The 127,873-nt window shown below is 43.3% G+C and overlaps 1 protein-coding gene and 1 pseudogene across 3 annotated transcripts; both read left to right on the forward strand.

Annotated features, from left to right (window-relative positions):
- The first annotated feature begins 5,736 nt into the window (after positions 1-5,736).
- On the forward strand, positions 5,737-6,923 carry LOC147894198 (BTB/POZ domain-containing protein At2g24240 pseudogene; annotated as a pseudogene).
- A 6,913-nt stretch (positions 6,924-13,836) lies between these two features.
- LOC147894199 (poor homologous synapsis 1) lies at positions 13,837-83,417 on the forward strand. 3 transcript variants are annotated; one of them, XR_015542129.1, is made up of 9 exons: positions 13,837-14,127; positions 14,373-14,492; positions 14,957-15,022; positions 15,129-15,307; positions 15,465-15,670; positions 15,814-15,904; positions 21,180-21,244; positions 21,397-21,424; positions 82,991-83,084. XR_015542129.1 is itself a non-coding variant. In XM_087385118.1 (8 exons), the coding sequence occupies exons 1-8, from the start codon at positions 13,885-13,887 to the stop codon at positions 83,098-83,100; spliced, it is 1,017 nt and encodes a 338-aa protein (XP_087241244.1). In that variant the 5' UTR covers positions 13,837-13,884; the 3' UTR covers positions 83,101-83,417. The 3 variants fall into 3 exon arrangements, 2 of the variants coding, with proteins under 2 accessions (XP_087241244.1, XP_087241246.1); XM_087385118.1 differs by lacking the exon at positions 15,814-15,904 and having other exon boundaries at positions 82,991-83,417; XM_087385120.1 differs by lacking the exons at positions 14,957-15,022; positions 15,814-15,904 and having other exon boundaries at positions 82,991-83,417.
- The last annotated feature ends 44,456 nt before the right edge of the window (positions 83,418-127,873 follow it).

Here is a 127,873-nt window from a genome sequence, read left to right on the forward strand (position 1 = left end):
CTCTCCTTGGGCTCTGCGCATCTCGCTTGCTTGCATAGCCATTGACTGAGCATTGTTTAACCAATTGCAATAACCAAGCAACCCCGCATGTCCATTTCCAACAAACTGAACTAGCTCATGCATTGTATGGAAAGGAGGGCTCTTTTGGTTGGCACGATTTAAAGGAGACAAGGATCCTTCTACCCAAAGGTCGAGATGCTTCTGTCCTTGCGAATGAAGACTGTGGATTTTGGAAGCTCCCCTCAATCCTAGACTACATGTGCTTGCATATTCAGCCTCCAACTCTAAGTGAACCTAGTACTTGTTGGAGACGTCCTCGAATGGTGCCATGACTAAAGGAGTGTAGAGAAGGAGAAGGTGTGGAGATGCAGGCTTGATGGAGCAGCATGCAAGAAGAGGGAGGAGGGATGGGGGAGGGAGGACCAGTAGTTGAAGAGGAGGAAAGGGGGGCAGACCAGCACGTGTGGAGGGTGAGGAGGAGTAGGCATGGAGGAGGAAGGAGGGAGGAGGGAGGAGCAGGAGCGAGGGGGGAGGAGGAACAGCAATGGAGGAGGAGGGAGGGGGAGGGCAGGAGGAGTAGGCATGGGGGAGGGAGGGAGGGGGAGGGCAGAAGGAGCAGGCGTGGAGGAGGGAGTGAGGGAGGGGGAGGAGGAGAAAGGGGGAGGAGGGAGAGAGGAGGGGGAGGGGAGGAGAGGGGAGGGGGAGGAGAGGGGAGGGGGAGGAGGGAGGGAGGGAGGTGGAGGAGGAGGGAGGGGGAGGAGGGAGTGAGGAGGGGGAGGGAGGGAGGGGGAGGGAGGGAGGGAGGAGAGAGAAGGAGGGAGGGAATTCAAATTTCAAATTTTTGAATTTTGAAAATTTTGGTTCCCACCTAGGAGTAAGAGTTGTGTAAGAGGTGTAAGAGGTGGGGTCACTTGTGGGCTTAACCCACCTAGGTGAAGGGGAGTTAGGACTTTTTGGGACCTACCTTGGCCCTTTCATTAGGACTAATCCATTTCTTAATCCATTCCGTATGAGGTCCTTTTAAGACCCCAATTCTCCCCTAATGATATTTTGCTTATACATGCTCCTAGCAATGAATGATTAAAGACATTCTAGTTTAGATGCTGCTATTGTTACATCATTTGGTTGTTTGGAGTACCGTACCTTTGAACTATATATTTTGCTTATACATGCTCTCAGCGAATGTTTGCAGTTCATGATGCTTCAAGTTTACTCTTCTTTTAATACATTGTTAGGCCCAAAATGGCTTTTAAGCCCCGGTCCCCGTACAATGCTTCACTATGTCATTAAAGCACTACCTAACAAAATGTCCCAAATCATAACAAGGCCTTTAAAAATCCTATTTTTAAAAATCGCATCTTCTAGGATAGAGGTGCATTCATTGAAGGTGTTTTTTTAATAAAATGGCCACCCTAAATTTTATTATATTGCAGGTAAAGCACTGTAAAAAAAGTGTCTACATCAAATAAAAGACCAAGAACCAACACTGAGAAGGAATCTTTGCAAGCTTCAACCAACAAGGCATCCAATGTAAGGCTAGAAAACAATCGCGCTATCACAAGTAGTAATAAGCCACAGAAAAAAGACGCATCTAAATTGCAAGTGGTAATGATAAAGGATATGATTCCAAACATGCAGAAGATTCTTTTTGAGGGGTTGATTTTGAACCGTTATTACGGCATGTATGACAGGAAGAGAAATTCTATTATTCAAAACCAGTTTGCCAAAAAAAGCTTTCCAAAAAAAAAACGTTTTCCAAGAATCTATTTTTTGAATGCATGTTCCATTTTCTATTTTTTTTAAACAAAAAAAGACAACAAAAAAGGAGTTTGTTGAAAGTGTTGTTTGCCTACCAAAAGGATGTTTTGCCAATCAAATGGGCTTTATGCTTGCCAAACGACCTTTGCGCCTGCCTAATGGGCTTCACACCTACCAGTAAAAGAATGTTGTTTACTGAATAGACACAAAAAAGCAAAGACCAACAAAAAAAAAGATTACCATTTAAACTTTGCATGGAACTACTAGTCTAGGGACTATTGTTCTAAGAGTCTTCATTGTTTTAGTTCTTTTCATTGTATTTTTTATTTTTTCTAGTTATGCAAGCATTTTAGAAGGCGTAGTAAAAACCCTTTTGTTTCTTTTTTAAACAAAAAAACAAAAAACAAAGATAAGCCTGGCGCTCAGAATAACAAACGATAAATCACAACAAAACAATTGATAGCATCTTACACAAACAGAATTTGAGCCGTGTTAGGCATTATGGCTATACAATAGGTGACTATTTATTCGACGTAGTTGCATACTTGTTGGAAAACAAAATGACCTCCAAACAACTCTAAACTAGAACCATCAAAAATTTGTTTCGCACCTTGCAACAATCAACAAAGCAATATATTATATTGCTTCAGCACATATTTAGATTTGAGCTTCATATGTGAGCAGCACAAAGTTGAAACACATGATGAATATCTTACACGTATGACTATTCTAGTATCACGCGATGGTCTTTCTGGAGATGGATTTGCTATTATGTGGATCTTATATGCCGACAGTCTTGCACACTCCCCTCACTTTGAGCCAATTATTGAAACAACCCCTATATCCAATGTTAATTTAGTCAACCACGTCCCTTCTATAATGCAAGATGAGAATAAAATCGTAACAACAGTGCGTGCTACACTAGCTATAACTCAATTTGATGATGAAGTCATGGTTCTCACAGTAACAACAATTGGAGAAGATCTTGCACCAAATATTGAAAATTAGCACTCAATTGACATTGTTCTGCAATGTCGTCAACTACTTTGTGAAAGAAATTACAAATACAACCGTGGTGATTGTTTATTTGATATAATAAAGTATTTGGTTGATATAGATTTGACATTTGCTAGAATCCGAGTGGCAATCATTCAACAATTTCTCACAAGCTTGCAGAATGGAGAGCAATAAGCTACAAAGTGTTTATGCACTTCGCTCTCTCTAGATTTTCTCAGTGATTTGCACAATATCCAAACCTATGACAAATATTTAGAGTGAATGAGCAAGCCAGCAGCACAGGGGGACTTTGGGGGGATCAATTTGCTATTCTCTAGGCATCATCATTCTTACAAAAACCAATCTATGCATGATCGCTACAGAAAAAACGAGTTTATATAAGACATGGCATGAATTTCAATGCAACACATTTATAGATCCTTTATGATGATCACCCATCACACATGGGTCACTTTGAACCTATAGTGCACATTGATACACCATCTATTGTTGAGAATCCAAGCAAGCCATCCAAAATCTACAAGACTCGCTACCGAAACTGCATGTTCTCCTGTATGGGTAGACCTTGATCTAATAGATGCTGTACTATACAAGAAACACTTAACGCATGCTGCAGACTAGGCCCAATCATTTTAGGGTTTCAAAGCTGAATACAAATTTGTTCTAGGGTTTTTGGTTCGGTTTCATATACTAAATGTGAACTCAACAACCAAAGAAATTCAAGCTGCAATAGTAAACTAATTCATGTATTCTATGACCATGGAGTACACATACACAAAACACTTCTTGGAAAATTTTCTAACATGTAGCTTTCTGCATGATTTCCATGGCGTGCAAAGTTGCAAAGAATACCTAGTGCATATGAGTAGACCCGCATTAGAGAGTGGACTCTAGGGAGACTATTTTGCTATTTATTAGTAGAGCCTGTAGCAGCCAATTTAAGTATGGTCACTGTCTGGAAGAAAGGTTTATAGAAAATGTGGTGATGTGTTAGTAATAGAACCACTACAAATTCTTTACCATGATGGTCCAATGGATGCACCACACTTTAACTTGCCAAGCTAACATGCACAGCACAGGCACCAAAAAGATACGCCATCTTTGGTCAAAGGAAGATGACGAGGCAATACAACTCATCATGAGCACTATGCCTAATCAAATGACCTAAGAACGATCACCGAGAACTACATAAAACTCAATGACAAACAAAACGTTCCTCGTGATGGCTCACATATGGTACCTCAGAAGAAAACACCAGTTTACTAAGGTTCTCTAGAGTAGAAACTTTACTCGAAGGTATTGATGAACAACAACCACAAACTCATTCTAGAAAATGGTCTAATACATATGACAAAGAAATCTTATCGCTTGCAGTAGCCATGCCTTCATCGACCCAAGTAGAAATAATTATGTTGGAACAACAACGGGTGGAAGGGAAAATAGTAGCCCAGATAGTTCACCGTCTCTAGTATCTTGAAAACTGATTCTATGACCAAACACACAAAGGGACAAGCGAACGAAAGCATAGCAAGCCAATCAATAATTTTTTATCGCTTATCTCAGACACTCCTACACATCCTTACTATTTTTGTGAAAGGTTACTATTCAAATATCAGATCAAAGAAGCAACTGAAGAAATCATTGCGCTGCTAGTAGATACTGTAGCCATAGATGAGGACCGTATTAGAGCAACCAGTAATTCTATCTATTCTAGTTGTAAGCGGTAAGTTGAGCATGGCCAAGTGCCTACTTTAGCATCACCCATGAATATGAAATCAAATAGCCCAATTGAACAAGTACAACTACTTACTGAACTTGAAGAAAGGATTGTTGCACCACGGACAACCTTCGTCCAAATACGCGAATATTTACACTTTGGCTAGTATTTGTTAAAAGGGAGTATCATAAACGTTACAACTACCTTAGAGAGCATTCAAACCATGCTTAAGTGACAACTAGATGATAACATGACAATCGGAGTCACAATAAAGCAAAAACTAGAGTATCAAACCCCATACACTACTGGTAATGTTCCCCCAAATCTAGTGATGAAAGTATTAAAAAGGCTTGTTGAAACACCCTTATACAAGCAAGAGGGTTTCTCAATCTCACAACTGTGGCTTCAACATTTCTAGCTTAGGATGAATGCACAACGCAATAGCGACACTTGCTTTACAGAGGAAAGTATGACTCCAGAACAAGAGGCTGATCCCTTCACAGACACACTAGTACATGGATGTGTTGACACAGTCGAGATTTTTTATACAATCTCAACCATCACAACAATCGCTCCAAGTGAAAACCAAAAGCCAATAGGTATATATAAAGACAAGCATTGCGAGGAGATAAAGTACCCAACGCTGTTCTTTGGTTAGCCAAGGTATGAGCATATGCTCAATATGCTCAGCTACCAAAAAGTTGCCAGCCTCCAGAGTTTCCTGGAACAAATCGCACGTGTAACACACCAAAGGCCATCGCTCTATCCAACTTTCGTGCTGGGGGATTTTAACATTGATGTGCTACAACCTTCTCAAAAGCAACTGCAACTACAAAATCTCATGGAAGAAAATCATCTACAACCATTTACGGGTCTCAAATTGACCACATTTGGAAAAACGCACCTTTGACGATGAGCAGTTTCTGAACAACGCAAGCATACTAGTCTAAAGCGTAGTTGCCAATGTTCAAAGCAAAATAGCTCCCAATTACCTTCCAATACTTAGATTGCACCGATTTTACTACTCTTCAAACAAAAAACTTCGTACCTTAATGAATTTGATTGAACTACATAGACTAATGAGTCTTCCATGTGTGTAGAGACCCGCCTGCTTTTGTGCATACATGCACTCTTGTTAAATGAAGATTTGATTAGGCAGGTAGCATTTTGGGATGAAACGAAAATTTTGCCTCTCATTGAGCCACGTGTCTTGATTTTAGATTCAATTTTAAATATCAACACTAACCATTCCTCTTGGGATGTCCGAGAAAGCTCTCCTCAGAGAGGCTCTCTTCTACGGTATTCTTGACCACATCCGAGCTGCTAAATGGGGTTCTTTAGATGGAAATAGGCTGGACTGTGTGGCCTCTGTGAGAGGAAGGGCAACTGGGGAGGCCACCGCCATTCGGGCTGCCCAAGATGGCAGCTGCTGTGTGGCACATGGGGCTATGGTCCATGTGTATGATTGGACTATGGAGGAGCAAGCACCTCTTATGCTCGACTATGTGAATGTGAATGATGTGGGTTTTTTGAACCCTCAGAGGATGGTTATATGCACTTGCAAGAGAGGGGACAAAGCTGGGGGAATGGCTGTGTTTAACGTGAAGACAGGGAAGCCAGAAGACAAATTTCAAGTGTGTCACAATGGCCAAGAAAAGAATTGCACCGCAACAGCCCTTGCTAGCAGTGATGGCCATCTTTTTGCGAGTTGTAGAGGTCGCGGCAATGAGTATGGCATTGGAAGCTAGGACCATATTATAGAATAGCAGGTAGATTTATTCTATGAAGGCCCTTCTTGGCCCCTTGGAGATGCTTGTAAGCTTCAACGGCTTCCATACAGCAAGTTGCTGTTGGTGGCTATGCTATACCCCCGCAGTGATGACAGCTTTATAAGTCTTTTGGACACAAGATCAAAGAGCGTTGTTTGGTCATGGACGGATTCTGAATCATCTCTTGTTATGGATGAGAAGGTGGTTATGGATACTGTGGCTATGGAGGAATGCTGCAGTGTGTGTAGTGAATCAATATGACAATTTGGGTTTCATTGACATGAGAACGAGCAATCAAGTTGTCAGATGGACGGATCGGTACCAGCCAGGGAAGATTTCTGAATCAGAGGAGCATTGCTACTCTAAGCTTGCTGCATGGGGCTCCCAACTCTTTGCTAGCAAAAATGATAGCGTATATGTATTTTGCAGTCCTGATTGGGATGCTGCACGAAGTGTAGAGACTGCAAGGTTGAGAAAAGGAGAGGGAGGTGCAATATCTGACATTGCCGTTGGAGGAGATAGGCTCTTTGTACTGCACAGTGAAGAATATATATTTGATGTATGGGAAACGTCAATAGTATCAAACATTATTGATACTATATCATTTTGATGACAGGCCAGGACAAGGATTTGCATATTCAAAATCTGAGTCTATGCCATGGATTCATGCCACCTTTCTACGTAATCCCCCTTGCCTGATTTAAGTCGATTGGATACGCAAATGTGAATTCTTCAAAGAGCTATTGAATGCATGGAAGGATATACCAGTATCTTTCTAATGCTGTTAGTGATTGAAACTCCATATCTTCAATGCGACAAGTCTAAAGATGCAGAAGTACATTTTGTTAACCACCTCTATAAGCAAGGAATTAGGTGTATGCTCATTGCAAATTAGCTTTCAGATGTCATTGCCATTACCTATATGAAGCTTCATCAGAACTGCTTCAGTTCAATAGAAATAAAACGGAGTATCCTGGAGCTTTAGTGACAAGTCATGTAATTGACCATTGTGTGTTTTCTCTGAACGCTGGGTTCAGATTTGCTATCAATTCCCTAAGATATTCTTATGTCTTAATTTTACAATAATCAATCTAGAGCTTTTAAGCTAGTCTCACGATGTCATTTCTTGTGCTAGAAAGAATCTGGGGGACCAAGAGCTCTGTTTGAATAGATTTCAACCCAAATTGACTAGGTATATCCTTGCATTTGTGAAGATAGAAATATATGAACTTTTGAGTGATGGGGGATCTGAATGAAGCAGTTTTGTGCAGTATTTAGAGTTTGGGAAAAGACCACATCAATGAACATGTCTCTCTCGTGGTGGTGGATGGTGTGATTCTTCAAGCACGAACCATGGACTTCGGATAAAGACGTGGGAAGTGAGTGTGATTGCTTCTACTCTCCTTGATGTGGCAAAATGACAATCCTTTGAATTTGCCTTGTATTGTCTAGAATTTGACTACCAGCCATTATAGCTCTAATGGTGCTTTGTTGTTGTGGCATGTAAATATATGTTGTTTGGAAGCACAGGGAGGAGCAGGATCAGCGGATTTTTGAATCTCTAGATGCACGATGTGGCATATCCCATCATCATAGGCCAGCATTATTGTGATTCAATGTCTTAATGCCCAGGTAACAAGGTCCCTCTCCTCTCTCTCTCTCTCTCTCTCTCTCTCTCTCTCTCTCTCTCTCTCTCTCTCAAACACACACACACATATGTATCTCTTGGACACACAACCTTGCAATGCATATCTTTTATCCATTCTACAGTGAAACCACGATAGCTCCCAATATCACCATGGAATAAGCGATGCAAAGAGCATGGCCGCATTTGAGAAGGTTCAACGTCTTAGGCAATGCCTATAGTGAGTCGAAAACATGGAAAGCTGGGGTCTATAAGACAACTTGATGTCACCACTAACCATCTCTCTCTGACATAATGATAATGGACCTCAATGTGCTTTGTGCGAGCATGAAACACTGGATTTCATGCTATAGCCAAAGCACTCTTACTGTTAGTATGGATGACGGTAGGAGCTGTCTGACCAACCAGAAGATCTGCAAGTAATTTTCGTAGCCAAACACACTCAACTGTAGCTGTGAAAGCTGCCCTGTACTCAGCTTCACAACTAGATGTGGCAACTGTAGCTTGCTTCTTGCTGAACCATGAGATGCATGAAGAACCAAGCATAAAACAATTGCCATTGTGGGATCTGTGTGTATCCTGGCAACCAACCCAATCACTATCAGTGAACCCATGCATGATAAGTGAAGTATCGGCCGTGTAGAGAAGGCCCAAGTATTACGTGCCTTTGATGTACCTGAAGACACGTTTCACTGCATGCCAATGCGGTTTATGGCAAGCAATCCTCTATTTTAGTTCATGGCCCCTTGTGCTGCATCTATTCAGCTGCTTCTACGATGTTTGTCTCCTATGCCAGGGTTCAAACATCGTGGCTATCATTATCGGTGGGAGGTTGCAAACAAGGATCTGTGGTTTTTTACTGGCTTTGGGCGTCCTGCTCCCTGTTTATGTCGTAATCATGGGCTTCTCTGTTCAGTTTGTGGCGAGCAGTCCTCTATTTTAGTTCGTGGCCTTCTTGGGCTTGCACTCTTAGTAAGCCTCCCGAGATATCCTCTGGCCTTTGTCAACCTACGTGTTCAAGCGAGAGTGTTGTGAAGTATCCCTGGCCTCCCTGCTGCTCTTGATGCAACCCAAACCAAGATGGATGTTGATCACTAGCCTCCCTACTGCGCACAAGATAATACCTTGGCCCCATCAGTGGGGCCCTGTTATGGGGCAAATGCCCACCTGATCTGGCCAGCCACAATTTGTGTAGATACCCGACAAACGAGCCCTATGCCGATGGCCTGCTACATGACAGGAACCTACTGGCCCAATGAAACTCGTTACTCCTTGCAAACTGCTCATGTCAATTATCTGCAGTCTACCAACCTGTCCTCCTCCTGCAAAGTACCAAGCATCCTTGGTTTGTTTCAACCCGGTCATTCTCCAACATCTGCAAACTTGAGCCTCAGAACTTATAAAGTGAGAACCTTGGAACTGCTCATATAGCTCTTCCCAACTGATCCCTTTCTAGTAAATCTAGGAGTCCTACAAGCTGTCTTCAGAACCAACCTGTTGTTGAGTTCCATTCAAGTCCCAATCCCAAGCCTTCCAAGGTAACATGTGATCCCTCCTGTTCGCTGTTCAGAATCATGCCGTTGGTCCATTGCAGCCCGAGAACATTTTGAACAGTTTGCGCTATCTCGGTTGCGTGCAGCTCCCAAATGCCTATCTGGGCAACCCATCCATCGTGCGGGCCTGTTTGCAGTGTCTTTAGACTGCTTTGACTCCTTTTGTAGTCCGTATGGCTGCGTAGGGCAGCCTTCCTTAGCCACAATATGAGTCAAAACAGCTGCAAACTATTTTGGGTGGGAAAGAGGAGAAGATACCAGATGGTCGTGGTAATGGTATAAATGGATGCGGGTGGAGGGTGTACCTCCCACTGCTGTCACATGTATTTGCATCTTGAAAGCTTGTGGTAGCATCCGATCCATAGCAAAAGTCCAAGAAACACACCTTGAGAATGATAGACTGAAATTGAAAAGAGGTCGTTTTGTTGGCAGCAGCTTGGCTAGTGTGTATGCCAAGTTTGGATTCCTTGTGGGATCAACCGATGTATTTTGACAGGCTTGTGCTCACGAGGTAGTCTTATGAACTATAATAATTGAAGCATATGTTGAACATGGGCTTTGTGAGGAAGCGCTAAACTGTTTTGAACGTATGCAAGTGGGGAGTGTCTCGATGAGTGATCCTAGAGTTCTCTCCCTTGTTTGGGCTTTGCAGGCCGTGCCTGGCCATGTGGCAAGCTGCCACTAGCCCAGGTTCTCTTGCCGTGAGCCTGACTTGCTTCAGGTCCATTTTACTGGCCCAATCCTTGCCCCTTTCCATTGCATACCAACCCAAGCCACATCTGCCCTTGTACTAGCACTTGTGCAGCCTTAGATCTAATGCTCTGTTTTTGTGCAGTCGTTGGTGCTGATCCATACCATAGGTATGTCCGATCCTGGCTATGGTCTAGCAACTCCATGTTGTTGTCTCCTCCGGACCTGCCACATCATCAGATTGAATCCATATGGTTCTTTTTAGTCTCCTCTCCCAAGTTGTAACAGTTCTGAGCCATCTATAGGAGTTGGCACGTGTTGGTTTACTGATTAAATATCATCACGAGGAGGTGCCTATGGTATGGATGCCTATATTGAAATAGAGCAATAGATTCAAGGTTGCACAAGTGTAGGCAAAAATCATTGAGCCGAAAAATATTACGTTTGACTCGTATGCCGGTATGGAAACTCTAGAACAAGGTTAAGAGATTCATGCAACTATGACTAGCAACAAATAGGAGTCACATGGACGTGTCCAGGGTTCGAAAATGGTGGCTGACATTATCAATAAGAGATTACAGGTGGGAATCTATGGTTTGTTACAAGCTTTGGGCATCCTGCTGTCTGTTTGTGTCGTAATCATGGACTTCTCCATTCAATTTATGGCAAGCAGTCCTCTATTTTAGTTCGTGGCCCCTTGTGCTACGTCTATTCAGTTGCTTCTACAGCGTTTGTCTCCTATGCCAGGGTTCGAAAATGGTGGCTATCGTTATCAATAAGGGATTACAAACAAGAATCTATGGTTTGGTTCTGGCTTTGGGCATCCTGCTCCCTGTTTATGTCGTAATCATGGACTTCTCCATTCAGTTTATGGCAAGCAGTCCTCTATTTTAGTTCATGGCCTTCTTGGGCTTGCACTCTTAGTAAGCCTCCCGAGAGATCCTCTGACCTTTGTCAACCTGCATGTTCAAGCTCTAGAGAGTGTTGTGAAGTATCCCTGGCCTCCCTGCTGCTCTCAATGCACCCAAACCTGAGGCAAGATGGATGCTGATCACTGGCCTCCCTGCTGCGCGCAAGATAATACCTTGGCCCCATTGATGGGGCCGTGTTATAGGGCAAATGCCCACCTGATCTAGCCAACCACAATCTGTGTAGATACCCGACAAACGAGTCCTATGTCGATGGCCTGCCACATGACAGGAACTTGCTGGCCCAATGAAACTAGTTACTCCTTGCAAACTGCTCATGTCCATTATCTGCAGTCTACCAACCTGTCCTCCTTTTGCAAAGTACCAAGCATCCTTGGTTTATTTCAACCCAATCATTCTCCAACATCTGCAAACTCGAGCCTCAAAACTTATAAAGTGAGAACCTTGGGACTGCTCCACGTAGCTCTTCCCAACTGATCCCTTTCTGGTAAATCTGGAACTCCTCACAAAATCACTATCACTTTCTTGGGTGAAGAGATCCGGTGATAGAACGTTCAGGAGCCACTCTTGTCCGCACCTTTTGGCTAGCTCACCTTCCTTCGCTAGCACCAGTCCTCCATTGGTTTTAGTTTGCACAGTGGGGGAGCTCCAATCTGTGCATTGAGGTTCTTGATCCCTTCAAGCTGATGTAGCTTCAAGTAGTCAAGTAGCTCTTGTGCGCCAAGTTGCTCCTAAAGGTACTTGCGCTTGAAAACCTTGTGGAGGCAGCTTGGTGATTCAGAGTTTTCAATTGGCATTAGCTTGACGTTCTTCTAGCTCGTCCTTGTTGCTTCGATGGGCATGCTATTGATGCTTGCAATTTGAGCTGCTACGCATGGGTGATTGCCAACAACCTCAAAGTTTTTTTTACTACAAAATTGATCCATTGAATTTTCAAAAATGCAAAATACTATGTACAAAATACAAAATCATACATTTCTAAAAACAAAGTACCATGTGCAAAATGCAAAGTGCTATGTTCTATATACCAAACTCAAATTGCTACATACTATATGCAAAATGCTATGTGCAAAATGCAAAATCATATGAACCCAAGGAAGGGCACGTTCCTTGGTCTTTTAATTTTTGGAGAGGAAATGTGCCAACTCTCCCCCCATATGAATGTGTGGTTAAGTTTATTTGTTTATGTGTTGGATACAAAGTGCTATTTGCTAAACACAAAAATGCAAGTTGATTAATGCTAAGTGCTAATTCTAAATGCAAAATGATATGTACGAAATTTAGAGTGCTATTTCTCAAATTCAAATTACTACCAAATATATACAAAGTGATAAATGAAACTGCAATATCCCAAATTTAAATAGCTACAAATGTTTGGCTTAAGTTCCCCGTCCTTTGAGTCAGAATCACTATCACTTTCTTGGGTGAAGAGATCCGGTGATAGAACGTTCAGGAGCCACTCTTGTCCGCACCTTTTGGCTAGCTCACCTTCCTCTGCTAGCACCAATCCTCCATCGGTTTTAGTCTGCACAGTGGGGGAGCTTCAATCTGTGCATTGAGTGTTCTTGATCTCTTCAAGGTGATGTAGCTTCGAGTAGTCAAGTAGCTCTTGTGCGCCAAGTTGCTCCTAAAGGTACTTGCACTTGAAAACCTTGTAGAGGCAGCTTGATGATTCAGAGTTTTCAATTGGCATTAGCTTGACGTTCTTCTAGCTCGTCCTTGTTGCTTCGACGGCCATGCTATTGATGCTTGCAATTTGAGTTGCTACGCATGGGTGATTGCCAACAACCTCAAAGTTTTTTGTACTACAGAATTGATCCATTGAATTTTCAAAAATGCAAAATACTATGTGCAAAATACAAAATCATACATTTCTAAAAACAAAGTACCATGTGCAAAATGCAAAGTGCTATGTTCTGTATCCCAAACTCAGATTGCTACATACTATATGCAAAATGCTATGTGCAAAATGCGAAATCATATGAACCCAAGGAAGGGCACGTTCCTTGGTCTTTTAATTTTTGGAGAGGAAATGTGCCGACTCTCCCTCCACACGAATGTGTGGTTAAGTTTATTTGTTTATGTGTTGGATACAAAGTGCTATTTACTAAACACAAAAATGCTAGTTGATCAATGCTAAGTGCTAATTCTAAATGCAAAATGATATGTACGAAATTTAGAGTGCTATTTCTCAAATTCAAATTGCTACCAAATATATACAAAGTGATAAATGAAAACTACTATATCCCAAATTCAAATAGCTACAAATATATGCAAAAAAATATATGCTAAACACAAACTCCTATGTGCCTATCATATTACCTTCTAAAATATGCTATGAAAATGCTTTTAAATACGTCATGTTTTTAGTGATATATAACTCCATTTAAAACAAATCTAATAATAACCACTTTTAAGTATACTACATAAATTTTCACGTATTGCTACTCTTATAAAATATTGTATTGTATTTCAAATATTTCTACTATTATAGTGCTCTTCTTGATATCATAATTAATTCTTCTCAAATCGCAAGTTTACATAATGCATCCTATAGATACATATTGAGGTCATCCAAGTGTCATGGAGAACTTGACCTACTCAAATTGCAAGTTTACATAAATCTATGTTATATAAATTAAGTCAAAATGGAAAATATTATTTAAAAATTTCTAAGAAATAGCACTAAATTCATTTATACATATTCTAGCTCAATACAGCTACCTGACCGAATCTAGTTGATATGTTAAGGAAAAGAGCTAAAGGTATAAATAGGCCAAATGTGAGCTTCAAGGGGGCTTTGGCTATGGCGATGCCTGCACGGCCCTTCTTCTCTTTTCCCACATCTTCTTGGTCTGTCAAAATGGCCCAATTCGTTCCTGCTCCCTCCCTGCATTCCCTGTCCCAAGCTTCTCCCTCCTTCAAAGTACGTTACCCGCCTTCCTCCTCAGGTTCTTGGCTTCCTTCCAAGCACTCCGCCACCGTTTCCATCTCTCAAAGCCATGGACGTCCCTCCTCCCTTGCCCTTATTCTCCAGGGGCGCGTTCATGTAAACATCTTTCCTTTTCTCTTTTCAATGCTTGTTTCACTCTCTTTCCACCTTCTTCAAATTGAGAGCGGCGCTGTCGATTTTGATGCTTGTCATCCCAGCCTTTCGAAAGTTACGGTGGTTTTTCAAAGTAGTGATTTAAAGATCACGGTTGCATGGTCCAGATAGAAATAGTCGCCAGCTACCTGATTGTATTACTACGTCCAAGATTTTCATATCGACATTCATTGTATTGTTCTATTTAGGAGGAGCATTTTGTGTCCTCATTGGCGTTCTACCGGCCTACGATTCGACAGTTCAATGAAGGTTCTGTCAGCAGAGGTCGAGTCATTTTGGCGAGCTATAAAACGGATGTCGATGACAAGGTGTAGCCAAATTTTACCTTTTCTCTGGAGATGTTTGAGCGCGGCGTGCTTGATTACGTGCATCGCCTAGTAAAACGTGTTGTTGCTCGGAAAGGTTCCAAGCAAAAATGTAGGCACAAAGTTGTCATCGTCGATACAAATATTCAGTCTTAAAAAAGTAAATTCAAAAAATTAGTCTTTAATGAAACCAGGAACTTGATTCGAGTTCTGTGTTCCTCGTTGAAGCTTCTTGTGAAACAATGTGTTGTGCTAAGGTATTTTTCGCTTATGGTTCTGGATAAGTTTTGCGAGATTCTTCTGTATTGCTTCTTCAGTCATGTTACCAGAGGCCGCTATGCTTGCAATCTCATACATGTAACGGCTGCATCTTGAAACTTGGATATATAAATTTGTGGCGGAGTTTTTTCGGCTGTCAGATATATCGCTTCAAGCATCTGAGCTAAGAGTCGTTTCGTTATCTGCAGAGGCACAAGTTTGCAATTCAATTTGAAGATGCTCTTCAAGCTGAATTGTTTTACCAAACCGTTAAGGTCTTCTTTTGATGTAAAGCCCGAGTTTTTGAATGCGCACAATGAATTTCAGGTTTGCTATTATGAAATCCTCAGGAAAATGGTGATGATGTGATATTATTGACAGAATGTGATGATAGCCATGAATGCAAGAGATTCACAGAGCTTCCAAATCATTGAAAATCGACACTCAGATTTGCCTGTTGGATTATCTCCGCATGACGCTTTAGCAAGATGCACCTCTGGCAAGGATTCGTTTTTGTTGGGCCATGAATCTTGCAAAGAGCCTTTTGTACGAGCTACAAGGTGGATTGAAATGTGATTGTAGCCTTGTCTGATTTTCAGTTCTGCATCTCTTTAATGGAAAGAGGAGATACCAGGTTTGAGTATTCATTAGCCAAGCTTTGGTGCCCTGCTATCCAGAAAGCTGAAAGACATGGAGCCAAACTTCTTTATTTTGCAGAATAGAAAGGCCAAATATGTCTACAGTTGCATTTTTTCCGGCAGGTAACGATGGTGTCAGAATTCAACCACGTAATGAACCAGGACTACCTTTCGCTACTGGATCTGAAAGCCAAGCCCATTATCTCCTATTACCACCTCGGTTCCCTCCTGCAGAATTACAGAACTCTACAATTGAGGAGAGTCTTCACAGACGCCAGAGGAAAGGTAGAAAAGCATCATGATCATGTCTTAGAGCAAATGTGAAGATCACAAACTCCCTACATTTCCATCATATAACAATTGGATTAGGCACTCTTAACTATTTTGCATTGTTTAAAAAGGTCATGACTATAATGTTGGTGCTACAGCTTTCACTTCCAAAGTTTCTATGACTTACTATGTTACAAAAAGGCCATCCACTCCTCTGGCTCCTAGTTACTCTTTCCTCTTCTTTGCTAGGTGTGTCCCCTCTTTTTCTTTCACACATGTTTACTAGCAGTTGACACCTCATCGCCACTTGTAAGGATGCTGTCTTGTAGAAAACGATTCTATTTTCGGCAAGCAAGGCTATTTGTAGCAAGCTGAAGTCATGTCTTTTATTAGAAAATAAAACATCAGATGATCTTGTTCATGTGCTTATCACAGTTTCTTTCAACTTTTGGCTAACTGTACGTTGCTTTAGTCATTGTGACTATTGGGTTTAAGGTGTTTAAATCTTATTGGTGAACGTAGCTCTAATGCTAATGGTTCAACCGATGACTCAATGCTTCACAACATGTTTCCAAACGTTGAAGTTGATCTTGATGAAACAGACCTAAAACCATACGCTGAAGTCAATCTGTATATCATGGATGATTTCTTCTTGAACCTCCTCCTAGCCTTGCTTTGCAGTCAGAACTCACGATTCAACAACAATCGATTTGCATTCACAGCTTCTTTCTACAAAGCCCCCTTTCTCCCTAGATTGATCTATGCCCCTTTACCCCCTTCTTGGGATATATTAGAATCTATATGCCCCTAGGCACCACTCATACATAGCAGAAGCTAGGCCTTTTGCCTTAGACCAATCTGTCAGATAAGGCACTTAAATGCATTTTTGTTGGGTACAGTGCACAAAGCAAAGGCTATCGTCTCTACAATCCTGCTTCTCGCAAGATTTTTGTGAGTAGAGATGTTATATTTTCAGAGAATTCATCACATACACATGATGAATTTACTATTCCAACTTCTTCAGATGATGTTTTTGAGGGGATGCTTCCTATAGCATTTGGTTCCCCACTTGAGGCTCATGCTGAAAATCAGAATTTACAGCAACCTCCTCCTCATCCACATGCCCCGATTCAGCCACAGGCTGATTTTGTACCTCCGCAGGGTGTGGATGAAGTTGTCAGGCAGGAGATTCAAGAGATACACGCAGACAAAACAGTCCCGAATTGGTTGCTACAGACTCTCAGGGAGAGTAGGCTTGAGGCCCCATTTCCTAGCAGGACTCGTAGTGTAGTAAGGCACGTAGGGGGGGCTCTTTCAGTTGAGACAGCTTATGTAGGTACTCTTCTTGATGAAGAAGAACCTGACTCTTTTGAAGAAGCAAAGGATAATGTGCATTGGATGCATGCCATGCACAATGAATTGCAGTCCATTGTGAAAAATCAGACCTGGGATGTTGTGGATTTGCCACCAGGAAAGCATGCCATTGGTACCAAGTGGGTTTTTAAAGTGAAAAGGAAGCCAGATGGGTCCATTGACAGGTACAAGGCAAGGCTGGTTGCCAAAGGCTATGCACAAAAGGGCATAGATTATGAGGAGACTTTTGCTCCTACATCCCGGATGACCACCATCAGGTCAGTTAGTGCCATGGCTGCAAATTTTGTTTGGAATGTCCATCATTTGGACGTAAAAACAGCTTTCCTTAATGGGGACTTGCAGGAAGAGGTTAATGCCAAACAACCTCCTGGATTTGAACTTTCTGGCAATGCACCTCAGGTTTTGCAAGCTAAACAAAGCTTTATATGGGCAAACAAGCCCCACGTGCATGGTATGCCAAGATTGATTCATTCCTGGCAAGTAAGAGGTTACATTATAGTCCCACGGAAAGCACCCTCTACATCAAGAAGGATGGGGGGGATATTTTGGTCATCATTCTTTATGTAGATGACATGTTGCTCACAGGGTCAAATGAGGAAATAATTGCAGATTTCAAAGCTGAGTTGAAAGCTGAATTTGACATGACAGATTTGGGCATGTTAAATTTTTATTTGGGGATCCAGTTTATACAAGACAAGTGTGGCATCATTATGGCTCAATCCAAGTATGTGCAGAAGCTCTTGGATAGGTTCAACATGCATGATTGTAAGCCTATAGCCACTCCCATGGAGTCGGGGCTGAAGCTTACTATGTATGATGTAGGTGAATCAGTGGATGTCAGGCTGTGGGATGCCTCATCTATTTGTGCAATACACGGCCCGATATTCAATATGCAGTATCTCAGGTGAGTAGGTATATGCACAGCCCAATGACAACGCATTGGCAGGCTGTAAAACGTTATTTGCAAGGCACAAAGTCTTATGGCTTGATGTTTCCTAGGGGGGGTGACTTGCAAATGCGTGCTTATAGTGATTCAGATTGCGCTGGAGACTATGATACCAAGCAATCCACTAGTGGTAATTGTTTCTTTTTGGGCAAAGCTTGCATTTCTTCGCTGAGCAAGAAGCAATCTACAGTGGCTACTTCCTCATGTGAAGTTGAGTACAGGGCAGCTTTCACAGCGACAGTTGAATTTGTTTGGCTGCGATGTTTGTTCGTTGATCTTTATCTCTTATTGGAGGGTCCTTCTCCAATTCTCACTGATAGTTAGAGTGCTATAGCAGTGGCAAAGAATCCTGTGTTTCATGCTTGCATGAAGCACATTGAGATTCATTATCTTTATGTCAGAGAGAAGTTGCATATAGGGGAGATCAGTATGATCTATGTGTCAACACATGACAATCTTGCAGACATCTTCACTAAAGCACTTTCACATGAGAAGTTTGAGGCATTTCGTAGTGCCCTAAACTTATCTCATTTTGGTGATTCATCACTACCTTGTACACCACATTGGCACTGCAGGGGGGTGTTAGAATTATTATGATATTCTTGGCAGTTATAAGTAGGTTAGGGACACTTTTCTCTATGAGGTTAATACCCCTAACCACAGTCTAATCCCTAACTACGATTAGTGGATAAGATAGGGTTTTGTCACTTAGACAAAACCCCTTACTTCTCTTTTGTACTTACTTCATTTCAGTCCACTATTGATTACACTTACGTTTTGCTCACTCTCTCTCTTGCTCATCACTCTTGCTCTTCATTGTGCTCACAAATTGCTCCTACATGGTTAGTCCAAATGACATTTAAACATGATTCGCATGTAGACTGTTCCTACATGAAGGCATTTAAGCATAGTTTTCTTACCTTTGTAACTATCTGTACATGAGGGCATTTAAGCATAGTTTTCATAGCTTTGTAACTATCTATACAGGGACCTTTGAAATCACTTACACACGGTCTGAATCAGTTATACATACTACAGGGCTTGCATATCATTTTCCAATGGCCAGACTAGTTATAGACGACTTGTTGAAGAAAATGGAGATAATAATAAGGAAGACGAATCCAATAGTAAATAAACAATTGGGATGAATTTGGTAGAGACATTCACGACTCCATATGCCATGAGAATATAACCTTAGGTCAAAAGCACATCTAACACTTCAGGCTCATTCTGGTCTTGAGTTCTTGGCAATGATTATGCGGGAAAATTTGGGATTAGTGGAGTTAGCAGAAGCTATTCATTTTGAACTTTGAACTTAATCCATTTTGAATTCCTCGACTTCTTTCTGGTATATGTGTTAAAAGAATCATAGTTAGAAACACTCCGTAGACTCTAGAGGTTAAGGATGAGTGTATGCACATGATTCACATGAAGAGGCACATGAATCAAATATGGGTCTCATAAATGGAGTCACATGGAATATGGCCAATGTACTTTGTGGTTAAGGATGTAAACAAGTATGTGGTGCTAAGATGTGCACAATGTGAGGATGTTGTACAACCAAGTATTGGTTTACACCTAAACTTGGTGGAACTCTTGGCTCTATTTAGAGGAGCCCAAGAGAGTCTTTTCCATGGATTGAAATACAATTGGACCTAACCTTTTGCAAGATCAAAGTCTCATCATCACGTGTGGTCTCTCTCTCTCTCCTCTATCTTCTCCATGCTCGAGCCTCGTCTCTCTCATGCAAGTCTCAGCTTCCACCTTTCTACATTCACTCACTCTCTCTCTAGAGCTCATAAATCCTGAAACCTTGACATGGTATCAGAGCTTAGGATAGCTCATTTTTTGAGAGTTTTGAGTGTGAGGGTTCTTCATGGATTGCATTTGCCAAAGGTTACGAATCCCTTGAATTTCGAGTTGTCTCTGATAGTGTATTCCTTAAGTGTTTCATTCTTGAGTTTTTTAAAAAAAGGAGCACCTATAGAAATGCAAAGAGGAAATACTTCAAAGGAAAGAGCTTTGAAGAGAAGCTGTTAGAGAAGAAGAGAAGCATCTAAACAAGAATGTGCTTTGAGCAAAATCTTGGGTGAGCAAGGAAAGCAGCTCAACTGTATGCAGCCAAGTTGAAATACAAGCTGCAATGAAAGCAGCTCGGACTGTTTAAAGCATGTGCAGGAGCAGCTCGGGCTGTCAAAAGAGAGATGGTGTAGCAGCCGAACCAAGGGGCTCCTTTTATAGGCCCCAAGGGGCTCCAAAATAACCAACCAGCAGCCCTTCTTCCTGGCTGGCCCAAAACTGACCCCCTGGGTCTGCGACCCACCAGCCCCTTTTTATGGGGCTGTGGGGACCCTGTGTGGGGCTGTGTGCTAGCCGACCAGCCAGCCTCAGCCCTATTTAAGGGCAGGGGACTGCCCCTTTGCAGCCCTCCCCAGCCTGCCCCACCTGATGCGCCTTTTGCTAGTCCTGTTGCAGGTCGTAACCCTGCCCGCAACCTCACCAAATGCCACGCCGTCAGTGCGCCTTTGACCTGGGATAACCCCGCCATGATTGATATGAGGTGCTGCCTCATGTGGCAGCCCCCTCTTTCCCTTTTCTCTGGGTGGATCTTGCCCTTGGTCTCGCTGTCCTCATTTGGGGGCTTACAGATGGGGAGGTGACTTTCCAACACTTTTTGCATGGCATAATAAAACGTGCAGAGCTTGCTTCAACACAATCATATTTTCTATGCTCTAATTTGAGGTTAGTCGATCTATAAGCAATTGCCTCTGCTCCTGCATCCCCCAGTCACTGTTGTGCTCCTAGCATTACAGCTTGAGGTACAAACTGCATACTTTGTGCATGCTGTTTTAGTTCTTCATATGTTTTTGACTGTTTTCCATTGTCAAGTTTCAACCTGATATTTGCTTTGGGTTTCAATGTATAGCAGTAGTCCTTGCATAGTTTTCTTCGTTGTTGTGCAACCCAGCCATTGCTGAAAGTTGTGGCCCCTTTATAGATCTGCTGGCATTGTTTTTTAGTGGCAATATTTTAATAATTATGCATGTTGGGTTTCAATATATTTTCTGGGGGAGATACAGAGCTATTTATGTGGTGTGATAATTTCCTGTGTGGCATGCAATAATATCGTTAAGTATTTTATTTGATTGTAGCATCTTATGTTTATCACATGCAGTGCTAATGAATGTTTTATGTTTAGTTCAGGAATGGCGCCTTTAACAATTGTGGAAGACATAGAGAATGAACAAGCATTAAAGGAGAAGATTACGGTAGTTTCTTGTTTCACAATTTGTCCTATATATTCCAAGGAATCGATTTCTTGGATATACAATGCTTGGTTGCTATTACTCATCTCATGGTTTGGGTAACAAGAGTAGCTCAGGGCAACAAGCTCTACTAATAAAGTTTTTGTATAATGCAGGCTTGCTTTCTGGATCCCGGGTTTCAAGGTATGTAGCTCAGAACATCCATGAGTTTTTCTATCATGTTTGTATGCTGAAGGTGCACTTCTCAATTGCTTTTTTGGGCTTGCTCCAGATCATAATATTTAGTATTTCCAAGAGCTTGAGAGCATTGTGTGATTGTAATTTTGGAATTCTAAACATTGAAGGAGTCCACCATCTTTTTCATTAGTTCATACACAAATAAGACGGCTTCAAGATTGGTGGCCACTTCCCTGAAGCTCTTGCTTAATTGACTTAACCTCCATCCTTTGTGCGGAAGGTCTCATATGAAGAAGGTGTCCATGAAGGTCTGACCTTCCCTATTGCTTAAACAATGGGGCTACAAATCAAATTGAAAGACAAGTCCTCGGTAACGAAGAATTTTCTACAAGGACTCATGGCCTTATCTTTTGTAGCCATTAGCCAAGATGGTTGTTGGGTTCCATAAGCTAGAATTTTACACCACTATATTGTTGCTTCATGTCCAACACTAGAGGCTCCTTCCATCCCCACAAAATCACCATCATCTTCTATCAAAACTGTTGCATCATTTGCAACTGCGGGAAAAGTGTGGTGGCTTCTATAACTATGTGAGTGTGAGGGTCTAGATCCATCCGATGACTTTTGGAGGCTCTAAGACCTATACATGGCTATGGGAGTGACCTATAGATAGCAGTGGCGGCGGCGGTTGGATGTACCTACGAGTGTATGGAGCTTGGCAGCAATTGACATACCTATTGATGGTCCCACATGTTGATCGTGGTAGTATTACACTCCACTTGCGAGTTGTCTAGAATGTTTTCTTTTGAGAGACGGCTTTGCTGTGTGTGGCCCTTACACCCACCAGACATCTCATGGAGAACTCTTCCCTCCCACTTTATTTATTCGGTGCCACCTCAAGTGTGGACCCTCCGAACCAAATGAAACTCAGAGAGCGGAGAAGATACCAGGATCCTGACAGACCCAGGCATGCAAAACTAGCGGGTGCTCGATCTAGAGCTGCCATACCCATACTAGGGGTCGGCTCAACTTTGGATGCTTCACTTTGGATGTTGGCCTAAACCCATCCTCGTGGGTGATGGAAAAATTACAAAGGAAGCTTAATGACACGTAGTGAACGGGGACGTAGTCCCATATGCAATTGGAATAAGTGTGGTGGTTTGTCTAAATAATATATGTGTGAGCATGTAGACCCATCCCTTGGGGGACTTTTGGAGGCCCTAGGAGCCCGGCATGGCTATGAGGCAGGGTGTAGGTCTTGGGACCCCCTACCTATAACATTGTTATGTGTGTGTGGGGTTGACATTTGTCCCAAGGGGACTTTGGCAGAAACATGCTGTTCGGTTTGTCAAAGGAGTAGGGTCAATGCCCCATTTGTGGTGAATTGGAACATGCACGGACTCCGTGATCATGCACGGTGCACAAGATCCTTAGTGATGAAACTCTGGATTGCGATGGACAAGTCTACCCTCATGAGCACAATGGCATCTTTGAAGGGGACCAAAATCTACTTGGATGACGACCTCACCGTTTTTACAGTAGAAGGGAAGAAGGGAGGGAATGATACGTGTAATGGCAACAAGAGAAGCAGGCAAATGTGTCATGTGCATGGTGTACCTAGGGTTGGATAGTAGGTGAATGTGGGTTACAGGATAGCATAGGACTGGATGGCTATTTTTACCCGAGATTGCTATATATAGAGATTGATTCATATATAGTGCTTGCTTTATATGGAGGGAGCAGTTCATAGCATTGTGCTATCTATAGAGGGAGGGCCAGTGCTATTGTGTAGATCAGTTGAGCGCTCCTCAACTGATGGATGGGGCTTGGACCTAGGCTGGGACTCTGGCCATCTACATGGCGGATCATAGGTGGTGTATCGAAGGTCCTCTGGACAGGCTCAGGTGGTATGGGACGCCTGGGTTATATACGGGCCTATGGATGAGTCGAGCTGTAGCCCATGTGCTCAGGGATGGTCGAGAGGATTGAGGCGCCTGCGTTATGATTCTGGTTGGATTGAGGACGAGATTCTAGGTCAGTGATAGGGTCAGATCTTGCAGGGTCGTGTCATTTGGTATCAGAGCCGCCCTTTCATCACAGGTAGAAAGGTGAAGTAGCTCAGGAGATTTCCAGGTATAGTTCTCATATCTACATAGGATTTTCCATATTCTCTTCTGTTCAAGACAAACATATGGGGTTGGCAGCTACGCTGGTAACTAGTGAAATCGTTGGATTTCTTTGACTAGTTGGGATTCCTCTGTGTTCTAAAGAACATATGGGGTTGGCAGCTACGCTGGTAACTAGTGAAATCGTTGGATTTCTTTGACTAGTTGGGATTCCTCTGTGTTCGCCTTTAGAGAAGGAATTCGACGCTGGATTATTGTATGAGAATTTGGAATTGTTGATCAGCTAGTTGTTTGAGGAAGGTTGATGCGATTGCATGAGCGCTAGGTAAGCTCTTGCGATGGGGATGATAAAAGGGGAGGATTAGGCCGCATAGGATTGGAGAAGCCGGGTGCGATTATCCAGGGCTGGATTGGGCTTATGAATTGGGACAAAGGAGTAATTCACTGCTGATTGTTGCGGGCTGCGATGCTTTTCTGATGATCTACCACAGCATAGCTTTGCTTGTTCGGGCTAAACGCAAGGATTGGGTACGAAAAGCAACGCTTTCCAACATCTCGTCCAAACGCCCTGTTTTGATCATCTCTATTGATGCGCCAGGAGCGCCTTTCTTCTTTGAGGTATTAGCGGAACAGCATGGACATGCGTGTGTTGCGTGGATTACTGCGTAGGAGATGGGCGATGTGAGCTTGGCATTTGGGTGACCGTGGCTTTTGAGATCATCGCACAACGCTTCACTATTTTTATATGATTTGGCCAAGAATAGAAAAGCAACGCTGTTTTTGGCAGCATGCTTTTGGAAAAGTGCGAAGCCCATGTGTTTTTTGATTCAAAGCATTAGGCTTTTGGGATTCTCACCTTTATAAGACTCCCACCCTTGCTCTATTTACCCCGATTTCCCCTTCACCCTCTTCATTATCTTTCCTCATTCGTTGCTCTTCACACCTGGTTCGCTATTCCTATGGAAGGCCATCAAAGCTGGACTATTTCTTCATTGAGATGGAGGACGAGGCTCATGGAAGATTATTCCTCGTAGACCTCATGACCTGCTACGAGAGATGGGTTCCTTGATGGATGAACTCTGGGCAGCTCTTCACTACTATAAAACCCCTCAATACCAGAAATATATTGAAGAAGGCTGGTGCTGTTCTTAATGTAGACAGCTTGGTTTAGAGTCTTTATATCGCTTCTAAGTTATTGAGAAGCGATGAAGTTGAAATGCTTAGTTTTGACAGACATCCAATTATTTTTTCGACTGGATATTTTGAACCACTCTTGGTTCAAGATGTTTCCCAATTTTGTATGAATTGTGTTCTAAACTGTCTTGTTATTAAATTGACCAGGTTTTGGTTAATTTGGTTATGATTTGTATCTAGTGGCATCTATAATTTGATGGGTTTTTTTTTCAAATTATATAACGTGTACTTTTGTTCCATATATCTTGAAGTTTTTTAGATATATGGTACATTGATGGTGCCTAAGTATTTGTTACATATTAGACTGGATTTAACTAAGACAATTGGATTTTCCTTTCTCAAATCTTAGTGCATAGATTCCTATTTGGTTTCTATTTGAAGTTTTGATCTCGATGTGATTGTAAGTTATGACGTTTCTTCGAGTTACCGTTTGGACATATGAAGGTTCTTATTGATTAGACCAGTATGAGTCTTGTTGGATACCTTCTTTGAATCATGTCCAACGGCGGGGTCATTCTGATTCTCACTCTTTTAGCCCGAGGTCATGGATAGTCAAGATTCAAGAGTTGTTAGGGATGCTACCTGCTTGTTTTCTTCTTTGACCTATTGGTTGGGGTATTGTAACACAAGGGGGTGATATAATCACATTAAGAAAAGGATTGAGAACGGATTTGCCACCCTGACTCAATCTGGGATGATCTGAGTTGAAGAGGGATTGGCTACCCTGATTCACTCATATTGTCCTCCGAGTTTTTTATTTGCAGTATGCTTTGGTGGTATGGGACACTAAGGTATGTTACATTTAAGATTCTCTGATGTGGTGGTATTGTCATGATCTGTGACGTATTTCTTTCTCTATATCTTAGACTTATGGATGGTTTGATGAATGGACACTTGTGAAAGGGTATGCCCTTTCGACGGGACACTTCCTATGAGGCACAACCCTTCACAAGAGACATTCTATGGAAGAGACACTCCTATTGTAATGTACCCTCTCATCAAGGGTCACACCCTTCACAAGGGGTACACACCTCTTCATGCACATACACTTTGGAGTACACACCTTTTCATGTGTGACTCTTCACTCTCTATATAAGAGAGGCCCAATTGTATGGATGATACACTACAGACACTCAAGCAATAGAAATATTCCTTGTTCTCTGCTATTTCAGTCTCCTTTCTGTTCCTTAGCACATTTCTAAATATAGTAAATCTAGGATTTCTTACAGTGGTAGGAAATGCCCCCTACCTTCTAGCGCCTATCTGATACATCTCTTTCCGCTAGAAGGATATCCGTGCACATTGTGCATGGAAGAGATGGAGAGAATGAGCATAAAAATTTTTAGCGCCAACCCCACCTAAAGTCATCAATGGCCTCTTCATCTCCCCCACATCACGAGTTGATGTGAATGGACACGACAAAAATCGTGTCTTTTCATGTGCTTGGACTGTCCCAAAACCAAGGGACGCACCTTTTCCACCATCGGACACACCTTTTGATGAAGAGTTTTGACTCCTCACCCAAGGGACACACCCCATCGTGGAAAAAAGGACACCTCTTTTCGTGTGGGGACACCCCTTTTTAAAAATAGGGTCACACCCCTTCATGAAAAGGTACACCTATTCCAAGGGTCACACCCCTTAGAATAGGCACACCTTTTGGCACCAAGCACCCTACAAAAGGGTACCTAAAAGGGCTAAAAAGGAAAAACCAGCCCCATACCTTAGGCCTAACCCTAGACTACCCAAGAGTTAATTAAACCCACGAACCACCACCCAGCACTAGGCGTCCAAATAAAAAAAAACGCGAAATTCAGAATTCCGTTTCGCCATTTTTTGCCGTACGTGATTGCGCCATTTTCTTCCAGCCAACACGTGCCCTTCGTCAGGCCTCAATCTTGCATCGTTCTCAATGGCCTGCACCAGCCGGCTCTATTGCATACCTGCCTGCAAGACCTGGTGATCGAACAGACCCCCTTTGCAGCCTCTATCGTCAACTTGCTGCCTCATTTTCTGCAAACAGCGCCAAGGTGCCAGAAATTCGCCATGATTACCTGCGATCAACAGCCTTGCTGCCCACAAATCAGCTAGGAAGCAAGAACAGCGCCAGATGCAGCGAATTTCTTCTAAGCCTCCCCTGCTTGTGACCAGCAGCTTCGCTGCCTCTCTATCGCGATTCAGACCAGCCTGGATCTTGCTGGTTCATCTCGCCACCTTAGCTTGTGAACAGCGGCCTTTTGCTGCCTTCCCATTCCGACCAGCCAGCAGGCCCAGATCTGCTCCTCGCACCCCACAGGTACTTGCCTCTAAATTCAACGCAGGAAAAGCGTGTCTGGTTCCATGCAATCTGCCCTTTTCTACACCACGGCTCTGCCACACCTCAATCAGTCTTGAAAGTCTCGCCAAGCGCCTCTTAATTGATGGACCTCCGGACCAGAGATTTTCAAGCCTTGCTATGCAACTAATTGACAGATCTAATCTATGCTAGGTGGATTCTTTCCATTCTATTTCTAAGGATTCTCTTTCATATTGTTATTTGACGCTCATTATCAAATTACAGCAAATGAAAGCCTCCTCCTTAAAGCATGGAAACCCCTGGTAATTCCCCAGTCCTTTCAAGGACACCTCAGGCATCACCTACCACACAATATCGTGTTCAGATTGCACTACCAGCCCATTTCGGAGCTTTTGCATCGTGGGTCTTCTGTGTCACGTGCCCTTCCAGTGACTTGGACCACATCCTATACCTTCTGCGTGAGGCACCTCAGTTACATTACTTTCTTAGCACAGTCCAGGTTGTGTTCCACGAGACACGTAGATACCCAGAACCCGATATTCCTCACGAGTTTGCTGTCCATCTTTGGAGAGACTTTTACCCCTCAACTTTAGCATCTCCAAGGTACTTTCCACCTCCTTTAGCTCCCATATATCCTCCTATACAGGTTGTACCTTCCCCAAGACAGTATTTACACTCTGAAGGCACTCCTTCTCCTGGATATCCTCCACTTCCGACAGCAGCTCCTTATCCCTTCTCAGATCTGTGGACTCTGCAACCTGCCCCTGTACTCTCACGAGCAGTAACACCCATTTCGGCATCATCAGTGTTACCTCAGAGAGGACCTCCTTTACCAAATTTCCACAGGTGGTTCCATCCTGCCTCGCCTGCCCCCACCGACATGAGCAACCTCAGGGAGCAGCCTGAATCTTCTTCCAAGAATGGTACAAACTAGAGCGCAGGTTCATACAGAGGATGACGTGACGCAACCAGACGACTATGTGGACTCATTCCCACCATAGGTAGAAAACACTGAACTCCGTGCCCTCTACCGTTTACTCCAAGCTTCCAAAACTAAAAGACTTGACATTAAACTTCCGGAAGCCTACATTGGTCAACGAAATTGTCGAACAGTTGACCAATGGCTCGCAAAACTGCGCATGTACTTTGATAGTGTTGACCTTACTGAAGGCAAAAAGATTGCCTTGGCAGCCCCCCTCCTCAAGGATACAGCTTTCCTATGGTGGCAACGACGCTTAAAGGACGGCAAAAGTGTGTTAACCTGGGAACGTTTTGAACACGTGCTCCATAAGCAGTTCATACCTGCCAATGCGGACTTCCAAGCACGATCAAAACTCAGACAGTTGGAGCAAACAGGCTCCCTGTCTTCCTACATCTCTCAGTTCACCACATTGGTGCTGGAGATTGATGGTTTAACTGATGATGATCGCCTTCATGCTTTCATCTCAGACCTAAATCCCTCGTTATGCATTGATGTCCTCAAAGCAAACATCACCACCACAGCTGGCGCTATTGCTTACGTAGAGCGCATTACTGATTTCCAAAACACAGGGAAGCAAAGTGCTAATAGAACACGGAACTCTACTATGGCCAAAGGTGCTCGTCCTCAAGATAACCCCAAGTTTAGAAAAAACTCGGGTAATGAAGGTCAACGACAGTCTCAAGATCCCCACAAGTCTCAGAAATCGTATGTTGGATTCCAACAGAAGCACTCCTCCAAGGATCGCGCCTCTTCTTCTTCACAAAGTCATGACCGTCATCCCCAACATAAAGGTGCGGCCACTAATAAAAAGAACAACTCCATCACAAAAGGCGACACGTCCCAGCACTCCTGAAGCCCCTGATCTGCAAAACAACCACACACAACATCAGAACTGAGCAGGCTGCTCACCACCCAACCGTGACATCTACGGGATATGATCCCGAATCAGAAGATGTCCCCTCCGAGCCACGAGCTGAGCTACTAGCACGAACTCCCAATCAGATCCAAACCAGCCTGGTGTCCCATACCACCAGGTGGCGCTGTGAAGCCTTGGATTTGTCACTGGGCCTTGGGCTACGCTAAGATGCAGGCGCGCGTCCGCGACACAATCCAGGATCAGACCTAGCACCTGGGAACGAGACTTGCTCCCAACTGCACACTGAGAACTGAACCCCCTGGGCCTCTTTTATAGACTCGGGCCCTGGCGCCAAAAATAGCGAAGACCTATAAATAGTTCGTACCCTTGCCACTCAACCCGAGAATCAAGCCTGCCTAGCTCTAAGCCTCCTCAGGCTAACCTGAGCTAGTTCTGTGTACCTAGTACACGTCAGATACCAATCCGTGCACATGACATACTCCCCCTCCTTTAAGAACTCACTCCTGAGTTCGCTAAGAAATCTGGAAATGTTCTTTGGAGGTTTTGTAATGTCTCCCATGTTGCATCCTCCTCAACACGATCCTTCCACTTAATCTTGTATTCCGTGATAGTACGATTTCGAATCTGTCTTTCACGAAATTCAAGAATAGATTCAGGTTCGTGAGGAATAAAAGTCAAATCTGTAACTTCTATAATCTCATGAGGAGAAACAAGTTGATCATTTGCACCCAATACTTCTTTCAGTCTACTGACATGAAAGACTGGATGTACTTTAACATCAGGAGGCAATTCTAGTCGATATGCAACTGGTCCAATTCTTTTAATGACCTTGAATGGGCCACAGTATCTGGGGGATAATTTCGGAACCAAACCAGTACTTAGGCTCTTGGATTCCTTAGGAATTCTCAAATATACCATCGTTCCTTCAGAGAACTCTCTGGGTGAACGATGTCTATTAGCATAAAATCTGTCCTGATCTTGGGCACTTCTAATAGACTCCTTGGCAAACTGCAACATTTCCTGCATATCTAGCAAGAAATTCTTAGCAGCATCATTTTGAATCCCTTTTAATCCAACCATAACTGGTGACTTAGGTTGAAACCCGTACAGAAGCATAAAAGGACTGTAACCTGTACTAGAATGCTTTGCACTGTTGTAAGCAAATTCAATCATGGGTAGATAATCTTCCCATGAAGACTGTCTCTTAGATACATATGCCCGAAGCATGTCTTCAACCAACTGGTTGACCTTTTCTGTACTGCCATCGGATTGTGCATGATCCGAGGAACTCATAGTAGTTTCTAACTTCTCAAAAACAAGTGTCCAAAAGTTACTTGTAAACTTTGAGTCCCTGTCACTGACTATGTCAGATGGCAAACCATACAGCTTGAACAAGTGGTCCACAAACTCGTGAGCCAACTGAACAGCTGAAATAGTTGTTCTTGTAGGTAAGAACCTAGCCATTTTTGTCAAACGGTCGACTATGACCCAAATAGAGTCATGACCCTTGCGCGTTCGAGGTAAACCAGTAATAAAATCCATGGAAATACTTTCCCATTTATTACCTGGAATCTGTAAAGGCTGTAATAAGCCCGCGCTTCTAAGGCGTTCAGCCTTAGTAACCTGACAAACTTGGCAACCTACTACATAGTTCTCTATAAATGCACGCATCTTAGGCCAATAAAAGGTATGCTTCACAAGAGACAGAGTCCTATGTATACCTGGATGTCCCGCACTAGGAGCATCATGACACTCCCAGAGAATCTTGGATTTAAGGTTCTGAACATCAGGCACACAAATCTTTTCATTCTGGAACAGCAAGCCGTTCCTAATCATCCACTGACCTCCCGCCGCCTGTATCCTAGGTGGCACAATCCCTGAGTCCTGGTCAACCATGGAGCTCCCATCCTTGGACTTTCTGCCAATAAGAACTGAAATGACTATCAGTTGCGTATAGCCCTCTCAAGGATTGAAATAGGTCTGAGGATATTTCCGTAAATGACAAAGCATTTACAAACTTAACTCGACTTAAGGCATCCGCCACACTATTCAACGAACCCTTACGATAACGTATTTTGAAATCAAAATCCTGCATTAGTTCTGCCCATCTAGCTTTCCTTCCCCTTAATTCTGATCCATCACACACATACTTAATTGACTGGTGATCAGTCAATACAAGGAACTTTGAACCATACAAGTAGTGTCTCCAAACCTTAAGAGCATACACTACAGCATAAAGTTCCTTCTCGAGTGTGGGCCAACGATATTGAGTGTCGTCTAGCTTCTTACTCTCAAAAGCTACAGGTCTGCCCTCTTGGAATAGAGCTGCCCCAATCGCATAATCACTCGCATCGGCCTCTAAAACATAAGGCCGGGTAGGATCGGGTAATGCAAGAACGGGTGCTTCCTTGATAGAAAACTTCAAGGTTTCAAAAGCCTTGTTCATTGCATCATTCCAAGGGATCGGCTGAGTAGACCTGCGTCCACGACCTTTCAATGTGTTGGTCAAGGGTGCCGTGATATGTGAATAATCACGCACTGACTTCCGAAGAAAAACCGTAAATCCTAGGAAAGAACGAAGTTGTTTCACACTCTGAGGGATAGGCCATTCTAAAACCTTCTGGATACGATCCAGATCAATGCTAATACCTTCAGAAGAAATCTTGTGTCCTAAGTAAATGATATCCTTCATAAAGAAGTCACATTTACTCATCTTGGCATAAAGCTTATGCTGTCTTAGAACAACTAAGACAACCCGGAGGTGTCCTATATGATCCTCAAGCGTTTTACTATATACCAAGATATCATCTAAGAACACGACAACAAATTTGCCCAGATAATCTCTGAACAAATCGTTCATCATCTGCTGAAAAGTAGCAGGAGCATTGGTCAAACCAAAAGGTAATACGAGGAACTCGTAATGACCATACCTAGTCCGGAATGCGGTCCTATCTATGTGTTTAGCATAGATACGGATTTGATGATAACCCGTACGCAAATCAATCTTAGTGAAATACTTCGCTCCGGCCAAACGGTCTATCAAATCATTAGAACGAGGTAAAGGATAGCGGTTCTTAATTGTGACTTTATTTAATCGTTTATAATCTATACACATTCTCCAGGAAGAATCTTTCTTCTTTCTTAAGAGGACAGGTGCACCCCAAGGTGATTTACTTGGGCGGATATAGCCCATATTCAGGTAATCCTGAAGCTGGATAGCTAACTCATCCTCCTCTACCTGGCTCATCCTATAAGGTGGTACACTGATAGGTTGAGCCCCTGGGACTAAGTCTATGCGATGATCTACTGCCCGTTCTGGAGGTAAACCTTCCGGCAGTTGAGCTGGAAATACGTCTTGAAAATTATCTAACAACATTCTCAATTCTCGGTGTTCAAACACACTTAATTCATTCTTGTTAATTACCGAAACAACAAATGAAGAAAGTGGAATCAAAACACACTGATAGACATCATAATGAGAATTGTTTAGTATATTTCGAAGCTGCATTGCAGATACAATAGGCCCCTGAGAAGGGGGAATCTTATCACACTGAATACAAAATTGGGTGTCCTTGTCTACAAAAGAAAGTGTATGCTCCGTCCATCCGATCTGAATATTGTGGGTTTTAAACCACTCTATCCCGATCAACAAGTCTACATGCTCTAGATGCATAACATAACATGTGAGAGCTCCCGTGTAGGCTTGAATCCGAATGGGAAGCGCTTCAACCTTGCGATCCCAAAACTGCTTCCCAGCTGGAAGCTGCACCTCGTAGGTGTGGTCGCTAGGTACTGTGGACAGCCCCTTCTTCTGCACAAATTTGTAATTAACAAAATTGTGAGAGCTGCCCGGATCAAAGAGAATGTGAACCTGATGGTCCCTAACTTCTCCATAAACTCGGAAAAGATCATGGGAACCAAACAACGAAGTATTAAAGGTACAATTACAAGAAAGGGGGCAGGTAATGACATTTACTGAAATACCTGTCATCGTGACTTGGTTGGCTCCCTTGGCTGCGGTACGTGGACCCGCCTGGAGCTTCGGTCCTAGCACCAACTTTTGGTTCTTTCGCTTAGGACACTCATTCTTTGTGTGGCCCCGCTCCTCGCAATAGAAACATCGGCCTTCTTTCTTGAGCCTGAGAGTGCGAAGGAAACGGGCCTTACCATTCTTTGCTGGAGTTAAGCTTTTCCTGGAGGCGTTGTCCGTAGACTTCGTCTCCCCAATACCAGTCGTATGCTGAAAGAACTTGCGTTTGTTCTTTCCACTCGTTTCGGTAACTGTGGTTGCCTTGGTACCGGCCATGGTATCATCATATATGCGCGCATATGTCATGGCCTCCTGCAACGTTGTGCACTTGTTGTTCTTGATCTGCAACTTATAGGAGTCTGGCAAACCATCCACGAAGAAACCTAATAAGGTCACTAGATCCATTTTAGTGGCCCTGGTTTGCAGATCCCTAAATCTTTGAAGATAAACTTCAAAGGTCAAATTCAATTTTGACATATCGAGGGCCTTGAGCTTGCCGACGATGTACAAGGGCTGACGGAGGCCGTACAGTGCTGACGTAACTGTACGGCGTCCGTACAGTTCTGAAGGTACAAGGCGCAGTCGCAAATCGGTGCAGCAGCAGGTGCAGGGCTGGCGAAACCAGTCTGTACAGGCTGTACGGCTGTTGCAGGGCCTTCGAAGGCTGCGCAGGCTGACGCAAGCAGGGGCAGATGCGGGAGACTTGCTCGAGGCAGGGTGATGCTGACGCAGGCAGTGTACGGACGAGGCTAGCAGGCTGGCACAGAAATCGAGGTAGAGGCTCGAAGATCTAGGCTGCTTGTGAGTAGGCTAGCACCCTGCCCTCACCTATATAGGGTGCAGGGCAGCCTTATTTGGAAGCTGTGCTTCCAAAAAAGGCCAAGCCCCTCCAGCTTTGGAGGGGTGCTTTTTCGGAAAAAGCAACCCCCCCTGCGCAGGCTGCACGCAGCCCTAGGCGCAGGCTGTTCGCAGCCTGTTGCACAGGCTGTAGTCAGCCTATTGCGCAGGCTGTTGACAGCCTCTACTTGCCCCGTCTACTCCGCCCCTTCCTAAGCACTGCATCCCCGCCTCCCTTGCTGTCTTTTTTCTGCACATCTCTCCTACTTTTCTGCTCTATTTCTCCTCCCTCTAAACTTCTCTCAGAGGCCTTCAGAAATTTCGATTTTCTCTCTCTCCTATTCTTCTTTCTTTTCCAGATATCTCTTCACCCCTTCTATCTCAGGTACCCAGCAAAAACGCAGCAGGAAATTTCGAAATTTAGGGCATACCTGGAAGAGAAATCCGTCCAAATTCTCGCATCAGAAGTTCCTACCTCAGGAGTTGGCTCTGATACCAACTGACACGTCCCAGCACTCCTGAAGCCCCTGATCTGCAAAACAACCACACACAACATCAGAACTGAGCAGGCTGCTCACCACCGAACCGTGACATCCACGGGATATGATCCCGAATCAGAAGATGTCCCCTCCGAGCCACGAGCTGAGCTACTAGCACGAACTCCCAATCAGATCCAAACCAGCCTGGTGTCCCATACCACCAGGTGGCGCTTGTGAAGCCCTGGATCTGTCATTGGGCCTTGGGCTACGCTAAGATGCAGGCGCGCGTCCGCGACACAATCCAGGATCAGACCTAGCACCTGGGAACGAGACTTGCTCCCAACTGCACACTGAGAACTGAACCCCCTGGGCCTCTTTTATAGACTCGGGCCCTGGCGCCAAAAATAGCGAAGACCTATAAATAGTTCGTACCCTTGCCACTCAACCCGAGAATCAAGCCTGCCTAGCTCTAAGCCTCCCCAAGCTAACCTGAGCTAGTTCTATGTACCTAGTACACGTCAGATACCAATCCGTGCACATGACAAAAGGACTTTGTACCATCTGTACAGGCGACCATAGATGGTTCGATTGTCCCAAGCGACCAAAGCAAAATTCCAATATGAAACCTAGCACTTCCCAAACAGAAGATGCTACCCCAGCACAAGACAAGAAAGGCAAAGCTGTTCGAATGGCAAATACCATCCACATGAGCCTTGCCAGCAACCCCGAACCTTCCCTGGCCACTCAAGTACTTCGTGTTCAAGGATCGATTCGTGGAACAACGGTCACTATCCTCATCGACAGTGGTTGCTCTTATAACTTCCTAGCTAGTTCTATGGTCGACAAACTTTGGTTGACCACCAGTCCTAGGTCCATGGACTATCAGATTGAACTCGCAAATGGAACTACCTTCTTGTGCAACACTAGGATCAAAAACTTGTCTTTTCGCATCGACCATTATACGGACAAGTTGAACTTCGACATCATGCCTCTTTCTCGGTACGATGTCATACTTGGAACAACAGTGGCTCTACGACTATGATCCATCAATCAGTTTTCGCAAGCATACTATCCAGTTTGTCCACAAGGGAAAACTTATTGAGCTAACTGGCTCTAGGGACTCTCCTTCAATCCCAGTTCAGTGGCTCTATGACTATGATCCATCAATCAGTTTTCGCAAGCATACTATCCAGTTTATCCATCAGGGAAAACTTATTGAGCTAACTGGTTCTAGGGACTCTCCTTCAATCCCAGTTGCCTCTGCCCTACAAGTAAAGAAGTGGGTTCGTAAACGTCAAGTAAAGACTTCACTTCTGTCGGTTACGGCAGTAGAGGAGTCACCAACAAAGGATCCTTCTGAAGACCTCAAACAACCTTTTTTCCAGCCCTACTTGGATATTTTTCCACAGGAATTGCCAAAGCAGTTACCACCTCGACGACCAGTGGATCACCCAATCGAACTTATTCCAGGCAGTAATCCACCGTCGAAACCTCCTTATCGGGTTTCTTACACTCAAAATGAAGAAATCCAAAGACAGGTGACCGAACTACTCGACAAAGGTCACATTCGGCCTAGTCGCAGCCCTTTCGGATCTCTTGTACTACTTGTGGAAAAAAAGAATAAGTCAATGCGCCTCTGCATCAACTACTGAGCCCTCAATAAGCTCACTATCAAAAATAAGTATCCATTGCCTCGCATCGATGACCTCTTCGATCAACTTCTACACGCAACAGAATTCTCAAAGATTGATCTTCGTTCAGGTTATCATCAAATTCGCATACGAGAAGGCGATGAGTACAAGACAGCTTTTCCAACAAAGTATGGACACTATGAATGTTTGGTAATGCCTTTTGGGTTAAACAATGCCCGGCCACATTCATGACACTAATGAACGACATCTTCAGGCCTTTCCTCCATAAGTTCGTCATCGTTTACCTCGATGACATCCTCGTTTTCAGCAGATCCCTACATGAGCACAAACAACATCTTCACCAAGTTTTTGAAGTTCTCCACGCAAATTCTCTTTACATCAACCTTGAGAAGAGTGAGTTCTTCAAGACCCAACTCGAATATTTGGGACATGTTATTTCAGCTCAAGGCATCTATGTGGATCCCAAGAAGGTCGAGGTAATCTGAAATTGGCCTACTCCTAAGAATGTTCATGATGCTGCTCTTTTCTCGGATTGGCAAACTTCTACCATACAAAGGTCTTTCAGTTTTCCGAAATCGCAGCTCTTAAGCAATTTTTCAGTGGCTTCTCGAAACAGAGTATAGTTTCCAACAACTCAAGCAAGCACTCACTACCACACCAGTTATGGCTATTGCTGACCCAAACCTTCCATTTGAGGTCATGACCGACGCTTCCGACATCGCTACAGGAGCAGTCTTGATGCAAGAAGGCAGGGTTATTGCTTTTGACAGCCATAAACATTATGATATCCAAACCTGATACCCGGTTTATGATAAGGACTTTCTTGCCGTTGTACATGCTTATCGCTCTTGGAAACATTATCTCATGGGAGCCGACTCGGTGGTCAAGACAGACCATCACTCTCTAAAGTATATCTTTACTCAGCCAGTCATGAACGCTCGACAAGCACGCTAGGTTGAGTTTCTGGCCAACTTTCACATGACCATTGAGTACATTCAAGGACTACGCAATGAAGTTGCAGATGCTCTCAACAGGTTAACTCTAGCATCAACTATGGTAATCTCCACATTATCTGTGGATATTCCGAATTCATTCAAAGGGAAGTATTTCAATGATAAAGACTTCGGCACAGCAGTACAAGTTCTTTCAAAAGATCAACCTTCGACTTCCGAACAGAAGATTTTCTCATCCTATTCTTATACGGACGACCTTCTGTATTATCTGTCACGATCTGTGACGTATTCTTTTCTCTATTTCAAGACTTACGGATGTTTTGATGAATGACACTTGTGGAAGGGTATGCCCTTTCGACGGGACATTTCCTATGAGGCACAACCCTTGCCCTTTCGACGGGACACTTCCTATGAGGCACAACCCTTCACAAGAGACATCCTATTGAAGAGAGAGCGCAAGGTGTGAGGAGCGTGTATATAGACTAAGAGACAAAGGAAACGCAGCAGAGAGATGGAACCCTTCACAAGGGGTACACACCTCTTCATGCACATACCCTTTGGAGTACACACCTTTTCATGTGTGACTTTTCACTCTCTATATAAGAGAGGCCCAATTGTATGGATGACACAATAGATACCCTACAGACATTCAAGCAATACAATTATTCCTTGTTCTCTGCTATTTCAATCTCCTTTCTGTTCCTTAGCACATTTCTAACTATAGTAAATCTAGGATTTCTTACAGTGGTATCAGAGCAAAATTCGCTCCTGCCTGTAGGAAATGCCCCCCACGTTCTAGCGCCGATCTGATACATCTTTTCCGCTAGAAGGATATCCGTGCACATTGTGCATGAAAGAGATGGAGAGGATGAGCGTAAAAATTTTTCGCGCCAACCCTGCCTAAAGTCATCTAAGGCCTCTCCATCTCCCACACATCACGAGTTGATGTTAATGGACACGACAAAAAGCGTGTCTTTTCAGGTGCTTGGCTTGTCCCAAAACCAAGGGACGCACCTTTTCCACCATCGGACACACCTTTTGATGAAGAGTCTCGACTCCTCACTCAAGGGACACACCCCATCGTGGACAAAAGGACACAGCTATTCATGTAGGGACACCCCTTTTAAAAACAAGGACACACCCCTTCATGAAAAGGTACACCTATTCCAAGGGTCACATCCCTTCGAATAGGCACACCTTCTAGGCACCAAGCACCTATAAAAGGGTACCTAGAGGGGTTAAAATGGAAAACCCAGCCCCAAACCTTAGGTTTACACTAGCTACCCTAGGGTTAATTAAACCCACCATTTAATTTTTGGGCAACCACCCAACCTAGGCTGCCACCAACGAAAAAGGGGCGCACCCTTTGACGTTCCGTACGGATTTGCATGCAGGCTCGCCTCCACCGTACGGATTTCCATGCAGGAGCTGCCCTCAGCCCTCGCCATTTCGCTGTCAGCCCACGCAGGGTCTGCCCTCAGCCCTCGCCATTTCGCTGTCACCACGCAGGGTCTGCCCTCAGCCCTCGCCATTTCGCTGTCAGCCCACGCAGGGTTTGCCCTCAGCCCTCGCCATTTCGCTGTCAGCCCACGCAGGGTCTGCCCTCAGCCGGCGCCATTTCGCTGCCAGCCATGCCATTTTCGCTGCCAGCCCCTCGCCTTTTTCGCTGCCAGTTACCTTACCTTTGCAGCCCCGCTGGTTTTGCAGCCCTGTTCCTTTCCAGCCTGCAACGTGAGCACAGCCCCAGCCAGTTTTCGGTCGCAAAACAGCCTGCAACCGGATTTTTGCCATTGACAGCCTCGCCTTTTTCTGTTTCGCCAGTCTTCCATGACAGCAGCAGCCTGGTGCGCCAGCCCCTATTGCGATCCAGAATCGGGTACATGCGGCCTGTTGTGCCATTGATCGCCTGCTCTCCTTGGTTCGCTACATTTTCCTGCCAGATCAGCAGCAGTTTCAGCCTCCTATCGCGATGAAGACACAGATCTGCTCCTCGCCACCCATTGCAACATGGACCTTCGGACAGAAATCTGCAGGCCTCTTCTACGCAACAATTTGGTAGATTAAATCATTGCCAGGTGGAGTCTTTCCATTCTGCTTTTAAGGATTCTCTTGTCATTATCAAATTACAGCAAATGAAAGACGCTCCCTTAAAGCATGGAAACCTCTGGTAATTGACCCGGCATTTCAAGGACACCTCAGGCATCATCTACCACACAATATTGTGTTCAGATTGCACAACCAGCCCATTTCGGAGCTTTTGCAGGGTCTTCTGTGTCACGTGCCCTCCTAGTGATTTGGACCACATCCTATATCTTCTGCGTGAGGCACCTCAGTTACATTACTTCCTCAGCACAGTACAGGTTGTGTTCCACGAGACACGAAGATACCCAGAACCCGATATTCCTCAAGAGTTTGCTGTCCATCTTTGGAGAGAATTTTACCCCTCACCTTCGGCATCTCCAGGGTACTCTCCACCTCCTTCAGCTCCGAGATATCCTCCTATACAGGTTGTACCTTCTCCAAGACAGTATTTACACTCCGAAGGCACTCCTTCTCCTGAATATCCTCCACTTCCGACAGCAACTCCTTATCCCTTCTCAGATCCGTGGACTCTGCAACCTACTCCTGTCCTCTCACGAGCAGTAACACCACTTTCGGCATCACCAGTGTTACCTCAGACAGGACCTCCTTTACCAGATTTCCACGGGTGGTTCCACCCTGCCTCGCCTACCCCCTCCAACATGAGCAACCTCAGGGAGCAGCCCGACTCTTCCAGGAATGGTACAAACTAGAGCGCAAGTTCGCGCTTTTCTCACAAGGATCTCTGATATGTCGCAACGCTCGCGTGAAGCCTCTCCAGAGATCAAAGACTCAAGTCCAAAAAAGACCCCTGAAGTCAACGTACAAGGCGAATCACTACTGCAACTTCAAATTTCCCAGCTTCAGGACAGCATCTCGACTTGGTCCAGAAAGTTCAACAACTTCAAGATTCTCGCAGTACTTCACATACAGAGGATGACGTGACGCAACTAGACGACTATGCGGATTCATTCCCACCAGAGGTAGAAAACACTGAACTACGTGCCCTCTACCGTTTACTTCAAGCTTCCAAAACTAAAAGACTTGACATCAAACTTCCGGAAGCCTACACTGGTCAACGCAATCGCCGAACAGTTGACCAATGGCTCGCAAAAATGCACATGTATTTTGATACTGTTCACCTCACTGAAGGCAAAAAGATCGCCTTGGCAACCTCCCTCCTGAAGGATACAGCTTTTCTATGGTGGCAAAGATGCTTAAAGGACGGCAAAAGTGTGTTAACATGGGAACGTTTTGAACACGTCCTCCGTAAGCAGTTCATACCTGCCAATGCGGACTTCCAAGCATGTTCAAAACTCCGGCAGTTGGAGCAAACGGGCTCCCTGTCTTCCTACATCTCTCAGTTGACCACATTGGTGCTGGAGATTGATGGTTTAACTGAGGATGATCGCCTTCATGCTTTCATCTCAGGCCTAAACCCCTCGTTATGCATTGATGTCCTTAAAGCAAACATCACCACCACAGCTGGCGCTATTGCTTACGCAGAGCGCATTACAGATTTCCAAAACACAGGGAAGCAGAGTGCTAATCGCACACAGAACTCTACTATGGTCAAAGGTGCTCGCCCTCAAGATAACACCAGGTTTAGACAAAACTCCGGTAATCAAGGTCAACGACAGTCTCAAGATCCCCAGAAGACTCTGAAATCATATGCTGGATTCCAACAGAAGCACTCCTCCAAGGATGGTGCCTCTTCTTCTTCACAAAGTCATTACCGACATCCCCAACATAAAGGTGCGGCCACTGACAAGAAGAACAACTCCAGCACAAAAGGACTTTGTACCATCTGTACAGGCGGACCATAGATGGTTCGATTGTCCCAAGCGACCAAAGCAAAATTCCAATATGGAACCTAGCACTTCCCAAAGAGAAGATGCTACCCTAGCACAAGACAAGAAAGGCAAAGCTGTTCGAATGGCAAATACCATCCACATGAGCCTTGCCAGCAACCCCGAACCTTCCCTGGCCACTCAAGTACTTTGTGTTCAAGGATCTATTCGTGGAACAACGGTCACTATCCTCATCGACAGTGGCTGTTCTCATAACTTCCTAGCTAGTTCTATGGTCGACAAACTTCGGTTGACCACCACCAGTCCTAGTCTCATGGACTATCAGATTGAACTCGCAAATGGAACTACTTTCTTGTGCAACACCAGGATCAAAAACTTGTCTTTTCGCATCCAACATTATACGGACAAGTTAAACTTCGACATCATGCCTCTTTCTCGGTACAATGTCATACTTGGACAACAGTGGCTCTACGACTATGATCCATCAATCAGTTTTTGCAGCCATACTATCCAGTTGGTACACCAGGGAAAACTTATTGAGCTAATTGGTTCTAGGGACTCTCCTTCAACCCCAGTTGCCTCTGCCCTACAAGTAAAGAAGTGGGTTCGTAAACGTCAAGTACAGACTTCACTTCTGTTGGTTACGGCAGTCGAGAAGACACCAACAAAGGATTCTCCTGAATACCTCAACCAACCTTTTTTCCAGCCCTACCTGGATATTTTTCCACAGGAATCGCCAAAGCAGTTACCACCTCGACGACCAGTGGATCACCCAATCGAACTTATTCCAGGCAGTAATCCACCGTCGAAACCTCCTTATCGGGTTTCTTACACTCAAAATGAAGAAATCCAACGACAGGTCACCAAACTACTCGACAAAGGTCACATTCGGCCCAGTCGTAGCCCTTTCGGATCTCCTGTACTACTTGTGGAAAAAAAGAATAAGTCAATGCGCCTCTGCATCGACTACCGAGCCCTCAACCAGCTCAATATAAAAAACAAGTATCCATTGCCTCGCATCGATGACCTCTTTGATCAACTTCTACATGCAACACAATTCTCAAAGATTGATCTTCGTTCAGGTTATCATCAAATTCGCATACAAGAAGGCGATGAGTACAAGACAGCTTTTCGAACAAAGTATGGACACTATGAATGTTTGGTCATGCCTTTTGGGTTAAACAATGCCCCGGCCACATTCATGACACTCATGAACGATATCTTCAGGCTTTTCCTCGATAAGTTCGTCATCGTTTACCTCGATGACATCCTCGTTTTCAGCAGATCCCTACATGAGCACAAACAACATCTTCACCAACTTTTTTAAGTTCTCCGCGCAAATTCTCTCTACATCAACATTGAGAAGAGTGAGTTCTTCAAAACCCAACTCGAATATTTGGGACATGTTATTTCAGCTCAAGGCATCTCTGTGGATCCCAAGAAGGTCGAGGTAATCCGAAATTGGCCTACTCCTAAGAATGTTCATGATGTCCGCTCTTTTCTTGGATTGGCAAAATTCTACCATACAAAGGTCTATCAGTTTTTCGAAATCGTAGCTCCTATGTCCGAATTATTGAAAAGCACAGCACTTTTTCAGTGGCTTCCCGAAACAGAGTATAGTTTCCAACAACTCAAGCAAGCACTCACTACCACACCAGTTATGGCTATTGCTGACCCAAACCTTCCATTTGAGGTCATGATCGACGCTTCCGACATCGCTACAGGAGTAGTCTTAATGCAAGAAGGCAGAGTTATTGCTTTTGACAGCCATAAACATTCTGATATCCAAACCCGATACCCGGTTTATGATAAGGAGTTTCTTGCCGTTGTACATGCTTATGGCTCTTGGAAACATTATCTCATGGGAGCCGACTGTGTGGTCAAAACAGACCATCACTCTTTAAAGTATATCTTCTCAGCCAGTCATGAACGCTCGACAAGCACGCTAGGTTGAGTTTCTGGCCAACTTTCACATGAGCAATGAGTACATTCCAGGACTACGCAATGTAGTTGCAGATGCTCTCAGCAGGTTACCTCTAGCATCAGCTATGGTAATCTCTACATTATCTGTGGATGTTCCGAATTCATTCAAAGGAAAGTATTTCAATGATAAAGACTTCGGCACAACAGTACAAGTTCTTTCAAAAGATCAACCTTCGACTTCCGAACAGAAGATTTTCTCATCCTATTCTTATACGGATGACCTTCTATATTATCAAGATCGCGTCTGTGTACCACATGACAAGGATGTTCGACGTCTTTTGTTAAAAGAGCATCATGTAGTTCCTTATGCTGCCCATCCAGGCATCAACAAGACTTATAGGTTACTCAGTGCAACATACTACTGGCCTCAGATGAAAAGCTAAGTCATCAAAATGGTTACCTCTTGCTTATCTTGTCAACAGATGAAAGCAAGCCGACGACTTCCAACAAGACTTCTTCAGCCTCTTCCAGTTCCAACTGAAAGGTGGGAAAGTATTTCCATGGATTTCATTACAACACTACCACGATCCTCCCGAGGTAACACTCAGATTATGGTAATTGTTGATCGATTGTCCAAAATGGCACACTTTGTTGCTTGCAAAAGCAGTGCACAGGCTCCGGACATCGCCAAACTCTTCATACAACACATCTTCCGACACCATGGATTGCCCAAAAATATCATATCCGACAGAGATCCTAAGTTTACCAGTTACTTTTGGATTTCACTATTCGAATCTTTGGGTACAACTCTGCTGTTTAGTTCAGCCTACCACCCAGAATCAGATGGCCAGACTGAAAGAGTCAACCAAGTTCTGGAAGAAATGCTTCGACATTATATTCAGTCACGCCTAGCAGTTTGGGAAGAGTATCTACCACTCCTTGAGTTTGCTTATAATAACTCTTTCCATAGTGCCATCAGCATGACTCCATTCCAAGTAGCTTATGGACACACTCCGATTGTACCAATGAATTTTGTACTTCAACATCGAGTGGCCCTAGCTGATCAACTGGTTCAAGAAATGCAAGACATTCTACTCCAACTCAGGGATCATATGCGAAAAGCGCAAGAGCGGTATCAACGTTCTGCCAACAAACATAGACGTCACCTAGAATTTAACACTGGTGACATGGTGCTATTATTTGTAGCCCCACATCGCTATAAGACGGTTAAGTCCGTGTTTCATAAGTTGCGACCAAGATACTATGGACCTTTCTGAATCGTCAAGAAAAATTCACCTATAAGTTACAAATTGGAATTACCACCATCATGGGGTAAAATCCATCCAACATTTCATGTTTCTTGGCTAAAGACGTACATTCCAAGCGATGAAGCAGTTCCTCCTGCAGGTGATTATGTCCCAGAAATCGAAGACGATTATGTTCTCCTTACTCCTGAGCGTATTCTGGACCATCGACAGCGAGAGACTCGACATCAACTTATCACGGAATTCCTTGTTCTTTGGCGAGATCTGGACGACTTCGACGCTACTTGGCAATCTGATGAAGACTTACAGCAGTACCCTGACATTTTACAGCAGTATTTTCAGAATTTACTGTGATATTTTCTACATCAGTTCATTATCTCCACCAGCGTCTTATTTTGAGTGGGAGGGGATGTCACGATCTGTGACGTATTCCTTTCTCTATTTCCAGACTTATGGATGGTTTGATGAATGGACACTTGTGGAAGGGTATGCCCTTTCGACGGGACATTTCCTATGAGGCACAACCCTTGTCCTTTCGACGGGACACTTCCTATGAGGCACAACCCTTCACAAGAGATATCCTATTGAAGAGACATTTCTATTGTAATACACCCTTCACAAGGGGTAAACACCTCTTCATGCACATACCCTTTGGAGTACACACCTTTTCATGTGTGACTTTTCACTCTCTATACAGGAGAGGCCCAATTGTATGGATGACACAATAGATACCCTACAGACATTCAAGCAATACAATTATTCCTTGTTCTCTGCTATTTCAGTCTCCTTTCTGTTCCTTAGCACCTTTCTAAATATAGTAAATCTAGGATTTCTTACATTATCAAGATCGCGTCTGTGTACCACATGACAAGGATGTTCGACGTCTTTTGTTAAAAGAACATCATGTAGTTTCTTATGCTACCCATCCAGGCATCAACAAGACTTATAGGTTATTCAGTGCAACATACTACTGGCCTCAGATGAAAAGCGACGTCATCAAAATGGTTACATCTTGCTTATCTTGTCAACAGATGAAAGCAAGCCACGACTTCCAGCAGGACTTCTTCAGCCTCTTCCAGTTCCAACTGAAAGGTGGGAAAGTATTTCCATGGATTTCATTACAGCACTACCACGATCCTCCAGAGGTAACACTTAGATTATGGTAATTGTTGATCGATTGTCCAAAATGGCACACTTTGTTGCTTGCAAAAGCAGTGCACAGGCTCCGGACATCGCCAAACTCTTCATACAACACATCTTCCGACACCATGGATTGCCCAAGAATATCATATCCGACAGAGATCCTAAGTTTACCAATCACTTTTGGATTTCACTGCTCGAATCTTTGGGTACGACTCTACTGTTTAGTTCAGCCTACCACCCAGAATCAGATGGCCAGACTGAAAGAGTCAACCAAGTTCTGGAAGAAATGCTTTGACATTATATTCAGTCACGCCTAGCAGTTTGGGAAGAGTATCTACCACTCCTTGAGTTTGCTTATAATAACTCTTTCCATAGTGCCATCAACATGACTCCATTTCAAGCAGCTTATGGACACACTCCGAGTATACCAACGAATTTTGTACTTCAACATCGAGTGGCTCTAGTTGATCAACTGGTTCAAGAAATGCAAGACATTCTACTCCAAGTCAGGGATCATATGCGAAAAGCGCAAGAGCGGTATCAACGGTCTGCCAACAAACATAGACGTCACCTAGAATTTGACACTGGTGACATTTTGCTATTATTTGTAGCCCTCCATCGCTATAAGACGGTTAAGTCTGTGTTTCCTAAGTTGCGACCAAGATACTATGGACCTTTCCGGATCGTCAAGAAAAATTCACCTTTAAGTTACAAATTGGAATTACCACCATCATGGGGTAAAATCCATCCGACATTTCATATTTCTTGGCTAAAGACATACATTCCAAGCGATGAAGCAGTTCCTCCTGCAGGTGATTATGTCCCAGAAATCGAAGACGATTATGTTCTCCTTATTCCTGAGCGTATTCTGGACCATCGACAGCGAGAGACTCGACATCGACTTATCACGGAATTCCTTGTTCTTTGGCGAGATCTGGACGACTCCGACGCTACTTGGCAATCTGATGAAGACTTATAGCAGTACCTTGACATTTTACAGCAGTATTTTCAGAATTTACTGTGATATTTTCTACATCAGTTCATTATCTCCACCAGGGTCTTATTTTGAGTGGGAGGGGATGTCACGATCTGTGACGTATTCCTTTCTCTATATCTTAGACTTATGGATGGTTTGATGAATGGACACTTGTGAAAGGGTATGCCCTTTCGACGGGACACTTCCTATGAGGCACAACCCTTCACAAGAGACATTCTATGGAAGGACACTCCTATTGTAATGTACCCTCTGATCAAGGGTCACACCCTTCACAAGGGGTACACACCTCTTCATGCACATACACTTTGGAGTACACACCTTTTCATGTGTGACTCTTCACTCTCTATGTAAGAGAGGCCCAATTGTATGGATGATACACTACAGACACTACAGACACTCAAGCAATAGAAATATTCCTTGTTCTCTGCTATTTCAGTCTCCTTTCTGTTCCTTAGCACATTTCTAAATATAGTAAATCTAGGATTTCTTACAGGTATAATCTAGCGTGAAATAATACCCAAGGACCTCTAGGGTGAAGTGTTGAAAATGGGGAGAGGGTGAGAGACACTCAATCACAGGTTAGAGACAAGAGCTGAGGCACGAACTGATGTTGATAGATTGTGTAATCATAGCAAGTACATGGCCTCATTTATAGGCTGAGCAAGCCTTATCTTCCCACACTGACACCTCATAGATGAGGTCACACACAAGAGAATCTAGGGGAGGAATCAAACCTACCACATGAGGTGGCACAAGTGGCCTCAAGACTCTTCACACGCACACAACTGTAGGACACTCCTAGGACTCTAGGACCACACACACTAGGACTCCGATAGTTCCAACAAACCCCCCTTCGGAGCTAGGGTGAGAAACTATGACATCATCCAGACTGTGCATCCCAGGCAATCTCAGAGGCTAACAGCTGAGCATAATTCAGAGGTTGAACCAAGCACTCTCATGGCTTAGGTGTCAACGTGATCAGAGACTCAAATCTGAGCATGGATGCATGACCAACTCATAGGTCTAGGGAGTACACCAACATCCTGGAACTTGGCCAGGCCTGATAAAGGAAAGACATAATAACCCCCTTGTCTCCTAACTGGGTACATGGAAATAAGTGGAGCCTTTTATAGGACAAGGCACACAAAATGACAAATTATTACATCATTTTAGGGGGACTACCCAAGGCAGAGTACCTTGTTGGGGTAAAGGCACATTGCCAACCCTTGATTAAAAGATAGGACACCTATGACTGTCCTAAGACAGTCATAGGGTAAACCTAATCCTAATAAAACATAAGTGAGTTTGTGGTGTGGCTCATTCATGCTTCACACCCGCACTAGAGTGTCACTCTCTCTCACTCTCACTCTCTTGCTCTCTTCCACTTCTCTCCCCCTCACAACTGGTATCAGAGCCTACCTTAGCTTCTCTTGCCTCCCTAGTCTCCTCACCCTAGCCTACCGTACGGACGTACGGACAGAGCCGTACGGCCGTACGTCGTCCGTACGGTTGTACGGACGGATCTGGCGCAGCAGATCAGGGTTGCGCGGCGTGCACGACGTGAAGGCGGCGTGCGCGGAGTGAAGGCGGCCTGCGCGGCGTTTTTTGCAGCTCCTAGGGCGGCGCATTTCGCAGGGCAGCTCCAAGGGCGGCGCATTTCGTACGGCAGCTCCTAAGGCGGCGCATTTTCGTAGGGCTGCAGGTTTTTTTTGTCGCGGGCGCGGGCGTCGTCAGGCTGCAGCAGTACAGCAGCATAGCTGCTATGTGCAGCCATTCATACTGCAGTTGTACGGATTGTCCGTACAGTCGTACGGACTGCCGTACAACTTTGTACGGGCGTCTTGGTATTTGTACGGCAGTCTTCTTCACCCGCAGGTACAATTTCTGCTTCAAGACTCGATTTTTGGGGGAAGCGTGCCTGCTACAGGCACCGATAGTACACAGGTACTCTGCAGGGACAGAAGTACAGCAGGTACTTTGCAGGTACTGAAAAGTACAGCAGACATTTTTTGTTGGAAGAGAAATAGTGCTGAAGCACTCTGTTTTGTGCATGTGCGCGCAGTACATGAAGCATTTCTGATACATTCCTGAAGCATTTCAGCTGTATACTGTGCATTTGTTGAGGTACAGCAGGTACTCTCGTGTCACTCACGATTGAGGTGACTTGTGCCACAGTGGTGGTGTTTGCGCAGTTACTTGTCTTTCAGGAAGGTCAGATGCTTGTTTTGCAGAAGCTTCTATGCATTTACTGACTGCAATTCTCAGTTTTGGGTGACCATTTCAAAGGGCTTTTGCCTGGATGTGTTTGCAGTATATGCCTTGAGGCAGTGTGTAGCCGGGGAGCACACATTTGCTTTGTTTCCGCAGTGCATTTGGTGACATTTGTTGCAGGTCACATTCTTTGTACGCACTTTGAAAATCTCAGTTGAGCCATGCTTGGTCAGGGCGCATCGAGTTTACTCGGTCCCTAACTGCCCATCGTTGACAGTGCTCAAAAGATTTTCTTCTTGGTGTTTGTACTTTGTGATTTGTGTTGTTACTGAGTACACAGGGGCAGTCTATGCATTGCACATTGTCAGGTACAAGTGTCAGAGAGATTTCATATTGCATGCTACCTCAGTGTTGAGGTGTTCTCCACTTTTGATTCAGGTGTCAGATCAAGGGGCTTTTGCCCAGACTTTGTTTGATAGCACTTCGGTTACCGACAGAGATCTTCAGATGCATTTTCTCCCCTTGGTATAAGGATGATTGCTTGGGATTTATCCCATTTACTGTTGCAGGTTTTGTGACAGGCTGAAGGGTCATTTACTGTTTTTGGGGTGTTTGTCAAGTGGTTTATGCAATTTAACTCAGTGCAATACCTCATCTGAGGTGGGAGAAGTGATCAGTACAGTCAGTACAGCAGTGTTTACAGCAGTGTTGGTGGTTTTGTCAGATGATTGTGCACTGTTAAGCACTTGTTGAGTAGCAGCAGCAGTCTGAAATTACTGTTTTTTATGCCTCTCTGAGCTCAGAACAGTTTGTCAGAAGGTACAGTATTTGCAGGGACATTTACTGTTTTGCTGCAGATTTTACTGACAGTAAAAAACAGCACCATTGAGAGTGCTTCTGGCTCTTGAATAGAGCAGGTTTTTTCTGAGAAATCAGAATTTTTATTCAGCCTTTTTACTTCCAGGGAGTCAGGTACTTTCCTCATCTGATATGGCATCAGGGAGAGGTGATTCTTCAATTCTGAACATAAAGAACTGGAAGGAGCACACAACTATGCATTATGGGCAGAACAGTGCTTGAATGTACTTCTGTTAAAGAAGATTGCTAAGCCCATAAGGGTGAAGGGTGTCAAGCCATCTGATATGGCAGCTGATGACTGGGAAGAGCTTGATTTGTCCGCGAGGGCAGCTATCATGCTCACTATTTCAGACACTCTTGTGTTCAATGTACAGGCTGAAAAGACCTCTTATGGTCTATGGCAAAGACTAGAAGAATTGTATGCCCAAAAGAGCTCAGCCAGTAAGGTTTATTGGCTGAAGAAGTTGGTCGATCTTCGCATGAAGGAAGGTACAGCTATGACCTCACACTTGAGTGAGTTCAATGCTATCTTTACACAGCTGATTGCACAGGGGTTGAACCTTGATGAGGAGTTCAAGGCTACTTTCTTGCTGTGTACCCTCCCCGAGAGTTGGGACACTTTCAAGACCACCCTGTCAAACTCGAATGCCACTCTTATTTATGCTGATGTAGAGAGCTCTCTCCTTATGGAGGAGATGAGCAGGAAGAATAATGCGGGCAGCAAGTCTTCAAATGCTTTGCAGGTACAGGACAGAGGCAGGACTCAGCAGAAGGGGAGATCTGCTAGTAAGTCCAAATCCCGCAGTCAGTCCCGTGGCAAAAAGGACATTGAATGCTTTTATTGTGGCAAGAAGGGACATGTGAAGTCGAAGTGCTTCAAGTTCATACGGGATCAGAAAGCCAAGAAGGCTGAAACAAAGGATGCAGGAAATGCAAGCAAAGGCAAAGGCAAGGCCAAGGCAGATGACTTGGATGCAGTGAATGTTGCAGCAGAGGACAATGACAATGACATACATGATGTTTTATGCTCTTCTGCTGTAATAGCACATGCTTTGGTTATTGATGGCCATGACATGCACACCTGGCTCTTGGATTCAGGTGCCTCTTTTCATGTTACTCCTCATAGGGAGTGGTTTACTTCCTACACAGGTACTCATGGAGTTGTTCATCTTGGGAACAACTATGCATGTCAGATTGCAGGGATTGGCAGTATACAGATAGTATTTCTTGATGGACAGTCATTTATGCTTGATGGTGTTCGCCATGTGCCGCAAATCAAGAAAAATCTGATTAGCACTGGCTTATTCAGGAGAAGGTTCGATGTATGTTGTCTTATGCTGCATTGCCCCATGGCTTTTGGGCAGAAGCCGTGCAAACAGCAGTTCACATAATTAACAGGTCGCCGAACAAGGCTTTGGAGTTGAAAGTGCCAGAGGAGGTGTGGTCTGGCAAGCCACCTTCATATAAGCACTTACGTGTGTTTGGCTGCGAGTGCTTTGCTCACATACGCAAAGAACTGCGCACCAAACTGGAGCCAAAGTCTTTTAGATGCATCTTCATGGGTTATGGTGACGAAGGTGAAATGGGGTACAGGTTATGGGATCCCGTTAAACGGAAGATTATACGCAGCAATGATGTCATCTTTAAAGAAGATAGTGTACACAAGGAACCCGTGCAACCTGTGGAATACAGGAGGGTTATTTATGATGATGTTGGACAGCAAAGAATGCCCATTTATATGCAGCAGCAGGCTGCTGCAGATCACCCTGTTCAAGAGGGTATACAGGCTGAAAATCAGCCATATAATTTTGCCAATGATGCACCACTGGATGTGCCAACAGATGGGGCTGTAGAACAGCCAGATATGGTGTTACAGCCACCCGTCATGCATGAAGAACAGGCTGAACAGCAGACTAATCCGGAACATTTGTTAGGAGGAGCACCCGTGCACAACGGCCTCCTGCCAGGTTTGTTCCAGGAGCCAATAATGTGGCTGATTTTATCATGCTGACAGATTGTGGTGAGCCTTCCAGCTTCAAGGAATCTATGGGAAGAACAGAGAAAAAGAAGTGGGAGAAAGCCATGCAGTCAGAAATGGACTCCCTACTTCAGAATGATACATGGGACTTGGTGCAGTTACTTGCAGGCAGAAAGGTTCTGCCATGCAAGTGGGTTTACAAAGTCAAAGTGGATTCAAATGCTTTACCTCGGTATAAGGCCAGATTGGTTGCCAAGGGATTTAAGCAGGAAAAGGGCATTGACTTTGATGAGATCTTTTCCCCTGTAGTCAAGATGACTACTTTGAGAGCAGTGTTAGCTCTTGTTGCTCATGACGACATGGATTTATGTCAAATGGATGTGAAGACAGCCTTTCTTCACGGAGATCTTCATGATGAGATCTATATGAGTCAGCCAGAGGGATATGCTGTTAAAGGGAAAGAACAGCTTGTGTGTAAGCTCAAGAGGAGCTTGTATGGACTCAAGCAGGCGCCAAGGGAATGGTACAAGAAGTTTGATGCCTTCATGCAGTCCCAAGGGTATCATCGGTGTGAGACCGATCATTGCTTGTACACCAAACGGGCAAAGGATGGCAGTTTGATGCTACTCATTCTCTATGTGGATGACATGCTTATTGCTAGTAAATCTCAGCATGAGATTAGTGCTTTGAAGAAACAACTGCATAAGTCTTTTGACATGAAAGACTTGGGTGATGCAAATCATATTCTTGGCATGCGTATTACTCGTGACAGGTCCAAGGGACTTTTGTTTCTGTCACAGAAAGAGTATATTGACAAAGTACTGCAGAGGTTTAAAATGGAGGGGGGGAAGTCCATTAGTACCCCGTTGCCTCCACATTTAAAACTCAGCAGTAAGGACAGCCCCAGATCAAATGATGATAAGGCTGAAATGGCCAAGGTTCCGTATGCATCTGCAGTTGGATCTTTGATGTATGCCATGGTTGCCACTCGTCCGGATATTGCTTTTGCGGTGGGAGTCATCAGCAGGTATATGGCAAATCCAGGCAAGCGGCATTGGGAAGCAGTGAAAGGTGTCTTGAGGTATCTCAAGGGTACCAAAGACTTGTGCATATGCTATGGTAGGCAGGATGCATTGGTGCATGGTTTTACAGATTCAGACTATGCAGGGAATGCGGATAACCGGAAGTCTACTACTGGTTATATTTTCACATTTGCAGGAGGTGCTATATCATGGGTGTCTCGGTTGCAGAAATGCGTTGCACTATCAACCACAGAAGCTGAATATGTTGCAGCCACTGAGGCTTGCAAGGAAGCAATATGGCTTACTCGGCTGGTGGGAGATTTGGGCATTACAGGAGATATGCCAGTTTTGCATTGTGATAGTCAGAGTGCTATCATGTTGGCAAAGAATCCGGTCTTTCATCAGAAGACCAAGCACATAGAAGTAAAATATCATTTCATCAGGGAGGTACTGGAAGACAAGCGACTTGAGCTTGTGAAAGTACATACTGATGATAATCCTGCAGATTTGCTCACTAAGAGCTTGCCTACAGAGCAGTTTGCACATTGCCGCCACATCATGGGATTAGGATGAGACCATTCTTATTTTATGGTCTTGTATACAGTAACTGTATATTGCTGTAATGTTTATTCTTTTCTCCCCTTTAGGCACATTGGCCTTTAGGTGGGAGGTTGTTGGGGTAAAGGCACATTGCCAACCCTTGATTAAAAGATAGGACACCTATGACTGTCCTAAGACAGTCATAGGGTAAACCTAATCCTAATAAAACATAAGTGAGTTTGTGGTGTGGCTCATTCATGCTTCATACCCGCACTAGAGTGTCACTCTCTCTCACTCTCACTCTCTTGCTCTCTTCCACTTCTCTCCCCCTCACATACCTAACACACATGATTCTAGAAAGCCCACTCTTCATCTATCACCTCATGGAGGGATAGACCAGAAACAGCAACAGTGCAGGCTTGTTCCTCAGGTTCAGAAGGTGTAGCTTCATCGTCTTCGTCCTCGCTCTGCTCCGCAACCAGATTGGCATGTTCTTTGGCTTATACCTTTGCCATCTTCTTGAAGCAATGATCCTCTGGATGGCCAAGCTTCTAACAGTAATTACATTTAAGAGGTTTTCCTTTCTTCTTGGGCTTATTCTTAAGAAAGAATGCTTTTCCAGATTCAAAGGAAGATTCTGCTTTCTCTGTAAGCCTACGGTCCTCATCAATGAGATGAGCTACCATATCCTTAAAGCTCATATTGCGGTTGACTCTTAGGACAGCAAGGATCTCATTGTACTTGGAAATGTCTTCAATACTTGAGAGAAGTACAGCAACTTGATCATCATCTTCAACAATGAGATCTGGCGAGATCTGGACGACTCCGACGCTACTTGGCAATCTGATGAAGACTTACAGCAGTACCTTGATATTTTACAGCAGTATTTTCAGAATTTACTGTGATATTTTCTACATCAGTTCATTATCTCCACCAGGGTCTTATTTTGAGTGGGAGGGGATGTCACGATCTGTGACGTATTCCTTTCTGTATATCTTAGACTTATGGATGGTTTGATGAATGGACACTTGGGAAAGGGTATGCCCTTTCGACGGGACACTTCCTATGAGGCACAACCCTTCACAAGAGACATTCTATGGAAGAGACACTCCTATTGTAATGTACCCTCTGATCAAGGGTCACACCCTTCACAAGGGGTACACACCTCTTCATGCACATACACTTTGGAGTACACACCTTTTCATGTGTGACTCTTCACTCTCTATGTAAGAGAGGACCAATTGTATGAATGATACACTACAGACACTACAGACACTCAAGCAATAGAAATATTCCTTGTTCTGTGCTATTTCAGTCTCCTTTCTGTTCCTTAGCACATTTCTAAATATAGTAAATCTAGGATTTCTTACAGGTATAATCTAGCGTGAAATAATACCCAAGGACCTCTAGGGTGAAGTGTTGAAAATGGGGAGAGGGTGAGAGACACTCAATCACAGGTTAGAGACAAGAACTGAGGCACGAACTGATGTTGATAGATTGTGTAATCATAGCAAGTACATGGCCTCATTTATAGGCTGGGCAAGCCTTATCTTCCCACACTGACACCTCATAGATGAGGTCACACACAAGAGAATCTAGATCCTATAATCTAGGGGAGGAATCACACCTACCACATGAGGTGGCACAAGTGGCCTCAAGACTCTTCACACTCACACAATTGTAGGACACTCCTAGGACTCTAGGACCACACACACTAGGACTCCGATAGTTCCAACAAACCCCCCTTCGGAGCTAGGGTGAGAAACTATGACATCATATAGACCGTGCATCCCAGGCAATCTCAGAGGCTAACAGCTGAGCATAATTCAGAGGTTGAACCAAGCACTCTCATGGCTTAGGTGTCAACGTGATCAGAGACTCAAATCTGAGCATGGATGCGTGACCAACTTATAGGTCTAGGGAGTATACCATCTTGGAACTCGGCCAGGCCTGATAAAGGAAAGACATAATAACCCCCCTGTCTCCTAACTGGGTACATGGAAATAAGTGGAGCCTTTTATAGGACAAGGCACACAAAATGACAAATTATTACATCATTTTAGGGGGACTACCCAAGGCAGAGTACCTAATACACATGACTCTAGAAAGCCCACTCTTCATCTATCACCTCATGGAGGGATAGACCAGAAACAGCAACAGTGCAGGCTTGTTCCTCAGGTCCAGAAGGTGTAGCTTCATCGTCTTCGTCCTCGCTCTGCTCCGCAACCAAATTGGCATGTTCTTTGGCTTGTACCTTTGCCATCTTCTTGAAGCAATGATCCTTTGGATGGCCAAGCTTCTGACAGTAATTACATTTAAGAGGTTTTCCTTTCTTCTTGGGCTTATTCTTGAGAAAGAATGCTTTTCCAGATTCAAAGGAAGATTCTGCTTTCTCTGTAAGCCTGCGGTCCTCATCAATGAGATGAGCTACCATATCCTTAAAGCTCATATTGCGGTTGACTCTTAGGACAGCAAGGATCTCATTGTACTTGGAAGTGTCTTCAATACTTGAGAGAAGTACAGCAACTTGATCATCATCTTCAACAATGGCTCGGATGGCAGATAATTGTTGGAGAGTTGCTCAAGTGTTCATTGAGGGTTTCAGTTTCCTTCATCTTGAGCTTGAAGAGTTTTTTGTTTGAGAAAGACTTTGGAATTATTGATCTTATTTCCAAACAAATTCTCTAATTTCTCCCAAACGTCATTTGCAATCTTATCAAAATCCACATGGTGGATAAGGTTGTCAGCTAAAGCTAGGCCAATGATAGCCATTGCTTTATCATTTTGGTTCTCCCACCAACTGATTCTAGCATCATCACTTTGGGGTTTTGGCTCCTTGCCATTGGTGATATTCCATATGCGAGGAGTTTTTTATGCTATCCATTGGTGGGAAGGTCTTAGCTGTTATTACAGCTAGTGTCTAAATCCCTTACAATGTTTACTCAAATTTTGCAAAAAAAGCCCCAAATTTTACATGCCTAAGGCTTCAATTCTGGGTAAGGAAGTAAAATCAATGTATGTTTGCAAACAAATAGTAAGTACAAACAGAAAAGCCCCAATTTGTTGCAGAATAGTACTGGTTGTAGCAAGATCTAGACCGCAAGAGTGAACCCACGAACTGTGAGAGCAAATCGTGGGCATGAAGCTGGAGCAGACATTTGATCACGAAAACAGCAGCAGTAAAATGGCCTGACTTCAGCTCGAGCAGTCAGGGCATTGGGGCAGAATGCTGCTGCTGGAGATTGCGCAGATCAGGGGCAGAAAGAGGAGAGCTGAGAGGCGGCAGCAGCAATGGGCAGAACTGAAGCGGCCATCAGGAATCTTGGGATAAAGACCGCGGGCAGAACTGGAACGGCCTGCTGGACAGCAACGTGGAGATGGCGACGTGCGAGTCGATGGCCAGGGCCAACTTCATGCTCGCCGTGTGACTTTTTGTCGCTTATCCAAGACACGTCTCCGGATCTATGCACCTTTCTCTTACAGCTTGACGAGCGGTGGACAAGGCTTTACGCAATAGGCCATGCATTCATTGTTGTCGACTACCTCTCTAGCAGTCGATGTCTAAAGTAGTTCACCTCTGTAGGTGCCGGCAACAATGGTGACATCAGGATTAGAAACTCATGCAAGGCGTGGCAGAGACATACGGCAATGTTATCATAGAGACATGGCAGGAAAATCGTGTAGCATGATGGGCAGAACTAGAAGAATAGCTGGGTGATCTTCACAGAGTAGTGCGCAGTCTTCAAGAAGAACACGGAGCAAAACAGGGCGAACGACGTGAGGGTATAGGGAAGGAAGATGGAAGGCTAGGAATTGTGCGTGATGAGGCAAGGCTCAGTCAGGGAAGACCTGCTCTGATACCAACTGTTGAAAATGGGGAGAGGGTGAGAGACACTCAATCACAGGTTAGAGACAAGAGCTGAGGCACGAACTGATGTTGATAGATTGTGTAATCATAGCAAGTACATGGCCTCATTTATAGGCTGGGCAAGCCTTATCTTCCCACACTGACACCTCATAGATGAGGTCACCGGAGATTCAGATCCTCATGCCTGGTGATGCCCGCTGGCTTGGACAGCTCACCCCCCGTGGCATCCTACTAGTTGTCGCAGGTCGGCTAGCCAACACCTCTGTCTCCTTCTTCGCCGTTTTGGGTGACGGCCGACTCAGGAGAGAGGGTGCGCTCATCAACTTCCTTCTCCCGTGGCAGAGGGTTCGTGTTGTAGGCCTCTTGGGGAAGGTTTGGCAGGTCGATCCCAGAGCAGGATCAGTTGCAGTTGTGGCGTCTCTGGCTTTGGGAGGGGCGGGCCCTTTCAGAGCTTGACTGGGACCCAGGAGAGTGGAGATGGTCAGAGGTTGTGGTAGACCAGGGGCCGACCCCTTTCTTCGCATGCAGTGCGAAGCTCGGCAGGAGCGTTCTCGGGAGGATGCAGAGCAGACCGCCCACCCAGCGGCTTAGATGGTATGCTCAGGGTATTTCCAGGCTATTTCTTCAGGCCTTCTGGAAGGCCTTGTGGGAGAGTTGGCGGCCGCGGAAGATTTCCTACTTCCTTTGGCTACTCGCCCACAAGGGACTTCCAGTGGGGAGCTGGTTGCGGCAGTTTGGTCAGGAGGGGCTCTGTCAGATTTGTCATGAGGACGAGGAGTCACCAAAACACTGCTTGTGGAGCTGCACTCGTGCCCAGGAAGTGTGGAGGTGGGCTTTCGGGATCCTCACTCGTGCAGAGCCGGAGCTAGGTTTGATCACTTGGGGCGCATTCTGCTGGTGCAGTACCATACCTGGCTATCACCAGATGTTCGAGGCAGGCCCGCAGGACCCTATGTTCCTCATCACCCAGGGGACTTGGGGGCCGCTTGAGGGCATCCCGCAGCATTTGGTAGAGGTGGACATAGGATCTCAAGTGAGGCAGCCAGTTTGGGAGATTATTGGCAGCATCGTTGGATGGCACATTTGGACCTCGCGCTGCGCGCAGATCCTCGGAGGTACCTCACCCTCGACTGCCCAGATCATGGCCGACATCTGGAGCGAGATTATCCGCACGCTTAGAGGTCAGTGGGACCAGATCCAGGGGGGCTCCCGGGCCGGTCGGGAGAAGCGGAGACGTTTCCTCCGAGATTGGGATACGCAAGGCCTCTTCTTCGAGCATACATCTCAGGGCCTTCAGTGGCGCTACTCACCGCCTCTCTGGCTATTTACTCACACCCGCCTGATCCCTCCGTGAGAGAGAGCTTTTGATTCCTCTTAGGGCTGCGTCCGATTTGTGAATGCAGCCCCGTCAGCTGCAAAACTGACCCCATGTATTCTCGTTTCTTGAAGTAATATAATCAGCACTGTTTTTTTTTAAAAAAATAGATGAGGTCACACACAAGAGAATCTAGATCCTATAATCTAGGGGAGGAATCACACCTACCACATGAGGTGGCACAAGTGGCCTCAAGACTCTTCACACTCACACAACTATAGGACACTCCTAGGACTCTAGGACCACACACACTAGGACTTCGATAGTTCCAACATGAAGTACAAGTAGGCTGAATTGAATTGGGGGCAACCTGATTAGATTTTTTACGAGGGCTGACTAAGATTCTTTACCCTGAGAGAAACCATGTATTTTTTGGGTTCAACCTTGGAGCTTCATAGTCTAGACTCAATCTCGGGGAGGGTTACCACATCTCTTCTGATGATGGTTTGTCAGTGCCTTGTTTGGAACTCGGTGTTCCCAAATAAGAGATCCTAAGAACCGGATATTCTTGTGATAGGAGCGGTTTATTGTGCACAAGTTTATACAGGATATCTGATAGTGGATCTTGTTTTAAGAGATTTCGGATTGTATGTTTTTGTAGTCTTTGGATCACATAGGATGTTATTCCTATGATGGTTGACTATATACATGTCTAGAACCATACCATTGACTGGATATAGCCAACTGAATTTTTACTGATTATCCTCATGTAGGGGCATTTCGAGGATAGATGATATGTCAACGAAACTAACTCTATGGATTCAGGCGTTACGTGATTTCTCGAGGAGAATACTCGACGATATGTAACCTTGTTTAGATTGAGAGATTTACTTTCCTTGGGTTAGCTATCAAAGATTGCTTTGATTTGAATGTCATGGAAAGTATAGCACACTCAAACTGATAGTCAGATTATAATTATTGGCATTGACTCATCTTTACAGCGAGTTTTCAGGCTTTTTGGTAAACTCAGGAGTGAGTTCTTAGAGGAAGGGGAGTATGTCATGTGCATGGTGTACCTAGGGCTGGATAGCAGGTGAACGTGGGTCACGGGATAGCATAGGACTGGATGGCTATTTTTTAGTTGAGATTGCTATATATAGAGATTGATTCATATATAGTGCTCGCTTTATATGGAGGGACTCCTCAACTGATGGATGGGGCTTGGGCCTAGGCCGGGACTCTGGCCATCTACATGGCGGATCATAGGTGGTGTATCGAAGGTCCTCGGGACGACGGGCTTAGGTGGTATGGGACGCCTGGGTTAGATACGGGCCTATGGATGAGTTGAGCTGTAGCCCATGTGCTCAAGGGTGGTCGCGAGGATCGAGGCGCCTGCGCTATGATTTTGGTTGGATTGAGGACGAGATTCTAGGTCAATGATAGCGTCAGATCCTGCAGGGTCGTGTCAAAACAGGCTGCTTACAAGGATGGCAAAGTGATTATCCGGAAAGAGCAGATAGGGGGGAAAAGGGAGAAGGGGAGAAGGAACAAGGGGATTTATGACGGTGTCGGACCCCTAGGATGAGTACACAATGCAAGCTGAATGGTTGTGTGGAATCGTAATGGTACCCTTTCGTTTGATTAAACCCAAGGGTTTGGCACACTTATGTGAGCTCACTCTATGATGTCCCGATGCAGACACCACCTCACATGTCTGCTAGCTCCATAATCAAAGAGCCCAGGAACATGAGGGACTACGAACAGAGCATTACATACATGGACAGGAGGTCCTAGCTCCGATCTTAGCGCATATGTTTAACCACGCGGTATGTCATGGATTCCCATCCTCTTGGAGCACTACGACCATTGTGCCCATTCACAAAGCAGGGGACACCATGGACATTGGAAATTACCGTACTCTCATGATTGACCGCACTTTGGCCAAGATCTATGGATCGGTATCATAAAGGGAGATTAGCAATCACACGGAGGTACATGGGCAGGGGGCTCTATGACAGGCAGGCTCCTGCCGACAACACTCCACTCTTGATCACATTTTCACTCTAAGAGCCATCATTGAGGAGGCGAGATCAAGGCGCAAAAAGTCTATGTTTGTTTTGAAAATGTCCAGAAGGGGTGATGAGTTTATAGGAGTCCGTCAGAGGGAGAGTTTGTGCCCTGAGTGGTGTGCCGAATTGGGTTGAGAGCACCATTGGTGTGAAGCAGGGATGTCCTCTATTACTGACTCTTTTCAGACTCTACATTGACGAGCTCACTTCTTTATTGATCGTATGGGAGGTTAGGGATCATTACTGGCTGATTTGACGATACAGATCTTGCTATATGTGGATGACATAGTCCTCATATCATCCTCAGCAGAGGAACCGCTGAGGCATCTGAATGCGTTGGAGATGTTTTGCAGAGAGCGAGAAGACCAAGGTCGTGATCTTCAACACCTCACGCGTTGTACTGCACCGTCATGGCTTCACTTATCGAGGCAAGCCAGTGGAGATTGTGCCATATTTGGGGGCAATTTTCTCAGGGCCAATATTCAAGATGATTCATGCAGCCAGGGCACAACTCAAGCCTCACATGTGGATAGGGAGCTCTAGCTCGACTTGAGAGGCAGTGCTTTCAGACATTTTCAAGACCCACCGACGAAGGGCTAGCTTTTTTACACTAGTGAGACTAAGCGCCTGTCTGGGGCGAGCGACCTCTCAATAGCAGAGTGGAGGAGATATGAGCGGCTATAGGTGGTTATGGGCTCGGGGGTGATTCGAAGTAAGCCCTCAGCCCCCCCATCAAATAGTGCAGGCAGAGTTCGCCATCATACCTCTTCAGGTTGATGCCCTTTTCGAGAAAGTGACTTTCCTCCATAGAGTATGGGCCTTATCTCACTGGAGACTAACGAGATTAGCATTTCAGTTACCCATACGGCTAGCAAAGAGTGGAGCCGACATAGTAGGGTATGCACGTGTATCCACATGGTTTGGTTGTCACGATATGCAAATGGACCGGCTTCCCCCTCCAGTACAACATGGATGTACCACCCGAGTTGATCCCTCGAGATGGGATTAACTGTATTATGCGGCTAGAAATCCTCCAGTTACATACATCGCGGCTAGGGGAAGGGGGGGGGGGGGGCAAGAGCTTCCTACGAAGGTCATGTTCTATTGCGATCACTTCTTGAGATTATCAAAGGATGGACTCATCATTAGACCCTAGTACCTTGAGGATAGAGGACTCTCACATGCACTTAGGATTGCCATCGGATATATGCGGGTCTCATCACACCAGCTGGGGATTGAGGTAGGTAGAGTTGCAGGCAAACGTAGAGAGCAATAGATCTGTAGGCTATGCACGTTTGGGGAGACTGAGACTGAGGAGCACTTCTTATGTGTTTGCCTAGCCTACTATGAGATCTGAGAGCGCTACCACTGCCCCGATCTTAGCAAAGCACTTTAATGAAGCTATTTATCTAGGGTTCCCACGCACGTGGACTGTTAACACTACCACAAGGTAGGGGATCCCATGAGCCCGCGGAGAACTACAGGACCATTATGATAGGACATGTCATGTCCAAGATTTATGCATCAGTGCGTGATTCTGAGGTCAGTCGATTTGTAGAGATGCAGGGACTTCGAGCAAATGGACAGGAATCCAGCAGATGGACAGGCTGGATTCCGACGTGATCATGGGACCATGGATCCCATTCGCACACTTAGGTGTATCATTGAGGAGGGGCGAGGGCACATAAACATAGGGTTTATTGCTGCTTTGTGGATTTCCGCAAAGCCTTGATATGGTTCCGAGAGCCCGCCTCAGTAGGTGTTTGCAGGACTTGGGTTGTGACCAGGAGATCATTTGGGCTGTCATGGCACTTTACGAGAGGGTCTCCAACCAGAGTTCGGATAGGGTCTGGATGGACAGATGAGATCACGAGTACTATTGGAGTTTAAACAAGGGTGTTCTTTATCACCAACCCTGTTTGGCCTCTACATTGATGAGCTTGAGACAGTTATGCAGACACTGGGGGGGATGGATGCTCTCTCGCTGGCACTTTGATTCATATCTTGTTATATGCAGATGACGTGGCACTCTTATCTTCCTCAGCAGAGGGTCTCTAGAGATACCTAGATGCACTACAATCCTTTTGTGATTCCCATGATTTGAAGGTTTAACACCTTGGTAAAACCAAGGTCATGATCTTCAACATATCTCGAGCCGCTATGCACCGAGAGCAGTTCACTTTGGACGGGTTGCCGGTTGAGATGGTTTCATCATATACATATCCGGGGGTTCTCTTCTCTGGACCTATCTTTACTATGAGACTGTCAATGCAGGCCTGGCTGAGCAGAGGATACTCTTTATTGGCCAGACTAGAGGCAGTGCCTTCGCTCACATTTTCAGGACCCGCGGACCAAGGGTTTGCTTTTTGACTCCTTGGTCCGCCCAACGGGAATGTATGGCAGTCCTAGTTGGGGGCCGGATCTATCAGATATAGAGTGGGCTCGATTGGAGCGCCTATAGGCTCTCATGCTATCACGGAGGATTTGCAGTAAGCCGTCACTTCCTCACCAAATCATTCTGGCTGAATTTGGGTCATCTGCACTACAGCTTGATGCAGCATTTTAGGTGATCACCTACCTATATCGGGTCAGGGGGTATGGAGATTGCACTTCTGGACTCAACAAATTACCGTGGCTAGCATTGTCCTTCTCTATGGCACTATCAGTTGTAGGTGATCAGTGATGCTGGCACGCACAAAGAGATGGTTTGAGACACTGGGACTCCACATGGATAGACTCCCCCCCTTTCAGTATAGCATTGATGCGCCTTTTTTCCCTCCCCTGTCTCATGAGGTCAACCAGGTCATTCGTGAGGATCTTTTGCAGCTACAGACATTCAAAACCTGGACTGAGCGAGCTTCCAGTGAAGCTCGGCGTCTATAGGGATCATTGTTTACATATCACAGTGGAGGGTTTTATCGACCCACTAGGATATTATCGACCTACCCCACTCACTAAGGATTTCTATTGGGCAGTTTCGAGTCTCTTCACATAGACTTCTTGGGTCCTTTTTGCACTCTCTTGGGTTCTACACATTGCATAAACAAATTCCCATTAGAGGTTAGCGAAATGCATGCATTCCTAGTTCTTGGACTAATCCTAGTCCCTTGTGGGCGTCCCCATAGTTCTCTTTTACCAATGCAAAGCAAAAGTAAAGCAATAAAACTTATTCTCAGTTAGCACAAAAAGCAAGTCCCACAAGGCTCTAAAGCAAGGACAAGGGGGCGCCTCTTTAAAAAGAGGGCCCACAAGACTAAAAAGGTGCCTAAAGCCTCCAATTTAGGAAGAAAAGCTTAAAAGCTTGGCTTTTATGTAAAAGTAGCTTTTAGAAAGCAAGCCCTAGCTTTTTGCTAGGCCTAGTCTATAAAAGAAAGGCCCCAGGCCTCCCAGATGTATTCAAAATTGTACTCAGCTTCATGCTCTCCTCAGAGCCAGTTGTACAAAGTATTTTCTATTGCAATAAAGACCTTGGGGGGGGGGGGGGGGTCCGGCCCTTATTTCTGGGCCCTAGTGCGGTGTTTTGTTCTCTCTCTCTCCCCAACGATCGCACATGTGAGTGTCGAGAGAGAGAGATTCTTCTGCAATTTCTGTTCCAGCTGCCTGAATCTGCTGCGATTAGGGTTTCCAGCCTTTCTGGAAGCCCCAGAGTTCCAACCATTTGCTCCAGACAGCTGATCTTGGTATTGGTAAAGGTTTCACATGGGGAAAAAGAACTAGGAGAAGGATTCCCATCACATTGGCAACATAGTAGGATTGTACCGATCCATAAGGGGGGAGATAGCAAGATGGCAAAGAATTATCAGACAATCATGGTGCGCAGCCTGATGGCAAAGAATGGCACTATTCTTGAGCAAAAAATCAGTAATTGGCAGAGGAACAAGGAGTCAGGGCACCATCCCAAGCAGGGTTCCATCCCAAACACTCAACAATGGATCATTCGGTTGCCATAAGGGCTGCAACTGAAGGAGTCAAGCATAAGAAAGAGGCTGTCTACTTTAAGAAAGCCTTCGATACAGTCCCACGTAGGAGGTTATGGGAGAGATTGGAAAAGCTTAAAGTCCCTCAAGAACTCAGAGAAGCCATGTACTGACTCTATGAGAAGGTTCTAGCAGAGTTAGCACAGCCGCTAGTAGATGGGTCATGCTCCACGGGAAAAGCTGTAATAAGCAATTACAAAGGGTTTAAGCAGGCTGCCCTCTCTCACCAACACTTTTTGGTCTCTTTATTGATGATGTGGACAGGTGGATGAGAATACACAGCAAGGAAGCTATTCAGATTGCAGGGTATGCTTTGCTAATGCTTATCTACGCAGAAGATGTGGTATTCTTTACAAAAAACAAGGAGAATCTGCAAGCACATTTGGATGCACTGAGAGAATTCTGCAAACATTCAGGTATGCAGGTCAACATAGTAATGGTGATTGGAACATGTAATAAACAAGTGGATGTCACATTTGAAGGGGAGCCCCTGGAAACAGTCAACACCTATAAATACCTAGGGCAGGATTTTACAAAGAACTCCAAATGGAATGCACGTGTGGAACGGAGGATTCTGAGGGGTTTGAAAGCTTTTTATAGCTTCCAAAATAAATGCAGAAAGGCTCATCTGTGGAATTGGGAAATGAGAAAGTTTTTATACACTAAACTGGTGCAGACATAATCCCCTACCCAGCTTGGGCACCTGAACTCTCTAGGATATATTGGGAAAGGATAGAAACTTTACACAAATGTTTCCTGATATGGGAGTTAGGGGTAAAGACACCGACACCCTACCCTATCCTACTGGCTTGAACGGGTATGATACCTCTGGAAGGGGAAGCATTATGTTAGTTCATGGCTTACCTCAACAAAGTTGAGAAGATGGATGTGAATAAGATACCACGCAAGGAGATGGAAGCTACGCAAACCATGGGATGGCACAAAGAGGACATGAAGTGGATGGAATCATGGGGTATAACAGCTGCTGATGTACCAGAAGATGCATGTGAAATCAGAGAGATAGTGACGCAAAGAATGCTACAAAAACTATGTCAAAACCAGGGACAAAAATGCAGTTCTATAGACAGGAAATCAACTCGGTGGAAAGCTATGAGATGCAGAAATGACTTAGGGAAGACATATCAATATTCAAAAAGACAGCTAATCTGCAAAATCAGAACCAGTTCACATGATCTCGAGGTGGAGAGGGGTAGGTGGGCTAGACGCAGGATCCCCAAAGAGGAACAGACCGGCAAAATCTGCCCGACAGGGGAGCTAGAAAATGAGCAGCATGTACTTCTAAGATGTAGAGCCTACGCCTGCAAATCAGCATGGGGTAGTGGCTGATCATTGCTTGTTGGAGGGCCTGCAGGAGGCTCATGTTGCTGGTCAAAGTCCTCTTCTGAGGAAGGCAGAGGTAACCAAGAGTCAAAGGCATCAAACATGTCAACATCTGGCTTAGCTTTGCAGTCCACAAGAGGAGAAGCTGAATGTTCAGCAAAGATTACATCTCTACTGACAATAATTTTCCGAGTATTTGGTTGGTATAACCGATACCCTCTGCTCTCCTGGCTGTAATTAATAAATATGCATTTGATTGCCTTGTCATCAAGCTTATGTCTCAGCTGAGATGGTACATGAACATATGCAAGAGACCCAAAAACTCTCATGTGTGAAAGTGAAGCTTCCTGCCTTTCCATGCTTCATAAAGTATAACAGTCTTCAATGCCCTTGTAGATGATCTATTCAGCACATAGTTGGCACACATCACTGCATCAAGCCAAAATTTATTGGGCAAAGACTTAGCCTTAAGCATGCATCTGGCCATCTCCATTGTACTATTTTTCCTTTCAGAAACAGGATTCTGCTGAGGAGTGTAAGGAGTAGTGCATGAGTGAACAATGCCCCGTGAAGACAGAAATGCATCAAACTCCTTTGACATATACTCTCCCCCCCTATCTGTGTTGAGGGTGACAAGCTTGCATCGTGATTCATTCTCAACCATAGCTGGAATTGAAATCAAGTTGACTTCAATTCTAGGCACAAAGAGAACATTTGTCAGAGTGACAGGATGGCTTGAAATGGATGTGAGCTGCACATCTCCAATTTTCCTTTTACGGCATAGGAAGCATTATTAGCACATGTGACAGTTCCCCCTCAAGGTGCATCAGCTAAAGAATGAAACAACTGTCTGCAAGATGTGATGTGCTTGGAAGCACCACTATCAAAATACCCAGACTGAGCATCATTAGCAGTAAAGAGTGCATCAGCTTTGGAGGGATCAAATGAGCAATGGACAGCCCGTGCCCAATCATCTTGGAGAGCACGTGCATGTGAAGCATCTACTGGCTTATGGGATTCAATAGCATGTGAGGCATTAACTGTCAATCCTGCTTTCTTTTTCTCCGAAGCAATGCGCTTCCTGCATTCTGAAATGTCATGTCTAGGCTTGCGACAATAGTTGCATATTTTCTTCTTTAACGTATTTGCTGTATTTTTAGATGCATGGGAGGAATTGCAGCTGCTATGCGCAGATTTAGGCTTGGAAGCCTTGCCTCTTCCTAATTGCTGTGAAGCAAATGCATGATCAGGAATAATGGCTTGTCTATTAGCACGACTTTGCTCTTCCTGCAAAAGCAAAGTAACTAGCTAATCAAAAGAATAGTGGTCTGGATTACCCATGGCCACTAATCGAAGGGTTGTAGCAAACCCTTGATATGTCTCTGGCAATCCATTCAATGTGGTATTGACATGCTGAGAATTTGGCACCACCTAATCAATATTGGCAAGTAGTGGTCCGGATTACCCATGGCCACTAATCGAAGGGTTGTAGCAAACCCTTGATATGTCTCTGGCAATCCATTCAATGTGGTATTGACATGCTGAGAATTTGGCACCACCTAATCAATATTGGCAAGTTGTTCCATGAGATCCTTTACCTTTGTCAGATATGCATCCATAGAATCACCTTCATTCATACTGACTTCCTGCAACTGTCTTCTTAAAAATGCAACACGTGCCTCATTGCGAATCTGATAAAGAGAAGCCAATTTGTCCCAAGCATCCTTTGCTGTCCTGCAAGACCGGATGTGTGGAATAATGATTCTCTTGCATAATAAAGCAATACAAGAATGTGCATTCGCATCTCTTGCATCCCATCTTGATTGTTCCTGAGTTGGGGGAGCAGTAGCAGGAGTGTTAGAAGATAAGGCATCAGGAGGAGTATCCCCTGCAGAGGGACCAGCAGTGGAGGCAACCACTATAGCATTGGCTGGCCTCAGATCAACCCCAGAAACAATATTCCACAAATGCTTTGCAACAAGAATATGTTTCATGAGATAAGACCACATCGAATAATTGGTGCCATCCAACTTATCATCTTCACGAAGAATGCCAAATAGATCTTCATTGTTCCCAGCCATAGCAAATGTGATACCCTGAAAGAGACCTGAAAACCCAAAAGCCTCAAGGCTATCATTGCAAAGAGCTGGCTGTCCAAAAATGACAGCAAATATATGCAAATAAATATTATACAAATTTCCAACCCAGATCAAATGGCAAATGCAGATCTGACCCAAATGTGACTGTGTCAGGCAATGTTCACTGCAAAAACAGCAAATCTGGCAAAAAGCCCCAAATTTAATGAGGGCAAATAGGCCAAAAAGAGGGCAAATACAGAAAAGCTCCAAATTTTGCTGAGATTTTTGCAAATGTGACCCAATGTTTGAGAATCTGACTCAATGTCCTGCAAAAATTACTCAATGTACTGCAATCGAAAAGAAATTGCAGACCAAAGCCCAAATCTCTAGTGTTCTTGCAAGAAGTTGCAACTAGAGGAGATGAGAGGTATTAAAAGCCCCAAAATTTTGCAAATGTCCTACAAAAACCCCAACGCAAGTTCACAGCCAATGCTTGAACAAGTATGAAACCTGATGATAGCTTTGCACGTGTAAAACTGTACGGAACTCCTAGAAAAAGTACGATCTGTACGGAGTGTTGCTGTGTACGGGCAGTACAAGTGTCCAATGTACGGTGTACATACAACGTACTGAATGCAAGTATAGCTGTACGGAGCACAGTGTACGGAATCCAATATACGGTGCAGGTACAGAACATAGTACGGAGCAGTTACGTTTGCTGTACGGAGCAGAGACGTTTGTTGTACAGAGCACTGTGTACGGTGTACGAAAAGTGTACGACAGCAGTACGGATACATGTATGTGGGAAGTACGATGTACGGATGTAGGTACGGTGTACTGCGCAAATACAACGCATGTGCGTACGGAAAGCAGGTACGTTGTACATAACGCAAGTACAAAGTACGAAACAGCTGTACATCCTTTGTGTGGGCTGTGTGTACGGGCATCCGTACAGTCATACGGGCTGTACGGATGGAGGAGCAGGTAGGCTGAGAGCAGGAGATGAGTCAAAACGTGGCTCTGATACCACTGTAGGATGGATAAGCAAAAGTGAGAATACAAGGTACAAAGAGTCGATGAGAATCAGCCGTCACGTCAGCTAGAGTAATAAAAGAAAGAGTACAAAGTACTTGTACCTAGACCCTAGGACTAAGTGTCCTAAGGTATCACTGTTGATATGGTCCTTCGCATACAGAGATCGTGGAGGCCACACCCCTCACAATAGCAAAAGACAACCCAATAGAAGTAGATACAAAATATCATTATATCCCATCAGAGGACCATCAAGGCACCAGGATCGTAGTTGATTACATCTCCTAGTTCTCTCAGGATTTGAGTTTTGGATTTTGATTTTTTAGTATAGCACTTAGCAAGGATCCTAGCGAGCTCTTAATTCAGCCCATGTTGGCTTGCTGCAAAGGACGTTAATATATCTTTCTCTCTCTCTTCTCGTTGCCTCCTTATAAGGAGAGGAGCACCTCTAAAGTTCACACATTCCAGTTGTGCATGCCTAGGGTTCAAAAGGAAGTCCCTCATAATTATATGCTTTCTTTTAGGGGTGCGTGCACGAGCATGTGTGTGTGTGTGTGCACGCCCGTACGGGGCACGGGATTTAAATTATCTTGCTTTCTTGTCATATAAAAGTATCTTCTTATGCTTGTAACTTGAGCTCCCAACTTTAGGGATTGTTTCTTGCAAAATAATCTTCAATGGATTTCACCCCAAAAAGAAGTGCGCGTGCGTTTATGCTAAATCATGCTTGAGAATCTCAACAAATGACTGCTAGCTAGAAGAAAGGGCTCATTAAATTATTCCCAAAGAAAGAAAATTGTGTGTCTTGTATAAATTGGATGCACATTACACTCATGCATGTCATCTATCAAAGGCTTTTGGCATTAGGTTTACACCCTACACAGGTTGAGTTCATTCCTCGTAGACATATAGCAGATAATATTGCCATGCTTCTGTGGGGATTGAATATGTCAAGTACACTAAGCAGCATGTTCTCTTACTATAGGTGGATATTGCTAAAGCCTTTGATACCGTACAATGGGATTTCATCTTGCAAACCATGACATCATGGAGTTTTGGTTATATCAAGACTAAAAAGATGCTCGTATGTTGGCCGGTGACAAGATGAGTGGCCTCTTTTTTGTTTATTCTGTCAAGGATGTCCTCTCAGTGCCTTGTTTTATGCAATAGCTACTCATCCTACGCTTCAATACATGGATTATTTAGTAGCCGACGGTGAGTTGCATGGATTGTAGATACATGGTAGAAGAAGGCTGCTGATAGCGCAAGCGTATGCTCTTGACGACTCCTTCATGCCTTAGAACACCGAAAGAGATATTTCATGCCTTATGCATGCATTATCCTTATATGGTTTGGCAGTGGATTACAAGTCGATTTTCACAAGTCTAAGCTTCTTCCTCTACATATGAAAGATTGGCACCATATTTTTTGGCTAGGAGAGGTGGTTTTACCCACACAGCTTGTGTGTCATCTTGGTTAGCCTTTGGGGTGGACGGTCACTCGTCTCCAACAAATGGATTGGGTGGTTGCCAGGCTAAGGAAGAAATTGGAAACTTGAAGTTGGCTACTTGGCCATTTGTTCGTTATCCAATCAATTCTGGTGCCTACATACAATTCTATTTGCCTCTCATGATGTTTGCCAAACAAGAGATCTCTTTCATGTCTAATATCATGGAGCTTTGATGCAGATCGCATCATCAACATAAAGCCCTCAAGCTGCTTCAGTAGATCACCTTTGCTTACCAAAAAGTGGATTGAATATTCTGAATATTCATATGCATATTCCAGCTCACAAGGGGAAAGTAATGCTTCAATTCATGCAGGGTGATGAGCCATGGTTACATATGATGCAGCACTTGCTTTTGCACTTGTCTACCACAGCCCTTGGTTGTCGGCAACCTGCCCTATGGGATTGTCTCCTAGGTCATATTGATGGTAGAGTCAAGGGATGTCCTTTTGTCACTTGCCTACTTTCTGATTGGAAGCACATACTCTCTCATCTTAAATGGAATGGCAAGGATACTCTTGCTAGAACTCTTTGCAGGCGGAGAGTCATTGGTGAAAGGTGTTTACTCTTCCGTAACATTACTGGAGCCCCATCGCTCTTATTTCATTTGGTCCAAAGAAATTTGCCTTGTGGGAGATGTGCTAGATGTTGCTGACATGGTGCTGTCTTTTCCTGCAACAGTTAGACAGTTTGGCTTTGGACAACATTACAGGCCCCTATGGCATTTATTGTCACAGATGCTCCATGATTTTCAGCCAGTGCCTTGTCTTGAGATTCTAGACCATCTCAAAGTTTGGGCTCTTCACTTTGATGGACCTTCTTGTCGTCGCAACTCCTAGCTAATGTCATGGTTGCATCCTTGTATACGGTTTTGCTGCCTCCTCTTGTTTGGGTTCCTATTCATGCAAATCACCTCTAGTCTATGACATGTACTTCTTAGTGGTGATGGAAAGGCTGCAGCAAATTTGGGCTTGCAAACTAGCCTTTGACAGCAGATTTTCTTCTAGAGAGTTCTACTTTGGGTCCTTCCATTGGGACAGCTCTTGGCTCGTCAACATACTGCTCCTACCACTCCTAGCTGCCTTGTATACGGTTTTGCTGCCTCCTCTTGTTTGGGTTCCTATTCATGCAAATCACCTCTAGTCTATGACACGTACTTCTTAGTGGTGGCGGAAGGCTGCAGCAAATTTGGGCTTGCAAACTAGCCTTTGACAGCATATTTTCTTCTAGAGACTTCTACTTTGGGTCCTTCCATTGGGACAGATCTTGGCTCGTCAACATACTGCTCCTACCACTTGTCGCCGGTATTTGTCCCTGCAGGAGTCTAAGCCTCACCTATTTTGGCACTGCCTTCTCCGGAATTTGTGTTTTTGCTACAGCAATGGCTTCAGGCCTGTCTCCCTAGCACTTGCTTTCCATCCTGTCAGGCAAGGACATCATACTTTCTTTCATTGGGTTCGTTATACTAGGCTCTGTGGACTCTATGGAAGGACTGCAACCATAGGGTCTTGGGTGACCCTTCCTTGGCTAAGCATCACTTCTTTTGGGCGTCATTACGACAATCTTTCTATGACTGCCTTCATGCGCGGGATCTTGACGATCCTGCTTTCTTGTCATATAATGACGTTTTCTGAAGATGTAACTTGCTGTCCCTTTCTTGGGAGCTGCTTTATAATACAACAAAAAAATGGATTTCACCCAAAAAAAAAAGTATGCGTGCACGTGCGTGCGTGCGTGTGTGTGTGTGTGGGCAGCATTTGAGAATTTGCTTTCCTAATACTACCTTTGGGAAGTTTTTTTGGCTTTTTGAGATTCATCCACCGAGATAGGAGTTTAATTTGTTTTCCACTTGGGTTCGTTACTGGGCACTATTGACTCTATGGAAGGATAGAAATCATAGAGATCCTACCTTTTCCACACTCTTTTTTTAGGAACTATTTGCAATAATCTCTCTTTGATTGTTTGCAAACTCATTATATAGAACATGATGTATACTTGTCATATAGTGAGATTTTCTATTGATGTAATTTGGCATATCTCGTTTTTTGGGATAGCCAAACTGTAATATAAAGTATCAAAATCTTCACACACAAAAAGTGTGTGTGTGTGTAGGGGGGGTTGTAAAGTTGTCTTCCCAGTTGTCTAATGTGAAGAACCAGCCTTCTCTAGAATGCAAATGTGTGCAATGCATGCAGAATTTGAATGCCGATTGGCTCTCCAATGGGAAAGAGCGCCCTCGTGAGAGTACTTGTTTCTAATTTGACCTACATGCAAGGTGTGTAAGAGATGGCGGATGAATGCAAGGTGGTAGAGAGAATGCTACGTGAGAGTCACAATGAAAGGGTGATACCCTTTCATTAATGTCCCTTGAGATCACTCAAGTTCCATCTTCCCATTTACACCTACCCTTAGCCTATGACCCATGCATCTACCATTCAATGCACCTTAATGCACCCTTCCCTTCCTATTGCCCCTAGGACCTAGACACATGTGTGCACATTTTTATTAATAGAATAAGTATCACATGTCCAAATTCGATGCCGTCTGAAGCAGTGGCTCCAGCTCGACTAGTCCTATCTACTAAGATGATCCACTGCCATAACAAATCGGTTGGTGTCCATCGTAAATACATATACATGTTACACCATTGGCGTATAATATATAAAGTCTACTAATCACGCATTAGTGATTTCTCTCGTCATGACACTCCCTCCTGCTTAAATGGGCAGAAGTCTTCTTTTGGATCTTCTCTTGTCTCTTTCTCTTGCGTACGCTTCTCTTTTACTTCTGCATCTGCATCTCCTCTTCATAATCTGCAAATAGTCTTCTCTTGGTAGTACACGATCTCTTTTGAATCAGAACTTTATTAGGACACCCCGTTCCCCGTCCAAAGACCAAAATTTCCAAAGAAAGCCCTTACCTCAGACTTCCAAATTTCAGAATTCGTGCCGTCAAATTTCAGGCGCCTGCAACACAGGTTCAAAACTCTACTGGAGACGTGCTCTCCAGCTGTAGATTCAGCACAAGGGCTGGTTCGCATGCAGGGCGGCAGGGTTCCATGCGCTCCTCGGTCTGGCGTTGTGTCGTGTGCAACTTTGCGTGCCTTCATCAATTCTTCCATCCGTGCGTCCCTCCGCACGCTCGACCTTCCTGCTGCACTCTTTCCGTGCATTCTTCCGTCGCGCATTGCCTCTTTGTGCGGCTTCTTCCCCGCAGCCTTCTCGTGTCCTCTGTCCCGCGCACTCTCTTGCTGTCCCGATAGTGGATCATCGATGCTCTGATACCAAATGTGAAGAACCAGCCTTCTCTAGAATGCAAATGTGTGCAATGCATGCAGAATTTGAATGCCGATTGGCCCTCCAATGGAAAAGAGCGCCCTCGTGAGAGTACTTGTTTCTAATTCGACCTACATGCAAGGTGTGTGAGAGATGGCGGATGAATGCAAGGTGGTAGAGAGAATGCTACGTGAGAGTCACAATGAAAGGGTGATACCCTTTCATTAATGTCCCTTGAGATCACCCAAGTTCCATCTTCCCATTTACACCTACCCTTAGCCTATGACCCATGCATCTACCATTCAATGCACCTTAATGCACCCTTCCCTTCCTATTGTCTCTATGATGTAGACACGTGTGTGCACATTTTTATTAATAGAATAAGTATCACATGTCCAAATTCGATGCCGTATGAAGCAGTGGCTCCAGCTCGACTAGTCCTATCTACTAAGATGATCCACTGCCATAACAAATCAGTCGGTGTTCATCATAAATACATATACATGTTACACCATTGGCGTATAATATATAATAAGGTTTTAAAGTCTACTAATCACGGATTAGTGATTTCTCTCCTCATGACATCTAAGTCAAACCGGATCACAAGCCAATCGTGTTGCTCTAAACTATCTTGAACAAAGACCTGACTATCTAGCGACTCAGCTACTCCCGGCTCAGCGGCCTTCCTTTTGTTTTCGCTGCCACCTCTCCCATCCAACCTCCTTTCCTCCTTGGCTTTCCTCCCCCTTCCCTGTCTGCTCAGTCCACGAGCATGATTGTGAGCTTTTTGCTCAGCCCATCTTCCATTCCTTTCTTGTTAGAAACATGGTGAAGGGAGAGAGAGAGAGAGAGAGAGAGAGAGAGTTAGGTTGTGAGCAAATAATGCTCAAATGAAGACATAATGAAAGGCTCTCATTCATTCATCAAGTGTATCAAGACAACTTACAAGTGAAGTACAAGCCTTATATAGGCTACTCAATCACACACTAGCACCTAGTGTGGAGAGACTAAAATGAAAATGTTTAGACTTCACAAGCAGTTGTAGCTTGAATGAAGAGATTTTGGACTACCTTTTGATTAGCCTTCTCCTTTAGTGCTAGCCTTCATCATGGCTGAGTCTGCCCTTCACCTCCGGAGTGCCGACAGAAACTCAGTACGAAGACTTTGTATAAATGGATGCTCAAGTATGTGTGGGTGTGTGGATTTGTATGTGTGAGAGCATATTTTTATACTATGGTCTACACCCACTGTTGGGCGCTGATGACGTCAGTGGGGATGTCATAGTAGCTAGTCCTTGCTATGCATGATGGAGTTTATGGTTTTCAACCTTGTGAGTGACTATCATGAGATTGAAACTGCACTATGTTGTGTTTTTAGAGGATGAGTTTGGGAATGTTCTTGGATTCATCTAGGTATATGCTTCTGCCGTATTAGCGGACATGCAAATTTCACCTTATGAAGTTTTCGTCCAAGTTGCGGCCTGCTGGTATTGTGATAATTCTTTCTATCTTAAATGGTGCGTTGCCCTATCAACTAGATTTAGATTTAGATGCTCGTTGGGGAGAGACTAAAATGAAAATGTTTAGACTTCACAAGCAGTTGTAGCTTGAATGAAGAGATTTTGGACGACCTTTTGATTAGCCTTCTCCTTTAGTGCTAGCCTTCATCATGGCTGAGTCTGCCCTTCACCTCCGGAGTGCCGACAGAAACTCAGTACGAAGACTTTGTATAAATGGATGCTCAAGTATGTGTGGGTGTGTGGATTTGTATGTGTGAAAGCATATTTTTATACTATGGTCTACACCCACCATTGGGCGCTGATGACGTCAGTGGGGATGTCATAGTAGCTAGTCCCTGCTATGCATGATGGAGTTTATGGTTTTCAACCTTGTGAGTGACTATCATGAGATTGAAACTGCACTATGTTGTGTTTTTAGAGGATGAGTTTGGGAATGTTCCTGGATTCATCTAGGTACACACTAGCACCTAGTGCATATGGGATAAGTCCCATAATGACATGTGGCACTCACACATATAGACTAGTACTAGATTACCTAGTACTACCCACCAACACTTCACACCAACACACTCTTTGACTATGATATCTCCAACACCCTCCTTCAGATCAAAGAGTGTGAGACCCAACACGCGAGAGTAGACCGATCCCCCCTCCACCGCAATACTGCAAAGAGCAAGTCCAACTATCCAACACCTCCCGTGTGATAGTGACTTCTCAGTCAGCTTGCGACCAGCAAGGGCAAACCATCACTCGTCATCCCCCCTTACTCTAAACTGGGTGGTCAATACCATCAACCAAAGTAAAATACAATACATTTATTTTTGGGGGACAACCCAAGGCAGAGTACCTCTTATTGACTCCAAATACATTCAATTTAGAGGGACGACTCAAGGCTAAGAACCTTTATTTGACTCAACACAAACACACATAGCATAGGGGCCTAGAAAGCCCAACCCTGGTCAAATGGATCCTTGTTGTCAAGAGAGAGGCCATGAACCTCTGCTGTAGCTGCATGTATCTCCTCCGGGGGCTCTTCAGGTTCAGCTTCGTCGTCTTCAGCTAGAAGATTGGCATGATGCTTCTCTTGTTCTTGTCCTTTCTTCTTGAAGCAATGGGCTTCAATGTGTCCTTTCCTTTTGCAAAACCTGCAAATAATGTTCTTGTTGGTCTTCCATTTGCTTGTGGAAGCAAATGCATGATCAATAGGAGAGGCAAGAGCGGCTTCCTTATTGCGACGATCCTTCTCAATGAGGAGGGCCACCATATCATCAAATGTGGTAGTGGCAAGACGAAGGATCTCAAGAGTGTGCTCAAAGCGAGAAATGCCATGCATACTCTTCATAAGGACGGCCATTTTATCTTCATCATCAGGAACACTTTTCAAACTTGAGAGTTGTTGAACAAGAGATTGAAACCGGGCTAGATGATCACTCAACTCATCACTCCCTCCTATTTTCAGATCATAAAATTTGAGCTTTAAGAAGACTTTAGAGTTGGTGATTTTATTACCAAAGAAGGTCTCGAGGCGACTCCAAATCTGCTTAGCTGTTGACTTGAAATCCACATGATGGATGAGAGAGTCAGCTAAGCAAAGACCAATGAGGGCAATGGCCTTAGCATTCTACTGCTTCCAAATCTTTTGGTGTTGTTGATCAAGTAACTCAACCTGGTCATCTGTATTAGCACTATTAGCGGACATGCAAATTTCACCTTGTGAAGTTTTCGTCCAAGTTGCGGCCTACTGGTATTGCGATAATTCTTTCTATCTTAAATGGTGCGTTGCCCTATCAGCTAGATTTAGATTTAGATGCTCGTTTGGGAGAGACCAAAATGAAATCGTTTAGACTTCACAAGCAATTGTAGCTTGATTGAAGAGATTTGGACTACTTTTTGATTAGCCTTCTCCTTTAGTGCTAGCCTTCGTCATGGCTGAGTTTGCCCTTCACCTCTGGAGTGCCAATAGAAACTCAGTACGAAGACTTTGTATAAATGGATGCTCAAGTATGTGTGGGTGTGTGGATTTGTATGTGTGAGAGCATACTTTTATACTATGGTCTACACCCACTGTTTGGCGCTGATGATGTCAGCTAGTCCGTGCTATGCGTATGGAGTTTATGGTTTTCAATCTTATAAGTGACTATCGTGAGATTGAAACTGTACTATGTTGTGTTTTTAGAGGATGAGTTTGGGAATGTTCTTGGATTCATCTAGGTATATATCAAGACAAGTGAAGTACAAGCCTTATATAGGTTACTCACTCACACACTAGCACCTAGTGCATATGGGATAAGTCCCATGATGACACATGGCACTCACACAAGACTCACACACGTAGACTAGTACTAGATCACCTAGTACTACACACCAACACTTCACACCAACACACTCTTTGACTATGATATATCCAACATTTCTCCAGTTTCTTTGTTCTTAGTGCTCCTGGTCCCAACCATGTATCTCAAGGACAAGGGCTAACAATCGATCGGGGGGGGGGGGGCTATGGGGTTGCTATACAACTAGTGATACCCTCGCAGCATGAGAATGTAAAAACTCCTGCAAGCCATGCCTTGCAGAAACACTCCTACCTTACGTCAGTCGCTCTGGAGTCCGATGCCATCGACACACCATCCTCCAGAGCCAAGAGAGGAAGGCTGGGGGAGTCGCTTCATGCAGCTCGATCCGATGTGTATGCTCTGTCTATGTATCTTGTAAGCTGGGGAGACCTCATCAATGTGGAAGGCATGACTGTTGGAGATATCATAGTCAAAGAGTGTGTTGGTGTGAAGTGTTGTGTGTAGTACTAGGTGATCTAGTACTAGTTTATGTGTGAGTCTTGTGTGAGTGCCACGTGTCATCATGGGACTTATCCCATATGCACTAGGTGCTAGTGTGTGAGTGAGTAGCCTACATAAGGCTTGTACTTCACTTGTCTTGTCATACTTGATGGATGAATGAAAGCCTTCTTCATGTCTTCATTGGAGCATTATTTTCTCTCACCCTAACTCTCTCTCTCTCTCTCTCTCTCTCTCTCTCTCTCTCCACCATGTTTCTAACATGGTATCAGAGCCACCTTCCATAGCTGCCACGTCACCCTTGCCCTAACCCTAATTCTGCTTCAGCCGCCTCTCCTATGCAGCCCACTCCTGCTCATTTTCTGTCTCTAGCTGCCTCCTTCTCCATAGCTTGCCGCCTCGATTCCGCCTGTATCTGCCCCTCCTTGCAGCCATTTTGCATTCATTTTTGACCTTACAGCCAGCCATCTCTATTCAACCTCTTGTCGAGCACTAGGCGACCTATTCCCTGCTGGCCTGCTGTGCGTTTTCTTGGAGGTGCCTGCAACGTGTGAAGGTTTTTGACGCCAAAACTGCCTTTTATTGCTGCTGCTGTGAAGTCGCCCACCTGACAGCATTCTTTCCAATATTTCGATGTTTTTGAAGGTTTTTTCGACCTGTTTTGAGGCCGCTGTTGCATTTTCGAGCTGTTTTGAGAGTGCTGCTGCAGGACCGCCTACAACAGCAGCATTTGGAGCTGTTCCTGGCTTCCATCTCATCTACAACAGCCATTTTTCATTGTGGTGGCCTACTACAACATTCAGAGTTGTTCTAGGGAGCTGCCCTTCACTTCAGAGAACTACTGTTGCGCTTTGGTACACCTACACACCTGCTACAGCATCTCGGTGTACCTTGGAGCTGCCTTGCTGAGCTGCTTCACAAATTTCGAGACCTATTTTTGTATTTGGAGCACCTGCATCCGCCTATTCTGCCCACTTGCACACGTGGAGACTGCTATTGCATTTTGGAGTCCTAGACCAGCCGCCATACTTGCTGGTTCTTCAGCTAGTGCTGCAAGTTTGTTCCCTCAGTTTGCACACATGGAGCCCACCCTCAGTTTGCACACATGGAGCCGCACAAGTCTCAGCTTGGGATGAGAAGAATGACAAGGCACTAGCGCTTATTGGTGTGAGGTTGGCTAACAAACTACTTCATCATCTTGACCAGCTCGAGAATATATACGCCACATCTACTGGACCTGAGGAGCAAGCTCTATGTGCTATATTACATGATCTATCCCTCTCTGAGGTGATAGATGATGACTAGTGATGCTATATGTGTTTGTGTTGAGTCAAATAAAGGTTCTCAGCCTTGAGTTGATCCTCTAAATTGAATGTATTTGGAGTCAATCAAAGATACTCTGCCTTGGGTTGTCCCCCAAAAATGATTGTATTGTGTTTTACTTTGGTTGATGGTATTGACCACCCAGTTCAGAGTAAGGGGGGGTGACGAGTGATGGTTTGCCCTTGCCGGTCGCAAGCTGACTGACAAGTCACTATCACATGGGAGGTGGTGGATAGTTGGACTTGCTCTTTGCAGTATTGCGGTGGAGGGGGGATCGGTCTACTCTTGCGTGTTGGGTCTCACACCTCTTTGCTCTAAAGGGGGGTGTTGGAGATATCATAGTCAAAGAGTGTGTTGGTGTGAAGTGTTAGTGTGTAGTACTAGGTGATCTAGTACTAGTTTATGTGTTGTAGGATAGCTGCCACATGGCAACCTGCCATTGGTTGCGCCGAGTATGGGGGGTCCCAATCCCCCACCTCCTAGCCACGCATAACCTCCTTCAACCCTTAGCAAAAAGCCGGCAAGACTGAAGGAGGGTCCATCAATTAACACATATATATACCAAGGATCATACATGTATTCCATGCTTATGGGATTTCTCTCAATAACTTGTCCACGTGTCATCACGCGCATCATGCCCTCATTTAATCTACACCCACGAGGGGGTTTGGACCACACCAAGGCCCTTATTGGCCTTTATTTCCAACACCCCCCCATGGTCCAAACACCACCAGTGAACTTTGACCAGCCAACAAATGCTGAACACCCATTAAGGGCCAGATCAGCCCAAAAACCTGACCACCCACACAGAGCTGAGTCATCCAATCACAATTGCTGGAAAGTTTCCAAGGACTGACACGGGTCATCACTTCCCATGCCAGCCGCCATTTCGAGCCACACACAACAGTTGCAACAATCCACGTGTAGTTGCTTTCAATGCAGTCGCTGCCGCCGTGCGCCACGTGTAGATCCACATAGTCCGCAGGACGTCCCTGCTCTGATACCACTGTAGGGTAGCTGCCACATGGCATCCTACCATTGGTTGCAGCGAGTACGGGGGGTCCCAATCCCCCGTCTCCTAGCCACGCATAACCTCCTTCAGCCCCTAGCAAAAAGCCGTAGGACTGAAGGAGGGTCCATCAATTAACACATATATATACCAAGGATCATATATGTATCCCATGCTTATGGGATTTCTCTCAATAACCGGTCCACGTGTCATCACGCGCAACATGCCCTCATTTAATCAACACCCACGAGGGGGTTTGGACCACACCAAGGCCCTTATTGGCCTTTATTTCCAACATGTGTGTGTCTTGTGTGAGTGCCATGTGTCATCATGGGACTTATCCCATATGCACTAGGTGCTAGTGTGTGAGTGAGTAGCCTACATAAGGCTTGTACTTCACTTGTCTTGTCATACTTGATGGATGAATGAAAGCCTTCTTCATGTCTTCATTGGAGCATTATTTTCTCTCTCTCTCTCTCTCTCTCTCTCTCTCTCTCTCTCTCTCTCTCCACCATGTTTCCAACAATGACCCCCCTCCGCCATGCTCCAGGTGAAGTCTCGGTGGATATTCTACATCCGGGTCATGATTCAGAGGGATCCTAGCTAGATCCTCAGGCAATGGCGGATTGTCTCAAAGACACTATCCAAGCAGCAATGACATCGCCCATCCACCCACATCTGCTCCAGCGAAGGGCCTATGGGTAAGCCCCCATGACCTGTCAACCAGAAGAAGTATGAGATCTTCTGTGGTTGAAGGTTGGACCACGGCCGTGATAAAAAATGAGAGCGGACCTCTTGGGATACCTGCTGCACTGCTCAGTGTCTCTCTCGAAAGATTCAAAGGTGATGCCTCCATCTGTAGTCGCCGTCCTATCTGGGTCGTGTAGGAGGAGGTACCTCCTCCACTCTCTTTGTAAGGCGTGTACCTCCTCCACTCTCTTTGTAAGGCCTACTCGGGACGGCCAGAACCACTCGCCTACTCGGGATGGCCAAAACCACTCTCCTGGATCTCACTGAATCTCCTGAAGAGGCCAATCCTCCCAAAGCCGGAGTCGCCAGTGGGGGGCATCCTGATCCAAGATGTTGGGAGGATCTATAAACGATGCCTTGCCTAATCGGCACACCACCTTGATCAACTCCCGTCCAGGTTCCCGTCCATCTTTGGGTCCTCCTTTGTAACGGGCTAGAGGAGTCCCTTGGTCCCTACCCCGAAGAAGAATGGCCCCTTGCCTCATCATAACTTGAAGGGGAACCCCTGTCTTGGAGAATTGACCCAACCATTTGCCGGGGGAGGCGCTGAAGGAGTCGTGCAGCAAGGGGAAGTGGGCGAAAGGAAGGCAAGAGGCAAGGAGGGAACAGAGGCAGAAGGAGAAGGGAGAGACAGCGGGGGTGCGGGAGCTTGAGCAGCTCACAGGAGTATGATATCCCATTTGAAGCTATTCTCAAACCCTTGGCTCTCAGTGGGAGCAGTAAAGGCACCATTGAGCTAGCATCTTGCCTGGCCTTGGGCCAAAGATTCTCGACGGATCTATGGCATGGAAAAGGGTAGTAGAAGTCCTTTTTTCACCTTCCTCTCTCTCTCTCTCTCTCTCTCTCTCCCCCCCCCTCCCTACTTTCCCTTCCTTATTCCTTTTGCACATCCGTCCTTTCCCACCACAACCTTTCCCCTTCAAAAATAAAATAAAATTTAAACTAATCCTCCATCCTGTGCTTTCCCTCTCTCATGTCCATTTTTTCTTGCACCAGCCTTCCCTATTCTCCTTCTAACTCAGTTTTTCTCTTGCCAGGTTCCCCTTCTGCCTTTTCTTTCTCCTCTGCCTCAGGCCTTCCCTCATTCCCCATGAGTTTTGCCTCAAGCCTCCCCCCCTTTTCCCTTCCCCCCTTCTTTCTTTCCTTCTTCGCAGCAATGTGCACCTCAATCTTCGCACAAAACACATCATGCTTACACTAGAGGACAAGTAGCAGGTTGAGATTGCAATACAGGAGCTCGATGATAGAGCAATAATAGGGCAGTTGGTGGGTCTTACTCGAGCTAGAAGACGGAACGAAGCTGTGAGATAGAGACCAACACCCATGGTCATGGACCCTCTACCGCAGGGTCAAGACGGAGGGCAAGGGGAAGAGATACCTTTGGAGAGGTCTGCTTATCTGGTAGGAGGATCAACAATTCCTCCACCTTTCCCTCTAGCTCTGCTAGGCATGTCCGACCTTCCCTCTCCCTCTCCAACTTGTTGGTGGATATGCACACACTCACTGTCTCTCTTTCTAGCTTAGAAAGAATGAACTTTACGCCAATGTTTCATTGATTACAACCATCAACAACAACGCACTTCACTCAACACTGAGATTTAACAATAAACGAACACTGTTTTACGTAGAACAATAGCATCTTCACTTAATTTCAGCATAGATTTCCTAGCATACAAGCTTACACAGCCAAATAATGATTTCAACTGCAACAATAGCAGCTATCCCCCTATACGACGATGTCTAAGCTACAAAATCACTAGCACAGAATTACAGTTCCAACAGACACCGTTTCGATTCCAACCAAGACGTGTAGCACTTATTAACTAGGTCTGAATCTGTCCTCAAAAGCCCCCTTACTTGGAATCAAGGTTGGGCCAAGGTTGGTACAGCTAACACTTGACCCTTCCGGGCTGTTAAGTGGGAATAGTCTGTCGCTTAGATCTGTGTGTTGGACTCTCAAGCTGTTAGATAGTCAGGAGGCATGGGGCACTTTCTCAGTTTAGTTGAGTTGCTGCTACTTCTTAAGGTAAGGCCATCAATGCTTTGGAAGAACTGTGGAATGGACATTGTCCACAGGCATCTCACATCTGTTTCTCCCCTCCCCTGCTTCCATTCATTACTCTCCTCTTCAAAAGATTTTGTTCAAAATTTTGCCTTATGCTGTACCCTAACAGCATATAATGGCTTTGCCATCTTGTTTGGTTGCAAACATTCTTTTAACCAAAGAGGAATGTTATTCTGAATTTTTTGAAGCTGCAATAGTTTATGAATGATGAATGTTATGTGTATGGGTGTAATTAAACTGGTGAGGAATTATTTAATTCTTTGTTTTGTGGGGAAAGGGGATATTTTCATGTTAAGCCCTTAGAAGGTCATATTTTATTTTTGTAACAGAATTCATTGTAACTAAATCTCCGTCATCCCTCTCTGTCCGTCCCTCCCTCCCCCTACACTTTGGATGCAGTTTTTGTTGATAAAGTGGAGAAGATCTGGCATGCAATGGAAAAAGAGATGGCTACTGAAATTTCATCTATTCAGGCGTTGATGGGCGATGGGGTAAATAGGTCTCCATAATAATCTCAATGGGTCGCTGGTGGTTGTGTGTTTGGAACCAAGAGCACTTCTGGGGCTAAGGTTGCTCTATAAATTTTGCTCCATTCTTGATTAGAAAGGCAATGTACTTGAATATAGGATCATGGATTATTTGATACGGGCCTTTTTGTTTTGTTCACTTTCTTTAAAGCTCACCGATGCCTCTTATACATGCGAAACTATACATTTATCTGTTGTACTTCATTGGATTGCTGAGTATAAACCGTGTGACAGTCTACCCTCCTCACATGTAATATCAATCCAAGTAAAATACCAGATGCAGTATGGGATTCCATATGTTTTTTACCTGGTTCCCTTTGACATGTATGTTAAAAAAATTAGAGGTTTAAATAAGTGATTTAAACCTAAGGACATAGAGAGTGACCGAGAAATGGTAATTTGCTAGCACCACAAGGGCATTTGCTTTATCATAACAAGTAAAATCAATCTTGTAAATAGTAGCAATACAGATGCAGATCACGATTTGTTAGTACTAAAAGAGCCTTTAGACTTTGCTTCATTAGATTTTTAGGAAAAAAGGTTTGCCATGTGTTTCACCACTTTGTAAAGCCTCAGGATGCAATGATCTACTTCTTTGTGGAGAAATCACTCGCAAAAAGCAAAAATGATGTCAATTCTTATTAAATAAATAAGATGTAAGGCCTCTTATTGTTTTGCCTAAGAACACTGTCTAATGTCTACAAAATAGAAAGGGAGAACTATAAATGTAAGGACATAATTTTTTAATTTCTTGTTTAGGAAACTCAAAGATTGAAACATAAAGCTCCTAAGACCAAGAAATTTGGAAGTCTTGCAATTTTCAAGTCAACGGGGTAAGTACCAATGTATCACTTGTAAGTACACACATAGTTGTGTAATTATATGTTGCCCATTGTATTTCCTCTTTCCCATACCAATGTACGTTGCATGAAACTCAAAGGTATTGTCATCTCAATTGGAGGGGAATTTATCGCACTAAATGTTATAAGCACACGAATACTTATATGTGACCAATCATGAATCATGAAGACTAAACTATCAATTACGAGTAGGAAAAGGCCTCCTTGGTTGACATCCATAGACTCAAGGCAATTAAAATAAATATATATCCATTTCTAAGAAATGCAAGTCGAATAAATTGGATAGTTTTGATTTCCATAGAGTTAGTTAAAACAAAAATTCATGTCACAGAACAATTTTATGTGCACTAGTTAAAGTGAGATTGATATTTAGCCAAACAAAGTATTTCTCATAAACCCAAGGAGATTCCTCCTCCTCACAACTGTATTTACAACCATAATTGGGGTTTCATGGTTTAACTTGAAGACTTCTCAAAAGGGTTTCTTTCAAAATCCTACTACGATAGCTTTCCTACTGTTTCGTAAATTGTAGAGACCAAAGGTTGTAAACCACTATCCTTTCTTTTAGTAGGATGAGCTATTAGTGGATCTTACTTTGTTTATTAGATAATTGTTCATGGGTGTTGAAATTATTATGTGGCCATTGAAAATTAGAATGTGGTGTAATTACTTCTAGCCTCCTTTATTTGGGTTGGGTGGTCCTCTCGTTTTGGTTGCATGCTTTGCTCAAAATGTCATTACAAATTGGCTCTTAGTTTGATGATCTATTGGCTCCTTGAGAGATTTCTCCCTTGGAGGACCATTTTCCCTCTAGTTAGGGTTGTGTTGGTATTAACTATTGTACGTGATAATTTTTTAGTCTACATCGAAATGTAATACTCTATTAAACCTATGAGAGGTAGGTTAGGGTTGCTCACATATCTTAATAAAAGCATGGTTGTCCTTTTAGTACAATATTACAAACTGGTGGTGGGTGGTTGCTATTTGTCCAAGATTTGAGAGCCTATGGGTAATACAATCAATTGAAGTGCATCTTCAAGATGTTTTAGTTTACATGTGATGGATCTTGATTTAGTTTAGTGCCCTCCTTAGTAGATAATGCAATATCTCTATATGTCAACATATATCCATTTGTCTCTTGACTTGAAAGGAGAGTTGATCGTAAGACATGCTTAGAATAGGAGTAAAGGTATCCTCATGTGGCAATGTCACAAAGCACATCTTGGGCTCATCTTCATGAACTTATCCTCCCGTGGGCAACCAAGACCAATTGGGAATCCTCCAAATGACCTAAAACTTCATACGAATAGAGGTACCCTTATAGTCATCAACCTCTTGTTATCCATTGTTCAAGAGAGCATCTTGCCCCACAACCTAGATAAGGAGATATTAGATCCCGATCGAAGTTGTAGAGATAAAAGCAACATGTGACTTTAGTCTCCAACACCATATTAAAGAAGTGGGTGACACATTGGTGGGCCAAGCAAATAGGATCTAGTACCAACAGTATAGAAAAAGCTTGATGAGTCTTGCCTCACATCAGTGGTGCCAAAGGTTTCTCCAAGCAACCCAACCCATGGTAATTTTGCATTTTAAATGTCTCCATTAGTACTACAAACCCTTTGGCACCACATTGCATCCTTTGTCAATCTTGCAATCAAGTCTAATCCTTGGGCTTCAAGCAAAAACAACTCCAAGCTTGCTACTTACTAACCTATTTACCTTTTTAGGTTCTATAAGGCCTTGAACTAGTTGCACCCACAACTCACAATGGTTAAGGGGTGTAATTCATGCCCTCGCCTCTCCTTCGTCCCCCTGTCGCCACCCACTTTTTGGGAAAACAACTCAAAGCCAAGGCACCAAATGGAATCTCAAAGTACCCTTTCCAACTATTAGGGCAGTTAGAAGCTACTATGTGTCAACGATGGAAAATACTATGTATAGGGGTCCCACATGCTGCCCCATAGGCATGCCAAAACCCAATGAGCATCTAACGTCGTATGGAGGGCTCAATAGGGGGCTCAACCCATTATATCCAAGGTACATCAAGGCACACCCATATAGGACTAAGTCCCTCGATATTACATGTGGGGTGTGATTTAATGCCTCTTTAGCACAACCTCCTAGAAAAATGCATACTTCATAATAACAACCTTACTAGTAAAAAACTAGTCCTTTTGTCCACTAAAATTCTAGTCTTGCCACTACTTTATTAATAGTTTGCATAATTGATTTTGCATAAGAACATCCATGCCAAACAAGTAGCCTAAGTACCTAAACAAAACTCTAGATATACTCCTCGATTAGTCTAGTTCTAGGTCTTTTAGATGGCCACAACCCAAAATCAAACCAAGAACCCATGAAGGATGCTAGTTTCACCAAGAGAGGTCCTCACCACTGAAAAAAGAGCAATAATTTTGAAAAACCATAAGTCGTAACTATTAAAATACTATTAAGCTTTACCATTAGTCTCCTTCATGTATGGGAATATTTTGGGGTTATCCATTTTTATTAGAAAATCCCACTTGGCTTATGCTAAATACCAATTATAAATGTCATACCCTACGACATTCCCTTATACACGAAAGATTTCCATGTCCTACCATATAAACGATGTGGGATACTTATTAACGTCGATAGTTTATGGCCTTTGTCTATCCAAGGTCAATCAAGAATTTATTGACCTAACAATATTTGAATCTATGTAGCATTGCAAGCTGCTTCTCAATCTAGTTCAAATGCTAATTAGCCTAAACAATGACCCTATTAGCAAAAGCTTGATTTCGATCCCATGATTGAAATCCCAATCCCAAGATTATGAAAAATCCATCTTGGGCACAAGATCTTCCCACAATATCACTCCAACAATTCAAATAATTATAAAATAGGAGTTCTTGATCTCAAACTATGAATTGATATGCCACGATTGAAACCATCATATGAACATTCTCTAGCTGTAATTCTAACAATACGAACTATCCTAGGGACCAGATTCAAGTTATGAGGGGGCATTATATAGTTAGTAGCAATTTTGATATTCCCCCTAGTTATTCCAAGCAAAAAATTTTACAGTTCTGGACTCTAAAATTAAATAGCCTTATCATTTCTTTGCTTTGAGGTATGCCCATAATGAGCCAGGGCCTATAGTCTAGATTTTGGGCATTAGAATTACATTAGGCACTTTTCTCTTAGACAAAGAAAATGGCAGAGTTGTGGGTTAACCCTAAGAATACCTTGGTTACAAATTTTTATCAAAGTTGAATGATAATAAGTTCATTTGACCTATGTTAGAATTCCTCTCTCCTTCTCATAGTTGTGCTTGTTGTGGCCCTTTTTTTAAGTTTCTAGCTAGTTTGTGTGATCTATCTTCACGTTTCTTCAAACTTGCACTCACCAAGAGTCTAAAGGGCCATTGTGATGGAGTTGTGAGCTACTTACAGCCATTAGGGCCCAAACTGGATTAACAGTAGGTCTTCCATGGAAGTGTTGCTAGCTATTGCACTAGTATGTGTGAAGAATTGAATTTCATTGGCAAAGGATGATGCCCAAAGGATCATAGTGAAGGAAGGTGCTTACTCACAATAGAGTGGAAACGACATGCCATTTCTTCAAATTCCATGTCTAAAATCACCCAATTGCATTGGAAGGGGACAAGATGAGTTTCTCTATCTTAGGGTCCATTTGGCTACCATGAAGTTCCACAGATTTTATGCACTATGCATTCCTTAATAAGCCCACATTTTGGCATTAGCATGACATGTTGTTGGCTATATGAATGATGGATTATTGATCAAGTGTGAACTCAAATGTCTTCATGATGCCAATCTTAACATAAGTTTTTGTAAGTAGCTTGCCTTCTTTACCACTGTTATGATGATAATGGTACTTGAGAGACATGGATGTACGCCTGATGAGATGTTGAATATTTACTATGACAAGATGAAACAAGATGTATCAAGTTTTTTACAATGGCATCGCTAAGGTAGCCTACATATTGTAAACCTTAGTCATTTTGCAAAGGATTGTGCAAAGAAGAGGGGAACCAAAGAAGAGAGGAAGATGACAAGTCCACAAAGAATCAAAGTCGAATTCTCACATAGGGAAGAAGAATTTTCATAAATAGTGGTTCTTGCAAACACAATGTTCACCACGTTTTAGACCTTTATAAAATTTACTTTCTAGACTGCTTTGAAAAATGATAGGATGAAAGTAGAGTGAGCAAATGGTCATTAGGGGAAAACATAAAGACAAGGTTATTGTGAAATAGGACTGAGGAAGTCTTTTTGCATAAGATTATTGATTTGAGAGTTTGAGATGATGTAGGTAACTCTAGGGTGCGACATGAAAAAATTGGACACATCAACTACAATACGCTTTCAAAATGGTGGATGGACTTCCACCGATGATAGGTACCCACTTGCATGGGAGCAAGCAATATCCAAACACATTGCAAGTGGATGTTTTGGACCATAGGCCCACTAGAGTTGGTCAATCAATGCAACATATGTGAGAATATCCTTTAAGCATTTTGACAAGTCGCAATCCACATGGTATCTTGGTCTTAAACTAGACCATGCCCAAGGAGGTCAAAGGGAAAACTCCATTTAAAATGTACTCACTAGGTAAAAACCACATCATTGCTCAAATTGTTAGCTCTCATGTTCTTGTGTATGCCAACAAGCAAGTAATGACCTTGTTAGATTCTAAGAGAAAAGGATTGAGAAAACCTTTGTGTTTACTTTGACTTATTAAAAATATCATATACATTTCAAAAAGTCAAAAAAGACTAAATATAATATTCATTGTCATTAAATACAATAATTGAGAATTTGGTTAAACAGTTAATTGAGAATTTGGTTAAATAAAGTGTTTCAACTTGTCTAACAGAAACTTAAGAATATTAGATTCAAAATTACTAGCATGCTTAGTCACTTTGAAGAATCATGATATACTTTTCTACTTTTAGCATGATAGAGACATTTTCAAAAGAAATAAAATATTTCCATAGATACAATAATTAAAAAAACTTTTAATGCAACACATAAAAATACAAAAATTGTTGAAATGGCATCAGGCACACTTGTGCCGAAGAATTATGAAACCTTGAGATTTAAGTACTCATTTCTCTTGAACATGCGTTGGATTTTTTCAATCAATGTATGGATGGCCAATGTGCATAGAGACTAAGCCTTCCATTGATTGAGCATCGATGTTGCTTCTAGCTAGCTTCTCACTTCCTCTCTATTCAATGTAAAGAAAAAGTTTGAGTCATGGAAGGCGATAGTAATGTACTTTCAAATGTCTGACACCTCAAGATATTCGATCGAGGTGTGGATGCTAATGTGCATGGAGGTATCAATGACGATGTGCACAAAGGCTTATCAAAGTGTGGACAACCAATGTGCATGGAGGCTTCATTGGTTGCACATTGATGTTACTTCTAACTACCTTCTCACTTCCTCTCTATTCAATGTAAAGAAAAATTATGAGTCATCAAAGGTGATGGCAAAGTATTCTTTTATGTATGAAACCTCAAGATACTATCTTTCATCATTTGGCATTTGTATCTCAATATTTGTTGTGACTGCTACATGACAATCCAAAGGAATCCAATACCATAATATTCTTCCAACATTTATACAATGTAATCCATATATTAGATTAAATTAATACCTTTTCACTAGTCTTTCCATACTAACTACACATCTATAGTGGTCTCCCTTCTAAATGCTTCCCTAGCATCCCAATTTGGGTAGAGGAGATTATCAAGGAGCTATTGTGTCAAGTCTTTGAATACCATGTAGTCTTTGTTTTGTGGATGAAGAGTGATTTGAAGCAATGCATAAATACAATGGAAGGAATAAATAAACTCAACCCTATAGATTTTAAACCAAAAATAAATTTCAACAATGATTGAGAATGTGACATCTTTATGCTAAATGTATCCACAGTGAGTGGATCACAAACTTACAATTTTAGACTATCAAAGATAGGAAAAATTAGGGAGAAAAGGCTCCCAATCGAACCTTCTCTCTAAGGTACTATGTGACGCATTATAAAAATAAGGGCCAAATTTTGATAAAGAGGGAGGACTTCACTCTTAGGAATTAACTCCCCAATTTTTGAATGGGAAGTTCCTATAAGACTCTCCAAGGGTTGGCTTTTAATTTTGAAATAATAGCCAAGCAATGATAATCTCTCTCTCTCTCTCTCTCTCTCTCTCTCTCTCTCTCTCTCTCTCTCTCTCTCTCTCTCTCTCTCTCTCATTGTGTACTTTTACATGCCAAAATGACAATCTTGAAGTAAAGAATAGTATAGTGATATGATGCATAAATATACTTACAATGTGAAGGAAACCAAGCTCATATTAAAAGCCATGTATAGGTGTTAGATGCTCACCATAAGGCCTTTTCTTGTCTTTAGATACCCAGCAATGCGACCTTTCCAATTCTTCTCTTTATTGGCTCTATCCTTTCTTGAAATTTTGTGTAGGCTGGTTGTAGATGTTGCATGATAACCCACGACATTAGTCTAAACACTTGAGCAATCAAATATCACTTTCATCCTTCAAATTGTGTCATATACAATATTGAAGTGAGATATTTGGTAGAAGGTCATTGCTTCACCATCTTAGGAAGAATGAGAGCGAGCAAAGAGGAGGAGGAGGTTTGTTAGTGAGATCTTATTCCAAAAGAAGAGAACTTTTCACTCAAGAAGAGGGCTTGGTTTTTGGGAGTTATTTTGGGATATTTGGGAGCCTTTTGGAATTTTTAAATCTTTTGGAAAAATTTATGCAAGATTTGGGACCCACCAAGAGAGGGGGAGGTCAAGGGAGACCAACAAAAAAGGATGTGGGAAACTACAATGTGAATAAATGTTAGAAATGGTGGTGGGGAGAAGAGGGCAACTGGGGGGAGGGAGTAGAGAAAAGGGGGGGTCTCTCTACCTATGAGAATGTGATTCCTGTGGGGGTTAAAGGTCACTGTGCCTTAACCCCAGTTATGTACAATACTCAAACACATATATAAATGAATGAAAAAGAAGATTAGGGTGGTTCTGCACCCACCAAAACTTGTGTGGCTCTCTGTCTCTCTCTCTCCTTCTTCCGTTCTTGCTTCCGTTGAGAGCACTCTCAACTGGTATCAGAGCCCGGGTGATCTAGCTGAGCGTACGTGAATGCTTTGAAGCTCAGCAGCTTTGTGGGAGGAAGGAGAAGCTCTGTGGGAAGCTTTGTGGGTGACTTTACTTGCATTCGAGTGTGCAGAGACCTTGGAGGAACCTTTGGAAAAGTCACTTTGGCTTTGCGAAGTGGTTTTGAGAGCCTGTTAAGAGCTTTCAAAGAAAAAGTCATTTTTTGAGCTTTTCCCTGTTCCGTTCGATGACAGAGACTCCATATTGACTTGTAGAGGCAACTATTGCTTGCTTTTGGTATCCACATTACTTCAGGAGCCTGGAAACACCTTCATTCCTGAATCTGGGATCATTTCATTGGATTACTGAGTCACTGTGTCAGTTCCTGCGTTTTTTGCCCGGGTGTTGGAACTCAAGTTTGGAGCAACCATTTGCAGATCTGTTAGTTCCGGTGGACTCAGGAGGTCCTAAAACTTCTATGTTGCTCATCATTCGCACTCCGGTGGAGTTTACAGATAGCTCTGTTTCCAAAAACGTTTTTCAGTCCGTGGGTCTAGATGAGAAGATACACATGTTCATTCACCAATCTGCACTAAGTAGGCAAGAACTCTACCAAGCTCTACCTGCTTGCTAAGAAGGGCGTTTATCTCTACTAAGAAATATTATTTTTACTTTATTTTTTTGCACATGATGTTTATTGAAAAAATATATATATTGAAGGTATCAAATTAGACTTAACTAAAGGTCCACTGCTCAGATCGCTCGTACGTTTTTGCTCGGAAAATGCTCGTCCCCCCATAGCACATGTCAGGCTAGTTCAACACCATCAAAGGCTGATCTTCAAGAAGTGTTGGAGTACTTCAACCACCACCTGCAAACTTTTACTGCTATAATAAGAGTTTGCAATAGTTTTGGCCTATTTTGAATTGTTAATATCTTCCCAACCGTAACTTGGTTGCCTTTGCTATAAACACCAAAGTTATAGACAACCAATAGATCTACAAACTTCTAGTTTACTATAGGTTAAATTCATTATGGATTTTTTGATATTCACTGCTGAACGCAACCCCCTGCTCACTTTTTCTAGTTGCTGTCAAACTGTCAAAACTGTAATCATGGGCAAACCAGGCATCACAAATTTTCTCCAAATCTCGAATTGAAATGCTTTCAAAAACAAGATTGTAGATTGTCCAAAAAACTAAAACTTCTTAGTTCAACTCACAAGACAATTCCTCATGGATTCTCTGATATTCACCTTTGAAAACAACCACCTACACACTTTTTACTACTATCATGACTAGAAACTGCCAATCTCCAACTTTTCCTGAAGCATTTGAGGCATAAACTCCAATGAAATAGCCCAACAATTTTGAGAATTGTTGTCCAAAAAATTCCCTTACTGGGAAGAGTATTGCACTCAAAACTAATCCCTTCTTGGGATACAAGACAACTTCAGAAAAACACTGTCCACTTATGCTCACTTTCTCAGCCAAACAAAGGCTCAAAATGCATCAATTGTAGGCAATCACTTTCAGCCAACCTTTGGCTTGATATGCATCAACTTGAAGGGTTAAACCCAACTGAAATCTCAATGTACCAACCGCCTTTGATCAACTGTAGTCCACCACAAGCAAAAGACATTTTTGCTTTTGGGCCCCAAAAAAGCAACTTCCAGTGGCTGGAATTACAGAGCAACAGGTCGTTTTTTATCGTAGATGGATAATATTCCTTGTCCCTCACTCAAACAAGGCAATAGACTGTCCGAAAAGATGGGGCAGGCTACAATTATAGAGAGCAGTAGGTCGTTTTTTGACTGTTGATGGATAATATTCCTTCTCCCCCACTCAAACAAGGCAATAGACTGCTGGAACAGTCGAGGCAATGTGATATATAAGGCTGAAATGGTAAAAACGAGCTAGTATATGTCAAAATACAGCTCCTAGGGGTAGCCCACGGGCAATAGGAGATTCCACGTAGCAAGTTCGGGCTCTTGGCATAGCAATACCACAATGCCACAGTCTCCTAGTTGCCTTCGCTCAACCAAGCTCTGATACCAGTTGATGGAGAGGAGGTCTTATTGGAGAGCAACAAAGAAAGGGAGAACACGAAAATGGTGGCCCAGATCAAGGTTAGCTCTTATTATGTATATATGGTACCAAGGGGTATAGACTGGGCCATTGGCCCTTACCCCAACAAGGGCCTCAGAATCTCCATTCACAAGTTTAGTCTCTCCCAACTCTCCTGCACCTTCAGTTGCATCCAGGCTTAGAGGTACATTCTCTAACATGTTCGGCCGCTTAGGACGAACAGAGTCGATAGACATGGAGAACTCCTTTGCTGACATGTCTGCAGGAAGGGAAGGCTAGTAGCAGACAGTTCCCAAACCCCAGATTATGATGAAGGAGGCCTGGTGTGCCATCTAAATAATCATGAGCCATTCTAAACCACCGCCTTAATTAATCAAAATCTGAGAGAGGACCTCTTTTGAAAAACTTACAAAGGAAATTCAACATCACCTTTCAAAAGTAACTTACCAAAAGGATAACTCTTAATTTTCCCTTCAAAATGAAATTCTAGGCTATCCTTCAAATTTGAGGGCTATTTGGCAACAACAAACATTCCTATCTTTGAGTTTCCTAATGTATCAAGGCTTATAATGCTGAAAGCTCCTCTACCCAATTGAAATGTCAAGATTCTGATCCATAAATTTGAGATACATTATGTCTGCTGACCCAACAAGCAGGCCCCCTTTTGCACTACTATGAGGAAAACAAAACAAAATACAGTATGTGCAAAAATGTGCTCTAATTAAACTAATCAACCTATGGGAAAACAAAACAATGTCAACACCTAGGCTAGTTTAATACATTCATATATAATAAGCTACTAGCAAAACAAAACAATTTCAACCACCGTGTTGGTTTAGGACAATCACAATTTCAACCACTGGGCTAGCTTAGGATACGATCACAATTTCAACCACTGGGCTGGATTAGGATAGTCACTATTTCAACTACCGGGCTGGTTTAGCCTGACGGTCACAATTTGACAACAATAACAAGTATATTGCTTTTCATTTCTTTATTTTTGTTCAACCGCAATTTCAACCAGATACTGCTCTTTGACTTGAAATAGCACCGGGCTACTAGCTTAGGACAATCACATAAGTCCAAGCCATCCTAGTATAGAAATTTAGTGGTATATGACCGAACACTAGGAAATTAAATTTAACTAATTTAAGTACTAAGAAACACAGTAATTTAACTAAGTATTAAGCAAGTGCATGGAAAAAGAAACAATTCAAAATTGTAAATACTGTTGGATTTATTTAAAGATCTTTGCACATGCACAAATTGCACATTTTCAACTTCTTCGATTTTAGGGTGAATCTAGATACCAATATCAACAATTGTCAATGTTTTGAGACCACCATGTAGTAGTCCCATTAGTTTGTATTCCAAATTTGCAATCCATTTTGGTTTTCAACAAATTTAAAAAAAAGTTATGGAGTGTGCCCTCAAATGGGTGCTCATCACTTTAGCACAACATTGGAGGCCCATTAACCCATACATAATGTTCTCAGTTAGGTGTGTCCTTGGGTTGAGGAGAAGCTCACATAGTGTACTTTTGAATGATTACTTGTTTGCATGTATATACAGATAAAATTTTGATGTTTTTGAATAAATTACTATATCCTATAGTCTTCAGAATGCATGCCTCGCATGCAACAAAGCACTCGTAATGCTTTAATGGTCTCATTCCAAATCATTATTCCATAATTTTTTGGTTTCATGTTCAAATTTGGAATGTGTACTACAACTTGAAAACAAAGTTTGTCGAATTCCATTGAGCAATGCATACGTTATGGGTCATGCAAGATACCTATATATAAAAAATTCCCTAAACCTCACCAAAAATGGCTACAGAAAACAATGACTTGAGTCTTGTGTGATTGTGCATGATGCAAAGGATAAATAATGAGCTTATGCAACATATCAACAACACACATAAATAGATATGGTTGCTTTCAACCCTTACCAGAGATATAGTTGAATGATGAGGTAGAAAGTTGAATGATGAGGTAGAAGTCCTGTTTTAGCTTCTTCATGAGTGAGTCCATTAAATTCATTTCATGTACTAACTTTCCATGCTTGTATGTGACTTATGTGAGATGATTAACTAAATTTTGAGAGCACACACATTGCATAATCACCCTCACAAGTCGATGTTGAGCCAAGGATATCGAAACACTCTAAGGGAAGATGGAGAGCTAGAAGAGCAATATAATAGAAGTAATGAAGGGAAAGATGCCCTAAATGAGGATGAAATAATGCAGGACATGATAAACACTTACTTTGATGCTCCCTCACCAGAAAATGAAATAGATGAAGATGTGGAAGTGAATAGGATAGCATGAGTCCTTAAGAGGAGAGCTTCCGACGTGAAGCAAGCACCATGTTGTACAAAGGGGCAAGCAATTATCATCTTGCCTCCATTCTTGTGATCTTGAATTTACAAGCAACTTATGGATGGCTAGAAACTAGTAGTATATCCCTCCTTTGATAAGAGTTTTGATGTGATCTAAACTATACTTTCAAGCATGTCTTCCAAATTGTTGCTTCAAGTTCATTGAATGTGTCAATGTCTCAAGTTACTTCAAACACTACTTCCAATATGGAAATACAATGCCAAACACAAGAAAGGATGCAAAGAAGATGATGGCATCATTAGGAATGCATTACAAGTGACTTCATGCATGTCCCCTATGATTGCATCCTTTAAAGAGGAATATATGAGCACTCTACAAGCTGTCCACAATGTGGTCCATCTCGATACTGACAAGACACATAAGGAGACAAGATTTTGAGAAAGGTACTTCAACACATGCCAATCCTAACACGCATCGTGCACTTGTTTTGTTGTGAATTGCTAGCTGGACTTATGGATCGGCATTCTCGCAATTGCTTGATGGATAGAATATTAAGGATCCCTATGGATGGACATGCTTGGAGACATGTAGAGAAGAGGTGGCTAGAGATTAGAGGCTTGAGCCTTGTACTTTGTGTCTTGGGCTACCTATGGACAGTGTTAATCCCTTTGGACATCAATCCACATGGCCAGTAGTAGTCACAATATACAATATTCCTCCTTGGATGACCATAAAGAAGGGGCATTTGATGTTGGCACTCATTGTGCCAGGCAAGCACAAGGTGAAAAACATGGACATGTGTCTAGCCCCTTTGGTGGATGAGTTGCAAATATTATGCCAATGGAATGCAAGTTTATGACATTTCAAAGCCTTTCGGTCAACGTCATTTTCAAGTGAAAGGCATTCTAATGTGAACCAAGCATGGTTATCCTGGGTTGCATGATTGCTCAGGTACCAAATATCTATTCCTCTCAATTATGTATCCCTATAAAAAAACCAAGATGTAACTTTAGTCAACGCTCATTTTCTTGGTGGTCCTTCTCTTCTATAAGATGTAACTTGTGTCCTTGCATTTTACTATGTCTCCAAGCGTTTGAATACTTTGCATGTCCAAATTGTGGAGAAAATTTGTGTAGTCACACTCAAAAGATCTAAACAAAGTTATATGAGAGGCATAGGACATTTCTTCCTATGGACCATCCATATCCTATGGATCCATCTTTGGGGGGGGGCATAAATAGCTCCTATTCCTCCAGTCTCATGAGGTCTAGATATTGGGAGCAACTTTGGCATAATCCAAAATCCGAACACCTCCACCTAGCATGCAACATGTCTCCATATTGTAAACACTTCCTTACTAGATACAACACAAAAACACATATCTATTGGACCCAATGCATACATTCAAAAATGTGTCTAAAAGTTTGTGGAAACATATGATTGGGGATGGAGACACCCCAAAGGCACGAGCAACTTTGGCATAATCCAAAATCCGAACACCTCCACCTAGCATGCAACATGTCTCCATATTGTAAACACTTCCTTACTGGATACAACACAAAAACACATATCTATTGGACCCAATGCATATATTCAAAAATGTGTCTAAAAGTTTGTGGAAACATATGATTGGGGATGGGTCTTTCAACCTGATCGAGTGGACAATTAGTGGTGGTTTGTGATTCAAGTTGCACCTAGAAAGCGACATGTATTTCAAGATGTGGAAGTAGAGAATGAAATCAAAGAGCAAAGAATAGATGCGTTGGAAGCTAGCACTTCCAATACCCCTTCTACAAGAGTTTTGGAAAGTGAAGATAGTTTGAGCTCCTCAAATGGTTTCTCAAATACTGGTTTGGGAGACCTCGATCTACATGCTGAAGATGTGTGAGACTTGGCCACATGTGATCAAGAGGATGAGCATCAATCTCAGAGTGAAGATTTGAGTGACTCTTCAATTGATTAAGAAATGAAGAACACCATTGTTCTAATATATTTTGCAATGTGAAAACATTTCTATTTGATTTGAATTTTGGATGACTATCGACTCTTTTTTGATGTGTTCCTAGTGAAAAAAAATACAAACAACAAGCTTTATCTATACCTCTTGATCCACAGATGGATCAATTGAAAGAAGGAGCCTTTGAGATGTAGCTTCCTCCATCCTTTCCTTCTACTATCCCTCTATGACGACCACCTTTTTAAGACATCATTTTAGAGAAGGTAAGCGGTCATAAGATGTACACTTTCTTTGATGGCTATTGAGGATTCTATTAGATTAAAATTGCCAAAGAGGACGTGTGCAAGACCACATTTGCTACCCCATGGGGGACTTTTTCTTTCAAGGTAATGTCGTTGTCTCACCAATGCTCATGCCACATTCCAACAGTTCATGCAGATGGTGTTTGCCCCTTATTTGGGGATTTTCTTAGAAGTGTTCCTAGATGATTTTTCATATTATCAATGTGAAATGAGCATTTCATGGAGGTCCACATGGCCTTTCAAAAAGAATTGATTAAGAAAATGGTAGCCTAAACCCATAGAAATGCACTTAAGGGCTTTCTACCTTGTTATATATCTAATGTTTTATTCCATTCTAATATCAAGAAATGCAAGATTTTTTGTCACTCCCAAGAAGAATTACAAGTGGCAAGTTTGCATCAACTACAAGAATCTCAATGCTGCCACAAAGAGAGATCATCATATGTTTTCGTACTACATCCTGAAGACTTGTTGAATTTTTTATTTTTGTTTTTCATGCTTCCAAAATTTAGCCACTGCATATTCTGACCTTCATCACTTGCCAAGTGTTTACATATTTGTGGTATGAAGTAGAGATGATTTCGGAACTCCTCCAGCAGTCTCTTTTGGCTCCATTTCGAGCTCTTTTGGATCCGATTTGTTGGTCTCTTCCACTTACCCCCATCTTTCACCTTTTGTAATTCTTCATTATCAGCATTAGCATCAATATTCTGATTGTTTGTATTGGTATTTGATTTTTTTGATTGTGCTTTTGTACTTGCATCTTTCCAACAACGGTATGGAACTATGCCAAAACATTGATCTGATTGTAAACAAAAATCTAATTGCATTTCATCCTCATTTGCATCATAGAACTGATCCTCAAACTTAGTAAAAGCATCATAAAACATTTCAAATATATCATCCTTCAAATCTAAATTTTTTGCTTGTGAAACCACCTCAATGAGTGATTCCTTCGGAACATTGTTGTTACTATTTTCTTTACCCAATGATTGAACTAAACTTGTGTGCATTTGGCAATCTTCAAAGATTTGGTCTTCAATTTTATCTTCATGTGACTTCTTTTCTTTGTTTACCTCACCCTCAATTCGATCATCACTTTGTCATGTATTGTCAATTGTGGAGTCTAGACTGCAGAAAATTAACTTTTTTGCTCAAAAAACTTACTTGGATGAATGGGTTAGCGTTATCCAAATCAAAATTTGTTTTAGGTGGTATAAATCATATATATTACCAACTCTTAGATGTCTAACATCAGTCATATCAGTCCATTTGACCTACTTTTAAAGCTCCTCAAAATTGCCAACCGGTAGACTTCAGTGTTGCTCCCAACTAGGTCTGCATTTTGCCATAGGCTGAAACATACTCAATTGGTATTCAAAATACTATCTAAGTTGATGAGATTGTTGTCCATACATTTTCTTGGAATACCCCATCCCAATTAAAGAAACTCCATCATGTCGGCATCCAAAGCAACATCTAAATCAGCCTCCTGACATAGGGACTCGGTGTAAACTGCTTTGCTTTTGTAACATGTGGCTCAATGATAATGAGGGCTGAACTTGATTAGATACATCATCTTCATCTTCAAGGGAAAGTAGGAATTGATCCACAACTTCATTCTCTTTGTTCATATGCTTATCATTGAATCATAATATCTCATCCATGACATCATGTTGTTGTATGTTTGGATTCTTTTGCTTCACAGCTCAAGCTTATTAGCTACTTGATAATTTGCAAATAAAGTCAATAACATCATGCATTGTGCCATAACTCTTATGGATTCAAGTACATTAGCATCTTGCAAACCATCGGTTCTTCTTGTTAGTGTGAGGTTTAGGGATAGAGAGGGATCCTCTTGGCTTCTTTGGCTTCAATAGCATCAAAACTGAGATTCAACTTGGCTTTGGTTGTTGATCCATTTGTTCATTCCAAATAGAATAACTATTCGAATTTGAGCTTTCTATATACTCCTCAAGAGCTTCATCATCATAACCCAAACCTTCTTTGTTGTAAGGGTGTCAGACTTCTCAAATATTGCATTTGGATTTACCTTCTCTTGATTCCACATCACATCAATAGCAAAAGCTGGTGGAAAAGCATAGCACGCACAATCATCCTATGAATCTTCAATATTCTCATCATCCTTTAGCAAAAAGCAATCATTTTTATCATCCGTGTCATTACTTGACATGTCATTGTCATGTTGCTCCATTCGTCTATGAAAATACCCATAACTGATTGGCAATGGATAATCCTCACACATACTTGACTTCTTTGGCTATCCATACTTACTTTCGAAATGTCAAAAACTTCTTTCAGACTATTCAGAATGACTTTTGAATCTGATCTGATATGAAACATCAATAATTTAATTAGAAATTGAATTATTTGAATAAACATAGCAATTACCTTGCTCATCTGTGGAATCATCTTTAGAATCTAAATTGGAATTAGAATCATCATCTTCCTCATGAGAATATCTAGACTATAAAGTCTAAACTCTTCCTTGAAGTTCCAAGATATCGGTAATAGAGTGATGAGATCTGCATTTTGAAATTTGGTATACCAATTCTTTGCATTATGAAGCAAAACTAAATAATTTGATAGCTTATCCAAGAACTTTTGGACCTTTCCAAGTGACTTCATCTCACAAATTGCAGGAAAGATATCATAGAATTTTGCTTCTAATAGATCGGGGCAATATCTCCTTCGATGCCCATTTTGTTTGCAATGATTGAATAGATGTACATAGCTATCTTTTGGACCATGAACAACACTACTACGTAAATGACATTGCTTGCTCTGACTCTTCTTCTTAGACTTTGCCATGATGATAATCAGAAACTTTTTTTGATGGAAATCAGAAATTGTAGGGAGAAAAATACCTCTACTCTATTGGATTGTTTGTTGATGGTCCCAAAGATTGAGCATTAATAGAATTTCAGATTCATAATTCCATTGATGCTCCCATTCAAGAAAGTTTTAGTTTCTTGAAATGCAAAGAACATGGGCTATGTATACAAGCTATTGTAGTATGCCCCCAATCTTGGTCTGATTCATATTTCCTCTTCTCAATGGCTGAATTAGAGTGTCAACCCTGTGGCAAAAAGGGACAGAAGTGCAGTCTAGGACAACTATGAATTATTAACCCTATGGCAACAAGGGCCAGAAGTGTAGTCTAAGACAACAACTATGAGAGCATTGTGTGTGTAGAATAGCGGCAAAGCTCCGCTTGTAATATCTTGAGCCTGAAATCTTGAAGGATGAGGATAGCCAAAATCCTCTCTAGAAAAGATCCAATCATACTTGCAAAATCAGGATCTAGAGAGAGAAATACTAAAAGCCTACACCTTTGGAGGTCCCTCCACTTTGTGTAGGGACCCAAAAGGTCCCCCCACTTTGTGTAGAGACCCAAAAAGTCTCCCTCAAAAGTGGGGGGGACTCCTGACCAAAAAGTCTCCTACAAAAGAGTCCCACCACGGAGGTAGCTATAGATTGCGTAGAGACCAACATGTATAAATATCTCTCAATGGAATGAAGCTCCCACTCTTTGGGGTTCAGTGTTCAAGCTCACTATTGTGTTCATGTGATTGATCTCCATTGCATCCATGCTCTCTTACACTATCGTGTTCTAGCATGCCCTTACCCTTGCACTCTCTACCCTTGTACTCCCTCCTCCTCCTCCCTCCTCCCTCCTCATCCCTCCTCCTCCTCCTCCCTCCTCATCCCTTCTCCTTCTCCTCCTCCCTCCTCCTCCTCCTCCTCCTCCTCCTCCTCCTCCCTCTCCCTTCCTCCTCTACCCCTCTTCCTCCTCCTTCTTGTCCCTCCTCCTCAACACTTACCACTCGAATCCACGAAGGAGACTAGCTCTCCACTCCTCAACCTTGGACTCCTCCTAAACCTTGCAACTCCCTCTAAATCCTAGAACTCCTAGTTAGGTCTCTCAACCCTATCCCCCTTTCAAACCATGCTTTAGCCTACACCTCTCACCAAAACACGACCCGAGGACCTATGCTACACTTGTGAACACCTATGCTACAACGACCAATGACACGACTATAGGTGACCAACACCCTCGGAACCTGTGTGAAAAACAACCCCCTTCAAAAAACCATTCAAGATACATCCCTCAAGGCAAAGGAGTGAAAAAATGCTTCCAAATGATGCAAAAGGATAATGTTGACATACAAAATCACATTAATATACTAAACACCCGAAATTACCCGTTGATCCCCCCACATCCTATAAAAGCAACACCAACCCCCTCATTTCTTTCCCCACACTTTTGCTGGCCACTTCCTTCTCCAAATTCTGTTAAGCCTTCATATTTTCCATCTATCTCTATTTTTCGTCCTCCAACTTCTGTCCACCATTTCCACCACCACCACTTTTTCCATTGCCCCCCCCCCTTCCATCTCCATCTCCCATCATCTTCCTCCCCACCACCTCCACTTTTTTCGTCCATCCCCCATCTCCCCCACTCAAGGTAACCATCCTTTTCCCCTCCACCATCTCTCTACCTCTCTCTACACCCCATCTCCCCTTTTCCCCCTCCATCTCCCCCTCTCATCTCCTCTACCACCCGCCATCTCCTCCACCCTCCATCTCCATTACCCTCTACTCCACCATCTCTCTATCTCTCTCTATCCCCCACCCCCTCCACTCCACCATCTCTCTACCTCTCTCTATCCCCCACCACCTCCACCCCCATCTCCACCATCTCTCTACCTCTCTCTACACCCCATCTCCCCTTTTCCTCCTCCACCCCCTCCACCACCACCCCCCCACCTCTACCTCCAGCCCCTCTTCTCCACATACCCCCTCCACCCCCCCCCATCTCCACCCCCCACCCCCCCCCCCATTCTCCAACCCCCACCCACCCCCTCTCCACCCCCCCTCCAGCCCCCCCCCCCCCCCTCTCTCTCTCTCTCTCTCTCTCTCTCTCTCTCTCTCTCTCCCCTAGCCGACTGCTACCTAAAATTACTCCCAAGGGGCTTCAGCCCCTACCTAATAACTAAGGGCTAAATTAGCCCTTAGTAAGGGCCTAATAATCCCTTGCTTATTGGAAGGCAAGGCTGTGCATGCAGCGCCTATGATGACGATGAAGCTGCCAGTGGTGGCGCATCCATCGACACCACTTGCTCCACCCTGCCTCCTCCCACCTACGACCCTCCTCTCTGCGGCAGCGGCATCCGCTAGCCCCGCCACCCTATGCTGCCACCAGGCCTCTAAGGCCTTAGCCCTCTCTCCCTCCCTCCAAAACCTCCTACCCTCCACCCCCCCTCTCTGTTCACAACCCCCCCCCTCTCCATTCGCATCCCCCTCCCCCTCCTGCATCTCTAAATCTGCCACCGCCCCCGCCCCCCCTTATTTATATTTAAAAAAAATTAAAAATATTTATTAAAAAAACTAACCCTAAAAATACTAACTGTAGTTAGGTTAGTGACTTAGGTTAGGTTAATTGACCACTGGTTACGTTATTTATCCATAGGTTAGGTTAATTGACCATAGGTTTGATTAAGCTTATTATGGATCAGTTAGTAACTAACTTAAACTAACTTTAGTTAGTTAAACTAACTACAATCACACTAACTGACAAAAGGGCCCCTAAAATCCCCTAACTTTGAGGATCCATATCTTGCCTGTTTGGGGCCCAAATTCCCAGATTGAACCATAACTTCACACACAAAACCATTGAGCTACAAGAACTTTTTCCAACCAATCCCACATCATTTAAGCATCCATAAAACACGTCAATTTGTGCCCTTGGGCCTCTTTTTTGCACTATTTCGATTATAAGATTCCACCATGACCTCCGATTGACAAACCGTCTGCACTGGCACATTTTCCCACTCACGTGGAACGATCCTAGGCACGTTCTTAACAAAAGGGTCCCTATGACACTAATGCATCTCTAACCCCCCTACCAATTTTCAAGTCTTTTTACCATCATTTTCAAACTCATTAGTTGCCATTACATAGGCACTGATTTCGACTCATCAATTGCATATTTTTTGTATTATTGGGCTATGAAGGTCGAAATCAATTGCAAATTTCAAAGTCAAAGGCACTCACTTAAAGGATACACTTAAGCATTGTGTACGCACCTCAGATCTAGACGAAGACTAGCCCCTACATACATTTGTGAGCTTTCTTTGGCCCTCAACGCTCTTCAAGAATTCAACCTCTCACCATCAACAAGCAACATGGAGGAAATAATAATTGAAGAAGCACTAAGTAGCGACAATCAAAATCCTTTTGAACACCTTAAAGAACAACCAACCGCAACAACAACAATGGCAGATGACACTTTGGTAGATTGGAAATGCCAAAGTACAATGGATGAGGGGACCCCGCCAGGTTCCTTCAACTCTTCGACACAGCATGTTGTGCTGGAGGCAACCAATCAAATGAAACCAAAGCTGCTTAGTTCTCGATGGCCCTAACCAATGAGGCTTTGGAATGGTACCTCAACCTTCTCATAAAGGAAAGAGCCATAATGGCACTACTATTTGACCAGTTCAGAAGAAGATTCCAAATAGAAAGGCTGCAAGATGACCCCGCATTACAACTAGGCAATATAGATATGTGCAAGAAAGAAAAGGTCAGAACATACTTGGGAAGAATGAAAAGATTAATAGTAAAGTGTGATCCGGACGACAAGTACCTCATAGCATGGTTCATCTTTGGCTTGAAGAAATCCATTCGCAAAAGGACATGAAAAAAGTTAGCAGCTATGCACATTTCAGCGATGCTCATGAAGTTGCAATTGACATTGAGGACGGCATGACCGATTCTGACAGTGACAGTGATGGCTATAAGTCAAGTCAATGCGACAAGGAATCTTCAAAGAAGGGAAGCACTTCCCACAAAGATCGCACCACCGAGGATAGAGTGGAAGCCATGCCATAGGCTCCTAATCTTGTTTCAATAGTTCCGATGCAACTGAAGAGCTAAAACCTCACTATGAGTATGAAACAGAATACCCTATGTACTACATGGATGGTACCAAAGGACTAATCCTGATGTATGGAAATCAAGTAAGGCCCACCACATATCGAACACCCATCAAGTGTTTTGGTTGTGGAGAAAACCACCACATAGTAGAATGCCCACACAATGGTAACCCCATTACATTCCATCCTGTGTGCAAGGAATGCGGAGTTGGGCATGCTTGCATGGATTGCCCACTAAGAACAAGGCCTCAACCAACCACGAAAGTAAAACTTGATGTACCCTTGGGGATGATAAGTGTGGAAAATCATAGTGTGGCAACATGAAGTGTGGCATCACAACCAATCTTGATCATAACAAGACAACAGAAAGAAGCAGCATGGCAAAAACTCCTTTCTGTTCAAAAAATAAAGAGCCCTCTCTCAAAACAAGCCATGCCAATCCCACAACATAGTGAGCCTAGCACATCCACAGAAAGTGCCACCCAAGGAGCCAAGGAAGCATACCCCAATGCTGAAACTGAAAAGGCACGTTACCAAGCCTTGAAGCAATGGGTACAATAAGAGTAAGACAAATTTGAGGCAGACAGGATGGTAGCAGCAGAGGTTAGAGCACCATCAGCACCAAGCATTGACATAGTGATTGATCCCAACAACTTCCAATTGGTAATAGAGCAACATGAAAAACATCCCCAATTTGACGGCATCGCACTAGCAAGGTTGATAAGTTGCCCCGTCACAATGCCAATTGGGACTTTACTAAGAAATTGCCCTACAATGTGGGAGAGCTTCAAGGGATGGATCAAATCTTCACAATACTTCCCCCCACCTGAAGAAGAGGAAAAAGGTAATTTCAATAAAATTTGGTGCTAGGGATGACATAAAAAATGTAACCATCCCACTGGAGCATAAAGCCTAAGGTCAATACTCGGTAATAGTGGATGGCAGAGCTGGAGTAAACATTCTAGCAAGTGAGCTATATGAAGAATGGGGCCTACCTCCAATGCAGAAGGCCACATTTAACATCGGCGTAGTTGACCACATGAAAATGAAGCCATTGGGTATCATTGACAATGTGTCAACAAAAATTGCTAGAGTAAGATTCATGCTCCAGTTTACTATCTTGTATCTTCCCAAGGGCGCCACAGCATACCAGATATTGTTGGGAGCACCATGGCTTCAGGAAGCATCGGTACTCCATGATTGGGGCACCGACAGGATCACTATCCAAAATAGAGAAACCGCCGTCAAGATAAATCTAGGAACAGGGGAAATCAAACCCACTATTCCTAGAAATGTTGAAGACACTTCTTTCACTATAGCCATACCAATTGGGGCACCAATAGGATCACTATCCAAAAATAGAGAAACCACCGTCAAGATAAATCTAGGAATAAGGGATATCAAACCCACTATTCCTAGAAATGTTGAAGACACTTCTTTCACTATAGCCATACCCTATACCTACCAATGCACAAAAGCCCATAGAAGGATACACAAAGTGACATCAATAATTGGATACAGACGTTGGCTACAATAATAATTGTAAAACAACACATCTAATGTTGCCAGATGTGGATGCCCAAATGATACAACTAGAAGCACTAATCTGGGATGATGGATCAGAAGTAGTGGAAATGCTAGTCTTCATGATAGGCATCGAATGGGACAGACCTTGAAGAGTTCGTAATAGAAGGCTACAGTGCTGACATCGATTGGGATCTAGAAATAGAAGCTGATAATGCAACCTTGGAAGGCCAAGTTTTTGACAATGACTTGGCAATCCTACAGGCACTCATGGCCATTGAATACCTCAAGATCACAACCCTCCAGCACAATCCAATAGCAATCAGTGCAGGGAAAAAAAGGAGGGTGTACAGTGCCAAAAGGCCAAGATAGCTCACTTCAACGAATTCAAAAGAATGCAAACCAGAGTGGTTGAATTGTACTTAACTAAGCCCACAAAAGCACCTAAGTCCCAAAATTTTAAATGGGATGCTAAAGGGCTTGAAGGTGTTTGTATGGCTGACGAACCACTCCTTGGGAGTGAGACTCCTATTGAAAATCCATCACTAGTCTTACAAAGCAAAAAGCTTAGATATTCTGTGTATCTTGCAGTTTGCAGCAAAGCACCCGTCATATCTGTCTCACAAGCATTTTTTAGTGTGACATATTTCACTCCATCATTCGATGCCAACCAACTTCCATGGACTGACTCTGCAAGGTTGGCTCTAGGAACTAAAAACTGGTCAGATCCCTCCATGCCCTATGCCACAACATAGATTAGTTTCCAATAATCAAAAAACAATAAAGTTGTGAATGAAATAACAATAGACCTACCTTGAGAATGTATTCTCCCCAATGAGCCACTCTTGCATGCCACCACACAATCCATGTTTCTAAAATGGAGATGTCCTTCTTATGTGCATGATGCTTGAACCACGAACGGAGGTTTTTCAACTCGATGTCTGCAGCTTCTTGAGATGGAGCATTCTTCCACTGTCTACACCTTAGCTTGAACTCCTCACGATCAAATGATGGAAGGAACTTAGCATGGTTTTCCAAGCTTTGCTCCCAATGGAATAAGCAAGATCTCTCTTTTTCTTTGAGCACCTTATTGGCATCACCATTGAATACCATTCTAATTGCACGCCAATTTGCTTGTGCCTCATCAGCCATAAACCCTTTAAATTGAGGCTTTGGGAATCCCTCCTTCTCCATGACTCTATTTAACATTTCCCAAAAAAGGATCTGGGCTTCTGTATCCTCAACCTTGAAATCCCCAATAGCAATAGTCTGTAGCTCTTGAACAAAAGGGTTGTAAACATGGCATGCCATTGTATTCCAATCATGCATACGTTTGACAAAATCAAAGCAAACCCAGCACGATCCTAACTCTCCACCTGGCCTCATCTTGTTCACTAGATCAACACCACTACCATGTCCCTTGGTAGACATCTTGAAAACATGACATCTTTCAAATGAAGAAAATTCAAGTTGTCTAGGGAACACCATGCTCTGAAAATAATCATATACACACTTTCTTTTCAGTTGTAAAAGAGCATCATAACCATCTGCAAAGGATCCACTTTCAATTTGGGCCTCCCTTTTCCAACGTGCGAGCCTACAGTTAAGAACATGTAGCATCAAAATCCCATTACTTATTTTTCATAAAAACTTGAGTACTTTTAATCACATTAAAAGGACAAGTATGCACATACCTTCTCTTGTCCAAAGTTGGAGTAATCTTCTCTAGTAATGATGTCAATTCAGCATCACTCATGGCTTTCGGATCATCTTGAATGACGGCATCCAATATTATTTTTTTTGCTAATGTTTTTTGCAAGGCTTTAGGTCTTCCCATCCCATCTCTTTGTATGAGCTTAGTCAACCTAGCCTTAACTTCCTTCACAGCACCTCTAGAACTTCCTTCACCAACGGGATGCAAATGATACCCTGAGTGTATAACACACCTCTTAAATTGTGTATCACCCTTGGGGTGTGGGTAACATAAGAATAGCCTACATGGGCACTCTTGCTCGCAGAAAGGACGAGCACCACAATGCAAACACTTAAGAGTACTATTTTCGCCAACATATGATCTTTGAGGACACACTCGTGAAAGTCTCCCTTGCCAATGCTTCTCATTGGCTCTTTGGTTCTCTCCAAGTAAGGACAAAATATGTTTTTGCATTGTAGATGCCCACCACATCTTCGAATTCTAACTAAACCATCAAATCCTGTCATATTACTTGTTATATCATCCGTCCAAACATGGCTGTCGTATTTGGTTTCTGTCCCCTTAGCACGGTTAGGGAGGTCCGAAGCAGGAAGCTCAAACAAAATATTGCCATCATACTTTACTGGAAGTGCATCAACTTCTTGTATTGTTGTTACAATGTCCATAGCTTTTTTGAGTGCACTTCTTGCAGGAAGGTTTTTCAAGAGAGGAACCAAACTCATGGTCTTATCGGATTGTTCATCTACTTGTTTCTTATCCGACACTTCCTTACTGATTTCTGTCAAAAGCTTTACACCTCTAACAATGAAGGTGGTTCCAAACTGAGTGTCAAGATGAAACAAGGACTCCTCACCTACAAAGGGAACCTCAAAGGACAAGTCGTCACACTTGCTATCAAGTAGTTGATGCAAAGAGATTGAGCTCGGTGAAAGTCCAAATGCTAAGTGAAGGTATTCCCTACTAATGCGTGCAACACCATTAGTTGTTACAACTTGCAGTGTCTTCGACCTATTGTCATTGGACACAATTGCAAAATCCATGGAGCTTGTGGAACACAATCTCCCTTCCTTCAAGTGAAAGGAAAATTAGTCTTATCAGTTTTGAGATCTATTGCTAGCAAACGAGGCACAAGTGAGTAAGCATGTGAGCAACAGTAGTTCACGCACTTGTCTCCTTTCGAACTCTATACTGACCAACTCTGCACTTGTAGTGCAAAAGCATAGAAAGAGGCCATCATTGTTCTTTGATACTAAATCAGCTAGACGATCAAACTCATAATATAACCACATTCATTGCCACCGCCACGTCCCAAGCGCCCACGTTCCAAGCACTCAAGTTGGCACTCTACTCATATAATCAATTCACAACATTCAGTCTGACCGCCCACATTCCAAGCACTCAAGTTGTCACCCCACTTATCATTCATTGAAACTTTCTCTAGGATGGAGAGGATGGGGAGTCATAAAAGAGTCATGTTACTCAAGGTTGATTTTTCCAAGGCTAATGCACACGAAAAAGAACCACTACAAGTTAGTTTCGCTGGCGAAGCTATATTAGTAGATGCAACTAGCTCAAAGAATGGATGGGAGGTGCTGACAGAAGCTTGGATGGAGGGTTTGTCAATTTCACTACACTAGCAAGTTTCAAGTTTATGGGAGCTGTTGCTTATATCTCTTACAGTTTCGGCGACAAAATTTAAGTAGTATGCTATGGGATGTATGCTATGTGTGTTCTTATCAATTATGTTAATAGATTGTGTAGGCTAAGGCTAATGACTCTTTGCGATTGACAAGTACTAGATGCACCGAGTAGTATCCAATGCCCAAAGGAATAAGGGCCAAATTAGGACGCTCAATCATATAATATTTTAAAATCTCATGCCCAATGTTTTGAGCAATGAAAAATATCAAAATGTCAGTACTTTTCTTTAAACAATGGAAAACATCATCTTTAGGATACCTTTGCCGAAGAGGCCTTAAATGGGTGTGTATCCCTAGTATAATTTTTACTCTAAAATTAATCATACCAAAGGATGGAATAGTTGCGAGAGAAAAATCATGGACATGATGCCATCATTAGATCATTTCATTAGGTTAATGGATTGAAGGTGGTAGGAAAAAGTAAAGACATCATAGTTTCGCTGGCGAAACACTATTGGAGGCCATTTCATTTGGAGTTCACAACTATAGTTTCGCTGGCGAAACTAAACGGGGCGGAAAAAACGAAACTAAGCGAAGGAGGAAGGTCGAAGGGAAACGGAAGTGGAAGAAAGGAGGGTGGAGAGGGAGAGGGAGAAGAAGAGGTAGAGGCAGAGAAAGAGGTGAAACTAGTTCAGAGAAAGAGAAGGGGAGGCAGAGCCAGAGAAAGAGGCAGAGAAGACTAGTTTCGTTGGCACTAGTTTCGCTGGCGAAACTAGTGAACACTAGTTTCGCCTAGTGAACACTAGTTTCGCTGGCGAAACTAGTGAAGACGACTCCGGTTGTGCCCACGCCTACGCCTACGCCCATGCCTACCCACGCCTATGCCTACGCCCACGCCTACGCCTTCACTAGTTTCGCCGGATTCACTAGTTTCGCCGGCGAAACTAGTGAATCACTAGTTTTGCCAGCGAAACTAGTGAATCACTAGTTTCGCCGGCAAAACTAGTGTTCACTAGTTTCGCCAGCGAGCTTGGTATCTTCTATCTTTAACATAGATATTCTAGTTATCTAAGTCTCTTTTGTCCTTTGGAGGTCCTTTCATAATTTCCACTCCTCATTTTGTTCCTCATAATCCCTTATTTTCTATCACGACTCATCATTGTGCATCTTTCCCATTTACCACTCTCATATTACAATATGCCCTCACTATGCTTTTATCTTTCACTCATATAAACAAAGAAAATTCTTCATTGAAATGTCACGAAAAACCAATCCACATGTATACAATGTGCCCTTATAATTACTATAATTATTATATTTCACTCATGTATATATAACATTATATTGTCATTCAACTCGCTAGCGAAACTAGTTTCGCCAGCGAAACTAGTGAACACTAGTTTCGCTGGTGAAACTAGTTTCGCTGGCTAGCGAAACTAGTGTGGCGAAACTAGTTTCGCTGGCTAGTGTTCACTAGTTTCGCCAGCGAAACTAGTGAACACTAGTTTCGCTGGCGAAACTAGTTTCGACTCCGTTACGCCCACGCCTATGACTCCGGTTCCGCCTACGCCCACACCTACGCCTTCACTAGTTTCGCTGGCCACGCCTATGCCTACGCCTAGTTCTTACGATGTAATTGCATGCTTCTATTCTAATGGACGTTGTGTGAGATTTGTCTGTCATCTTGGTTATGCCACTCTATAAGTCTGCCCTGAAAATCTTTATACAAATCTGACTCAAGTACAAAGACTTTGTATAAATAGCTGCTCAAGTATGTGTGGGTGTGTGTGGATTTGTATGTGTGAGAGCATATGTTTATACTATAGTCTATACCCACTGTTGGGGCGCGGATGATGTTAGTGGGGATGTCATAGTAGCTTTTTTTTTTTGCAAAGAAGATGTCATAGTAGACTTATAGTTTGCAAATTTGAATTTATAGTTTTCAAATTCTAATTTTACAACTCATAAACCTTAATATATGGTTTGTTGTGTGTATCAAAGTCTCTTCTAAAACTTTACTATTTGGCAGATGCTTTCAATAGTCAATCCTTCCCATGGCAAGGAGTGGTTTAATATCCTTTGGAATTTACCATTTGAGGATACATCAATGAAGATCACTTTGGAGAAGCTTTACCAAGTATCAATTGCAACCTATTCCAAGGCAAAGCAACTATCTATTCTTTCTCTTCTTGGTGCAGATGACAATCTAAAGGAGAGTTATGGGATGCCTATGACTAACCATGGTTTCATACCTTGGCTTGCAAAAGAAGTATGGATGGACCATGTGTTTGTTGGAACACTGAAAGGAAAGAGTAGAGTGGACACAAAATCAGAGTACTTGCTTATAGAATGAAGAAGAAAGAGGTCCTTAAGTAGGCACCTCATACAAGGTCACTGACATCACTGATGACCTCAAAGCTCCACAATCATCTCCTCAATCTGCTCCTAGATTCACTCAATCATCCTATGTGGCTTTTCTACCACCTAACTGTGCTTGTGGGCACCTAACTGTGCCTCTAGCACTCACACATAGAAACATAAGGTGTGTCTGAGGCATACACCTTGAGATATCCCAACAAACCCCCCCTCAAGGAAATGCCTCAGGCTATGTCAAGGATACATCTAGTCTCATAGTTTCTCATGCCATCTCATGGTGGTCAAGGATAAATCTATGGCTAGGTTCTCATGCTAGCAAGGGTTTCCTTGGGTGTAAGGTAAACAGAAAGGGATACAAACAGACCTTCCAATGGTTATCTCCCTTGCATGTACATGCACACAATGTCTGCAAGAGGTACCATGGAACAAAACATACACATGGCCTACATCATAAGGTGACCAGAGGTGTTTACAAAACACACACAACACAATAGTTTATTTTCATTCATTTTGGAGGACTATCCAGGCTGAGTACCTTGACATAAAAAAAGAGATCTGGAGCATACATAGAGATGATTTAAAATGCATAATCTTCATGAGATGCCTCATCTTGTGGAGGCAAATCTACTGTGCGTTTTCTGTCTTTGCTTTGTCTCGACAAAACTTCTCACTATGGTTGTTTTTGCCACAGTGCTTGCATGGATTAACTTTGAAGCAGTCCTTTGAAAGGTGATTTGTCTTTCCACAGTGATTGCAAGGAGAATACTTGCCCTTCTGGAATTTCATAACATAAGCAGTGTCATTGCCTTTCCTTAACTCCATATGTCTTTCTTCTTCTTGGAGAGCTGAGATAATGCCTTCAAGGTTTGGATTGGGAAGATTCTTCAAAGTGCTAACAATGTGATCAAAACTTTCAGGCATACTCTTAAGTAGCACTGCCATAGCATCATCAGGGTTGATAGGAGAGTTGATAGAAGCTAACTGAGTCATAAGACTCCGCATATAGTTGACATGAGCAGCTAAATTAGTATCACTTGCCATCTTTAATTCAAAGAAAGAGATTTTAAGTGATAGTTTAGATATGTGAGAGCTTGCACCAAAAATCAAGTCTAGCTTCTGCCATGCTTCCGATGGAGACTCCAAGTCAGATATATGATGTATGTAATCATCACCCAAAGCTAAAGCAATTATACCATATGCTTTTTCTTCTCTTGCTGGATCCCTTGCCGATCGTGTCGGAGTTGAAGATTGTCTAGCATTGGAGGCCGTAGAAGAAGCGGTAGGAGTAGGTTTGACAAGTCCCCATAAGTTCTCCCGCATCAATGCAAATTTTACCTTCATTTGCCATGTATGGAAGCCCTTTCCATTGAACTTCTCAAGATTATATAAGGTAGCCATGAGAGGGTCTAACCAGATATTGGGCAGTGTCTATCTCTCTTACAAGGCAAAAAGAACTGAAATACTTCCAAAGTATAGGCACTTGATGTAGCAAATAGTAGTGACTAGTTTTCAAACAATGATGCTACTTTTTGCATGCTTCATAGAAGTGGATGAAATAAACACTTTCCAATCACAACCAGGTCTAGCAAGTCAAAACAAAACTGAAGCAACACTTGTAGTGAAGTTATTGAAAACTTCAAAAGACCAGAAATGCTAGAGTAGCATTTTATGTAGCATCATTTTCAAAAGTATGTCAAAACTGTCAAAACTAGAGAGCTGAACTTGGAGGGCTCATATCACACTCTTCAAAGCAAAAGAAAGGGGGCTTTCTGAGGCAAAAGAAAGCTGGTATACCACAGTAGATCCTCTGGGAAGAAGAGGCGAAAATATGCGTCAGGTCACCTTCACCTTCTTGAACAAAGTCGACTGGTTTTTCTCTATTTTCTCCTTCAATATGCAGCCATTGCTGCTCAGATTTCAACACAAGGTAGCTCTAGGTATGGAGAAGCTTGCCCTGAAAGGAATTAGACAAAGACGGAGCAGGTGCAGAGAAATCGCAAGAAGAAGAATCGGCGACCAGCAGAGCGCATATTTCGTCAATTCCTTCCAGCCTGAAATTTACCCCAACAAGAGGGATCTCCAGCAGAAAGGGCGTGGGAAATGGGTGAGAATCAGAGGAGAACAAGCTCAAGCAAATTTTTGGAAGAAGAGGGAGAGATGGTGAAGAAGAAGAAGAAGAAGATGATGATGATGTGGCAAAAATGGGCTCAAGGGGGATCAAATGGCTCTGATACCATGTTGGAACACTGAAAGGAAAGAGTAGAGTGGACACAAAATCAGAGTACTTGCTTATAGAATGAAGAAGAAAGAGGTCCTTAAGTAGGCACCTCATACAAGGTCACTGACATCACTGATGACCTCAAAGCTCCACAATCATCTCCTCAATCTGCTCCTAGATTCACTCAATCATCCTATGTGGCTTTTCTACCACCTAACTGTGCTTGTGGGCACCTAACTATGCCTCTAGCACTCACACATAGAAACATAAGGTGTGTCTGAGGCATACACCTTGAGATATCCCAACAGTGTTGGCAGATGCTGGGCGATTGCTTGACCAAGTGATGAAATCATTAAGCATTGAGGGTGCAGCTACACTTCTAGACAGTCCTTCTATTCTGGAATACTTTGATGGCATTATAGTGAGACACAGGCCTTTTTTGTTTGAGCCTTTTGCTTCATTGATGACAGTTGCTATTGTTCCATCCAAGCAAGTTGATCTTACAAATGCCAGCAGACGATTGGTTTACAGGTGCATTTTGGCTTTCGTTTTCAATGAAAAGATATCTTTGTAATACCTTGCATTCTCTTATATTATCCTAAAAATCATTTAGGTATCTCTATTATCTGGCTGCAAATAAGAGTCTTAAGGTGGTACCATCCATTTGCAAGGCTTGGACTATGCTTGCACCTGCTACTTATTGCATGTACACCTCTCATATTTTTAGAGAGAATAAGCATAAGGATGGTCATATATTGCTTACGGAGTGGGAAAGGAAGCACTGCCCTTGGTGGATTGAGATGAAGGATGGAACATGTATCGAGGAAGAGAAGGAAACTTATGATCGCCATTTAAAAGGTGAGTGCAAGTCAAACTCGGGTCGTCGGGCAACATGGATGAGGCACAAAAGAAGAGGCTTGAAGAGGAGCAAAAAGCAATAGTAGAAAAGCAAAAGGCAAGTCATGTGACTCCAAATAACAAACGAGGTGGAAGACCTAAACCAACGGGCACTTCTAACACAGGTCTATTTTCTTATAACTCTTTCTTTCATGTTTCAAAGTGATTAGAAGCTTCCTACAAATTTAATTTAGGATTCTTTGTTATTGTAGACAATGATCCACGAAAGGAGGAGTCTCTTCTTAGCAAGAAAGTGTGTAATACGGATATGGTTTATGTTCCTTTGTCCACTTTCTCATCATTTGCAACTCATATCTCACAAGAAAACTACAAAGTTTGGGAGTATGATTATGTATCACTTGGAAAAGAAGTTAAGCAATACAAGTACGATGGGGCTTTTCAAATCATAAGAAATTTTTACCATGAACTTGGTGGCATGAAGAAGTCACGCAATGGAAAAAATGCTGCATGGAGTGTGGATTTTTGCTTGATTGACCTTCCTACAGGATCTATAGTGAGTGGAATCAAGGGTGGAATCCCTGGATGGAACATTCTAAATGAGGAGCATATCTCATGCTCACTTGCTATTGCTTCATCTATGATGGATGATTATGGATGGACATTGGTGATGTGTTCACCTGTATCCACTTCATTCGTTGAGCGTTTGGCAAGACAAATGAGACTAGAGGTTTCTTGTAGGTGAGCAATATATCACAGTTGATAATGTCTGTTTATGTGAATTGCATTCAGCTATTGGTATCTTATAGTTAGTACATGTAGATGGATCGTGGAGACGGGAGATTGCATTGATGTTGTGGATAATGTTGGATTTGGTGTCAAGGTATGTCATTTGGCTATTTACATGATTGTCATGTTCTTGTTTGTTCATATTTTAGCATTCTCCATTAACTTTTTCAATCTATGTTTTATGTAGATTACTGCCTTTCAAATCCTATTGTTCTCTAGGATTGGCAAGAAGGCACATCACTATCTTGATAGGGCAAATAAAGTTTCCCAATCCCTTAAGGTGTGCATGGACAATTATTTCATCACTCATTACTTGCCTTCAAGTGTACGGTGGATAAAAGAGGGAAAGGGTGGACAGTGGCGTGGTGGGTTGGAGAAGAGTAGCTCCATGATGTTGATGTTCATGGAGTTGTTGTGTCCGATTGGAGGCTCTGTGCTTGAGCTTGGTGCAGGTACAGCACCTGGGATGAAAGGAGCAATTCACTCAGGATGTTCATGCATGGCAGTGGACAATGACAAAGAGATTTGCACAGGATACTTAGAAGGCATGCTTAGAGACAACTTCACAGAGGCAGGGCCTTCAAGTGTGAATCAAGCAGTCCTCATGATAGATGATGAGGAGACAGACTATGACTTTGATGCACCTCTTGATTAGTGAGTAATTTATTTGATCTATGTGTATAATTTAAGCATGGTTAGATACTGACTAATTGAGATTAGTGTTCTACCTTGCTATGCAGAAGATGTGGCTACCCAAATGGCAGGAGATAGCACATTCGATTATGAGTTGGTGGAGAGGCATCATGGACATCTAGACTACATAGATGACTTGGCTGATGAGGTCTAGAGAGCATGTCCTGGCTTTTTATGGATTGATGCAAAACTTAATTTCTCATGTTTTCATTATCATCTCATGTAGACCTAGTTTCTTATGGATGGATAGCCATTACCTTCTTATGCAAACCTTAACTTCTTATGGATTGATAGATTATGGCTTCTGAATCATGTGATTTTAATGTTCTTTGACCTAATAATATGAACATGTCATAGTTGTTTTGGAAATGTATGGCGAGTTGTAATTTTTAGGTTTGAATTTTTAGGTGAATTCATAGTTTACATCTTTGATTGTTAAAATATATATCCGTCCCTCTATTGAGTTTCGAAAGACTAAAAACAAATAATTGTTGGCAATCTCACAAGCTTGAGGGGAGGTATTAATAAGCATATCTACTTAAAAGTGAACAATGCCACTAGTCCTAATTTTGTTGGCATGTTGAGGCTTATAGAAAATACAATGAATGTGCAAATATAATACACACAATTGCATCATGAGAGCATTCAAACCAAGGGTATATGTCTTTGGCTCTTTGTACCTTGGTACATGCATGCAGCTAATATGAGAGCTGTCGATTGAGGTTTTTATAAAAAGATATTCCATAAAAAAACATTCATTCAAGTATAACTCCATTGAGTGTTGCTCGGATAATCCGCTCAAGGGTTTCCGCTCATAATATGTATGCACCCGTGCTATGGGTACTGGGTGGCATAGTATTATTAACCAATTTTTGAGGCTCTTGTCGATTTTCTTTTTCTGAAGTCTCTTTATCGAGCTTCATCCACACATGTGGCTTATACTTTCAAAACTTCTTACATTGGGAACTGTGGGGTAACTTTTCCATTGGCAAAGTATTCCCAAGTAAGGGTTCATTTGTTGTGCATACTCCTTCAAGTCCATTAAGGGACCATTCAAGAGGAGGTGGCTTAGATTTTGAGAGAGCTGGCTTGGTAAGATACAATTTGACGATCCTAGTTTGGACTCGTTCTAACTCATTGAAGCGTTTGGCCTTGGCTTTGTGGCGGTGATATCCTCCTTCAACTTTCTTGCAGGATCTTCTACTTTTATTCAACTTTGGAGTTTCAACTTTGGGAAGCTTGACCACCATTAGGGCATGCAGAATGGCTAAGTCATTGTCAAAGACATCAGGGCATGCGGACTAGCTAAGTCATTGTCAAAGACATGATCTTCAAATTGAGCATTCTTAGCCTAAGTTTCAAGGTCCCAAGGAAAATCTGAGTCCTTATTAGAATGGATAGCTTCTTTAGGTTCCTTGTTCCATTCAAGATCCCATCCACACAGGGATATCTTCTATGTCTTCCATAGGTGGAGGGGGATTTGGTAGTTCAATCCAACCTTTGAAACTCTCCCAGAGATTGGGACAATTCTGTAAGAGGATTCCAATGGGAATTGACACAGGGCAACTTAGAATGCTAGAGAGTGCGGCACCTTCAAGTTGGCATGGTGGTACATTATGTTGTGGATATTGTTGCTGGAACAGAGGCTCAAGAATAGTGTCAATATTCGGTGGAGCCAAATGAGGGATTGGATCTTGTGCTTACTTCTCAACCTGAAATTGAGCTTGTTCCTTTTGCACACATTGTTAAAGTGCCTGAAATCAAGCCTTCTCCACTTCCGCATTAGGGTATGGAGGTTCTTTTATTTCAAGCTCAGGAGCTGATGTAGATGAGCTTGGCTACTCATTACTTAGCAGAGGTAGAGGCACTTGTGCTTTCTTTTGAAGAGGTCATCTGGATTGAATTGGAATATCAGGGCCCTTGGTGGCCTCTTTTTGTTGGCGGGTAATTACATTCATAGGTTGTGATAATATGCTTGTCGGGGCCTTAGACTTTGATGGTCGACCCCAATAATGCCAATTGGGACATCAGGCTTAGCCTCATTTTGTTGTGGGACCTTATTTTTCATGGGACAATCCATACAGGCATGGCCAATGCCACAATCTCTGTAGAGTGGTTGGAAAGTAGCGGGGCTACCGCAATGAGGGCACTCTACGATCTAGTAATTCTCTCCACTCCCATAGCACTTGATTCATGCTCGATATGTGTTGGGCCAAACTTGATTCGCATAGAATGGTATTAACCTTCTGCTCCTTCCACATAGTACACTGGGTACTCAGCTTCATACTCGAATTGCAAATCCACTTCCTTGGCTTGAAGTTGTTGTATTGGAACTACCCAAGGAGCTAGATTTGAAGCTCTTGGACATGGTCATGGACTTGGATTCCTGAGTAATTGCGAGACTTGGGTCCAAACGGGAACAAGATTCAGCCTCGGAGCTAGGGGTGGGTGCTTGTGCAAGTGCTGGTTGCCTATACATTGGGATGGGTGCCAATTGGTATTGTTGATGTCTAGGTGGCTTGTTGCACATGTTGAAGATGCAACTATTTTCGTCATGGCCACCAACTACATAGATATGGCACCACAACCTTGGCAGTGGATTTGCTTGTGCAGTGATCCTAGATCTAAGGACCAGGCATTCATTTGCTATATGATTGGCCAAGCAGTGTGGACACCATACATTTTCTCACCATGGATAAATAAGGCTGAGGTGGTAGCTGAGACATGTGAAGCTTTTGTTCCATGACCTGCATCATTTCTTCTCTTATCTTCATGATCATGGCCTCTACGTGACTTTATTAGATGTTTTTGCAATGGACTTGGATTTTTCCTTTTTAGAGCACTTATCTCGTGCATTGGCTCTTCCATCATCACTACTGGTGTTAGAGTCGATCATGCCATTCTCGATGTCAATGGCTGCCGCATGAGCAGCACTGAATGTTTTGTAACTGCTAATCTGTTTCATGTCTTTGTGGATTTTCTTCCTTAGGCTTGCAATGAACCAGGCCCTGAGGTACTTAGCATCGGGGCATGGGTCACATTTGGCAATTAAGCATTTCATCTTGCCCAGGTATGTGTGTGCATTTTCTCGGCAAACTTGTTCGAGCTTGCTTAGTTGGAGAGCGGGATCATCTTGTACTCTCTCCGTTTGAAAGCACCTCTCGAATTTAGTTTGCAACAGGTCCCATGTGGCTCTTTCTTCCACTAGGAGGTCTAGGTACCATGTTGAGGCTTCATTTGTTAAGGCCATGGCAAACCATGTGACCTTGGTTTCATTGGATTGATCTCCACCAGCTCGACATGCGGTATCAAAATGCTAGAGGAATCTTGATGGATCGCTCCGACCATTGTATTTGGGAAGTTTGAGTTTGCCCAGGGGGCACCTGCCTTGATTGTTATTGTTGAGGCCAAAATTGTTGCAAGGGTTAAAGAAATTATTCCCCTCCGCTTCGAGTTCAAGGTCCCCATCATCGTGACAGCACTCGACCATGTCATGTCGTGGAGGAGTCAAAGGGATTTTTTGAATTTCAGGGGGGGAATTCAGGGTAGAGGGTTGTCAAAGGCATTGGTCGGAGTGTAATTGCATGCAGATTTGATGAGAGGTGGAGCAAGTGCCTCTGCCAAGTGCAGGTGTTAATGTAGTTATGTTAGGGGGGTTAGATATGCATTAGTGTTGTAGGGACCATCATGTTAATAATGTGCCTAGGATTGTCCCACATGATGTGGAGGTGGAGGGGTTTGAAATGGAGGCGGCGGGGAGCAGAGGTTGAAGGTGGAGGCAGTAGAGCCAAGGCCAAAAGCGGAGGGGAGATGGAGTCAGAGGGCGCAGTCATAGTCAAGGTGTTGGGAAAGAGGCATCGAGAGAGAAGGAGATATGGCGAGTGGCACTGGCCACAAGCTGGCGGCACACCAATGGGTGGAGCTACCAAGAGCCAGATGGGGCACTGGCAGAACACTGCAGGTGGGCGGAGATGGCGGCACTGTAGGCAGGCCTTTAGGAGAGGAGGAGGGGGAGAGTGGGGGGAGTGTGTGGTGGAGAGGGGGGGTGGATGGAGGGGAGGGAGGGGGGTGGATGGACAGGAGGGAGAGGGTGGGTGGTGGAGAGGGGGGGTGGATGGAGGGAAGGGAGGGGGGGTGGTGGAGAGGGGGAGAGAAGGGGAGGGGGGGTGGAGAGGGAAGGGGGGGGGTTTGGTGGTAGGGGGGGGGGGGGGGGGGGTGGAGAGGGAGGGGGGGGGAGGTGGTCGTGGTGGAAAGAGGGGGTGAAGGAGAGGGGGGGACAGAAGAGGGGAGGGGTGGAGGGGGGGGTGGAGGGGGTTAGGGGTATGTGTGTGTAAAGGGGGGGGGAAGAGGGGGGGGGGGTGGGTGGGTGGAGGGGGAGGGGGTTGGGGTGGGTGTGTGTGTGGAAGGGTGGGGTGGGGTGGGGGTAGAGCAAGGGGGGGGGTGGAGGGGAGGAGTGGGGTGGGGGGGGGTTGGGGGTGGAAGGGGGTAGGTTGGGGGTGGGGGGGGGGGGGTGGGGAGAGGGGAGGGGGGGTGGGTGGGTGGAGGGGGAGAGGGAGGTGGGGGTGGAAATGGCGGGGGAGGGGGATTTGATCAAGGGCTTGCTAGGTGCATGTGTGCATCCACTAGCAGTCATATGGTTGTGTGTGTGTGTGTGTAGAAGAGGCACACTTAGTGCAATAGACCATGACACAGGTGATGATGTAATGCAAAGGGCCCCACATGGGGTCATGCTTATGATTGTGGAGTTCCTATGATTTAGGAGCTACCTCCATTGATGTAGGAGAGGTGCCATTGATTAGGAGAGGTGCCATTGATTTAGGCCACCCTCTCTCCATTTCTATAAAAGAGGGACTCCCCTCTCACAATAAATAGAACACCCATTGCTACATCTTTTGTGTTCTCACCCCTCTTGCCACAATGCATCTATTCTCCCCCATGTTCCAACATTTGGTATCAGAGCCATCATCGTCCTTGAACTTTTAGACTCCTAGGTTGCCACCTCATCATCTTCTTCAACCTTCTTCCATATCTCTCCTTTTCCCCAATTTTGCCCGAATCTTGCAGCATCAATTTGTCTAGATCCAACCATTAACTTTCAAAATGCTTTTGGCTCTAGCTTTCCACACTAGAGTGCACCTCTTCACCATTGGGATTGACATAATTTTATTGTGAGCGCCCGTACTAACACAATCTCTTTCCTACCAATCTTTCAAGAAATTCTAGCTATAGATGTAACATTTCGTCAATTCCTCTAAGCCACGGGTTGGTGACCTTATGAGCTAGTTGTTGTTCAATTTTGAGCAAATTTGGTCCATAAAAAAAGGAGAAAACACAAAAAAACTAGTTGAGCTCGATGCTATTGTCCCAGGTGACCTAATGCAACATTGCACCTTTGCTTGGCTGAGGATTCTCTCTAGTATTTAGGCTTTCATTTGCCTTTGAAAGCCCTCTCAAATCTTTTCTCTTCAGCTTCAATTGTACCTTCCAACTTCATACTGTTCAATTTGGGGGTAACAATGATATCTCCTTCTAATATGAACCATTGAATATGGTTAAGGGCTAGAAATTTTCATTATTATCTTAGTTATCTTTGGTCTTTTGGATGTTTGACCATTGGGAGTGATCTAAGGCATGTTTTAGTCTTATCTTTGGAGCACTATCCTGCAGTTTGACAGTTTTTGTAAATGCTCATAATGTATTTATGATTTGAATATACTTGAATGCTATTTTGTGAAGGAATAGACACTACCTTATAAGAGGTAAGACCTTCCTAATGGCTAACATGAGTAAGATAGATGGTCATTCTTTCCATACTTGGAAGACTAAATTCGTTCTCAGGAAGAAAGGTCTATGGAATATTGCTCGTGGAAAGAAGAAGAAAAGGCGAAATATCATGGACAGTAAAAGTTGAAAAGGCTCTAGAAATTATTTCTTTTAGTCTTATTGGTGACTATATTCATCACATTGATGGGTAGGACACTTCACATGATGCATGGAAGACACTTGACAAGATATTTGGTGCCAAAGGTAAGCACTCAAAGATGAAGATAGTTATTCACAAAATATTAGAATGCTTTTGTGGAAAGACCAGCCACATTGAGGAAGAGCCTGAAGACAAGAAGAAGATCAAGGAGAATAAGGAAAAGAACTACCATCAACAAAGGTTTCAACAATGGCTCTTACTACAACTCCAAAGAGAATGAAGCATATCTTGTGAAAAAGAGCTACATCAACAACAAAGAAAACCTGGTTGAAGAGAGAACTCCATCAACAAATGAAGAATCAAACTTTGTGGTAGAAGATAAAGACTATGCCTTTTGAACACTTTGTCTTTTGAACTTTATTTATCATCATTTGGTCAAATCTTGAGATTCTTTGCCTAGAATAGTACTCCAAAAAGAATGTTATGTGTTTTGTCTTTTGTAAATCATCACCTCTAGTCACCATATGATGTAGGCCATGTGATATGTGTTTACCCCCATGGTACCTTTTACAGACATGAGAAACTAGGTCCACACAAAGGCCTAAGATTCATCCTTGTACATGCAAGGGAGATAACCATTTTGGGGGGTCTATCCCATTTTTGTAAACCTTGGCCCTTGGGCACCTTTGCTAGCATGAGATCTTCGCCATAGATTTATCCTTGACCACCATGAGATGGCATGAGAAACTATGTGACTAGATGAATCCTTGACATAACAAGAGGCACACTTATTGCCATATACCATGACACAGGTGATGATGTAATGCAAAGGGCCCCACATGAAGTGGTGCCTATGATTGTGAAGTTCCTATGATTTAGGAGCTACCTCCATTGATGTAGGAGAGGTGCCATTGATTTAGGCCACCTCTCTCCATTTCTATAAAAGAGGGACTTCCCTCTCACAATGAATAGAACACCCATTGCTACATCTTTTGTGTTCTCAACCCTCTTGCCACAATGCATCTATTCTCCCCCACATTCCAACAGGAGGGGGGTGGGGGGGGTGGAGAGGGAGAGGGGGGGGGGGGGAGATGGGGGGTTGGGTGGAGGGGGGGGAGGTGGTGGTGGTGGTGGTGGTGGTGGAGACTTGATGGACAAAAACATTTAACAAAAAATCAAAGGGAGGAGGAAATGGTCACCTGCAATGCTCTCCAAGTCTTTTCCGATGTAACAGGATTGTTAAGGGCAAATGGACAGTGTGGATGGCTAGGTTATCACTGCGAGAAGGGCTCGAAATAACTCACCATGTGAGGATGGGAGTAGGGTGGTGGTCAATGGAGAGGGAGGAGGGTCTTGTGTAGGGCTCATAATGGGGAAGAGGATGGAGGCTAGATGTGGAAGAAGAAGAATGAGGGGGTGGATTGGGTTTTTATAGGAATGGGTGTAGGGTTAGGGTTAATAAACCCTAAACTATTTCTGGGCCATAACTTTTCATGGTTAGCTCAGATCGCTCTTTTGTAAAAAGGTGAAATGTTTGAAATTGTGAGCTTTATGTATTGGTGTCTATTACCTAGCCTGATTTGTCTTCAAGTGGCTTCTTTTTAAGAAATAAAAAATTTTCTTAAGGTAGTAACCCAAGGCTGATGCTTGGGGTTGATATGTTTGGCTAGAGTCGGAAAAAATTTTTACTGTCCTTGCCCTTGAGTGTTATGTTCGTGAAAGTCCATAGTAGTTTATTTTCTACACATACTTGCATATGTTTACTCGTTACTTTAGATGCTAGTCTCCTCAGCAACAAGGCCAAATGTTGGCTCTTTCCCATGGCTTCCACAGGAAGAGCAGGATATTCTCAGTATGCAGGGTTCCGAGGCTTTTTGTCATCTATAGATATTTCAGTGTTGTCATTTGTAGTATAAGTGTAGCTTAGGACCTTGGGGCATAGCCCGGTGAGAGATGTAGGCTTAAGTGTGGTAAGCAAACATAGTGCATGCATGTGTGAAAGGGACGTCCATCATCATGATTGGGGTAATGAAGGTTTTTGCCCTCATTGGGGGTTGAACGGTTTAGGAGGGGTTTGAGGGTTAGAGGGAGGTTCAAGGTTCAAAAGGAGGTTCCAAGTTTTAGAAGGAGGTTCTAGATTTTAGAAGAGGTTTAGGGTTTAAAAGGAGGATCCAAGGTTCATGATAGAGTACATGGTGGAGAATTCATCTCCCTCGTAGATTATGGAGGTCAAGGGTTGAGGGACTAAGGGTTTAGGGGGAGCATAGGAGTGGGAGAGGAAGAAGGTGTAAGAGTAGAACGAAGGAGGAGGAGGGAGGAGGAGGAGGAGGAGGAGGAGGAGCAAGAGAGAAGAAGGGGGGAGGAGGAGGATTGAGGAGGAGAGGGAGAGAAGGAGGAAGAGGAGGGAGGAGGAGAAGGGAGGAGGAGGAGGGAGGGGAAGGGAGGAGGTGAGCATGGAGAAGGGAGGAGGAGGAGGGAGGATAAGGGAGGAGGAGGAGGAGGAGGAGGAGGAGAGGGAGAGGATGGGTTGCAAGGTTGGAGGAGAGGGGATGAGGAGTTGCAAGGTTAGGACATGCTTTTGGATGTGGAGTGCAAGGAAGCATGGACACTTGGAGACAATTGCTTAGAATACCAAAGTAGAACTCAACACAATGCCCCAAAGAGTTTGGGCTTCATTCCATTATGGGGTATTTATACAAGTTGGAGAGCTTCTCTCTCTACATGTAGGAATTGTAAGACATTCTCTCTCTACATGTAGAACTTGCATCTAGAAGTTGCATGTAAGAGTTGCAAGTTGCATATAGAACTCGCATGTAGAACATGCATGTAGGAATCACATGTAGGGCTTGCATGTAGAATATGCATGTACGAGTTGCATGTAGAAACTACATGTTACAGTAGGAATCATATGTAGAACTTGCATGTAGAACATGCAAGTTGCATTCCTAAGAGGGATTATTCCTAGCCTTATGCAAGTACAAGCAGAGCTTTACCACTAGTCTACACACACATTCTGTGCTACCTAAGTCCATGTTAGCCAGAATTCCACTGCACCTCCTCGAAAATCAACCAACACCTCTTGCTTTCAGGTCAACAAAGCATGATCTTTAATGAATAAAATTGGAAGTCCACCTTAGAACAATACTATAAATGTTCATATTAATATATAACTAAACCAACAAAATTTAGAGAAAATCATAGGCAAAAACGTTTATAATTATGAAGCCCAACAATCAAAGGCATACAAATTTCAATTATTAGCTAGCCAGACGCATTATTCTAGAACAAATTATTAGGAAAATTTTCTAAACTCTACCCTTAGAAAGCCAAGGATACTAGAAACCTTGCTAGAAAGACTCAGAACCTCCATACAAACCCACAATTACTTAGCTAAAGAACTGACTCAACAATCATCAAAGCAAACGAACATTTTATAATCAAGCCACCACCAAAGAAGCAAACATGAATGTAACTAGACTTTCCATTCCCACTACACCTCTCCATATAAGCACCACTAAGATTTGAAACACAAAATCGACTTTGGACATCCAACTAACAAAGAAAGCAAGAAAGTCGACCAAAACTCCTATCATAAGCACAAAGAGTGGCATAGTAATATAGAAATGACATATGTTTTGTATTTTTTACTTTATAAAAAATGAAGTAGATATAAGGACTCCACATAAATTGTTTGTGAAATATGAAAATGATTCACAATGGACGTCATGTGAAAATTATCCATTGCTCACGTAGTAAGCATAAAAGTTCTTTAAAATTTGCAAAATTTGATGGGGTGGAATCTGATCCTTCACACCCTATGACATACACTCAATTGTGGTCTTTTGTAGCTGCATTGTATCTCCACGCTTTTTCTGCATACCATTTTGGAGTTAGTAGAATCTTGGTATATCTTTTCAACTTTTGTGTGTGTGTGAACATTTCAAGACAAACATAATCCATTTCAATCCTTTCAAGATGAGAAGACACGAGACAGACTTTAGAAGAAGGTTCTTTACATTCAAAATTGGATTTTGCTATACAAAAATACCACATGATATTGAAGGAGCTCCAATCACCAATATCCATCTACCAAACACTGTAGGCTTCATAGCATAGCTCCACTTATTATCGATGTCACAATATCACATGCTATAAGAGCTAGCTAAGAGGTGCCTTGTGTGGCATCTCTATATTAGATTCACAAGCTTCCAGATGTTCCATATAAGTAAATCTTATGTGAAAGAGATTTATCATTATTAATTCATGATAATGGAAAGTCTCAAACAATGCTAGGTCTGACATGTATATTGAAAAAGATTATATCTTGAGAATGGAAGTAAAAGGGTAAGCTCCTTTAGCTCGAAAAGAAGCTAAGTTGTCTCCTTAAACAAGACTAAGTATTTAGCTAGACAATTTCACTAAAAAGTTCACTATATTACATCTTTAATTATAAAAAATCATTCGTAAAACAAATCCACACACCCGAGACTATTAGCTCATATGGTATCAGACATAGACCAGAGGTCATTAACATAGAGAGTCATGGATCCATCTATATAATGTTAGATATGCTCAATGCCCCACCCTCCTGGTGGTCCAAGGTGCTCAAGTTGTAAGGCCCTCATATGAGGAGAAGCCATGTGTGAGCCCAGGACACTGGATGGATCTTGACTTGCATGTCAGATGAGGTTTATCAATGAGATCGTTGATGGTAGAAAGGTGATTGTGTGGGAGCCCCTTGCTCTTGCTAGGGTCTGGGGGCCAGCTGGCCCCCCTAGTGGGGGTTCGGGGGCAAGAGCCCCCGAGGTGATGGTATAGGGAATATTCCCTGAATACTCCATGGACGACTAGTTGGTTCCACCGACTAGGTTGACTGGTCGGCTTCATCGACTAGGTTGACTAGTTGGTTCCACCGACTATGTTGATCCGACTACCGCCCTCATAGATATAAAGAGGCGACCTCCCCAGTCCATTGTACCAGATCATATCTTCCAGTGGAGATCTTCCAACTAGTAGCTCTTCACCTAGTATCTGTCTAGATCACCATCTAAGCTCCACTGTGGGAGTGCACGAAAGACCATGTTAGTCTTCAAAAGCATAATCTTGAGAATACGAGAATCCCAAAAACTCATCAAGCATCCATTCTAAATTAAGAAGCATTCCAAAGTCACAAAAAAAGAAAGATGCCCTCATAATGTAATACCTTGTGGAAGAATTTCTCCATAGAGGGTCAATTAGCTCATTGCAAATCGGAAATATTTGAGAAATAGTGTTAAAAAACCATCTGGAATCCAAATTCAGTCACAAAATACTACCTTTCATTATTGGACTATCATAAACCTAGTTGCCACGTTTAATCATCATTGCCATTTGGCAATTTCAAGT

The sequence above is a fragment of the Dipteris shenzhenensis genome, chromosome 14 (genome assembly GCF_047967505.1).
Source record: "Dipteris shenzhenensis isolate YYH24624 ecotype China chromosome 14, Dip_SZ_1.0, whole genome shotgun sequence".
NCBI classification, from domain to species: Eukaryota; Viridiplantae; Streptophyta; class Polypodiopsida; order Gleicheniales; family Dipteridaceae; genus Dipteris; species Dipteris shenzhenensis.

What these genes read in the sequence shown, in the direction of transcription:
- LOC147894199 (XM_087385118.1), top strand. Translation starts at nt 13,885, where the DNA reads ATGGCGATGCCTGCACGGCCCTTCTTCTCTTTTCCCACATCTTCTTGG. An exon ending in CCTTTTGTACGAGCTACAAG is followed by an intron (nt 15,308 to 15,464) that starts GTGGATTGAAAT and finishes TTTATTTTGCAG; the next exon opens with AATAGAAAGGCCAAATATGT. An exon ending in TCTGGATCCCGGGTTTCAAG is followed by an intron (nt 21,425 to 82,990) that starts GTATGTAGCTCA and finishes CTTTGGATGCAG; the next exon opens with TTTTTGTTGATAAAGTGGAG.